The 114,231-nt window shown below is 45.5% G+C and overlaps 2 protein-coding genes across 6 annotated transcripts; both read left to right on the forward strand.

The window, feature by feature from the left end:
• Positions 1–5,951: 5,951 nt before the first annotated feature.
• Positions 5,952–89,337, forward strand: LOC117027337 (uncharacterized). 3 transcript variants are annotated; one of them, XM_033114988.1, is made up of 4 exons: positions 5,952–6,457; positions 29,353–29,526; positions 67,410–67,583; positions 89,246–89,337. In XM_033114988.1, exons 1-4 carry the CDS (start codon positions 6,156–6,158, stop codon positions 89,259–89,261), a joined length of 666 nt encoding a protein of 221 aa, XP_032970879.1. In that variant the 5' UTR covers positions 5,952–6,155; the 3' UTR covers positions 89,262–89,337. The 3 variants fall into 3 exon arrangements, with proteins under 3 accessions (XP_032970879.1, XP_032970871.1, XP_032970887.1); XM_033114980.1 differs by lacking the exon at positions 89,246–89,337 and adding an exon at positions 68,349–68,652; XM_033114996.1 differs by lacking the exons at positions 67,410–67,583; positions 89,246–89,337 and adding an exon at positions 30,076–30,265.
• Positions 89,338–95,645: 6,308 nt separating this feature from the next.
• LOC117027375 (P antigen family member 1-like) lies at positions 95,646–100,782 on the forward strand. Of its 3 annotated transcripts, none has more exons than XR_004423901.1 (4): positions 95,646–95,737; positions 96,838–96,963; positions 98,067–98,192; positions 100,011–100,782. XR_004423901.1 is itself a non-coding variant. In XM_033115061.1 (4 exons), the coding sequence occupies exons 1-4, from the start codon at positions 95,662–95,664 to the stop codon at positions 100,031–100,033; spliced, it is 381 nt and encodes a 126-aa protein (XP_032970952.1). In that variant the 5' UTR covers positions 95,652–95,661; the 3' UTR covers positions 100,034–100,782. The 3 variants fall into 3 exon arrangements, 2 of the variants coding, with proteins under 2 accessions (XP_032970952.1, XP_032970943.1); XM_033115061.1 differs by having other exon boundaries at positions 95,652–95,737; positions 96,838–96,993; XM_033115052.1 differs by having other exon boundaries at positions 95,652–95,737; positions 96,838–96,993; positions 100,483–100,782.
• The last annotated feature ends 13,449 nt before the right edge of the window (positions 100,783–114,231 follow it).

The following is a 114,231-nucleotide window of genomic DNA, read 5'->3' on the forward strand; positions in this document are numbered from 1 at the left end:
CACCGCTACCTTGGAGAGATTCCTTCTTACATCAAAGCAAACTCATCATTTCTGCTCCAGACCCAGAAGTTGTGTCCTCCTGATTGCAAACAAACAGTACATCAGCAACACAAAATGACATTATGACAACACGGGTTGCGGGGTGGAAGAATCAGGATTCTGCGGACTGTCTCATCATTGTGTGTCAGTGAGGTTATCTTTCAAGCAAAAAGCAGAAACCAGACAATGAGCACCGCCTTGGTTAGGCGATCATTGTGGTGTGATTTACCTGGTAGAGCTTTTGCGAATCTTTTCAAACATTTCTCCAGGAACTTGCTTTACATGTAGTCCTGCAGAACATGAGTAACATTCGTTCTTTTTTATTTTTTTCAACCAACAATTTATCATCATTTCTTTTTGCATCTGTACTATTATGTTATGCATACTGTTCCTTACCTTTTGTTTTTATTTTATTATATAGTTTGCATCTCTTTCAATATCAGTGTCTACAGATGTACCGATTTGTATTATCACTCAGCTGGGGCTGCCATAACAAAATATCATAGATGGGTGGCTACGTCAGTGGGAAGTTTTTTTCAAATTCAGTTAACATTCGTTATTATTTTGCATTAGTTTCAGGTTACAGCAGAATACTTCGACATTTCTATAATTTATGAAACCATTCTTCCGTTAATCTAGTACACAAACATACTTTCCTCATCTTTGATTATAAGCTGTGTGACACCTGGAGCAGTTCAAACATTTAGTGAAAGCCAATATCTATACGCTAAATAAGAATTAAATTATTTCATTCTCACTGCCAAAAATACAAGGGGCATTAATAACACAAGGGGCTCGGCTACACAGGAACTCAGTGTCACTGGCCACACGGCAGCCCTGAGCTGAAGATTTGTGGCTCTGTGTCCCAGGGTGCAGCCTGTAGGCTCTCCGGGGAGGCGAGTGAGGCCTCTGAGAGAAGGGGAGGTGTGAGCTCGGGTAGCGATTCCCTGAGCTGCTGGTGTCTGCGTCCTCACGTGTGACTGGGTCTCGGGTGAAGGTCCCTGAACCGTTGGTGGGTCTCTGTCCCAGAGTGTGAAGTCTCCGAACTCTGCGGAGGAGTCTTTCTTGGTCCAGAGGGTTGGTCTCTAAGCTGTTCATGGATCTGCATCCCGGGATGTCTGTGAGAGCAAAGCAGGAAGGACCTCGCTTACTCAGTGCTCTCGCTAGTTGTGTGATTTCACCTGTGCTGGGGTTTCCCCATCCCTGCTCTGGTGCCACAGAGATGAAATGTCAGGGTGCCCCTCCTCAGGGAGGTCAGTCCTCGGTCATGTGCAGCTCGAGGAGCCCATGGTGACCATACTGATGAGAGCAGTAACTGCTGACAGCACCCCCACCTTTGCTCAGGGCCTGAGACACACCTATGGCCACATATTAACTCAGGAAATTGGCCCGAATACTTAAGAGCAGATCACCCTCTGCAGAGCAGGCGCCTGGGCCCAGTGTGGATGGAAGGCCTCAGCTCCTGAGGAGGGAGGAAGTGGAGGTAACCGGGGCTCCTTGGAGGAGGCAGGGAAGGCTCAGCACAGCCCAGGCCAGGTGGGGGAGCCAAGGAAGGGGAACGGAGGAGGTTTGCTCAGGTTCACGAGGACCCCGGGACTGACCCACTGTCAGAAGTCTGACCCTCTGTCTCTTGCTCGCCCAGCGGGCTTGGTACTCGGTATAGGGGATAGAATCCTCACATTCCCTGTGGAGGTGGTGGTGGAAGGTAGAGAGGAGACACACCACGCAGGAGGGGAAATACCTCAGAGTCATGCGCTTCCACAAGGTGCACTGCTAATGTACAGGTCCCTCCACCCCGTACATCATCGCGTTGGCACGGAGATCAGCAGGAGGGCGGTCCAGGGCTTGAGGAGGTGTGGGGACCCAGTTTACAGCACGATGCTCCCCACAACTACACCATGTCCTTGTCCTCATGGGCAGTGGGTGCTGATGATTGTCAAGACAGTGTGACTGAGGCACAGGCCACGGGCAGCTGAGTCATTCCCTAGACACTGTCCCTGAGGAGGGGCGTCCTTTCCCCGGAAAGACAGGCACGTCATCCAGTAGTAGGGCTCTGGGCCCACAGGTGGGGACTAATTCAGCGAGACAGTGTCCTGACAGAAGTAATCTGTTTCTGTCTCTCGAAAGCTCTCTCTTTCTCTCTGACTACTCTGTCCCAGTTTCTGTGTCCCTCTCACACACCGGCCTGGGTGTGAACTCGTGTTCACTGAGAAGGCCCTTCCTCCTCCTCCTTCTCCTGAGAGTATCATAGATCCTCTTTTGTTTTTGTTAAAGTTTTTTTTTACTAGTTTCAGGCATGCGAAGCAACATAACAGTTAGACATTTACACCCGTCACAAAGTGATAACTCCTCTGCCCCAAGCTACTACCCCTCTGACATCTTATGTAGCTGTTATAATGCCACCGACTATTTCCCTATGTTGTACTCCACATCCTGTGACTATATATGCCTACATAGTTAGTTACAACTTACAGTTAATATTTTTTACCTCAGCTTCCGGTGTATTACGCATTGGTCAGGCATGTACACAGTCTATGATGTGATTCCACTGAAAAGTCCGGTGCCCATCTGGCACCTTCCATGATTTACAACATTGTTGATTATATTCCCCATATGTATTAACTACCGATTCATAGTTCTCAACACCGTCACCTTTTTCACCCCCGATCCGTTTCCCACCTACACCCTGATAGATCTAGTACCTATCTGGCACCATAACTAGTTATTACAGTATTACTCACTGTATGCCTTATGCTATACCCTACATCCCCATGACTACTGTGAAGTAATCAATTTGGACTTCTTAATCCCTCCCCCTTTCCCCCATCCTGAACCCCCCTCCCAACTTCAAGAAGTCCCTCTAAGATTCCTCATAATACTGGTTTGGTGGTGATGAACTCCTTCAGCTTTTTCATATCTGGGAAGCTCCTTATCTACCCTTCAATTCTAAATGATAACTTTGCTGGGCAGAGTAATCTTGGTTGTAGGTCCTTGCTTTTCATCCCATGGACTATTTCCTGCCAATCCCTTCTTGCCTACAAAGTTTCTGTTGAGAAATCAGCTGCCAGTCTAATGGAAGCTCCGTTGTAGGTAACTAACTGCTTTTCTCTTGCTGCTTTTAGGATTCTCTGTTTGCGTTTAACGTTTGTCACTTTAATGATGACGTGTCTTGTTTCTGGCCTCTTTAGATTCATCTTGTTTGGGACTCTCTGTGCTTTCTTTGTTTGGGACTTGTCTATCTATCTTCTTCACCAGATTAGGGAAGTTTTCTGTCATTATTTCTTCAAATAGGTTTTCAAATCCTGGTCTCTCTGTTCGCCTTCTGGTACCCCTATAACACAAATGTTGGTACGCTGGATATTGTCCCAAAGGCCCCTTAAACTCTCCTCAATTTTGGATTCCTTTTCTTTTTGCTGCTCTGTTTGGGTGTTTTCTACTACCTACATCGCTGTACATCTTCCACATCGCTGGTTGGATCCTCAGCTTCATCTATTGTACTGATGATTGCCTATAACATATTCTTCACTTCCGTCATCGTATCCTTTATTTCTCACTCGATTCTTTTCATGGTTTTCATGTCCATTTTTATGCTTCCTGTCTCTCTGTTGAAGTTTTCCCTGAGATCATTGAACATCCTTATAACCAGTGTTTGGAAATCACCATCTGATAGATTGCTTATCTCCATTTCATTTAGTACTTTTTATGGAACTTCATTCTTTTTTTTTTTTATGTGGAACATGTTTCTTTGTCTCCCAATTTTAGATGCCTCCATGTGTTTCTTTCTATGTATTACATAGGGCTGCTATGTCCTCTGCTCTTAGTAGAGTGGCCTTAGGTAGTAGGTGTGCTGTGGAGTTCAGTGGCGCCGTCTTCCTGGTCCCTCTTGTGCACTGTCCTGAGCGGGATCTCACCTACACCAAGAGGGCGCTTTCTCCTTCTCTCCTAAGTATATCATTCTTTTGTGTGTATCTCAGTGGGGACAAGTTACAAGAGTCCCCCTGAGTGCACAGGATTGCCCAGTTTAGCCATGGTCAGCTGCCGAGAGGCTGGGTAAGGGTTCTTCCTTGGGGCAAACCGGGAGCTCCTCCCCTTACATTGGCTAACCTGGGCCTCTTACCTCTGACACAAGCCTGGGTCTTCTGTGCTAAGGGCCCTCCCTTGGGTCGCTGAGAGGAAGTCAACTTCCACCCCACCCCCTCAACAGCCCAGAAAACACTATGTGATGTGTCGCCCATTACCTCCCTGAACTCATGTCCTGTCTCTTCGTAGGTCATGCTGTGCCAGCCACACGGTTCCTCATACACTGTAGCCTGAGTTCCACTCCCACGCCTTTCCACTATTCTTACTGATATCTGGGATGCTTTTCTCCCAGATATCCATCTCTTTTCCTTTCAGTTCAAATGTCACGTACCTGGGAAATTTTCCCCGGACCACACTCTCTGGCAATATTCACCGCTTTCACTTCTGTATTTGCATTCAATTTTAATCACAGCCATTACCAACAGCTGACAAATTACAGAGATTTCTCTGCTACATGATCCCACTACAATGTAAGCTCCCTAAAGGTAAGATGTTTTTTTTATTCTCTTTTCGTACGACTGCATTCCTATCTCCCATTACACTACCTGACACATAATTTGGAGAGACAAACTGTGATCATGGGGAAAAAAGAGTTGGAATAAACATTACGAAGAGAGACGCATAAACTAGAGTCGGAGGCTTTTGGGGAAGTGGGGCCGATGAACACCCGGTGCCTCAGTCTCAGAGCTGCTCTGAAGTTGCCAACCTGGGAGTCAACTCAGTCCCAGGATCGCTCATCAATATCCGGGAACAACAACTGCTGTGTGGACACATATAAACTTTACCTCCTTCTTGGAGTTCTGAGTTCCTCCTTTGCTTATTGGAACTAACCAACCCCTGCTAAATTAGCCAGCAGTCCTTCATTTGCATGAGAGAATTACACTTTGTGGTTTTTGCCTTTATAAACACTGTGTTTCTGTATGTCTCCAGAGAGTAGTGTGGGTTGCTAAGTGGTTGTGTGTTTCCAGGGATGCAACTCTTTTTGCTCAGGAAAGTAATTTCCTTTCTTTATTAACCCTTAAACTCTTCTTTCTTTACCAAATGAATCAGGGAATAAATAAACAAGTGCAAAGTTGTGACAAGAGGCATAGTTAGACAGGCCCAGGAGTCTGCTAGGTAACATGTCCAAACGTGACAGGATTGTGACGAACCACCTGGTCCGTATCTAACCTAACCTGTCCATTGGCCCCTGGGAGATGGCCCCGTCCCTAACAAAACCAAATGACTCGCTGTCCCTATCACCTATTCCTGACAGTCACGGGCTGCAGCCTGCCCCACACCAGGCCTTCTGACCCCAGTCGGGAGGTCTAGCCCTCCTGCCCTTGGGGACTGAGGCGGGGTTGCCCCCGCTAGATCTACTCTGTGTTACCCAGGAGACAGAAGCCAGCACAGTGCTCAAAACAGAGTAAAGCTTGTAAGGCTCCCTGGTATCATAGTGGCCACTGCAGGGAGGTACATTTCAGGTCACAAAGACGTTTCCAAGAATGCAAGAGTGCAGCGAACTGGGGTTTTCATCCTGACTTTGCCTTCCCACCCTTTGGGGACCAGCCTAGAATGGTCCATGTGCATCTGTATGGATGAGCCAGTTCAGGTTCCCACCGCCAAGGGGCGCGCGCGCGAGGGAACAGTTGCTTCCTGGCACAAACCACACCCGTCTGGAGGGGCCCCTCTGTATTCCGGGAGGTACCACTGGGGAGGGCGTTTGGGAAAACTCCACTGTGTGTGTGTGTGTGAGACAACAGTGCGGGTGTGGTATACAGCGGCCGGGCCCAGTAGAACTCGGAGGTCTCAATTCCCCCGACCCGCTGGAAACCGAGTGGACTCGGGGTGTGAGTTTGCGGCCCTCACTTTCCATTCCCGAAATGCACCCGTCCCTTACAACGTGGTCGCATCCAGCTGGAAGACCCTGGCTGGAGAGATTGCGGGTGGGGGGGTGGGGAGGATAAAGGAACTGCTCCCAGGTCCATGCTGTGCGGTGATTGGTCGCGGCGAGATGGACGGAATCAACCCTCCCAGAAGCCCTCCGTGGGCGCAGGATGGCTCCGGCTGGGCCTGTCATCTTGGCCTCCCTGTCTGGCAGCCCCGTTCCCATTGGCCATCTGAGTGGGCTGTCGCCTGACCGAAAGCTGCAGCTGAGGGTGAGGCGTGTGTGTGCCCGCGTGTTCGCGCGCGCGTGTGTATTTTCAGAGCGTAGAAGTTTCTCCGAGTTGGACTCCTCACCGCCTGAGTGTCCGGACGGGGCTGACAATGCCGCCTCCGGCAGTGGCGAGTTCCGCGCAATCGCTGGCGTGGAGTCAGTGTCCCACGCTGGATTCGCGGGTGACGGCGCTGTCTTCACGTGAGCTCCTTAGTGTAGTTTAGCCCTATTTCAGTCACCAGCCTAGTCTGGCGCGACTGGCACGGCATCGGAGGGATTCTCAGATGCACGCAGTTAAGGTCCAGGGAGAGGTGTCTGCGCTCTTTGGTGTCCCTGCCTGGGAAGGGAAGTGTCAGGCATTTGGGGATGTGTATCGCGAGGTGCCACATCACAGGTGCTGTCTGGGTACATTGGATCCCTCTGAGCCTTTTGAGGGATTGTGCGGGAATGGGAGGTTGTATCTGAGTGGATTCTGCGCGCCACGGACTAAAGGTCTCTGCGGGCTCGCGTGCCTGTACACGTGTACCTGGGTGTGCATTTTCTGTGGTTCTCCGCGTCTGTGTCCTGGGTGGAGATCTCCGTGTGTGTGACCGCACGCCAGGGAATGAGGTCTCCGAGCACTTTGTGATTCTGGGTCCGGAGCTGTGATGTCTCTGAACTGAGTGGGGTTGGGGGAGGCTTTCTCTTAAGGTAGGAAGTAGGTGAGCTGTTTTGGGGTGTGTGTCCAGGGTGTAGGTTCTCTGCTTTGTATGGGGACTTTATCTTAAGGTTATGGGGTGTTTCGGAGTTCCTTGAACTTCTGTCTTTCTGCTTTCAGAGCCGTTGTATTCAGTTGGCCGGTGCCTGGGAGCTTTGGGAGCCTATCTGCAGGGTGTGAGGTATCCGCAGTTTTAATTTGTTTCCTGGGATGAGAACCTCGGTCTTTCGGGGTGGGGGTGTCACAGTGTGTATGGTCTCTGCTGTGTCTGGAAGTCTGTGACACAAGTGGTGACCTCTCTGTGCAGAGACGTTTCGAATCTGTTTCAGGTTGTGTTCAGGAAGCTGTGTTTGGTGTCTCTGGGTATGTGAGCTGTTTGGGGTTTGTGTGTCTGGTGAGATTTCTTGGTTTCTTGGGTCTCTGTGTAGGTCTCTGTGTAGGACCTGAGGGATTTGGAAGCTGTCAGATGTGATTCAAAAGCCTGGAGCCCCACGTCTTGGTTTTGTGTCCTTGGGCAAGTCACTGGTCTCCTGGAGTCTTGATGTGCATCATAATCAATAAAATGGGGCCAATTCCCATATTGGAAGACGGTGTACATCTTAGGAACGTGTGTAAAGAGCCTGAGTCCAGTCAGTTTTCCACAAGAAATGTCTGAGTACCTGCTACAGTATGTACCTGAGCAGCGTTCTAGGAGATGGGGGTACAATAGAGAACAACATTGATAGAATGTCTGATTTCATAGAGTTGCTCGGTACCTGTATAACATATCTTAGAGTGGCAAGTGCTGTGGAGACAGAAAAGAATGAGTTACGGGCAAGGCTATGAGGGGAGAATGTTCTTAAGGTATTGAGGGTGGTCAGAGAAGGTCTCCCTGAACAGGTGATGAGTGAGCAGAGACCTGGAGGAAGTGAGGGAGCAGGCCGTACATTACCTGAGGGAAGAGCACGCCAGGCAGAAGGAACAGCAAGTGCAACAGTGCTGAGGCGGAAATCCACTTGGTGTTTTCCTGGGTGTCGGGGACCCCTGGGATGCTTGTAAAGCCCTCATCACTGGGTTTGGCCCACAGCGCTCATGAAAGGTGTCCGGTGTTGCGCTCTGTACTTCTCTTCCCACTTGTGAGGGACGTGAGGTCAACCTCTTTTCCAGCCGAAAGATCCAGCTGATATAAATGATAATGCAGGCATCACGCACATGGTAGTATTTCTACTGATTTTTAATGAAGTCCCTGTAACATTCTTCCATTTTTTTTTCAATTGGGGAATATTGGGGAACAGTGTGTATTCCGGGGCCCATCAGCTCCAAGTCATTGTCCTTGACTCTGTTTGTGGAGGACACAGCTCAGCTCCAAGTCCAGTGCCGTTTTCAATCTTTAGTTGCAGGGGGCGCAGCCCACCATCCCATGTGGGAATTGAACCGGCAACCTTGTTGTTGAGAGTTCAGGCTCTAAACAACTGAGCCATCCAGCGCCCCTCTGGAATCTCAAAGGCAGCTCATTGTCTTCAATGTAGGTGTGCACGGCGTTGCTCACTGGCCCTTATGGGATTCGAACCGCCAACCTTGTTGTTCAGAGCTCCCACTGGAACCAATGGACCCATCTGGCTGCCCCTCGTGTTTCTATTCTTGATGGAAGGCAGTATCTTCGGAATGAAACAGGAACTCGGTGAGAGGAGAGAGACAGGAAGGGGAGGCTGCAGAACAGTGAGCTTAATCACTGGGGCTTCATAGTATTGCCTGGATTTGGCCCGATTCACCTTAATTAAGTGATTGTATGAGACATGTTCACCTCTTCCTCTGCCTTGAGCATTCTTTCACTTCCCTTCTCTTTTGTGCCAGAGCAGTTCACTCCTCAAGCTGTCACATGAGGTGCTGCAGAGCAAGGCAAGCATATGCTTCTAGGGGCATCCCAAGTGGGGGAGTCAGAGCGCAGGCAGAGTGAGGAGGGCATCCACACCCAAGGACATGGTGCAGTGGGTGACAGAGCCCAGGTGAGTAGGGCGATGTCCCTGGGGGTTGGGTGGGAGAAGGCGAATGGGCTCGGGATTCAATGCTGAGTAGGCTGTGGAGGTAGGTCACGGGCAGGGGGTACTTCAGCACAGCATGTGCGGCGGCCTCCCTGTGAGAAGGAAGCCATATACTATGTGTGGCAGTGAAGTTCGCGAACTCATCCTAGAAGAAGTGCCACATCGTACGTCATCGCCGATGGTCACTATGGTCACCTTCGAAGTACTCCCGTAAGAAAGCTATGCATCGGCGCCAGTGCCTAGTCCAGCCTTCAAAGCCGTTTGGAACCCTTTTTCTGGAGTGGCCAACCGAGCTCTCTTCATGTTACCCTTGATGTCCTGAATGTCATCAAAATGTCGTCCTTTCAGTATTTCGTTTATCTTCAGGTAAAGAAAGAAGTCACTGGGGGCCACATCAGGTGAGGAGGGAGGGTGTTCCAATACAGTTACTTGTTTACTGGCGAAAAACTCCCGTCACAGACAGTGTCGTGTGAGCTGGTGCAGTGTCGTGATGCAAGAGCCGGAATTTTTGGTGAAAAGTTCATGCAGACTTTTCAGCACTTCCAAATACTGGACTCTGTTAACTGTTTGTGCGGATGGTACATATTCATAATGTATAATCCCTCTGATGTCAAGAAAAGTTCAGCAACATCGTTGCAAAACTTGAGGAACTTTTAATTGTCCGACCTCGTATACATTGGGTGTCATCCAGTCAGTAAATATATAAGGATATGGGAGCGACGGCTCTCACTTTAGAAAGGGGAGGTTCTCATGTGGAAACAAAGAAAACTAGAACAAACTCTGAAATTTTATGCTGGAATTGGAGGCCTCCATGTGAACTCGTGGTTTTCCATATATGTACACGTGTATATTAGGAGCTAGATACAGATGTACATGTTTACACGTGTGTGTGCTTGAGTGGGTACATGCGTACATTCCAACAGGTTTGGGTACCCCCACAATCCAATGGCAGTAATCACATGTAGGCCCCAGATCCTGGCTTCTCAATACCATTCTCCACTAAAAGAATGGTGCCTGGACTGGGGGAGGGAAAGGATACAGGAATCCGGCTCAATTTGTGGTGTGTATGATGACCCTAAGTTCGAGGAATGATGGGGACATGTCAGAAGGATGCAACAAATACCTTGAAGGGGCTCGCACTTGAAAGAGGCTGGACAACTTTTTTTCGGCTTTCAGATATGATTGATATGTGTCATCTGTAAGTTCTTTTTTTTTCAGTTACAGTTTTTTGGGTGACAATTGTTCAAGTTACATAGATTTCAGGTGTACAATTCTGTAATCCATTATCTGTATCTCACATTGTGTGTTCACCACCCAGAGTCACTTCTCTTTCCATCACCATATATTAGACCCCGTTACCCTCTCCTAGAGCCCCCTCCCCCCTTACCCCCTGGGAACCCGTAAACTATTCTCTATGTGTTTTTGTTCCTTCATTTTTTTGTATTGTTGTTTTGTTGTTTTCAGTTGTATATAGCACATATCAGTGAAATCAAATGGTTCTCTACATTTTCTATCTTATTTCACTTAGGATTATAATCTCAAGATCCATGCATGTTGTTGCAATTGGTACTATTTCATCTTTTCTTACTGCCGAATAGTATTCCATTGTATATATGTATATACCCCAACTTCTTTATCCATTCATCTATCAAAGGACACTTTGATTGTTTCCATGTCTTGGCCACCGTAAATACAGCTGCAATGAACATTGAAGCAGCCTTCTCTTTATGGATAAAAGTTTTCAGATTTTTGGGGTAGATACCCAGGTGAGGGATTGCTGGGTCATATAGTAATTCTATTCTTAATTTTTTGAGGAGCGTCCACACTGCCTTCCATAGCGGCTGCACCAGTCTGCATTCCCACCAATAGTGTATGAGGGTTCCTTTTCCTCCACAGCCTCTCCAACACTTGTTATTTGTCTTCTAGATGATAGCCATTCTAACTGGTGTGCGGTGGTATCTCATTGTGGTTTTTATTTGCATTTCTCTAATGATTAGCGATGTTGAGCATTATTTCATGTGTCTATTTGCCATTTGTATGTCCTCTCTGGAGAAATGTCTCTTCAGGTCCTCTGCCCATTTTTCTATTAGGTTGTTTGTTTTTTGTTGTTGAGTTGTATGAGTTCCTTGTATATTTTGGATATTAGCCCCTTATCGGAGGCGTTGTTTGCAAAAATCTTCTCCCATTCAGTTGGTTGCCTCTTTATTTTGGCGATGGTTTCTTTTGCTGTGCAGAAGCTGTTAAGTTTGATGTAGTCCCATTCATTTTCATTTTTACTTCCCTTGCCTTTGAAGTCAAATTCATAAAATGCTCTTTGAACCCAAGGTCCATAAGTTTAGTACCTATGTGATCTTCTTTGCAGTTTATTGTTTCAGGTCTCATGCTTAGGTCTTTGATCCACTTTGAATTAATTTTGGTACGTGGTGACAGATAGCAGTCCATTTTCATTCTTTTGCAGGTGGATTTCCAATTCTCCCAGCACCATTTATTGAAGACGCTGTGTTTTCTCCATTGTATGTTTTTTGCTTCTTTGTCAAAAATTACCTGTTCATATGTATGTGGTTTTATTTCTGGGTCGTCAATTCTATTCCATGGCGTGTGTGTCTGTTTTTCTGCCAATACCATGCTGTCTTGATTCTTGTTGCCCTGTAGTACAAGCTAAAGTCAGGGAGTGTGATACCTCCAGCATTGTTCATTTTTCTTAAGATTGCTTTGGCTATTCGGGGTCATTTGTGGTTCCATCCAAATCCGAAAATTTTGTTCTATTTCTTTAAAAAATGCCTTTGGATTTTGATGGGGATTGCATTAAATCTGTGTATTGCTTTGGGTAATATGGCCATTTTAACTATGTTGATTCTTCCAAACCATGAGCATGGAATGTCTTTCCATTTCTTTCTGTCTTCAACGCATTTCAAAACGTCTTACACTTTTCAACATACAGGTCTTTCACATCTTTGGTTCAGTTTATTGCTCGGAATTTTATTATTTTGTTGCAACTGCAGAAGGAATTGGGTTTTTAAATTTCTTTTTCTAAGATTTCATTGTTAGTATATAGGAATGCAGTGGACTTTTGTACGTTGATTTTGTAGCCGGCAACTTTACTGTATTTGTTTATTGTTTCCAATAGCTTTTTGATGGATTCTTTGAGGTTTTCTATATTTAGCATCATGTTATCTGCAAAGAGTGACAATTTACCTTCTTCATTCCCAATTTGGAAGCCTTAAGTTTCTTTCTCTTGCCTGATTGCTCTGGCCATGACTTCCAACACTATGTGGAAAAGCAGAGGTGACAGGGGACAGCTCTTCGTGTTCTGAACGCAGAGCAAAGGACTTGAGTTTTTCACCGTTAATTATGGTATTAGTTGACAGCTTGTCATATATGGCCTTTATTATGTTAAGGTATTTTCATTCTATGCCTTCTTTATTAAGTGTCTTAATCATAAATGGATGTTGTATCTTGTCAAATGCTTTTTCTGCATCCTATTATTTTTCTGCTGTATTTTATGTGATGGATCACATTGATGGACTTGCATATGTTGACGCATCCCTGTGCCCCTCGGATGAACCCCACTTGGTCGTCATGAATAATCTTTTTGACGCATTGTTGCATTCGATTTGCTAGAATTTTGTTTAGGATTTTTTGCATCTGAATTCATCAGAGATATTGGTTTGTAGTTTTCTTTTTTCGTGTTATCCTTACCAGGTTTTGGTATCAGGGTAATGTTAGCCTCATAAAATGAGTTAGGGAGTATTGTCTCTCCTTCAATTTTTTGTAAGACTTTGAGTAGTACAGGTATTAGATCGTTTTGGAAGGTTTGGTGGAATTCACTAGTGAATGCATCTGGTCCTGGACTTTTGCTTCTGGGAAGGTTTCAGATGACTGACTCAATTACCTTAGTGTTGATCGGTCTATTTAGATATTCCAGTTCTTTGTGATTCAGCCTAGGAAGTCTATGTGTTTCTAAGAACGTGTCCATTTCTTCTAGGTTATTGAATTTGGTGGCATATAGTCCTTCATCGTATTCATGGATGATCCTTTGTATTTTTGAGGCACCATGATAACGTCCTCTCTTTCATTTCTGATTTTGTTTATTTGTGTGTTTTCTCTTTTTATCTTAGAGAGTCTAGCCAAGGGTTTGTCAATTTTATTAATCTTTTCAAAGAACCAGGTCTTTATCTCATTAATGTTTTTCTATTGTATTTCTGTTCTGTGTTTCATTTACTTTTGCTCTGATTTTTATTATTTCCTTTCTTCTGCTGAACTTGGGTTTCATTTGTTCTTCTTTTTCTAGTTCTTTAAGGTGTAACGTGGGGTTATTTATCTGGGATTTTTCTTGTTTCTTGAGATAGGCCTGTAATGCTATAAATTTCCCTCTTAAAACTGCTTTCACTGCATTGCAAAAATTTTCTCAGGATGTGTTTTCTTTCTCCTTTGTTTCTATGTATATTTTGAGCTCTCCTCTTATTTCTTTTTTGACCCAGTCGTTCTTTAAAACTATGTTGTTTAATGTCCACATATTTGTGGTTTTTCTTGCTTTCTTTTACAGTTGATATCCAATTTCAGAGCCTTGTGATCAGAGACTATGTTTGGTACGATTTCAATCTTCTTAAATTTGCTGAGGCTAGTTTTATATCCCTATATGTGGTCTATCCTTTAGAATGTTCCATGTACACTAGAAAAAAATGTGCAGTCTGATGTTTTAGGATGAAGTGCTCTATATATGTCAATTATGTCCATTTCATCTATTGTGTCATTTAGGGCTGCTATTTATTTATTTTCTCTTTGGATGATCTATCCATACCTGTCAATGATGTGTTTACGTCCTCTAGTATAATTGTGTTTTGGTGAATTTCTCCCTTTAGAGCTGTTAGTAGTCGCTTGGTATATTTCGGTACTCCCTGATTGGGAGCATGAATGTTGATGACTGTTATGTCTTCTTGTTGTATGGTACCCTTTACATTAGTGTGTAGTATTCCTTTGTGTATTTTTCTTTGATCCATTTACCAGTTTTTGTACATTTGGATTGTTTCTAGTTTTGACTCTGATGAACAAAGGTTCTATGAATGTTTGAGTACAGGTCTCTGTATGGACATATGTTTTTCCTTTCTCTTGGAAAGGATTCTCTAGGAGATTTGCTGGGTCATGTGATAAATATATGTTTAACATTAAAATTTAAATGCCTGATATTAGGATGCCCCCTGAAGCTTTCTTGAGGTTGCTGATTGTTTAACATATCTTCTGCCCTATTTCACTGGCAATCTGTTTGTATATTTGAATCTAAACTATGTCTCCCATAGCCGTCATATACTTTCATCTTGCTTTTTCAGATCGAGTCTGTCAATGTCTGTGTTTTGACTAGATTGTTTAATCTGTTCACATTTAATGATCTTATTGATGTAGGTAGACTCCCAGCTGCCATTATACTTTTCCTTTTTTCTGTGTCTCATCTCCGTTTGTTATTTGGTACCTCCTTTACAGCTTTGTTTGTATGGAATGGATATTTTCTAATGGAACATTTTGATTTCTTGAGTGATTGTTTTCAGTATATCCTGTGAGTTACACTAGTCCTCCTTATCCACGGGGAATACATTTCGTGACCCCCAGTGGATGCCTGAAACCACAGGTAGCACCGAACCCTACGTACTATGTTTTTCCTATACATACATGCACTTTACAGCTTCCGTTTGGCATATCTGGTTTGTCAGCATGTCTGCTCTTGCGCTTTGGGGCCCTTGTTTAGTAAAATAAGGGTTACTTCCACACAAGCACTGTAATAGATCAACAGTCAGTGTGCTAACCCAGACGACCACTAAGTGAGTGCAGGTGCTGCAAGTCCAAGCATCCTTTTAGAACTGGACAAACGGATGATTCACGTGGGTGGGGGGCGGAGTCGGTAGCCGGAGGTTTCATCACACTTCTCAGAATGGTGCCAGATTTAAATCACATGACTTGTTTGTTTCTGGTATTTATTCTCTGGCTTTCCCCCCCACAAGGTTTTTAACTACCAATTTCATTTCTTTAAAAGATATTGGACTATTCACACCTGGGTGAGTTTTGTCGTTCATGGTTTATGGGTAATCGATCCATGTCTTCTAAGTTGTTCCATGTATATATGTAGAGTTGAATGTTGTATTATCGTATTGTCCCTTTTAATTTTGCTGGGTCTGTAAGAAAATCACCGCTTTTGTTTCTGCTGTTGGTAACTTTTGTTCGCTCGATCGCCGCCCCCCCCCCCCCCCGCATTCTCGATGTCTTAGAGGTACTTCAATGTTATACATCATCTTAAAGAATGAATTGTAATTTCACTGAGTTTCTACCATTTTTTCTGGTGGAATTTTTATATATTTTTGTGTTTTTTTAAGTAAAGTAAATATTACATATGCTTCCCAGGAATTTTGAACACCATAGTATTGAGCAACCTGTTCACTATATGAACAGCCAGTGCGGATGAAGGTGAAATTTCAAAACGGTGTGTCACCGTTGTGTAAATGCTTAGACTTTAATAAAAGTCTCTGTTTTGGAACAATAGGAATGATTACAAGAAGAGCATGTTAGTCACACACTGATTGTTAATTTGTAAATAATTTTTGTTAAATGTCTTGTTATGACATTGGATGTTAGAATCAGCTTTCAACTGCACAATTGTATAATAATATGTACATGTTGTATTGTGTGTTTACCACCCAGAATCAGTCCTCCTTCCATCGTCATATATATGCCCCCTTTAACCTCTTCTACCAGCCCCTTCCTTGTCTTCTGGTAACCATTGAACTGTTGTGTGTATCTATGGGTTTTTCTTTCTTTGTTTCTCTCCATTGTTTTTTGCTTTCACTTTTATATCCCACATATGAGTGAAGTCGTATAATTCTCGACTTTTTCTGTCTGACTTATTTCGCTTAACTTGCTAATCTCAAGATCGGTCCTGTTGTCTGTCCCCAGTGAAAGTATCTCGTCTTTTCTTATAGCCTAGTAATGTTCCATTGTGCATATGCCTTCCCCATTAATTATTAGTAGAGGTCATTGGAATGGAAGCAGGTCCCTAGTGAACAAGGCTGCGGTGTAGGTAGCGTGAGATGGAAAGTGAGAAGCCGTGCTCTCCTGATCACGGATTTAAGATAAACAATTCAGTAAAGTTTCAAGTTTTGTTATCACTGCTCAGGGTCTCAGAGACACAGATGTGTCCCTTATTGGGACAGAGCAGTAGAGTATGGACAGGGGAGAAAACAGCTAGAGAGGGGTGCCTGATGGGGAGTTCATAGCACTGAGTAAGCTGGGTAAGAAGGCCCTGATGGAAGATGGCGAAAGCTGTGGGGTCCACCCCCATTGGACACCCCCAGAAGTTGAAGGGTGTGTAATCACAGGCATTAAAGGGAGGGATCTGGACTCCAAGGGCAGTTTGTGGAGGTCATGAGACAGGGAGGGCTACAAAGGGACATCATGTGTTCATTTGCGTGTGTGTCTGTTTGTGTGTTAGGCCGGGGGACGGGCATGGAGTGGATTCTCTGATGTCCAGGGAGGTACCTTGGGCAGGGGGTGCAGGATTAGGAAGCTATATATAAGTATAACATCTCTGAGGATAGAGACGCTCCGCTTATGTCAGGGCGAGGCCCCTGGGCCCTGAGTGTTCCCGAAAATCAGGGTGACAGGAGGAGGAGGAGGAGGGTGTCTCAGGACCCCCCAGTTGAAGGCAGAGGCTGAGTAGGCCGGGCGGGAGGAGGATGACTAGGGCAGTGGCACAGGTTCCGCACGAGGGGCGGAGGGTCCGCTGTGTCAGTCGGGCGGCAGGACGTGGACGTCACAGAGCGGGGACGCTAGCGGACATTGCAAACGGTGCAGGAGGCACCCTCCGGCACAAGGCTGCAGGGCGACCGGCAAGGACCTCCCTGCGCCCCGGCGCGCAGGACCAGACCTGGCCAATCCGGGCGCAGCACCGCCACGCATGCGCATCCGCTCAGGAGCCCGCACCTGCGGCCTGTGTTGCAGGGATTCCGAGGGCAGCGGGAGAGGGGGTCGTGCCCAGGGCTGCCCGGCGGCTCTACTCGGGTGGTCGCAGGGCTCCGCGGGTCTTCAGGGTCAGCGCGCTTTTCTTCCTCCGCCACGGTCTCCCGGGAAAACTCCTAACACAGAGCGGTTTTTCACTTGCATGTGAGCCACTCGGTTTCTGTGGGCAGCAGGGGGCAGTGTTGCGTCGCGCAGGCGCCGTCTCCCCGCTCCCCCGCCCTTCTCGTTTGAAAAAACCCAGCAGTGTCTTCCCGGGAAAGCGGTGTTTTCCTTCTGCGCCTGCGCGTGATACTGGGCCTTTCTGATTGTTGGGCTCCCTTTGAGTGGATCTGTAGAGAAAAGCTTGCGCCCAGGAACAACAACCCATTTTCCTTCAAAATTAGCTGCTTGGGTTCCTTAGGAACTTGTGTTTCTGTTTTTCTGAGTGCGCTCGTCATTGTCTTTCCCCACCTTGTTTGGCCTTGGCTGGGCCTGTATCCATAGTTTCTTCAGTTATGAAAGTCCCTCAAATCTCAGGGTAGAAACTTTGGAGGACACATGAATGTACTAAAGAGTAACGCAAACCACAGTCCCATCACTGCGCCAAGGCCATTATTAGTGTTTTGTGCTTAATATCCTTAACATTTTTCTTCAAAAGAACTGTATTTTCAGTATACTTAAACGTTCATTTTTGCATCATGATCTCAACTCCCTTCTGGTTTAAGTCCGTTTTAGATGTTTGAAAATCGTTTTCATATTTAATGTCATTGTACAGAAAAGTAACGCTGAGGTGTTGTAAAATGTAGAAAGCTTTTGTACATGTTGAGGATACAGAGACCTAAGTATGATGCAAAGGCAGCACCCTGGTTCCCCTTTATGACAGCAGGAGCTCAGTGCTTGTCTGGTGCACTCCTGTATGGGCAGCACCTAGAAGCATACCTAGCACTCAGTGGGGGCTCACTGTGTATAGTGAAATTTTTCAAAATATAATTTTCAGGACACTTTCCTTTCTATGTGTAAAAATACATCTTTGCCTAGCCCTGGATTATAATACAGCAACAGTTCTACATAGTTTTTTCTTGTTTGTTTGTTTTTGTTTTCATTTGGCCCTTCGCAAAACCTTATTAGTCTATGTCATTAACATTTCTTAAAATCAGATTTTCTGAGTTGTACCAGGTCACTTGACTGATTGAGGTCCATTTACCTTGTTGGTGACAGGCTCAGGACACACCCAAAGTCTTTCCAGTTTCAAGCCTGTTTCCCTCATTCCAAAAAGAGTTGAGTGAGTCTATAGTGAGCAGGACTTAGCACAGAATGGCCTTGGTCGAGATGGTGCATCTTTTAATGTTGCTCCCTGGGTTCACTGGCTGTCAATAGGTTGGGTTTCTTTTCAGAAGCACCCTGGCCTGCTGTATATTCGGTTCATAGACCATCGATTCTGGAACATACTGGATGGTGATTTGGTGTCGTGGTTCCAAACTGCAGTCACCCTGTCCTGCTGTCTGCGATGCGTGGTTTGGGTCATGTAACGAGGGCTTTGGGTATAAAGAAGAATACACTGAACATGACCTTAGGGGCCCACAGACGGCCATGCTATTGGAATTGGGAACAAGGCATCTGCCAGCACTGTGTATGAAGCCAGCGTGATCTGAACGCAGTGGTCTTTCTCACTAAGTCCAGCTAATACTTGGACATGCATTTTTATCAAGCCTCACATAAGAGAAAAAAGTTTTAGGTTCCTTACTAATAAGGTCATTTTAAACATACTGATCATGAATAGTTTGAACACATTGATTGTGATAACTTCTTTACCATAAATGCGCCTGCTTATTGGACACCCAGTGCTTCCTAGTATTTTCTTTCACTCCTGTCCCCTGGTGGGCCTTGGGCCAGGGCTCAGGAGAACTCCCTTCCAGTTCCTGGGCTACCAGCCTTACCGTTTTTGCTCTCTGAGCTGCTTTGCTTTCTGAGCCTCCTGTTTCTTCCATTGTAAGAAGGGGGCTTGCACTGAGATACCAGTTGAACACGGAGGCCCAACCAGGAAAGCGGTGGTGACAGGGCCCCTGCTCCCAGTCAGAAACTCCACTTTTTTTCCTCTGTGTGTTGCAATTCATTCCAGGAAGCGTTAACTCTCCTCTTCTGTAGAGTTCAGTATCCGTGGTCTACATACCGTAATATTCCCGCTGATGCCAGTCCCCCAGACATGAAAGGAAGAATGGAGAAGAGGGAAATTGTAAACATGAACAGAATGGGCCATCCTTAGGAGTACAGACGCTGAAAGTGGCCCCGAGCTTAGGTCCCCAACGCTATGAAGCACATATTCCCGCCTTGTTCTCATGGAAAGATTATCTGAAAAACATCTTTTTAAAAGTTAATATATTTTTTATTTCATCTTCATACACTAGACATGACCCTGAGTTAATAAGTGCATAGACTGCAGCATCATCAAAAACCAAAACCGAGACGAATTGGAGCCTTTATTTCAGTTTAGAGAGCTTTTCATAATGTATCTTTTCCAATTGGGAAATCATAATTGCCATATTTGCGAACTAATGGCACCCTTTGTTGCGTGATTCTGACACAGACACACACTGTGTGCAATGTAAGGATGTAGGGAAACGTTTTACTGCCTCTGAAGTTATGACTCCAGAGCTTGTGCTCCTACCTGTTAGAAAATCATGTAGCCAAGACGTTTGCGTATATACTGTGTGTCAGGCAGTGCACTAAGCCCTCTGTGTGTCCTGCCGTCTCACCCCTGAGAGAAACCTTACCTGGTAGGTTAGTATAATTACGTCCATTATCAGATGAGAAAGATCCTGCGACTTAGATCCCTGCCACGGGGGTCTGTAGAACCTGAACCCTATGATGACTCAGGGCACACATTTCCCTGCAATCTCACTGTTGGGAACACTGGTGGTTGCCTTGAGAAAATGCTTCCTATTGACGAGTGGTGACTGCCGTTCATGCAAGTGACCCTGTAGAACTCTGTGCTTTTGCTGCTGGGAAGTTGGGGTCAATGCAGTGGTAGCACCTGGGGAGAAAAGAACCCAGTTCATGTGACTCAAATGGAGGTTAAAGGCTTCATCCAGCTGATGTGTGTCACCTTCAGACCAGGGACCAGTCTGAGCTGAAGCAGAACTGGACACTGTACAGGGAAAGTAGAAGCAACGTACATGGATACGCAAAGGGCATGAGAAGCCCATGTAGAGGGAAAGGAGAGCAGAGGTCGCTGTGCAGGGAAAGGAGAAGAGAGGTCCCTGCCTCAGCTGTTCCCAGGTTGCAGTTTCTGTACCAGCTGCTAATGTGTGGTTGGAGAGGCTGGGAATTGTTCTGCTGGTTCTTTGACCTTCGATGCAAATCTCATTCCAGCAGCCTTCAGAAAAGTTGTTTGAGAGCTGTTTTTGTATGTCCTGTGTTTTTTCGGTTTTGGGGGGCAGAGGAGGTGCCAAAACAGGTGCAGGAGGGAAGAGAAGTGAAAAAAAATTTCAAGAGGACAAGGATTGAAGCAGAGAAAAGGGGGCCTGTTTTTATTGTTTTACAGTGTCTCCTCTTAGAGGATAAACTTGTTTCATTGTCAGCTGATTCTTTTCGGAGAGGAAGGAAGAAGGATGTACAAGGTCCAGGAATTGAGTCGAGAAGTGGGGTGAAGGAGCAGTGTGTTCTTGGTCTCCTTTCCCTGATCGTAGCCTGGATCACGTGTTTCCACAGGCCAGTGGGCAGTTCTTGATGAGAAATGATTGGATGCCCTTGGTAAGGAGTATTGGTATCAGAATGAAAAGGAAACAAGCAAAGGAGCCATGCAGTTAGTGATTAACTTCACGTCCCTGTCACTTCATGTTCTTTGTAAATTCTCATTTCTCCTTTTTCTTATTTACTCAGGTACTCATTTTAAAGTTAATTAAATCTCCTTATATGAATTTCCATTCATCCGTTTTTCATGAGGAAGATATAAAAATAAATGCATGGGAATTAAATATAGAAATGGATATTAAATCTCACAAATACTTCTTAAAAGCCTTTTTGAAACAGTAGCAACATAGTTTTTACCTGTCACCTAGCAGGCACTTAAAGAATTATCAGTACTCTCAGGATACAATGACACGGGCACTGGCCCTGGTTCCTAGTTAAAGGAAAGTGGCAAGTGTGTCAACGTGTAGGAATGCAGGCAAGACACATTATCTAAAATGTGGTCATGGATTTATGCAAGAAGTTAGTCCCGGCGTTCTTTTTTATGTTTGAAACACAAAGTTGGAAATGTGGAAGGTGCATGTGTGGATGATAAAGTGGAATTTCCAAAAGATAAAGAAATTACCTAAGATCAACCATTGAGACTTCAGAGTTTCTTACTGGATACTGCACTATTACAAGGATGTAAAAATGAAGCTGATATGCAAAACGAGGTGAAAGTGATTGGGTGGTGGATGATTTCTCAATGTTTCTGTTGTCTTTTCTCTGCCTTCCCAAATGACTGCAAATAGAAGAATTTCCTTTATCGCTTGACAGAAAAATTAGGAGTGAATATATGAGTTATCTTCTGACTGGGTTCTGTAATCTCCCTGCCCCACTGGGCAGGATGAAGCCGGCAGTCGTCCCTCTCCACAGGGAAGATAAGGGAAGCATGCTAGAGAACAGACTAAACAAATGGATTTCATACATTGAAAATACAACAGTTAGCAAAGAAAAAGACGGGCAAAAATGTAGCTGCTGAACTTAGGAAGGTTACAATATGCTATTGCACTTTGAGAGAGGAATTGGGTTATTTCTGCTGTCAATGTCAGGTTACGAAATACAATATTTTCACTCTTTTTGACTACTTATACTTTCAGGAAGAGAAATGAATTAAAAAGTATCAAGCTTTTTCAAATGATGTTTAGAACAGCTAACTCATTCTCTGAATTTAATAAAATCTGGTGAAGCCACAATGCAATATGAATCTCATAGTGTTTACTGTGCACCTTTATAGGTGAGAAAACCAGTAAAGAAATTCTTCCCAAGTCAATAATGGTCATCCTGGGGTGATGGGACTCTGGTTTAGATTGCTTTGTTATAATTTGTGAGTCCTCCACATATTCTACAGGGAGCTTGAAGTGACTAGGGTACCTGGAGAATACATGGATAAAAACCGAAAAACAACTGGAGGAAAGCTGGTGACAAGACAATCAGATCAGCAGAAACAAAAGATTCTATGGATACGGGACACTTGGTTTCCAGTAGGGATGCTACTGAAGGGAGCCTTTTGCTCAATGCTGGGCCTGGCACAGGGCGACTTAGAAAGACCCAGCCATTTATTGTGGAGGAAACTGAGAGCAGTTTTTTTCAAACAAGAAGGGCGGGAGACAGAGAACTTTTTATGGTACCGCACTGCCATCTAATGTCCACAGAAACTGAGCGTGCAGATTTCTGGCACAAACTCCCACCTTTTCTCTCGTTTTCCGAAAAAACACCACAAAATGTACGTGAACCCTTCATGCCAATAAACATCAGATAAAACAAACCTCAGCCCAAGAGACTTCTGACAACCAAAACCAGCTGGCCTCTTTGTAAGTCCCGCCCTCGAAACCATAGCAACAGCATGTGACGTTCTTGTACACAGGACTCCTGCACCAATAGGGATGGAGCTGTGGTGCAATTGACGGGTTCTGGGCCTGCGCACTGACCCGTTATGTTGGTGTCAGTCTGTGAGCCCACATCTGGTGGAACGTTCCTTCCAGTCCCTGTGGCAAACTTTCAGTTGAGGGACAGGTTCACTTGTAATCCAGTTGCTCCACCCGCCCCTCCCTTACAAGTGGGGGACAGGGCCAATCCCCAGGTCTTCCTCCTGTCCCCCCATACCTTGTCCCCCATCACCCCTCCCGCTACCTCCACCTGCCTGTGAACACCCACTAGTGGTGACACACTCACTTGCCTCCTCTCAGCCCTCAGTCCAGGGAAGTCTCCCCACGACCTCAAGGCCCAGGAGCCTGACTGGATCAACCCTGGAGCGTCTCCTTAGGGATTTTCTCCTGGGCAACCGACCACCCCAGTGCTCATGGACCTGCGCTGGTGTGGGGACAGAGATAGGAGTGCACTTTCCAGACACTTGGCCCCACGTGGAAAGGTGCTCACTGGGGTAGTAAAGGGCCATCAACTGTGATCAGATGGCCATCAGTTGTGGCTAGTTGGCCGTCAGCTGTAACCAGTGAGCCATTGGCCACTAATATAACTGCCATGGCTACGCTAGCAGAAAATGGGGGTAAGAAGATGGTGGCTGAGCCTGCAAGTGTGGATTGCAGCTAGCACTGCGGATTGCAGCTACGAAGTGAGTTTGGTTGGCAGATAAGCAGATGGCAGGTTGCAGGTGATGTGGTTCCTGCTTCCTGTATCGGCAACCCAGCTGCCAGCAAGAATATAGTGATAGGACTCCCCTATCTATGGCTCCGTGGGTGTTCCTTTTTGGACTCACATGTCCTGCTTTCTTAGCTGAGGAGCAGGAGCTGAGATCCTGCATAACACCCTGCATGACAGCACCTGAGCTTCGATGACAAAAGCCGACACATTCCTGAACTGTCCATCTTAAATCCCTGACCAGGAGAGCACGGCTTCTCACTTTCCCTGTCACCTTCCTACACCTCTGCCTTACTCACTGGGATCCCGCTTCCGTTCCAGTGACCTCTCCTAATAATTCATGGAGAGCACAGAAGCTATGGGGCTGGGAGGAGTTCCTGAGCTTCTCAAACCCAGTCGAGGTGCTTCTCCCCTGGCATCCCCTGCTGCCCCTGAGCGTACCTGCTCCTGACTGCAGCCAGCCCTCCCCTGTGCTCAGGGTCCCAGGCCTTCCCCCTGCTCAGGGACTGCTCCTGCACTCATCACTCCTCTTGGCTCCTGTCCCTTTTGCATGCAGCTTCCCCAACAAAGGGGTGAACAAGGACCCCCTTTGCGCGTGTAATTCTGCTGCTACTGGCTCCTTACCTGTTGATTTTCAGAGCAAAACTGTTTCACCTTGTCCTGATACCGTTCGCTCAGTGTACGTCACTTACGGAAATTGGAAATAATAGACCGACCAGTGGGACAGGGAGATCACTGTTGTCCTTGGCTCCTTTCACCACACTGGACAGTGGGAGGGGAGACAAAAGCACAGGGACTTGATGACTTTGGTTTGTGTTCTCTTCTCTAGGCAGGATGGAAAAAGAGGCCTTAGGATTCAAAACGGTAAGATTTGGGTGGGCAACATATGTTGAAATATTGAGTTTCTATCTCCTCCAAGTGGGAGGGACAATGAAATCAATTCCTGGGCTGGACGAAAAGGCACAGACAACGCACAGGGAGAAAAAGAAAACACCTTCCAAGGCTCTTCTTCAGCTTTGTTGCTGCTACTGAAGTCTCCTCCCGGCATTCCGGTCAGGATCTCAAAGGGGAGCTCTGCCTTAAACGCCGTAATTGCGAATAACACCAAACAGAGGCGTTTTCAAATGTCTTTTTGTTTCATGGCTATGGCATCTGGATGTGTGACCAAACTGATGTCAAATGTCACATACTTCTAATTTCATAAATGCTAGAGGGATTGTCCCCATCAGGGAAACGTGAACAAAACAAGGTATGAATGGGATCCACGTCCCTTGCTGTTTGACTCTGGTGAGCAGCTTGGAATATTAGCTCTGAATGTTAAAAAGATCACATGTCTGTATCGGTGATGGTTTTGCTCAGATGATTGTCTGTGGAATAAGGGAGACAAGAAAAAAGGCAGTGTGTACATGGAGATACACCTTTCGGTACTTGAAGCAGTTTTCAGTTTCTAAAGAACGATTGTGAAATCAGATGTGTGGTCCATCAGATATCTGATCATGTCGGGCTTATGTGCGTATTTTTGGGTGGGCCATGTGTGCTCTAAGACACACGACATAAACGGGCTTCAGGCAGCCTGGCTTGTCCCTTGGATGTGGGACAGTGCTGTGTGGCCTTGCAGCTCTTGCGATGCTGCTGTCAAAGCAAAGCCTCTGGCTTCTCTGGAACCGGAAATTCACAGATCCTCAGTGGCCCACCTGACTCTGTGCTGAAACCTGATGTGGCTGCTCTGGGCTGTTGTGTCCTCAGCAGGAGCTATGCTGACCTGCAGGGAGGCTCAGTGCAGAGAACTGAGACTCTGGGACCTTTGCAGATGTAAGACACCCCTCAGTGAGCTCGTCAACTAGGGAAATATCACACCTGCTTCTTTGACTAAGTCACTTGCCCAGGGAAAGGGGCTTGTTCTCTGATGGGATAACCTGAGGTAGAGCTGAGAAACGGCCCTATATTTCTGATACCGGCTAGCTGCCTTCCTTATAGGATCCTGCCAGAAGCTGCAAGATGAGGGAGGACACATCACAGAGAGTGTGACTCCTCCGTCAGGGTAACTCCCTGCTATGGACTTGGGATCCAATTTCCAGGTTACTCCCAGTTTGCCACAATGGACTGACAGCCCGCCTCTCCTTTCCTTCCCTTGGTCTTCCTGCCCACGCCTTAGGAACTCAGTGCTTTGTTCAATGCAACCATTCCCAGCAAGGAATTCATCTTTACAGCTGGCTCACCAAATAGCTGCCTGAGGCGAAGGGGACATGCCTTATGGAAACCTGTGTAAAATTTCTTACTACATTTAGGATTTCCTCCTGATTACTTCCTTTCCACCGATGTGGAGTTCCCATGGTAAAAGTTCTCTTCTGGGAAGGTTGGAAGAAAGATGTTCAGCATACATTTTCACTAGTGTCCCAGGATCATTCGTCAAGGGAGCCAGGCCTCCTTCACATTTAAGGGCTTCGGCATCTGTAAAGTGGATCACGTCTGGGAATTAAATGTGGGCCGTGAGTCTGTGTTTCCGTGAGTTGAATTAGACTTGCTCATTTGATCTAGAACTTTTTGTTTACATACACCCAGAAAAACTTAGTCGGCTTCCTATGTATTTCGCTCCTAGGAACACCACAGTTAACTAGTCTGCAAGATAGGTCTGGGGGAGTCAGACTCTTCTGATTGCGACTGTGACTGCTGTGCATGAGGGGAACCGCACCCACCTGGCCTGTGGCCATTCAGTGCTGCCCTCGCTACCTCAGCATCCAAATACTGCCGCTTTGGGACTCAAGTTCATGTATCTTTTCCTACTGAGTGGCTGCGGTCCCACTGCAAGTCGCATCATTCAGCAAGCTTTCCATCCCAATTTAAGAGGTGGAAAGCAGAGTACACAGAGGGAGGGCACCATTCCCAGCTAGCTGGCAGAGGTCGGAAAGTGATGGCCGCCCTCCAGCAGCCACACCAGGTCAGTCCTGCCACGGACAATCAATCCTTTAGCACAGCTGAAGGTTTTCCTTGTCTCCATTGCTTGCCTCCTGAATGGTGCCCTGGCTGTCGCAGTGGAGAAGAGGGAAGGAATTGCAGAGCCAGTCCCTGCCCTGTGCAGTGGAGCGTCTAACCAGGGAGAGAGAAATGACACCCATACATGTGGTAGGCAGCGCGTTGTGGATCCCCTGTGAGGCGAGGTGGCCAGGAGAAGAGAGGCATGGGAAGGATCAGGGTGGGGTGGGTTGGTATTGGGGCTCTTTCTGAGGTCGGTCCTAAGCGGTGACTTTCCACGGTCTCCAGGACGGACAACGGAGAATGAGTGGGTGGGGATACCCGAGGGAGTCAGTGGCTATCCCACCCCACTTAAGGACTTTGTCCCCACACCAGAGTATGGGCTGTAGGACATCTGGGGTCACATCTGAGGCAGCACGTTTTCCCAAGATATAGACTAGGAGCCGGAATCCAGTGATGCTCAGACTTGTGGAGCATGTCAAGTTCTAGACCAGGCACGGAGCCGCAGTAAGAAAATGTTGGGAGAGAGTGGGTGTAAAATGTATCACACCTGTCAATTTATATGAAATGCCCAGAAAGGGCAAATCTACAGGGACAGAAGTTAGATGAGAAGATTCCCAGGCCTGGAGGTGGTCATGAGGATTGACTGCCAACAGGAACACGGATCTCTTTGGGGTGATGGAAATGTCCTAGAACTGGATTGTGGTGGTGGTCGCACCACCTGTATATGTACTGAAAGTCGCCGCATTGGACTCTTAACTGGGCGGATTTTCTAATATGTGAATTATACCTCAAGAAAGCTGTTTAGGAAATGTGACGCAAATGTTCCAGTCGGTCATGGAGGAAAGTTATGCCGTTGTCGTTATAACAGCAAGGACTCCCCTGCTGTCTTTCTGTGTTCTGGGTCCTGTTTACATGACGCATCACCGCCTGCCTCCTCCATGTGTCCCAGATGCTCCCCCCAGATGGAGTGGGTGGAGTCACAGTTCAAGTCAGGAAGTCAGGCCAGGAGGAGCGCTGGTGAGTGCACAGGTGTGCGCGTGTCCGTGCGTGTTCACGCACACGCACCCTTTGGGTGATCATAGTGGTTAATTCACAAACCCTGCTGAGGGCAGACTCCCATAATCCATCCTGCTTTGTAAATTGCACTTAGTTGTCTTCTATTCTTCAGGAATCCCACAGACCCAGCTTCAGTTTCCCTGGCAACCAGCCTGGGCCCTTCCCTTCAATGTCTGATCACAGACAGACAGGGAGCGTGGGGAGGGGTGTTGTCCCCTGCACAGCGCCCCCTGCCCCAGCCCAGGGGCCCAGTGGGGAAGCACAGCAGGGCAGTAACCATGACAAGGGAACTGCAGCCGCCTTTCCATCAGGCAGCCATGGAGACTTGGGATGAGCCTCACAGGAGATGCTTCAAGCTGACGGGGGAGGAGCGGTGGTTTCCAGCAGCAGTGGGTGTGCAGGAAGACCGCCATCCTCACTCCCGCCCCGTTCTTACCTCCGTGGCCCACAGAGATTTCTATGCGTTGGGAGATACAATGTGTTCCAAGTAACAGGCTTCAATAGATGGTGTTGGGCGAGAGTCCAATTGAGTTCACTCAGAAAAGAGGGAAAGCGAGGGCGAGGGATTGGACAGTTTTAGCAAATGTGGCATCAGTGTGAAAAGGGGTTCCGCTGGGGGAGCAGTCAGCAGTCCTGCGAGGAGGACACTAAGTAGGTACAAGGGGCTTGTTCCTGGGGACATGGCAGGGGCTGGAGACATGGGCACTTGAAGGGCTTCGAGATTCAGACAAAATGTCTTCTGCAAAGGTGTTTCTGGCTTCAGGACAGTAGCAGCCCGGATGCCAGGAAAAGGTAGAGCAGGTTGGCCTTATGTGAGGTTCGGGATGGATAAACTTGAAGCATCCGTAAATCTAAGCCCCGATGAGGAGATTGGCCTCGAAGACTCATTTCCAGTGGTACTGAGGCTGTGCTCTGTGTTCCTGCAGATGGAGACTAGAGGGCCTGGACTACAGAGCAATACAAAGGAACTCCCTTGTGATTCTGACCCCTGCAGAGGTGGGATGTCCATCTAGTGCTCGGATCACAGCGAAAGGGATGCAGGGCCCAGGGTCCAGGTGGTAATTTGGAAGTGCAGGGAGAGACCCGCGTGTGCAGTCTCCACAGATCTTACCCGAGGGCCGCAGAACCAGGCCCCCATGAAATGAGTGGGGGGTGCTATCCCGTGGGGATGTGGGTGCAAAGCCCCGGAGATTTCTGCCATTGCTACGTGGCCACAACCCAGGCACTATCAGAACTGAGGGTCTTTGTGAAGGACTCCGTGTCTTTCCTAAACTCCTTACCCCTGTTTGATGGTACGGGAGGTAGGACCAGATGTGAGACAGCAAAAGATGAGGAAAGGGGATCAGGTGGGGCTTGGCTGTGACAAGAGGAGAACCAGTCTGTCGTCCAGATTGACCCTTTTATGTCCTCTGGTTGAGACACGAGAGCCCCCGAGACTCCGGGACTAGTCCCTGATATCCAGCTGAGGGACTACTTAGGGCCTCAGAGCACCGCTGTCTGCTGTGGATGAACGATGAACAGGGTAGAGGGCATGATTTTCTGCGTTACAAGAAACGAATGAGACGATAGGGACATAAATGTTTTCTAAGGCATATAGCTCCATATAAAGTAAGCCTGTTACACCTGCTACCTACTGTTCCTGTGGTTTCATTGTTGCTGTTGCCAGTACTTAATGGGCTCTCTTAGATGGAAACACTCCGAGGGCAGGGGGCACCCCACTTGCCAGGAGGTGGGGCCCTGAGACCGGCCCTTCACTAGGAGGATTGATTGGTGCTCTCTCAGGACCAAGGTCCTTCCCCTGCTTGGGGCCGCGAGGTCTAGGAGACACGGGGAGGGTCTCTCTTGAAGAATCGCTTCTCTGAGGACACAGCGGGCTGGGCAGGAGATCTTGGGAGATGTTTCTGGGTCTGTCAGCAACTACTGCGATTCTCAGCCGGGTGTCTCAACTCTAGTGCAGACACTGGCATCATGTATCTTAGGAGAAAAGAGAAGGAGAACAGCGACGTCTCATGAAAATACTGCCTTTCGTCATGTTCCTGCAGGATTGCTTTTCTGGCTCTGGACACATTTCCTGAAGCCCAGCTCCAGGACTCAAGCTTTGAGATGAAGGCCTGTCTTGTCCGAGGGGAAGGAGCCTGGCATCGCCTGTGGAGGCAAGGACGGCCTTCAGGAGACGTGCTCACCTCACTGACAACCCTCTTCAGCTCCTCCACTCTGTGAGTCTCTATGGGCCTCTCCTGTTTCTGTGATGTGTATTGGGGGACTGTTTATGAGACGTTGATCGTTCTCCTGGGTTAAGAGAGGAGGATGCCGGGACCCCAGCCTCCTCTCGCAGGGACTGACTGGAAGATGGGCAGAGGAGGAGCTGGTACCCATGATGAGCGCACGTCCCAGATTCACCTCTGCTCCCCAGACTGCAGGGCCACTTTGGCTCCTTGATTTTTCCTGAGTGATTTGATCTCAGTGAGGAGCGCCCCCCTTCGTCCCTGCAATGTAATGGGAAAGAGGAACTCTTTCTTACTTCTAATCTGCTAAGTGTTGTCAGATGCAAACTTGTCAATGGGCCATGTGCACAAATGCTAAATCAGTTTCAGTGAAAATGCTCCCTCTCGGATTTCCTCCCACTCCCCTACTTCTTTACAGGATGGGGAAGGTGTACGTGTGGCTTGTGTGCCTGCGTGGTGATGGGGGAAAGGGATCTATGACACAGCTCTGTGGCTCAGTGTCATGGGTGGTCTCTGAGGAAGGATGACCCTCTTTCCCAGTTCCAGCGGTGAACTGACCCACAGCGCTCATGTGGGGCTGGTGAAACTGCATTTCTGACTCTCAGCTCTTCGTAGCACCCGGTGCTCCCTGACCCACTCAGTCTCACCTCACTCTGCTGAGCCCTCTGAATCTTCGTCATCCTCCAACCTGCCCCTGCGCAGGACAGCCCGCTCCACTGCCTCGGCTGCAGGCTCATTTGTCCCTTGCCTGCTCAGGTTCCCCTCCGGGACCCCGGGATCTGGTCAGCCACTGTCCAAATCCCCCGCAAGGAGAGCAGGCCTCTGGGGTGTCACCTGCACCACAGCGGAACCCAGATCAGCTCCAGAAAGCTACGATCCGAAACTCGCGCCGTCCTTCTGCCCAGAGACAGTGCTGGCTGGCTCACTGTGCACCCTGAACTCCTGTGAGTCTAGAGAGAGAGGGGTTGAAACCCTCTTTGTCATGGAGGGCCTCTGCACTTCTTGTCTCACTTGCCCTGTCTGAACTCTGTGACCTGTGTCTGCCACGGCACCTGTGGGCCTTTCCCCCCGTGACTAGAACAGACACTCTTTGCTGGGGCTTGTCTTTCATGTTGACCCCTGACTTCCCCTACTCTATCCAGGTCAACGGAGCACACCGTGCAACGTGTGCCTTCTCCAGAATGTTCGGACCATATGTGGTCACTAAACCCCTCACGTCAGAAATATCAAATGAAGTAGAGTGATGAAGAACAGCATGGTCACATGTGCCAAGGCGACAAAATCATGTCTAAGATGAGCATAGAAAAGTGCATGTGGGATCAGAAAATACGGAAATTAGTTGTGGCCTTGACAAGACCAGCAGCAGTGGAGTGGTAGGGACAAAAGTTGTGTTGAAGGGGGTTGAGCAGATGAACAGGGGAAGTTGAAACAGTTTTTTTTTTTCACTGTAGACAGCATTTATTTTCCTCATTAAAAAACCTCCATACCGCATATAAGTTTAAAATCAAACTTCTCGTTCAAAATGTTGCAAATATAGTTGAAATAGAAGCGTTTAATTGCTTTCTGTTTACACTTTTAAAAGTCTTAAATGTACTGAGGGAAAATCTGAAAAAGCCAGATTTAACACGTTTTAGGGAATAAACTTTATCATAAATGTGTCGACTATTCTGCCCCCAAGGCCAGTTCTACAGATCACTCTAGTACAATGTACAGTAAACCATGAAGTAAAATAGGTACAAGCTGAATCCTGCATAATGAAGAAAGAGGTAAAATGATGTAGGGTGGAAAAGTTTCTGTTGTACATAATTTCTGTGAAGCCTTCAAGAGTAAAAAGCAAACTCTAAAGGTTTAACTCACACTCCACCCCTATTGAAAACTCTCTAGGTCCGCCCCTCTCCCTCAATTAATTCCTCCCTCCAGTATAATGTGAAAATAAAAGTTTCTCCAGTGGCTGGGGGCTAGGGCCCGGAACAAGAAATGGGATACCCGGCCATTGCTCTCCTTGACACGGAGCCATCACCAGCACTAGAAATGGTTTTGCTTTTAAAATCAACACATATTGTGCCAGTAGCTGCAGAACGACATGTGGGAAGGAGATGGGTTTCCAACCACCCCTTCGTTGGGGGAAAGCTGCATGCAGAAGGAGCAGGGGAGGGTTCAGGAGAGGAGTGGTTAGTGCAGGAGCAAGTTCCCAGAGCAGCTGGAAGGCATGGAATCCTGAACACTGGGTGATGGCAGGCTGCAGTGAGGAGCCAGAATGCTCAGGGGCGACAGAGGATGCCAGGTCAGAAAGACATGCATTGGTTTGGGGAAGCTCTCACAAGTCCCACCCCATTACTTCTGTCTTCTCCATGAATGATTTGCTGAGGCCATTGGAAAGGAAGTGGGTCCCCTGTGAATAAGGCAGTTGTGTAGGTAGCATGACACGGAAAGTGAGAAGTAATGCTCTCCTGATCATGGATTTAAGATAATTCAGTCAAGTTTCAAGTTTGTCATCACTACTCAGGGTCTCAGACAGAGACACGGATGTGTCCCGTATTGACACAGAGCAGGAGCATATGGACAGGGGTGAACACAGCTAAAGAGGGGTGCCTGATGGAGAGTTTGTGGTACTCAGTAAGCTGGGTAAGAAGGGGCCTGATGGAACAGGTCCAAAGCTCTGGGGTCCACACTGGACACGCCCAGAAGCGGAAGGCTGTGTAAGCAGAGCCATTAGAGTGAGGGAGCTGGACTCCTAGGGCAGGGTGTTGAGGTGATGAGTCAGGGAGGGCTACAAAGGGACATCATGTGTGTGTGTGTGTGTGTGTGTGTGTGTGTGTGTGTGTGTGTGTGTGTGTGTGTGTGTAGAGGGGGGCAAGGGTGGAGTGGAATCTCTGATGCCCCAGTCTGTACCTTGGGCAGGGGATGCGTTTTCCGGAGGAGCATAACATCTCTGAGGACAGAGAGGCTCCGATTGTGGCAGGATGAGGCCCCTGGGCCCTGAGGTCCACTGGAGGGTTCCCGAAAGTGAGGGTGAGAGAAGGAGGAGGACGAGGAGGAGGAGGGGGGTGTCTCAGGACCCCCCAGTTGAAGGCAGAGGCTGAGTAGGCCGGGCGGGAGGAGGATGACTAGGGCAGTGGCACAGGTTCCGCACGAGGGGCTGAGGGTCCGCTGTGTCAGTCGGGCGACAGGACGTGGACGTCACAGAGCGGGGACGCTAGTGCACATTGCAAACAGGGTGCAGGAGGCACCCTCCGGCACAAGGCTGCAGGGCGACCGGCAAGGACCTCCCTACGCCCCGGCGCGCAGGACCAGACCTGGCCAATCCGGGCGCAGCACCGCCACGCATGCGCATCGGCCCAGGAGCCCGCACCTGAGGCCTGTGTTGCAGGGATTCCGAGGGCAGCGGGAGAGGGGGTCGTGCCCAGGGCTGCCCGGCGGCTCTACTCGGGTGGTCGCAGGGCTCCGCGGGTCTTCAGGGTCAGCGCGCCTTTCTTCCTCCGCCACGGTCTCCTGGGAAAACTCCTAACAGAGAGCGGTTTTTCACTTGCATGTGAGCCACTCGGTTTCTGTGGGCAGCAGGGGGCAGTGTTGCGACGCGCAGGCGCCTTCTCCCCGCTCCCCCGCCCTTCTCGTTTGAAAAAACCCTGCAGTGTCTTCACGGGAAAGCGGTGTTTTCCTTCTGCGCCTGCGCGTGATACTGGGCCTTTCTGTTTGTTGGGCTCCCTTTGAGTGGATCTCTTTTGAAAAGGTTGTGTCCAGGGACAAAAACCCATTTTCCTTCAAAATTAGCCCTTCTTCTACTGGGCTGCTTGGGTTCCTTAGGAACTTGTGTTTCTGTTTTTCTGAATGCGGTGGTCATTGTCTTTCCCCACCTTGTTTGGCCTTGGCTGGGCCTTTATCCATAGTTTCTTCAGTTATGAAAGTCCCTCAAATCTCAGGGTAGAAAGTTTGGAGGACAGATAAATACACTGAAGAGTAACGCAAACCACAGTCCTGTCACCGCGCCAAGGCCATTATTAGTGTTTTGTGCTAAATATCCTTAACATTTTTCTTCAAAAGAACTGTATTTTCAATATAGTTAAACGTTCATTTTTGCATCATGACCTCAACTCCCTTCTGGTTTAAAGTCAGTTTTAGATGTTTGAAAATCGTTTTCATATTTAATGTCATTGTACAGAAAAGTAACGCTGAGGTGTTGTAAAATGTAGAAAGCTTTTGTAAATATTGAGTTGAGGATACAGCGACCTATGTATGATGCAAAGGCGGCACCCTGGTTCCCCTTTATGACAGCAGGAGCTCAGTGCCTGTCTGGTGCACTCCTGTATCCACAACACCTGGAAGCCTACCTAGAACTCAGTGGGGGCTCATTGAGTACAGTGAAATTTTTTAAAATATAATTTTCAGGACACTTTTCTTTCTTATGTGTAAAAATACATCTTTGCCTAGCCCTGGATTATAATATAGCAACAGTTCCACATGGTTTATTCTTGTTTGTTTTTGTTTTCATTTAGCCCTTATCAAATCCTTATTAGTCTATGTCATTAACATTTCTTAAAATCAGATTTTCTGAGTTGTACCAGGTCACTTGACTGACTGAGGTCCATTTACCTTGTTGGTAAAAGACTCAGGACACACCCAAAGTCTTTCCAGTTTCAATCCTGTTTCCCTCATTCCAAAAAGAGTTGAGTGAGGCTAGAGTGACCAGGACTTAGCACAGAATGGCCTTGGTCGAGATGGTGCATCTTTTAATGTTGCTCCCTGGGTTCCCTGGCTGTCAATATGTTGGGTTTTTTTTCAGAAGCACCCTGGCCTGCTGCATATTCGGTTCATAGACCATCGATTCTGGAACATACTGGATGGTGATTTGGTGTCGTGGTTCCAAACTGCAGTCACCCTGTCCTGCTGCCTGCGATGCGTGGTTTGGGTCATGTAACGAGGGGTGTGGGTATAAAGAAGAATACACTGAACATGAACTTAGGGGCCCATAGACGGCCATGCTATTGGAATTGGGATCAAGGCATCTGCCAGCACTGTGTATGAAGCCAGCCTGATCTGAACGCAGTGGTCTTTCTCACTAAGTCCAGCTAATACTTGGACATGCATTTTTATCAAGCCTCACATAAAAGAAAAAAGTTTTAGGTTCCTTACAATTAAGTTTCATTTTAGCGCTACAGACCACGAATAGTTTGAACACATTGATCATGACAACTTCTTTACCATAAATGTGCCTGCTTATTGAATACCCAGTTCTTCCCTAGTATTTTCTTCCACTCCTGTCCCCTGGTGGGCCTTGGGCCAGGGCTCAGGAGAACTCCCTTCCAGTTCCTGGGCTACCAGCCTTACCGTTTTTGCTCTCTGAGCTGCTTTGCTTTCTGAGCCTCCTGTTTCTTCCATTGTAAGAAGGGGGATTGCACTGAGTTACCAGTTGAACACAGAGGCCCAACCAGGAAAGCGGTGGAGACAGGGCCCCTGCTCCCAGTCAGAAACTCCACTTTTTTTTCTCTGTGTGTTGGAATTCATTCTAGGAAGCGTTAATTCTCCTCTTCTGCAGAGTGCAGTATCCGTGGTCTACATACCGTAATATTCCCGCTGATGCCAGTCCCCCCGACACGAAAGGAAGAATGGAGAAGAGGGAAATTGTAAACATGAACAGACTGGGCATCCTTAGGAGTACAGACCCTAAAAGTGGCCCAGAGGTTTAGTTCCCAATGCTGTAAACCACCTATACCCGCCTTGTTGTAATGGAAAGATTATCTGAAAGACATCTTTTTAAAAGCTAACATATTTTTTATCTCATCTTCATACACTGGACATGACCCTGAGTTAATAAGTGCACGGACTGCAGCATCATCAAAAACCAAAACCGAGACGAATTGGAGCCTTTATTTCAGTTTAGCGAGATTTTCATGAAGTATCTTTTCCAAATGGGAAATCATAATTGCCATATTTGCTAACTAATGGCATCTTTTGTTGCATTATTCTGACACAGCACACACTGTGTGCAATGTAATGATGTCGGGAAACGTTTTACTGCCCCTGAAGTTATGACTCCAGAGCTTGTGCTCCTACATGTTAGAAAATCATCTGGCGAAGACGTTTGCGTATATACTGTGTGTCAGGCAGTGCACTAAGCCCTCTGTATGTGCTGCCGTCTCATTCCTGAGAGAAACCTTACCTGGTAGGTTAGTATAATTACGTCCATTATCACATGAGAAAGATCCTGCGAGTTAGATCCCTGCCACGGGGGTCTGTAGAACCTGAACCCTATGATGACTCAGGGCACACATTTCCCTGCAATCTCACTGTTGGGAACACTGGTGGTTGCCTTGAGAAAATGCTTCCTATTGACGAGTGGTGACTGCCGTTCATGCAAGTGACCCTGTAGAACTCTGTGCTTTTGCTGCTGGGAAGTTGGGGTCAATGCAGTGGTAGCACCTGGGGAGAAAAGAACCCAGTTCATGTGACTCAAATGGAGGTTAAAGGCTTCATCCAGCTGATGTGTGTCACCTTCAGACCAGGGATCAGTCTGAGCTGAAGCAGAACTGGAGACTGTACAGGGAAAGTAGAAGGAACGTAAATGGATACGCAAAGGGCATGAGAAGCCCATGTAGAGGGAAAGGAGAGCAGAGGTCCCTGTGCAGGGAAAGGTGAGAGGTCCCTGCCTCAGCTGTTCCCAGGTTGCAGTTTCTGTACCAGCTGCTAATGTGTGGTTGGAGAGGCTGGGCATTGGTTCTGCTGCTTCTCTGACCCTCGATGCAACTCTCATTCCAGCAGGCTTCAGAAAAGTTGTTTGAGAGCTGTTTTTGTACGTTTTGTTGTTTGTTCCATTTTCCAGGTTAGAGGAGGCGCCAAAGGACGTGCAGGAGGGAAGAATCCTGAAAACAATTTCTAGGAGACAAGGATGGAACCAAGGAAAAGTGGAGTCTGTTTTAATTATTTTACGGTGTAGCCTCTTACAGGATAAATCCCTGTCATTGTCAGCTGATTCTTTTCAGAATGAAACGAGGAGGCATGTACAAGGTCCAGGCATTGAGTCAAGAAGTGGGGTGAAATAGCAGTGTGTTCTTGGTCTCCTGTCCCTGATCATAGCCTGGATCACGTGTTTCCACAGGCCAGTGGGCAGTTCTTGATGAGACATGATTGGATGCCCTTGGTAAGGAGTATTGGTATCAGAATGAAAAGGAAACAAGCAAAGGAGCCGTGCAGTTAGCGAATTAACTTCTCCTCCCTGTCACTTCATGTTCTTTGAAAATTCTCATGTCGCGTTTTCTCATTTTCTCAGGTACTCATTTTAAAGTTAATTAAATCTCCTTATATGAATTTCCATTAATCCGTTTTGCATGAGGAAGATATAAAATAAACATGTAGGCATTAAATATAGAAATGGATATTGAATCTCACAAATACTTCTTGAAAGCCTTTTTGAAACAGTAGCGACATAGTTTTCACCTGTCACCTAGCAGGCACTTAAAGAATTCTCAGTACTCTCAGGATACAATGACAGGGGCACTGGCTGGGGTTCCTAGTTAAAGGAATGTGGCAAGTGTGTCAACCTGTAGGAATCCAGGCAAGACACATTATCTAAAATGTGGTCATGGGTTTATGGAAGAAGTTAGTCCCAGCGTTCTTTTTTATTTTTGAAACACAAAGTAGGAAATATGGAAGGTGCATGTGCTGGAGTATAGAGAAAGTGGAATTGCCAGACAAGAAATGAATTACCTAAGATCAACCATGAGACTTCAGAGTTTCTTATTGGATACTGCACTATTACAAGGATGTAAAAATGAAGCTGATATGCAAAATGAGGTGAAAGTGATTGGATGGTGGATGATTTCTCAATTTTTCTGTTGTCTTTTCTCTGTCTTCCCAAATGACTGAAAATAGAAGAATTTCATTTATTGATGACTGAAAAATTAGGAGTGAATATATGACTTATCTTCTGAGTGGGTTCTGTAATCTCCTTGCCCCACTGGGCAGGATGAAGGGGGCAGTTGGCCCTCCCCTCAGGGAAGAGAAGGGAATCATGCTAGAGAACAGACTAAACAAATGGATTTCATACATTGAAAATACAACGGTAAGCAAAGAAAAAGAAAACGACGGGCAAAAATGTAGCTGCTGAACTTAGGAAGGTTACAATATGCTATTTCACTTTGAGAGAGAAATTGGGTTACTTTTGCTGTCTATGTCAGGTTATGAAATATAATATTTTCACTCTTTTTGACTTCTTCTACTTATACTTTCAGGAAGAGAAATGAATGAAAAAGTTTCAAGCTTTTTCAAATAATGTTTAGAACAGCTAACTCATGCTCTGAGTATAATAAAATCTGGTGAAGTCACTATGCAATATGAATCTCATAGTGTTTACTGTGCCCCATTGTAGGTGAGAAAACCAGTAAAGAAATCTTCCCAAATTAATGGTCATCCTTGTGTGATGGGACTATGCTTTCTTATAATTTATGAGTCCTCCAAATATTCTACAAGGATTAGAGTGACATGGGTACCTGGAGAATACATGGATGCAAACCGAAAACAACTGGAAGAAAGCTGGTGACAAGACAATCAGATCAGCAGAAACACAAGATTCTATGGAGCCAGGACACTTGATTTCCAATAGCTATGCTACTGAAGGGAGTGTTTTGCCCAACGTTAGGACTGGCAGAGGCAGACTTAGAAAGAAGGAGCCATTTGTTGTAGTGGAAACTCTTAGCAGTTTTTTTCAAACAGGAAGGGCGGGGAAGGGAGGGATTTATACGGTCGCACACTGCCATCCAATGGCTAGAGAAACTGAGGATGCACATACCTGTCACAAATGCACTCCTTTTCTCTAGTTTTCTGAAAAACCACCACAGAACGTGTGTCAACCTTTCAGGCCAATAAAGGTCAGATAAAGGAAACCTCAGCCCAAGAGACCTTTGACAACCAAAACCAGCTGGCCTCTTCTTAAGTCCCGCCCTCGAAACCATAGCAACAGCATGTGAAGTTCTTGTCCATAGGACTCCTGCACCAATAGGGCTGGAGCTGTGGTGCAATTGACGGGTTCTGGGCCTGCGCACTGACCCCTTATGTTGGTGACAGTCTGTGAGCCCACATCTGGTGGAACGTTCCTTCCAGTCCCTGTGGCAAACTTTCAGTTGAGGGACAAGTTGTCCAAAGCTGTGGTGTCCACACTGGACACGCCCAGAAGTGGAAGGCTGTGTAAGCAGAGCCATTAGAGTGAGGGACCTGGACTCCTAGGGCAGGGTGTTGAGGTGATGAGTCAGGGAGGGCTACAAAGGGACATCATGTGTTCATTTGCGTGTGTGTCTGTTTGTGTGTTAGGGCGGGGGACGGGCGTGGAGTGGATTCTCTGATGCCCAGGGAAGTACCTTGGGTAGGGGGTGCAGGATTCAGAAGCTATATATAAGTATTACATCTCTGAGGATAGAGAGGCTCCGCTCATGTCAGCGCGAGGCCCCTGGGCCCTGAGTGTTCCCGAAAGTGAGGGTGAGGGGAGAAGGACGACGAGGAAGAGGAGGGTGTCTCAGGACCCCCCAGTTGAAGGCAGAGGCTGAGTAGGCCGGGCGGGAGGAGGATGACTAGGGCAGTGGCACAGGTTCCGCACGAGGGGCTGAGGGTCCGCTGTGTCAGTCGGGCGACAGGACGTGGACCTCACAGAGCGGGGACGCTAGCGGACATTGCAAACAGGGTGCAGGAGGCACCCTCCGGCACAAGGCTGCAGGGCGACCGGCAAGGACCTCCCTACGCCCCGGCGCGCAGGACCAGACCTGGCCAATCCGGGCGCAGCACCGCCACGCATGCGCATCGGCCCAGGAGCCCGCACCTGCGGCCCGTGTTGCAGGGATTCCGAGGGCAGCGGGAGAGGGGGCTGTGCCCAGGGCAGCCCGGCGGCTCTACTCGGGTGGTCGCAGGGCTTCGCGGGTCTTCAGGGTCAGCACGCCTTTCTTCCTCCGCTACTGTGCTGGGGAAGGCTCAGCACAGCCAAGGCCAGGTGGGGGAGCCAAGGAAGGTGAACGCACGAGGTTTGCTCAGGTTCACGAGGACCCCGGGACTGACCCACTGTCAGAAGTCTGACCCTCTGTCTCTTGCTCGCCCAGCGGGCCTGGTACTCGGTATAGGGGATAGAATCCTCACATTCCCTGTGGAGGTGGTGGTGGAAGGTAGAGAGGAGACACGCCACGCAGGAGGGGAAATACCTCGGAGTCATGCGCTTCCACAAGGTGCACTGCTAATGTACAGGTCCCTCCACCCCGTACATCATCGCGTTGGCACGGAGATCAGCAGGAGGGCAGTCCAGGGCTTGAGGAGGTGTGGGGACCCTGTTTACAGCACGATGCTCCCCACAACTACACCATGTCCTTGTGCTCATGAGCAGAGGGTGCTGATGATTGTCAAGACAGCGTGACTGAGGCACAGGCCACGGGCAGCTGAGTCATTCCCTAGACACTGTCCCTGAGGAGGGGCGTCCTTTCTCCGGAAAGACAGGCACGTCATCCAGTAGTAGGGCTCTGGGCCCACAGGTGGGGACTAACTCAGTGGGGACAGTGTAGTGACAGAAGTAATCTGTTTCTGTCTCTCGAATGCTCTCTCTCTCTGACTTCTCTGTCCCAGTTTCTGTGTCCCTCTCACACACCGGCCTGGGTGTGAAGTCATGTTCGCCGAGAAGGCCCTTCCTCCTCCTTCTTCTCCTGAGAGTATCATAGATTCTTTTTTGTTCTTGTTAAAGTTTTTTTTTTTACTAGTTTCAGGCATGCGAAGCAACGTAACAGTTAGACATTTACACCCGTCACAAAGTGATAACTCCTCTGCCCCAAGCTACTACCCCTCTGACATCTTATGTAGCTGTTATAATGCCACCGACTATTTCCTTATGTTGTACTCCACATCCTGTGACTATATATGCCTACATAGTTAGTTATAGCTTACAGTTAATATTTTTTACCTCAGCTTTCGGTGTATTACGCATTGGTCAGGCATGTACACAGTCTATGATGTGATTCCACTGAAAAGTCCGGTGCCCATCTGGCACCTTCCATGATTTACAACATTGTTGATTATATTCCCCATATGTATTAACTACCGATTCACAGTTCTCAACACCGTCACCTTTTTCACCCCCGATCCGTTTCCCACCTACACCCTGATAGATCTAGTACCTATCTGGCACCGTAACTAGTTATTACAGTATTACTCACTGTATGCCTTATGCTATACCCTACATCCCCATGACTACTGTGAAGCAATCAATTTGGACTTCTTAATCCCTCTCTCTTTCCCCCATCCTGAACTCCCCTCCCAACTTCAAGAAGTCCCTCTAAGATTCCTCATAATATTGGTTTGTTGGTGATGAACTCCGGCAGCTGTTTTGTGTCTGGGAAGTTGCTTATCTACCCTTAAATTTTAAATGATAACATTGCTGTGTAGAGTAATCTTGGTTGTAGGTACTTTCTTTTCATCCCATGGACTATTTCCTGCCAATCCCATCTTGCCTGCAAAGTTTCTGTTGAGAAATCAGCTGCCAGTCTTATGGGGGCTCCATTGTAGGAAACTAACTGCTTTTGTCTTGCTGCTTATAGGATTCTCTCTTTGTCTTTAGCGTTTGTCACTTTAATTATAATGCATCTTGTTGCTGGGCTCTTTGGGTTCATCTTGTTTGGGACTCTTTGTGCTTTCTTGACTTGTCTGTCTATCTCCTTCACCAGCTTAGGGAAGTTTTCTGTCATTTTTTCTTTGAATAGGTTTTCAATTCCTTGTCTCTCTGTTCGCCTTCTGGTACCCCTATAGTGCAAATGTCGGTACGCTGGATAATGTCTCAAAGGCCCCTTAAACTCTCCTCAATTTTTTGGATTCTTTTTATTTTTTCTGCTCTGGTTGGGTGTTTTCTACTACCTTATCTACATCACTGGTTGGATCCTCGGCTTCATCTAATCTACTGATGATTCCCTGTAATACATTCTTCACTTCCGTCATTGTGTCCTTTATTTCTCACTCGTTCTTTTTCATGGTTTTCATGTCCATTTTTACGCTTCCTGCCTCTCTCTTGAAGTTTTCCCTGAGATCATTGAGCAGTGTTTGGTAATTTCCATCTGATAGATTGCTTATCTCCATTTCATTTAGTACTTTTTCATTTAGTACTTTGGAACTTTGTTCTTTTTTTTTTTTTCTGGGACATGTTTCTTTGTCTCCCAATTTTAGATGCCTCCCTGTGTTTCTTTCTATGAATTACATAGGGCTCCTCTGTCCTCTGCTCTTAGTAGAGTGTCCTTAGGTAGTAGGTGTGCTGTGGGATTCAGGGGCACCGTCTTTGTGGTCCCTCTCGTACACCGGCCTGGGTGTGACCTCACCTACACCAAGAGGGCCCTTGCTCCTCCTCTCCTAAAGATATCATTCTTTTGTGTGTATCTCAGTGGGGACCAGTTCCAAGAGTTCCCCGGAGTGCACAGGATTGCCCAGGGAAGCCATGGTCAGCTGCCGAGAGGCTGGGGAAGGGTTCTTCCTTGGGGCAAACCAGGAGCTACTCCCCTTACATTGGCTAACCTGGGCCTCTTACCTCTGACACAAGCCTGGGTCTTCTGTGCTAAGGGCCCTCCCTTGGGTCGCTGAGAGGAAGTCAACTTCCACCCCACCCCCTAAACGGACCAGAAAATACTACTGATGTGTCGTCCATTACCTCCCTGAACTCATGTCCTGTCTCTCCTTAGGTCATGCTGTGCCAGGCACACGGGCCTCCACACGGTTCCTCATACACTGTAGCCTGAGTTCCACTCCCACGCCTTTCCACTGGTCTTACCGTTATCTGGAATGCTTTTCTCCCAGATATCCATCTCCTTGCCTTTCAACTCAAATGTCACCTACATGGGAAATTTTCTCTAGGCTACTGTTTCTTGCAATATTCTCCGCTTTTACTTCATTATACACATTTAATTTTAATCACAGCCATTACCAACAGCTGACAAATTACAGAGATTTCTGTGCTACATGATCCCACTACAATGTAAGCTCCCTAAAGGTAAGATTTTTTTTATACTCTTTCGTACGACTGCATTCCTACGTCCTATTACAGTACCTGACACATGATTTGGAGAGACAAAAAGTGATGATGAAAAAAAAGAGTGGGAATAAACATTACGAAGAGAGACCCTTAAAACACAGTCGGAGGCTTTTGGGGGAAGTGGGGCCGATGCACACCTGGTGCCTCAGTCTCAGAGCTGCTCTGAAGTTGCGAACTTGACAGTCAACTCAGTCCCAGGATCGGTCATCAATATCCGGGAACAACAACTGCTGTGTGGACACATATAAACTTTACCTCCTTCTTGGAGTTCTGAGTTTCTCCTTTGCTTATTGGAACTAACCAACCGCTGCTAAATTAGCCAGCAGTCCTTCATTTGCATGAGAGAATTACACTTTGTGGTTTTTGCCTTTATAAAAACTGCGTTTCTTTGTCTCTCCGGAGAGCAGTGTGGGTTGCTATGTGGTTGTGTGTTTCCAGGGCTGCAACTCTTTTTCCTCACGTAAGTAATTTTTCTTATTTATTAAGCCTTAAACTCTTCTTTCTTTACCAAATGAATCAGGGAATAAATAAACAAGTGCAAAGTTGTGGCAAGAGGCATAGTTAGACAGGCCGAGGAGTCTGCTAGGTAATATGTCCAAACGTGACAGGATTGTGACGAAGCACCTGGTCTGTATCTAACCTAACCTGTCCATTGGCCCCTGGGAGATGGCCCCTTCCCTAACAAAACCAAATGTCCCGCCAGCCCTCTCACCTATTCCTGACAGTCAAGGACTGCAGCCTGTCCCACACCAGGACTTCTGACCCCAGTCGGGAGGTCTAGCCCTCCTGCCCTTGGGGGACTGTGGTGGGGTTGCCCCGCTAGATCTAGTCTGCTTTACCCAGGAGACAGAAGCCAGCACAGGGCTCAGCACAGAGAAAAGCTTGTAAGGCTCCCTGGTATCATAGTGGCCACTGCAGGGAGGTACATTTCAGGTCACAAAGACGTTTCCAAGAATGCAAGAGTGCAGCGAACTGGGGTTTTCATCCTGACTTTGCCTTCCCACCCTTTGGGGACCAGCCTAGAATGGTCCATGTGCATCTGTATGGAGGAGCCAGTTCAGGTTCCCACCGCCAAGGGGCGCCCGCGAGGGAACAGTTGCTTCCTGGCACAAATCACAATCCTCTGAAGGGGCCCCTCTGTATTCCGGGAGGTACCACTGGGGAGGGCGTTTGGGAAAACTCCACAGTGTGTGTGTGTGTGTGTGTGTGACAACAGTGCGGGTGTGGTATACAGCGGCCGGGCCCAGTAGAACTCGGAGGTCTCAATTCCCCCGACCCGCTGGAAACCGAGTGCACTCGAGGTGTGAGTTTGCGGCCCTCACTTTCCATTCCCGAAATGCACCCGTCCCTTGTAACGTGGTCGCATCCAGCTGGAAGACCCTGGCTGGAGAGATTGCGGGTGGGGGGGTGGGGGGGTAGGGAGGTGGGAAGGTGGGAGCTCCCAGGTCCATGCTGCGCGGTGATTGGTCGCGGCGAGATGGACGGAATCAACCCTCCCAGAAGCCCTCCGTGGGGGCAGGATGGCTCTGGCTGGGCCTGTCATCTTGGCCTCCCTGTCTGGCAGCCCCGTTCCCATTGGCCATCTGAGTGGGCTGTCGCCTGACTGCAAGCCACAGCTGAGGGTGAGGCGTGTGTGTGCCCGCGTGTTCGCGCCCGCGTGTGTATTTTCAGAGCGTAGAAGTTTCTCCGAGTTGGACTCCTCACCGCCTGAGTGTCCGGACGGGGCTGACAATGCCGCCTCCGGCAGTGGCGAGTTCCGCGCAATCGCTGGCGTGGAGTCAGTGTCCCACGCTGGATTCGCGGGTGACGGCGCTGTCTTCACGTGAGCTCCTTAGTGTAGTTTAGCCCTATTTCAGTCACCAGCCTAGTCTAGAGAATCGGAGGGATTCTCAGATGTACGCAATTAAGGTCCACGGAGCGGTGTCTGTGCTCTTTGGTGTCCCTGCCTGGGAAGGGAAGTGTCAGGCATTTGGGGATGTGTATCGCGAGGTGCCACATCACAGGTGCTGTCTGGGTACTTTGGATCCCTCTGAGCCTTTTAAGGGATTGTGCGGGAATGGGAGGTTGTATCTGAGTGGATTCTGCGCGCCACGGACTAAAGGTCTCTGCGGGCTCGCGTGCCTGTACACGTGTACCTGGGTGTGCATTTTCTGTGGTTCTCCGCGTCTGTGTCCTGGGTGGAGATCTCCCTGTGTGTGACCGCACCCCAGGGAATGAGGTCTCCGAGGACTTTGTGATTCTGGGTCCGAAGCTGTGATGTCTCTGAACTGAGTGGGGTTTGGGGAGGCTTTCTCTTAAGGTAGGAAGTAGGTGAGCTCTTTTGGGGTGTGTGTCCAGTGTGTAGGTTCTCTGCTTTGTATGGGGACTTTATCTTAAGGTTATGGGGTGTTTCGGAGTTCGTTGAACTTCTGTCTTTCTGCTTTCGGAGCCGTTGTATTCAGTTGGCCGGTGCCTGGGAGCTTTGGGAGCCTATCTGCAGGGTGTGAGGTATCCGCAGTTTTAATTTGTTTCCTGGGATGAGAACCTCGGTCTGTCGGGGTGGGGGCTGTCACAGTGTGTATGGTCTCTGCTGTGTCTGGGAGTCTGTGACACAAGTGGTGACCTCTCTGTGCAGAGACGTTTGCAATCTGTTTTAGGTTGTGATCAGGGAGCTGTGTTTGGTGTCTCTGGGTATGTGAGCTGTTTGGGGTTTGTGTGTCTGGTGAGATCTCTTGCCTTCTTGGGTGTGAGGTCTCTGTGTAGGACGTGAGGGATTTGGAAGCTGTCAGATGTGATTCCAAAGCCTGGAGCCCCACGTCTTGGTTGTGTGTCCTTGGGCAAGTCACTGGTCTCCTGGAGTCTTGATGTGCATCATAATCAATAAAATGGGGCCAATTCCCATATTGGAAGACGGTGTACATCTTAGCAACATGTGTAAGGAGTCTGGGTCCCAGTCAGTTTTCCACAAGAAATGTCTGAGTACCTGCTACAGTATGTACCTGAGCAGCGTTCTAGGAGATGGGGGTACAACAGAGAACAACATTGATAGAATGTCTGATTTCATAGAGTTGCTCAGTACCTGTATGACATATCTGAGAGTGGGAAGTACTGTGGAGACAGAAAAGAACGGATTACGGGCAAGGCTATGAGGGGAGAATGTTCTTAAGGTATTGAGGGTGGTCAGAGAAGGTCTCCCTGAACAGGTGATGAGTGAGCAGAGACCTGGAGGAAGTGAGGGAGCAGGCCGTACATTACCTGAGGGAAGAGCACGCCAGGCAGAAGGAACAGCAAGTGCAACAGTGCTGAGGCAGAAATCCACTTGGTGTGTTCCTGGGTGTCGGGGACCCATGGGTTTGGCCCACAGCGCTCATGAAAGGTGTCCGGTGTTGTGCTCTGTATTTCTCTTCCCACTTGTGAGGGACGTGAGGTCAACCTCTTTTCCAGCCGAAAGACCTGAGGCTGCAATAGTGGCCTGAGGCTGTGCTCCCCCTCACATCTGAACAAAGTAAAAGAGGGGTGAAATCTCTGACTCCGTCATGGGAAACAGGGTTTGTGTGTCAGAGCTGCAGGGCGGACACCATCCACAGTGAATGTCGGCCATCCAGCTGATATAAATGACAATCCAGGCATCACGCTCATGGTAGTATTTCTACTGTTTTTTAATGAAGTCCCTGTAACATTCTTCCATTTTTTTTTTGAATTGGGGAATACTGGGGAACATTGTGTATTCCGGGGCCCATCAGCTCCAAGTCATTGTCCTTGACTCTGTTTGTGGAGGGCACAGCTCAGCTCCAAGTGCAGTTGCCGTTTTCAATCTTAGTTGCAGGGGGCGCAGCCCACCATCCCATGCGGGAATTGAACCGGCAACCTTGTTGTTGAGAGTTCAGGCTCTAAACAACTGAGCCATCCAGCGCCCCTCTGGAATCTCAAAGGCAGCTCATTGTCTTCAATGTAGGTGTGCACGGCGTTGCTCATTGGCCCTTATGGGATTCGAACTGCCAACCCTGTTGTTCAGAGCTCGCACTCTAACCAATGGACCCATCTGGCTGCCCCTCGTGTTTCTATTCTTGATGGAAGGCAGTATCTTCGGAATGAAACAGGAACTCGGTGAGAGGAGAGAGACAGGAAGGGGAGGCTGCAGAACAGTGAGCTTAATCACTGGGGCTTCATAGTATTGCCTGGATTTGGCCCGATTCACCTTAATTAAGTGATTGTATGAGACATGTTCACCTCTTCCTCTGCCTTGAGCATTCTTTCACTTCCCTTCTCTTTTGTGCCAGAGCAGTTCACTCCTCAAGCTGTCACATGAGGTGCTGCAGAACAAGGCAAGCATATGCTTCTAGGGGCATCCCAAGTGGGGGAGTCAGAGCGCAGGCAGAGTGAGGAGGGCATCCACACCCAAGGACATGGTGCAGTGGGTGACAGAGCCCAGGTGAGTAGGGCGATGTCCCTGGGGGTTGGGTGGGAGAAGGCGAATGGGCACAGGATTCAATGCTGAGTAGGCTGTGGAGGTAGGTCACGGGCAGGGGGTACTTCAGCACAGCATGTGCGGCGGCCTCCCTGTGGGAAGGAAGACATATACTATGTGTGGCAGTGAACTTCGCGAACTCATCCTAGAAGAAGTGCCACGTACGTCATCGCCGATGGTCACTATGGTCACCTTCGAAGTACTCCCGTAAGAAAGCTATGCATCGGCGCCAGTGCCTAGTCCAGCCTTCAAAGCCATTTGGAACTCTTTCTCTGGAGTGGCCAACAGAGCTGTCTTCATGTTACCCTTGATGTCCTGAATGTCATCAAAATGTCGTCCTTTCAGTATTTCGTTTATCTTCAGGTAAAGAAAGAAGTCACTGGGGGCCACATCAGGTGAGGAGGGAGGGTGTTCCAATACAGTTACTTGTTTACTGGCGAAAACCTCCCCTCACAGACAGTGTCGTGTGAGCTGGTGCATTGTCGTGATGCAAGATCCTGAATTTTTGGTGAAAAGTTCATGCAGCCTTTTCAGCACTTCCAAATAGTGGACTCTGTTAACTGTTTGTGCGGTTGGTACATATTCATAATGAATAATCCCTCTGATGTCAAGAAAAGTTCAGCAACATCGTTGCAAAACTTCAGGAACTTTTAATTGTCCGACCTCCTATACATTGGGTGTCATCCAGTCAGTAAATATATAAGGATATGGGAGCGACGGCTGTCACTTTAGAAAGGGGAGGTTCTCATGTGGAAACAAAGAAAACTAGAACAAACTCTGAGATTTTATGCTGGAATTGGAGGCCTCCATGTGAAGTCGTGGTTTTCCATATATGTACACGTGTATATTAGGAGCTAGATACAGATGTACATGTTTACACGTGTGTTTGCTTGAGTGGGTACATGCATATATTCCAACAGGTTTGGGTACCCCCACAATCCAATGGCAGTAATCACATGTAGGCCCCAGATCCTGGCTCCTCAATACCATTCTCCACTAAAAGACTGGTGTCTGGACTGGGGGAGGGAAAGGATACAGGAATCCGGCTCAATTTGTGGTGTGTATGATGAGCCTAAGTTCGAGGAATGATGGGGACATGTCAGAAGGATGCAACAAATACCTTGAAGGGGCTCCCACTTGAAAGAGGCTGGACAACTTTTTTTCGGCTTTGAGATATGATTGATATGTGTCGTCTGTAAGTTCTTTTTTCAATTAAAGTTTTTTGGGTGACAATTGTTCAAGTTACATAGATTTCAGGTGTACAATTCTGTAATCCATTATCTTTATCTCATATTGTGTGTTCACCACCCAGAGTCACTTCTCTTTCCATCACCATATATTAGACCCCGTTACCCTCTCCTAGAGCCCCCTCCCCCCTTACCCCCTGGAAACCCGTAAACTATTGTCTATGTGTTTTTGTTACTTCATTTGTTTATATAGTGCTTTTGTTGTTTTCAGTTGTATATAGCACATATCAGTGAAATCAAATGGTTCTCTACATTTTCTATCTTATTTCACTTAGGATTATAATCTCAAGATCCATGCATGTTGTTGCAATTGGTACTATTTCATCTTTTCTTACTGCCGAATAGTATTCCATTGTATATATGTATATACCACAACTTCTTTATCCATTCATCTATCAAAGGACACTTTGATTGTTTCCATGTCTTGGCCACCGTAAATAAAGCTGCAATGAACATTGAAGCACCCTTCTCTTTAAGGATAAAAGTTTTCAGATTTTTGGGGTAGATACCCAGGTGAGGGATTGCTGGGTCATACGGTAATTCTATTCTTAATTTTTTGAGGAGCGTCCACACTGCCTTCCGTAGCGGCTGCACCAGTCTGCATTCCCACCAACAGTGTATGAGGGTTCCTTTTTCTCCACAGCCTCTCCAACACTTGTTACTATTTGTCTTTCAGATGATAGCCATTCTAACTGGTGTGGGGTGTTATCTCATTGTGGTTTTTATTTGCGTTTCTCTAATGATTAGTGATGTTGAGCATTTTTTCATATGTCTATTTACCATTTGTATGTCCTCTTTGGAGAAATGTCTCTTCAGGTCCTATGCCCGTTTTTCTATTGGGTTGTTTGTTTTTTTTTGTTGAGTTGTATGAGTTCCTTGTGTATTTTGTATATTAGCCCCTTATCGGAGGCACTGTTTGCAAAAATCTTCTCCCATTCAGTTGGTTGCCTCTTTATTTTGGGGATGGTTTATTTTGCTGTGCAGAAGCTGTTAAGTTTGATATAGTCCCATTCATTTATTTTCACTTTTACTTCCCTTGCCTTTGGAGTCAAATTCATAAAATGCTCTTTGAACCGAAGGTCCATAAGTTTAGAACCTATGTGATCTTCTTTGCAGTTTATTGTTTCAGGTCTCATGCTTAGGTCTTTCACCCACTTTGAATTAATTTTGGTACGTGGTGACAGATAGCAGTCCATTTTCATTCTTTTGCATGTGGATTTCCAATTCTCCCAGCACCATTTATTGAAGACGCTGTCTTTTCTCCATTGTATGTTTTTTGCTTCTTTGTCAAAAATTACCTGTTCATATTTATGTGGTTTTATTTCTGGGTCCTCAATTCTATTCCATGGCGTGTGTGTCTGTTTTTCTGCCAATACCATGCTGTCTTGATTATTGTTGTCCTGTAGTACGAGCTAAAGTCAGGGAGTGTGATACCGCCAGCATTGTTCATTTTTCTTAAGATTGCTTTGGCTATTCGGGATCATTTGTGGTTCCATACAAATCCGATAATTTTTTGTTCTATTTCTTTAAAAAATGCCTTTGGATTTTGACGGGGATTGCATTAAATCTGTGTATTGCTTTGGGTAATACGGCCATTTTAACTATGTTGATTCTTCCAATCCAGGAGCATGGAATGTCTTTCCATTTCTTTCTGTCTGCAACGTCTATTAAAACGTCATAGTTTTCAACATACAGGTCTTTCACATCTTTGGTTCAATTTATTGCTCGGTATTTTATTATTTTGTTGCAACTACAGAAGGAATTGGGTTTTTTATTTCTTTTCTTAAGATTTCATTGTTAGTATATAGGAATGCAGTGGACTTTTGTACGTTGATTTTGTAGCCGGCAACTTTACTGTACTTGTTTATTGTTTGCAATAGCTTTTTGATGAATTCTTTAAGGTTCTCTATATATAGCATCATGTCATCTGCAAAGAGTGACAATTTACCTTCTGCATTCCCTATTTGCATGTCTTTAATTTCTTTCTCTGGCCTGATTGCTCTGGCCATGACTTCCAACACTATGTGGAAAAGCAGAGGTGACAGGGGACAGCTCTATCGTGTTCTGAACTCAGAGCAAAGGACTTGAGTTTTTCACCGTTAATTATGGTATTAGTTGACAGCTTGTCATATATGGCCTTTATTATGTTAAGGTATTTTCATTCTATGCCTTCTTTATTAAGTGTTTTAATCATAAATGGATGTTGTATCTTGTCAAATGCTTTTTCTGCATCCTATTATTTTTCTGCTGTATTTTATGTGATGGATCACATTGATGGACTTGCACATGTTGACGCATCCCTGTGCCCCTCGGATGAACCCCACTTGGTCGTCATGAATAATCTTTTTGACGCATTGTTGCATTCGATTTGCTAGAATTTTGTTTAGGATTTTTGCATCTGAATTCATCAGAGATATTGGTTTGTAGTTTTCTTTTTTCGTGTTATCCTTACCAGGTTTTGGTATCAGGGTAATGTTAGCCTCATAAAATGAGTTAGGGAGTATTGTCTCTCCTTCAATTTTTTGTAAGACTTTGAGTAGTACAGGTATTAGATCCTCTTGGAAGGTTTGGTAGAATTCACTACTGAAGCCATCTGGTCCTGGACTTTTGCTTCTGGGAAGGTTTCAGATGACTGATTCAATTACCTTAGTGTTGATCGGTCTATTTAGATATTCCAGTTCTTTGTGATTCAGCCTAGGAAGTCCATGTGTTTCTAAGAACATGTCCATTTCTTCTAGGTTATTGAATTTGGTGGCATATAGTCCTTCATCGTATTCATGGATGATCCTTTGTAGTTTTGAGGCACCGTGATAATGTCCTCTTTTTCATTTCTGATTTTGTTTATTTGTGTCTTTTCTCTTTTTATCTTACAGAGTCTAGCCAAGGGTTTGTCAATTTTATTAATCTTTTCAAAGAACCAGCTCTTTATCTCATTGATGTTTTTCTACTGTCTTTTTGTTCTGTGTTTCTTTTAGTTTTGCTCTGATTTTTATTATTTCTTTCTTTTCTTCTGCTGACCTTGGGTTTCATTTGTTCTTCTTTTTCTAGTTCTTTAAGGTGTAACGTGAGGTTATTTATAGGGATTTTTCTTGTTTCTTGAGATAGGCCTGTAATGATATAACTTTCCCTCTTAAAACTGCGTTCGCTGCATCCCAAAAATTTTCTCGGGATGTGTTTTCATTCTCCTTTGTTTCTATGTATCTGTTAAGCTCTCCTCTTATTTCTTCTTTGACCCGGTCATTCTTTAAAACTATGTTGTTTAATATCCACATATTTGTGGTTTCTCTTGCTTTCTTTTTACAGTTGATATCTAATTTCAGAGCCTTGTGATCACAGAATATGTTTGGTACGATTTCAATCTTCTTAAATTTGCTGAGGCTAGTTTTATGTCCCTATATGTGGTCTATCCTTTAGAATGTTCCATGTACACTAGAAAAAATGTGCAGTCTCATGTTTTAGGATGAAGTGCTCTATATATGTCAATTATGTCCATTTCATCTAATGTGTCATTTAGGGCTGGTATTTCTTTATTTTCTGTTTGGATGATCTATCCATAGCTGTCAGTGATGTGTTTACGTCCTCTACTGTAATTGTGTTGTGGTCAATTTCTCCCTTTAGTACTGTTAGTAGTCGCTTGGTATATTTCGGTACTCCCTGATTGGGAGCATGAATGTTGATGACTGTTACGTCTTCTTGTTGTATGGTACCCTTTATCATTAGTGTGTAGTATTCCTTTGTATTTTTCTTTGATCCATTTACCAGTTTTTGTAAATTTGGATTGTTTCAACTTTTGACTCTTATGAACAAAGGTTCTATGAATGTTTGAGTACAGGTCTCTGTATGGACATACGTTTTTCCTTTCTCTTGGAAAGGATTCTCTAGGAGATTTGCTGGGTCATGTGATAAACATATGTTTAACATTAAAATTTAAATGCCTGACATTAGGATGCCCCCTGAAGCTTTCTTGAGCTTGCTGGTTGTTTGACGTATCTTCTCCCCTATTTCACTGGCAATCTGTTTGTATCTTTGACTCTAAACTATGTCTCCCATAGCCGTCATATACTTTCATCTTGCTTTTTCAGATCGAGTCTGTCAATGTCTGTGTTTTGACTAGATTGTTTAATCTGTTCACATTTAATGATCTTATTGATGTAGGTAGACTCCCAGCTGCCATTATACTTTTCTTTTTTTCTGTGTATCATCTCTGTTTGTTCTTTGGTACCTCCTTTACACCTTTCTTTGTATGGAATGGATGATTTCTAATGGAACATTTTGATTTCTTGAGTGATTGTTTTCACTATATCCTGTGAGTGACACTAGTCCTCCTTATCCAGGGGGAATACATTTCGTGACCCCCAGTGGATGCCTGAAACCACAGGTAGCACCGAACCCTACGTACTATGTTTTTCCTATACATACATGTACTTTACAGCTTCCGTTTGGCATATCTGGTTTACCGTCATCTCTGCTCTTGCGCTTTGGGGCCCTTGTTAAGTAAAATAAGGGTTACTTGCACACAAGCACTGTAATACGTCAGCAGTCAGTGTGCTAACCCAGACGACCACTAAGTGAGTGCAGGTGCTGCAAGTCCAAGCATCCTTTTAGAACTGGACAAACGGATGATTCACGTGGGTGGGGGGCGGAGTCGGTAGCCCGAGGTTTCATCACACTTCTCAGAATGGTGCCAGATTTAAATCGCATTAATTATTTGTTTCTGGTATTTATTCTCTGGCTTTCCCCCCCCCCCCAAGGTTTTTAACTACCGATTTCATTTCTTTAAAAAATATTGGACTATTCACACCTGGGTGAGTTTTGTCGTTCATGGTTTATGGGTAATCGATCCATGTCTTCTAAGTTGTTCCATGTATATATGTAGAGTTGAATGTTGTATTATCATATTGTCCCTTTTAATTTTGCTGTGTCTGTAAGAAAATCACGGCTTTCGTTTCTGCTGTTGGTAACTTTTCTTCGCTCGTTCGCGGCCCCCCCACTCGCCCCCCGCATTATCGATCTCTTAGAGGTACTTCAATGTTATACATCATCTTAAAGAATGAATTGTAATTTCACTGAGTTTCTACCATTTTTTCTGGTGGAATTTTTATATATTTTTGTGTTTTTTTAAGTAAAGTAAATATTACATATGCTTCCCAGGAATTTTGAACACCATAGTATTGAGCAACCTGTTCACTATATGAACAGCCAGTGCGGATGAAGGTGAAATTTCAAAACGGTGTGTCACCGTTGTGTAAATGCTTAGACTTTAATAAAAGTCTCTGTTTTGGAACAATAGGAATGATTACAAGAAGAGCATGTTAGTCACACACTGATTGTTAATTTGTAATTAATTTTTGTTAAATGTCTTGTTATGACATTGGATGTTAAAATCAGCTTTCAACTGCACAATTGTATAATAATATGTACATGTTGTATTGTGTGTTTACCACCCAGAATCAGTTCTCCTTCCATCGTCATATATATGCCCCCTTTAACCTCTTCTACCAGCCTCTTCCTTACCTTCTGGTAACCATTGAACTGTAGTGTGTATCTATCGGTTTTTGTTTCTTTGTTCCTCTCGATTGTTTTTTGCTTTCACTTTTATATCCCACATGTGAGTGAAGTCGTATAGTTCTCGAGTTTTTCTGTCTGACTTATTTTGCTTAACGTGGTAGTCTCAAGATCGGTCCTGTTGTCTGTCCCCAGTGGAAGTATCTCATCTTTTCTTATAGCCGAGTAATGTTCCATTGTGCATATGCCTTCCCCATGAATTATTAGTAGAGGTCATTGGAATGGAAGCAGGTCCCTAGCGAACAAGGCTGCGGTGTAGGTAGCCTGAGATGGAAAGTGAGAAGCAGTGCTCTCCTGATCACGGATTTAAGATAAACAATTCAGTAAAGTTTCAAGTTTTGTTATCACTGCTCAGGGTCTCAGAGACACGGACGTGTCCCTTATTGGGACAGAGCAGGAGAGTATACAGGGGAGAAAACAGCTAGAGAGGGGTGCCTGATGGGGAGTTCGTAGCACTGAGTAAGCTGGGGAAGAAGGGCCCTGATGGAAGATGGCGAAAGCTGTGGGGTCCACAGTGGACGCCCCCAGAAGATGAAGGGTGTGTCATCACAGGCATTAAAGGGAGGGATCTGGACTCCAAGGGCAGTTTGTGGAGGTCATGAGACAGGAAGGGCTACAAAGGGACATCATGTGTTCATTTGCGTGTGTGTCTGTTTGTCTGTCAGGGTGGGGGACGGGCATGGAGTGGATTCTCTGATGCCCTGGCCTGTACCTTGGGCAGGGGATGCGTTATCCGGAGGAGCATAACATCTCTGACGACACAGAGGCTCCGATTATGCCAGGGCGAGGGTCCTGGCCATGAGGTCAACTGAAAGGTTCCGGAAATTGAAGGTGAGGGGAGAAAGAGGAGGAGGGGGGTGTCTCAGGACCCCCCAGTTGAAGGCAGAGGCTGAGTAGGCCGGGCTGGAGGAGGATGACTAGGGCAGTGGCACAGGTTCCGCACGAGGGGCGGAGGGTCCGCTGTGTCAGTCGGGCGACAGGACGTGGACGTCACAGAGCGAGGACGCTAGTGCACATTGCAAACAGGGTGCAGGAGGCACCCTCCGGCACAAGGCTGCAGGGCGAGTGGCAAGGACCTCCCTGCGCCCCGGCGCGCAGGACCAGACCTGGCCAATCCGGGCGCAGCACCGCCACGCATGCGCATCCGCCCAGGAGCCCGCACCTGCGGCCTGTGTTGCAGGGATTCCGAGGGCAGCGGGAGAGGGGGCCGTGCCCAGGGCTGCCCGGCGGCTCTACTCGGGTGGTCGCAGGGCTCCGCGGGTCTTCAGGGTCAGCGCGCCTTTCTTCCTCCGCCACGGTCTCCCTGGAAAACTCCTAACAGAGAGCGGTTTTTCACTTGCATGTGAGCCACTCGGTTTCTGTGGGCAGCAGGGGGCACTGTTGCGTCGCGCAGGCGCCGTCTCCCCGCTCCCCCGCCCTTCTCGTTTGAAAAAACCCGGCAGTGTCTTCACGGGAAAGCGGTGTTTTCCTTCTGCGCCTGCGCGTGATACTGGGCCTTTCTGTTTGTTGGGCTCCCTTTGAGTGGATCTGTTTTGAAAAGGTGGTGCCCAGGGACAAAACCCATTTTCCTTCAAAATTAGCCCTTCTTCTACTGGGCTGCTTGGGTTCCTTAGGAACTTGTGTTTCTGTTTTTCTGAATGGCTGGTCATTGTCTTTCCCCACCTTGTTTGGCCTTGGCTGGGCCTGTATCCATAGTTTCTTCAGTTATGAAAGTCCCTCAAATCTCAGGGTAGAAAATTTGGAGAACATATAAATATACTGAAGAGTAACGCAAACCACAGTCCCGTCACCGCGCCAAGGCCATTATTATTGTTTTGTGCTAAATATCCTTAACATTTTTCTTCAAAAGAACTGTATTTTCAGTATAGTTAAACGTTCATTTTTGCATCATGACCTCAACTCCCTTCTGGTTTAAAGTCAGTTTTAGATGTTTGAAAATCGTTTTCATATTTAATGTCATTGTACAGAAAAGTAACGCTGAGGTGTTGTAAAATGTAGAAAGGTTTTGTACATGTTGAGGATACAACGACCTATGTATGATGCAAAGGCAGCACCCTGGTTCCCCTTTATGACAGCAGGAGCTCAGTGCCTGTCTGGTGCACTCCTTTATGGGCAGCACCGGGAAGTGTTCCTAGCACACAGTGGGGGCTCACTGTGTATAGTGAAATTTTTCAAAATATAATTTTCAGGACATTTTCCTTTCTATGTGTAAAAATACATCTTTGCCTAGCCCTGGATTATAATATAGCAACAGTTCTACATAGTTTTTTCTTGTTTGTTTGTTTTTGTTTTCATTAGGCCCTTCGCAAATCCTTATTAGTCTATGTCATTAACATTTCTTAAAATCAGATTTGCTGAGTTGTACCAGGTCACTTGACTGACTGAGGTCCATTTACCTTGTTGGTGACAGGCTCAGGACACACCCAAAGTCTTTCCAGTTTCAAGCCTGTTTCCCTCATTCCAAAAAGGGTTGAGTGAGTCTAGAGTGACCAGGACTTAGCACAGAATGGCCTTGGTCGAGATGGTGCATCTTTTAATGTTGCTCCCTGGGTTCCCTGGCTGTCAATAGGTTGGGTTTCTTTTCAGAAGCACCCTGGCCTGCTGTATATTTGGTTCATAGACCATCGATTCTGGAACATACTGGATGGTGATTTGGTGTCGCGGTTCCAAACTGCCGTCACCCTGTCCAGCTGCCTGCGATGCTTGATTTGGGTCATGTAACGAGGGGTGTGGGTATAAAGAAGAATACACTGAACATGACCTTAGGGGCCCATAGACGGCCATGCTATTGGAATTGGGAACAAGGCATCTGCCAGAACTGTGTATGAAGCCAGCCTGATCTGAACGCAGTGGTCTTTCTCACTAAGTCCAGCTAATACTTGGACATGTATTTTTATCAAGCCTCACATAAGAAAAAAAGTCCCAAGTTCCTTACTAATAAGGTCATTTTAAACAGTACTGACCATGAATAGTTTGAACACATTGATTGTGATAACTTCTTTACCATAAATGCGCCTGCTTATTGGACACCCAGTGCTTCCCTAGTATTTTCTTCCACTCCGGTCTCCTGGAGGGCCTTGGGCCAGGGCTCAGGAGAACTCCCTTCCAGTTCCTGGTCTACCAGCCTTACCGTTTTTGCTCTCTGAGCTGCCTTGCTTTCTGAGCCTCCTGTTTCTTCCATTGTAAGAAGGGGGATTGCACTGAGTTACCAGTTGAACACGGAGGCCCAACCAGGAAAGCGGTGGTGACAGGGCCCCTGCTCCCAGTCAGAAACTCCACTTTTTTTCCTCTGTGTGTTGGAATTCATTCCAGGAAGTGTTAACTCTCCTCTTCTGTAGAGTTCAGTATCTGTGGTCTACATACCGTAATATTCCCGCTGATGCCAGTCCCCCCAACACGAAAGGAAAAATGGAGAAGAGGGAAATTGTAAACATGAACAGACTGGGCATCCTTAGGAGTACAGACACTGAAAGTGGCCCCGAGCTTAGGTCCCCAACGCTGTGAAGCACATATTCCCGCCTTGTTCTCATGGAAAGATTATCTGAAAAACATCTTTTTAAAAGCTAACATATTTTTTATCTCATCTTCATACACTAGACATGACCCTGAGTTAATAAGTGCATAGACTGCAGCATCATCAAAAACCAAAACCGAGACGAAGTGGAGCCTTTATTTCAGTTTAGCGAGATTTTCATAATGTATCTTTTCCAAATGGGAAATCAGAATTACCATATTTGCTAACTAATGGCATCTTTTTTTGCGTGATTTTGACACAGACACACACTGTGTGCAATGTAAGGATATAGGGCAATGTTTTACTCCCCCTGAAGTTATGACTCCAGAGCTTGTGCTCCTACCTGTTAGAAAATCATGTAGCCAAGACGTTTGCGTATATACTGTGTGTCAGGCAGTGCACTAAGCCCTCTGTGTGTCCTGCCGTCTCACCCCTGAGAGAAACCTTACCTGGTAGGTTAGTATAATTACGTCCATTATCAGATGAGAAAGATCCTGCGAGTTAGATCCCTGCCACGGGTGTCTGTAGAACCTGAACCCTATGATGACTCAGGGCACACATTTCCCTGCAATCTCACTGTTGGGAACACTGGTGGTTGCCTTGAGAAAATGCTTCCTATTGACGAGTGGTGACTGCCGTTCATGCAAGTGACCCTGTAGAACTCTGTGCTTTTGCTGCTGGGAAGTTGGGGTCAATGCAGTGGTAGCACCTGGGGAGAAAAGAATCCAGTTCAAGTGATTCAAATGGAGGTTAAAGGCTTCATCCAGCTGATGTGTGTCACCTTCAGACCAGGGACCAGTCTGAGCTGAAGCAGAACTGGAGACTGTACAGGGAAAGTAGAAGGAACGTACATGGATACGCAAAGGGCATGAGAAGCCCATGTAGAGGGAAAGGAGAGCAGAGGTCCCTGTGCAGGGAAAGGTGAGAGGTCCCTGCCTCAGCTGTTCCCAGGTTGCAGTTTCTGTACCAGCTGCTAATGTGTGGTTGGAGAGGCTGGGCATTGGTTCTGCTGCTTCTCTGACCCTCGATGCAACTCTCATTCCAGCAGGCTTCAGAAAAGTTGTTTGAGAGCTGTTTTTGTATGTCCTGTGTTTTTTCGGTTTTGGGGGGCACAGGAGGTGCCAAAACAGGTGCAGGAGGGAAGAGAAATGAAAAAAAATTTCAAGAGGACAAGGATTGAAGCAGAGAAAAGGGGGCCTGTTTTTATTGTTTTACAGTGTCTTCTCTTAGACGATAAACTTGTTTCATTGTCAGCTGATTCTTTTCGGAGAGGAAGGAAGAAGGATGTACAAGGTCCAGGAATTGAGTCGAGAAGTGGGGTGAAGGAGCAGTGTTTTCTTGGTCTCCTGTCCCTGATCATAGCCTGGATCACGTGTTTCCACAGGCCAGTGGGCAGTTCTTGATGAGACATGATTGGATGCCCTTGGTAAGGAGTATTGGTATCAGAATGAACAGGAAACAAGCAAAGGAGCCATGCAGTTAGCGAATTAACTTCACATCCCTGTCACTTCATGTTCTTTGAAAATTCTCATGTCGCGTTTAATCATTTTCTCAGGTACTCATTTTAAAGTTAATTAAATCTCCTTATATGAATTTCCATTCATCCGTTTTTCATGAGGAAGATATAAAAATAAATGCATGGGAATTAAATATAGAAATGGATATTAAATCTCACAAATACTTCTTAAAAGCCTTTTTGAAACAGTAGCGACATAGTTTTCACCTGTCACCTAGCAGGCACTTAAAGAATTATCAGTACTCTCAGAATACAATGACAAGGGCACTGGCCTGGGTTCCTAGTTAAAGGAAAATGGCAAGTGTGTTAACGTGTAGGAATGCAGGCAAGACACACATTATCTAAAATGTGGTCATGGATTTATGCAAGAAGTTAGTCCCGGCGTTCTTTTTTATGTTTGAAACACAAAGTTGGAAATGTGGAAGGTGCATGTGTGGATGATAAAGTGGAATTTCCAAAAGATAAAGAAATTACCTAAGATCAACCATTGAGACTTCAGAGTTTCTTACTGGATACTGCACTATTACAAGGATGTAAAAATGAAGCTGATATGCAAAACGAGGTGAAAGTGATTGAGTGGTGGATGATTTCTCATTTTTTCTGTTGTCTTTTCTCTGCCTTCCCAAATGACTGCAAATAGAAGAATTTCCTTTATCGCTTGACAGAAAAATTAGGAGTGAATATATGAGTTATCTTCTGACTGGGTTCTGTAATCTCCCTGCCCCACTGGGCAGGATGAAGCGGGCAGTCGTCCCTCTCCACAGGGAAGATAAGGGAAGCATGCTAGAGAACAGACTAAACAAATGGATTTCATATATTGAAAATACAACAGTAAGCAAAGAAAAAGACGGGCAAAAATGTAGCTGCTGAACTTAGGAAGGTTACAATATGCTATTGCACTTTGAGAGAGGAATTGGGTTATTTCTGCTGTCAATGTCAGGTTACGAAATACAATATTTTCACTCTTTTTGACTACTTATACTTTCAGGAAGAGAAATGAATTAAAATGTATCAAGCTTTTTCAAATGATGTTTAGAACAGCTAACTCATTCTCTGAATTTAATAAAATCTGGTGAAGCCACAATGCAATATGAATATCATAGTGTTTACTGTGCACCTTTATAGGTGAGAAAACCAGTAAAGAAATTCTTCCCAAGTCAATAATGGTCATCCTGGGGTGATGGGACTCTGGTTTAGATTGCTTTGTTATAATTTGTGAGTCCTCCACATATTCTACAGGGAGCTTGAAGTGACTAGGGTACCTGGAGAATACATGGATAAAAACCGAAAACAACTGGAGGAAAGCTGGTGACAAGACAATCAGATCAGCAGATACACAAGATTCTATGGATACGGGACACTTGGTTTCCAGTAGGGATGCTACTGAAGGGAGCCTTTTGCTCAATGCTGGGCCTGGCACAGGGCGACTTAGAAAGACCCAGCCATTTATTGTGGAGGAAACTGAGAGCAGTTTTTTTCAAACAAGAAGGGCGGGAGACGGAGAACTTTTTATGGTACCGCACTGCCATCTAATGTCCAGAGAAACTGAGCGTGCAGATTTCTGGCACAAACTCACTCCTTTTCTCTCGTTTTCCGGAAAAACACCACAAAATGTACGTGAACCCTTCATGCCAATAAACATCAGATAAAACAAACCTCAGCCCAAGAGACTTCTGACAACCAAAACCAGCTGGCCTCTTTGTAAGTCCCGCCCTCGAAACCATAGCAACAGCATGTGACGTTCTTGTACACAGGACTCCTGCACCAATAGGGATGGAGCTGTGGTGCAATTGACGGGTTCTGGGCCTGCGCACTGACCCGTTATGTTGGTGTCAGAGTGTGAGCCCACATCTGCTAGAACTTTCCTTCCAGTCCCTGTGGCAAACTTTCAGTTGAGGGACAGGTTCACTTGTAATCCAGTTGCTCCACCCGCCCCTCCCTTACACGTGGGGGACAGGGCCAATCCCCAGGTCTTCCTCCTGTCCCCCCATACCTTGTCCCCCATCACCCCTCCCCCTACCTCCACCTGCCTGTGAACACCCACCAGTGGTGACACACTCACTTGCCTCCTCTCAGCCCTCAGTCCAGGGAAGTCTCCCCACGACCTCAAGGCCCAGGAGCCTGACTGGATCAACCCTGGAGCGTCTCCTTAGGGATTTTCTCCTGGGCAACCGACCACCCCAGTGCTCACGGACCTGCGCTGGTGTGGGGACAGAGATAGGAGTGCACTTTCCAGACACTTGGCCCCACGTGGAAAGGTGCTCACTGGGGTAGTAAAGGGCCATCAACTGTGATCGGATGGCCATCAGCTGTGGCTAGTTGGCCGTCAGCTGTAACCAGTGAGCCATTGGCCACTAATATAACTGCCGTGGCTACGCTAGCAGAAAATGGGGGTAAGAAGATGGTGGCTGAGCCTCCAAGTGTGGATTGCAGCTAGCATTGCGGATTGCAGCTACGAAGTGAGTTTGGTTGGCAGATAAGCAAGTGGCAGGTTGCAGGTGATGTGGTTCCTGCTTCCTGTATCGGCAACCCAGCTGCCAGCAAGAATATAGTGATAGGACTCCCCTATCTATGGCTCCGTGGGTGTTCCTTTTTGGACTCACATGTCCTGCTTTCTTAGCTGAGGAGCAGGAGCTGAGATCCTGCATAACACCCTGCATGACAGCACCTGAGCTTCGATGACAAAAGCCGACACATTCCTGAACTGTCCATCTTAAATCCCTGACCAGGAGAGCACGGCTTCTCACTTTCCCTGTCACCTTCCTACACCTCTGCCTTATTCACTGGGATCCCGCTTCTGTTCCAGTGACCTCTCCTAATAATTCATGGAGAGCACAGAAGCTATGGGGCTGGGAGGAGTTCCTGAGCTTCTCAAACCCAGTCGAGGTGCTTCTCCCTGGCATCCCCTGCTGCCCCTGAGCGTACCTGCTCCTGACTGCAGCCAGGCCTCCCCTGTGCTCAGGGTCCCAGGCCTTCCCCCTGCTCAGGGACTGCTCCTGCTCTCATCACTCCTCTTGGCTCCTGTCCCTTTTGCATGCAGCTTCCCCAACTAAGGGGTGAACAAGGACCCCCTTTGCGCGTGTAATTCTGCTGCTACTGGCTCCTTACCTGTTGATTTTCAGAGCAAAACTGTTTCACCTTGTCCTGAGACCGTTCGCTCAGTGTACGTCACTTACGGAAATTGGAAATAATAGACCGACCAGTGGGACAGGGAGATCACTGTTGTCCTTGGCTCCTTTCACCACACTGGACAGTGGGAGGGGAGACAAAAGCACAGGGACTTGATGACTTTGGTTTGTGTTCTCTTCTCTAGGCAGGATGGAAAAAAGGCCTTAGGATTCAAAACGGTAAGATTTGGGTGGGCAACATATGTTGAAATATTGAGTTTCTATCTCCTCCAAGTGGGAGGGACAATGAAATCAATTCCTGGGCTGGAGAAAAGGCACAGACAACGCACAGGGAGAAAAAGAAAACACCTTCCAAGGCTCTTCTTCAGCTTTGTTGCTGCTACTGAAGTCTCCTCCCGGCATTCCGGTCAGGATCTCAAAGGGGAGCTCTGCCTTAAACGCCGTAATTGCGAATAACACCAAACAGAGGCGTTTTCAAATGGCTTTTTGTTTCATGGCTATGGCATCTGGATGTGTGACCAAACTGATGTCAAATGTCACATACTTCTAATTTCATAAATGCTAGAGGGATTGTCCCCATCAGGGAAACGTGAACAAAACAAGGTATGAATGGGATCCACGTCCCTTGCTGTTTGACTCTGGTGAGCAGCTTGGAATATTAGCTCTGAATGTTAAAAAGATCACATGTCTGTATCGGTGATGGTTTTGCTCAGATGATTGTCTGTGGAATAAGGGAGACAAGAAAAAAGGCAGTGTGTACATGGAGATACACATTTCGGTACTTGAAGCAGTTTTCAGTTTCTAAAGAACGATTGTGAAATCAGATGTGTGGTCCATCAGATATCTGATCATGTCGGGCTTATGTGCGTATTTTTGGGTGGGCCATGTGTGCTCTAAGACACACGACATAAACGGGCTTCAGGCAGCCTGGCTTGTCCCTTGGATGTGGGACAGTGCTGTGTGGCCTTGCAGCTCTTGCGATGCTGCTGTCAAAGCAAAGCCTCTGGCTTCTCTGGAACCGGAAATTCACAGATCCTCAATGTCCCACCTGACTCTGTGCTGAAACCTGATGTGGCTGCTCTGGGCTGTTGTGTCCTCAGCAGGAGCTATGCTGACCTGCAGGGAGGCTCAGTGCAGAGAACTGAGACTCTGGGACCTTTGCAGATGTAAGACACCCCTCCGTGAGCCCGTCAACTAGGGAAACATCACACCTGCTTCTTTGACTAAGTCACTTGCCCAGGGAAAGGGGCTTGTTCTCTGATGGGATAACCTGAGGTAGAGCTGAGAAACGGCCCTATATTTCTGATACCGGCTAGCTGCCTTCCTTATAGGATCCTGCCAGAAGCTGCAAGATGAGGGAGGACACATCACAGAGAGTGTGACTCCTCCGTCAGGGTAACTCCCTGCTATGGACTTGGGATCCAATTTCCAGGTTACTCCCAGTTTGCCACAATGGACTGACAGCCCGCCTCTCCTTTCCTTCCCTTGGTCTTCCTGCCCACGCCTTAGGAACTCAGTGCTTTGTTCAATGCAACCATTCCCAGCAAGGAATTCATCTTTACAGCTGGCTCACCAAATAGCTGCCTGAGGCGAAGGGGACATGCCTTATGGAAACCTGTGTAAAATTTCTTACTACATTTAGGATTTCCTCCTGATTAATTCCTTTCCACCGATGTGGAGTTCCCATGGTAAAAGTTCTCTTCTGGGAAGGTTGGAAGAAAGATGTTCAGCATACATTTTCACTAGTGTCCCAGGATCATTCGTCAAGGGAGCCAGGCCTCCTTCACATTTAAGGGCTTCGGCATCTGTAAAGTGGATCACGTCTGGGAATTAAATGTGGGCCGTGAGTCTGTGTTTCCGTGAGTTGAATTAGACTTGCTCATTTGATCTAGAACTTTTTGTTTACATACACCCAGAAAAACTTAGTCGGCTTCCTATGTATTTCGCTCCTAGGAACACCACGGTTAACTAGTCTGCAAGATAGGTCTGGGGGAGTCAGACTCTTCTGATTGCGACTGTGACTGCTGTGCATGAGGGGAACCGCACCCACCTGGCCTGTGGCCATTCAGTGCTGCCCTCGCTACCTCAGCATCCAAATACTGCCGCTTTGGGACTCAAGTTCATGTATCTTTTCCTACTGAATGGCTGCGGTCCCACTGCAAGTCGCATCATTCAGCAAGCTTTCCATCCCAATTTAAGAGGTGGAAAGCAGAGTACACAGAGGGAGGGCACCATTCCCAGCTAGCTGGCAGAGGTCGGAAAGTGATGGCCGCCCTCCAGCAGCCACACCAGGTCAGTCCTGCCACGGACAATCAATCCTTTAGCACAGCTGAAGGTTTTCCTTGTCTCCATTGCTTGCCTCCTGAATGGTGCCCTGGCTGTCGCAGTGGAGAAGAGGGAAGGAATTGCAGAGCCAGTCCCTGCCCTGTGCAGTGGAGCGTCTAACCAGGGAGAGAGAAATGACACCCATACATGTGGTAGGCAGCGCGTTGTGGATCCCCTGTGAGGCGAGGTGGCCAGGAGAAGAGAGGCATGGGAAGGATCAGGGTGGGGTGGGGTGGTATTGGGGCTCTTTCTGAGGTCGGTCCTAAGCGGTGACTTTCCACGGTCTCCAGGACGGACAACGGAGAATGAGTGGGTGGGGATACCCGAGGGAGTCAGTGGCTATCCCACCCCACTTAAGGACTTTGTCCCCACACCGGAGTATGGGCTGTAGGACATCTGGGGTCACATCTGAGGCAGCACATTGTCCCAAGATATAGACTAGGAGCCGGAATCCAGTGATGCTCAGACTTGTGGAGCATGTCAAGTTCTAGACCAGGCACGGAGCCGCAGTAAGAAAATGTTGGGAGAGAGTGGGTGTAAAATGTATCACACCTGTCAATTTAATGAAATGCCCAGAAAGGGCAGATCTACAGGGACAGAAGTTAGATGAGAAGATTCCCGGGCCTGGAGGTGGTCATGAGGATTGACTGCCAACAGGAACACGGATCTCTTTGGGGTGATGGAAATGTCCTAGAACTGGATTGTGGTGGTGGTCGCACCACCTGTATATGTACTGAAAGTCGCCGCATTGGACTCTTAACTGGGCGGATTTTCTAATATGTGAATTATACCTCAAGAAAGCTGTTTAGGAAATGTGACGCAAATGTTCCAGTCGGTCATGGAGGAAAGTTATGCCGTTGTCGTTATAACAGCAAGGACTCCCCTGCTGTCTTTCTGTGTTCTGGGTCCTGTTTACATGACGCATCACCGCCTGCCTCCTCCATGTGTCCCAGATGCTCCCCCCAGATGGAGTGGGTGGAGTCACAGTTCAAGTCAGGAAGTCAGGCCAGGAGGAGCGCTGGTGAGTGCACAGGTGTGCGCGTGTCCGTGCGTGTTCACGCACACGCACCCTTTGGGTGATCATAGTGGTTAATTCACAAACCCTGCTGAGGGCAGACTCCCATAATCCATCCTGCTTTGTAAATTGCACTTAGTTGTCTTCTATTCTTCAGGAATCCCACAGACCCAGCTTCAGTTTCCCTGGCAACCAGCCTGGGCCCTTCCCTTCAATGTCTGATCACAGACAGACAGGGAGCGTGGGGAGGGGTGTTGTCCCCTGCACAGCGCCCCCTGCCCCAGCCCAGGGGCCCAGTGGGGAAGCACAGCAGGGCAGTAACCATGACAAGGGAACTGCAGCCGCCTTTCCATCAGGCAGCCATGGAGACTTGGGATGAGCCTCACAGGAGATGCTTCAAGCTGACGGGGGAGGAGCGGTGGTTTCCAGCAGCAGTGGGTGTGCAGGAAGACCGCCATCCTCACTCCCGCCCCGTTCTTACCTCCGTGGCCCACAGAGATTTCTATGCGTTGGGAGATACAATGTGTTCCAAGTAACAGGCTTCAATAGATGGTGTTGGGCGAGAGTCCAATTGAGTTCACTCAGAAAAGAGGGAAAGCGAGGGCGAGGGATTGGACAGTTTTAGCAAATGTGGCATCAGTGTGAAAAGGGGTTCCGCTGGGGGAGCAGTCAGCAGTCCTGCGAGGAGGACACTAAGTAGGTACAAGGGGCTTGTTCCTGGGGACATGGCAGGGGCTGGAGACATGGGCACTTGAAGGGCTTCGAGATTCAGACAAAATGTCTTCTGCAAAGGTGTTTCTGGCTTCAGGACAGTAGCAGCCCGGATGCCAGGAAAAGGTAGAGCAGGTTGGCCTTATGTGAGGTTCGGGATGGATAAACTTGAAGCATCCGTAAATCTAAGCCCCGATGAGGAGATTGGCCTCGAAGACTCATTTCCAGTGGTACTGAGGCTGTGCTCTGTGTTCCTGCAGATGGAGACTAGAGGGCCTGGACTACAGAGCAATACAAAGGAACTCCCTTGTGATTCTGACCCCTGCAGAGGTGGGATGTCCATCTAGTGCTCGGATCACAGCGAAAGGGATGCAGGGCCCAGGGTCCAGGTGGTAATTTGGAAGTGCAGGGAGAGACCCGCGTGTGCAGTCTCCACAGATCTTACCCGAGGGCCGCAGAACCAGGCCCCCATGAAATGAGTGGGGGGTGCTATCCCGTGGGGATGTGGGTGCAAAGCCCCGGAGATTTCTGCCATTGCTACGTGGCCACAACCCAGGCACTATCAGAACTGAGGGTCTTTGTGAAGGACTCCGTGTCTTTCCTAAACTCCTTACCCCTGTTTGATGGTACGGGAGGTAGGACCAGATGTGAGACAGCAAAAGATGAGGAAAGGGGATCAGGTGGGGCTTGGCTGTAACAAGAGGAGAACCAGTCTGTCGTCCAGATTGACCCTTTTATGTCCTCTGGTTGAGACACGAGAGCCCCCGAGACTCCGGGACTAGTCCCTGATATCCAGCTGAGGGACTACTTAGGGCCTCAGAGCACCGCTGTCTGCTGTGGATGAACGATGAACAGGGTAGAGGGCATGATTTTCTGCGTTACAAGAAACGAATGAGACGATAGGGACATAAATGTTTTCTAAGGCATATAGCTCCATATAAAGTAAGCCTGTTACACCTGCTACCTACTGTTCCTGTGGTTTCATTGTTGCTGTTGCCAGTACTTAATGGGCTCTCTTAGATGGAAACACTCCGAGGGCAGGGGGCACCCCACTTGCCAGGAGGTGGGGCCCTGAGACCGGCCCTTCACTAGGAGGATTGATTGGTGCTCTCTCAGGACCAAGGTCCTTCCCCTGCTTGGGGCCGCGAGGTCTAGGAGACACGGGGAGGGTCTCTCTTGAAGAATCGCTTCTCTGAGGACACAGCGGGCTGGGCAGGAGATCTTGGGAGATGTTTCTGGGTCTGTCAGCAACTACTGCGATTCTCAGCCGGGTGTCTCAACTCTAGTGCAGACACTGGCATCATGTATCTTAGGAGAAAAGAGAAGGAGAACAGCGACGTCTCATGAAAATACTGCCTTTCGTCATGTTCCTGCAGGATTGCTTTTCTGGCTCTGGACACATTTCCTGAAGCCCAGCTCCAGGACTCAAGCTTTGAGATGAAGGCCTGTCTTGTCCGAGGGGAAGGAGCCTGGCATCGCCTGTGGAGGCAAGGACGGCCTTCAGGAGACGTGCTCACCTCACTGACAACCCTCTTCAGCTCCTCCACTCTGTGAGTCTCTATGGGCCTCTCCTGTTTCTGTGATGTGTATTGGGGGACTGTTTATGAGACGTTGATCGTTCTCCTGGGTTAAGAGAGGAGGATGCCGGGACCCCAGCCTCCTCTCGCAGGGACTGACTGGAAGATGGGCAGAGGAGGAGCTGGTACCCATGATGAGCGCACGTCCCAGATTCACCTCTGCTCCCCAGACTGCAGGGCCACTTTGGCTCCTTGATTTTTCCTGAGTGATTTGATCTCAGTGAGGAGCGCCCCCCTTCGTCCCTGCAATGTAATGGGAAAGAGGAACTCTTTCTTACTTCTAATCTGCTAAGTGTTGTCAGATGCAAACTTGTCAATGGGCCATGTGCACAAATGCTAAATCAGTTTCAGTGAAAATGCTCCCTCTCGGATTTCCTCCCACTCCCCTACTTCTTTACAGGATGGGGAAGGTGTACGTGTGGCTTGTGTGCCTGCGTGGTGATGGGGGAAAGGGATCTATGACACAGCTCTGTGGCTCAGTGTCATGGGTGGTCTCTGAGGAAGGATGACCCTCTTTCCCAGTTCCAGCGGTGAACTGACCCACAGCGCTCATGTGGGGCTGGTGAAACTGCATTTCTGACTCTCAGCTCTTCGTAGCACCCGGTGCTCCCTGACCCACTCAGTCTCACCTCACTCTGCTGAGCCCTCTGAATCTTCGTCATCCTCCAACCTGCCCCTGCGCAGGACAGCCCGCTCCACTGCCTCGGCTGCAGGCTCATTTGTCCCTTGCCTGCTCAGGTTCCCCTCCGGGACCCCGGGATCTGGTCAGCCACTGTCCAAATCCCCCGCAAGGAGAGCAGGCCTCTGGGGTGTCACCTGCACCACAGCGGAACCCAGATCAGCTCCAGAAAGCTACGATCCGAAACTCGCGCCGTCCTTCTGCCCAGAGACAGTGCTGGCTCACTGTGCACCCTGAACTCCTGTGAGTCTAGAGAGAGAAGGGGTTGAAACCCTCTTTGTCATGGAGGGCCTCTGCACTTCTTGTCTCACCTGCCCTGTCTGAGCTCTGTGACCTGTGTCTGCCACGGCACCTGTGGGCCTTTCCCCCTGTGACTGGAACAGACACCCTTTGCTGGGGCTTGTCTTTCATGTTGACCCCCGACTTCCCCTACTCTATCCAGGTCAACGGAGCACACCGTGCAACGTGTGCCTTGCCCAGAATGTTCGGACCATATGTGGTCACTAAACCCCTCACGTCAGAAATATCAAATGAAGTAGAGTGATGAAGAACAGCATGGTCACATGTGCCAAGGCGACAAAATCATGTCTAAGATGAGCATAGAAAAGTGCATGTGGGATCAGAAAATACGGAAATTAGTTGTGGCCTTGACAAGACCAGCAGCAGTGGAGTGGTAGGGACAAAAGTTGTATTGCAGGGGGTTGAGCAGATGAACAGGAGAAGTTGAAACAGTTTTTTTTTTTTTTTCACCGTAGACAGCATTTATTTTCCTCATTAAAAAACCTCCATACCGCATATAAGTTTAAAATCAAACTTCTCGTTCAAAATGTTGCAAACATAGTTGAAATAGAAGCGTTTAATTGCTTTCTGTTTACACTTTTAAAAGTCTTAAATGTACTGAGGGAAAATCTGAAAAAGCCAGATTTAACACGTTTTAAGGAATAATCTTTATCATAAATGTGTCGACTATTCTGCCCCCAAGGCCAGTTCTACAGATCACTCTAGTACAATGTACAGTAAACCATGAAGTAAAATAGGTACAAGCTGAATCCTGCATAATGAAGAAAGAGGTAAAATGATGTAGGGTGGAAAAGTTTCTGTTGTACATAATTTCTGTGAAGCCTTCAAGAGTAAAAAGCAAACTCTAAAGGTTTAACTCACACTCCACCCCTATTGAAAACTCTCCAGGTCCGCCCCTCTCCCTCAATTAATTCCTCCCTCCAGTATAATGTGAAAATAAAAGTTTCTCCAGTGGCTGGGGGCTAGGGCCCAGAACAAGAAATGGGATACCCGGCCATTGCTCTCCTTGACACGGAGCCATCACCAGCACTAGAAATGGTTTTGCTTTTAAAATCAACACATATTGTGCCAGTAGCTGCAGAACGACATGTGGGAAGGAGATGGGTTTCCAACCACCCCTTCGTTGGGGGAAAGCTGCATGCAGAAGGAGCAGGGGAGGGTTCAGGAGAGGAGTGGTTAGTGCAGGAGCAAGTTCCCAGAGCAGCTGGAAGGCATGGAATCCTGAATACTGGGTGATGGCAGGCTGCAGTGAGGAGCCAGAATGCTCAGGGGCGACAGAGGATGCCAGGTCAGAAAGACGTGCATTGGTTTGGGGAAGCTCCCACAAGTCCCACCCCATTACTTCTGTCTTCTCCATGAATGATTTGCTGAGGCCATTGGAAAGGAAGTGGGTCCCCTGTGAATAAGGCAGTTGTGTAGGTAGCATGACACGGAAAGTGAGAAGTAATGCTCTCCTGATCATGGATTTAAGATAATTCAGTCAAGTTTCAAGTTTGTCATCAGTACTCAGGGTCTCAGTCAGAGACACGGATGTTTCCCGTATTGACACAGAGCAGGAGCATATGGACAGGGGTGAACACAGCTAAAGAGGGGTGCCTGATGGGGAGTTTGTGGTACTCAGTAAGCTGGTTAAGAAGGGGCCTGATGGAACATGTCCAAAGCTCTGGGGTCCACACTGGACACGCCCAGAAGTGGAAGGCTGTGTAAGCAGAGCCATTAGAGTGAGGGAGCTGGACTCCTAGGGCAGGGTGTTGAGGTGATGAGTGAGGGATGGCTACAAAGGGACATGGTGTGTTCGTGTGTGTGTGTGTGTGTGTGTGTGTGTGTGTGTGTGTGTGTGTGTAGGGGGGGGCCGGGGTGGAGTGGAATCTCTGATGCCCCAGTCTGTACCTTGGGCAGGGGATGCGTTTTCCGGAGGAGCATAACATCTCTGAGGACAGAGAGGCTCCGATTGTGCCAGGACGAGGCCCCTGGGCCCTGAGGTCCACTGGAGGGTTCCCGAAAGTGAGGGTGAGAGAAGGAGGAGGACGAGGAGGAGGAGGGGGGTGTCTCAGGACCCCCCAGTTGAAGGCAGAGGCTGAGTAGGCCGGGCGGGAGGAGGATGACTAGGGCAGTGGCACAGGTTCCGCACGAGGGGCGGAGGGTCCGCTGTGTCAGTCGGGCGACAGGACGTGGACGTCACAGAGCGGGGACGCTAGCGGACATTGCAAACAGGGTGCAGGAGGCACCCTCCGGCACAAGGCTGCAGGGCGACCGGCAAGGACCTCCCTACGCCCCGGCGCGCAGGACCAGACCTGGCCAATCCGGGCGCAGCACCGCCACGCATGCGCATCCGCTCAGGAGCCCGCACCTACGGCCTGTGTTGCAGGGATTCCGAGGGCAGCGGGAGAGGGGGCCGTGCCCAGGGCTGCCCGGCGGCTCTACTCGGGTGGTCGCAGGGCTCCGCGGGTCTTCAGGGTCAGCGCGCTTTTCTTCCTCCGCCACGGTCTCCCGGGAAAACTCCTGACACAGAGCGGTTTTTCACTTGCATGTGAGCCACTCGGTTTCTGTGGGCAGCAGGGGGCAGTGTTGCGACGCGCAGGCGCCTTCTCCCCGCTCCCCCGCCCTTCTCGTTTGAAAAAACCCTGCAGTGTCTTCACGGGAAAGCGGTGTTTTCCTTCTGCGCCTGCGCAGCATACTGGGCTTTTCTGATTGTTGGGCTCCCTTTGAGCGGATATGTTTTGAAAAGGTGGTGCCCAGGGACAAAACCCATTTTCCTTCAAAATTAGCCCTTCTTCTACTGGGCTGCTTGGGTTCCTTAGGACCTTGTGTTTCTGTTTTTCTGAGTCCGCTGGTCATTGTCTTTCCCCACCTTGTTTGGCCTTGGCTGGGCCTGTATCCATAGTTTCTTCAGTTATGAAAGTCCCTCAAATCTCACGGTAGAAACTTTGGAGGACACATGAATGTACTAAAGAGTAACGCAAACCACAGTCCCGTCATCCCGCCAAGGCCATTATTATTGTTTTGTGCTAAATATCCTTAACATTTTTCTTCAAAAGAACTGTATTTTCAGTATAGTTAATCGTTCATTTTTGCATCATGACCTCAACTTCCTTCTGGTTTAAAGTCAGTTTTAGATGTTTGAAAATCGTTTTCATATTGAATGTCATTGTACAGAAAAGTAACGCTGAGGTGTTGTAAAATGTAGAAAGCTTTTGTAAATGTTGAGGTACAGCGACCTATGTATGATGCAAAGGCGGCATCCTGGTTCCCCTTTATGACAGCAGGAGCTCAGTGCCTGTCTGGTGCACTCCTGTATCCACAACACCTGGAAGCATACCTAGCACTCAGTGGGGGCTCATTGAGTACAGTGAAATTTTTTAAAATATAATTTTCAGGACACTTTTCTTTCTATGTGTAAAAATACATCTTTGCCTAGCCTTGGATTATAATATAGCAACAGTTCCACATGGTTTTTTCTTGTTTGTTTTTGTTTTCATTAGGCCCTTCGCAAATCCTTATTAGTCTATGTCATTAACACTTCTTAAAATGAGATTTTCTTAGTTGTACCAGGTCACTTGACTGACTGAGGTCCATTTACCTTGTTGGTAAAAGACTCAGGACACACCCAAAGTCTTTCCAGTTTCAAGCCTGTTTCCCTCATTCCAAAAAGAGTTGAGTGAGGCTAGAGTAAACAGGACGTAGCAGACAACGGCCTTGGTCCAGATGGTGCAACTTTTAATGTTGCTCCCTGGGTTCACTGGCTGTCAATAGGTTGGGTTTCTTTTCAGAAACACCCTGGCCTGCTGCATATTCGGTTCATAGACCATCGATTCTGGAACATACTGGATGGTGATTTGGTGTCGTGGTTCCAAACTACAGTCACCCTGTCCTCCTGTCTGCAATGCTTGGTTTGGGTCATGTAACGAGGGGTGTGGGTATAAAGAAGAATACACTGAACATGACCTTAGGGGCCCATAGACGGCCATGCTATTGGAATTGGGAACAAGGTATCTGCCAGCACTGTGTATGAAGCCAGCCTGATCTGAACGCAGTGGTCTTTCTCACTAAGTCCAGCTAATACTTGGACATGCATTTTATCAAGCCTCACATAAGAGAAAAAAGTTTTAGGTTCCTTACGATTAAGTTTCATTTTAGCGCTACAGACCACGAATAGTTTGAACACATTGATCGTGACAACTTCTTTACCATAAATGTGCCTGCTTATTGAATACCCAGTTCTTCCCTAGTATCTTCTTCCACTCCTGTCCCCTGGTGGGCCTTGGGCCAGGGCTCAGGATAACTCCCTTCCAGTTCCTGGTCTACCAGCCTTACCGTTTTTGCTCTCTGAGCTGCTTTGCTTTCTGAGCCTCCTGTTTCTTCCATTGTAAGAAGGGGGATTGCACTGAGTTACCAGTTGAACACGGAGGCCCAGCCAGGAAAGCGGTGGTGACAGGGCCCCTGCTCCCAGTCAGAAACTCCACTTTTTTTCCTCTGTGCGTTGGAATTCATTCCAGGAAGCGTTAATTCTCCTCTTCTGTAGACTTCAATATCCTGTGGTCTACATACCGTAATATTCCCGCTGATGCCAGTCCCCCCGACACAAAAGGAAAAATGGAGAAGAGGGAAATTGTAAACATGAACAGACTGGGCATCCTTAGGAGTACAGACCCTAAAAGTGGCCCAGAGCTTTAGTTCCCAATGCTGTAAAGCACCTATACCCGCCTTGTTGTAATGGAAAGATTATCTAAAAAACATCTTTTTAAAAGCTAATATATTTTTTATCTCATCTTCATACACTGGACATGACCCTGAGTTAATTAGTGCATGGACTGCAGCATCATCAAAAACCAAAACCGAGACGAATTGGAGCCTTTATTTAAGTTTAGCGAGATTTTCATGAAGTATCTTTTCCAAATGGGAAATCATAATTGCCATATTTGCTAACTAATGGCATCTTTTGTTGCATTATTCTGACACAGACACACACTGTGTGCAATGTAAGGATGTAGGGAAACGTTTTACTGCCCCTGAAGTTATGACTCCAGAGCTTGTGCTCCTACCTGTTAGAAAATCATGTGGCAAAGACTTTTGCATATATACTGTGTGTCAGGCAGTGCACTAAGCCCTCTGTGTGTCCTGCCGTCTCATTCCTGAGAGAAACCTTACCTGGTAGGTTAGTATAATTACGTCCATTATCAGATGAGAAAGATCCTGCGAGTTAGATCCCTGCCACGGGGGTCTGTAGAACCTGAACCCTATGATGACTCAGGGCACACATTTCCCTGCAATCTCACTGTTGGGAACACTGGTGGTTGCCTTGAGAAAATGCTTCCTATTGACGAGTGGTGACTGCCGTTCATGCAAGTGACCCTGTAGAACTCTGTGCTTTTGCTGCTGGGAAGTTGGGGTCAATGCAGTGGTAGCACCTGGGGAGAAAAGAACCCAGTTCATGTGACTCAAATGGAGGTTAAAGGCTTCATCCAGCTGATGTGTGTCACCTTCAGACCAGGGACCAGTCTGAGCTGAAGCAGAACTGGAGACTGTACAGGGAAAGTAGAAGGAACGTACATGGATACGCAAAGGGCATGAGAAGCCCATGTAGAGGGAAAGGAGAGCAGAGGTCCCTGTGCAGGGAAAGGTGAGAGGTCCCTGCCTCAGCTGTTCCCAGGTTGCAGTTTCTGTACCAGCTGCTAATGTGTGGTTGGAGAGGCTGGGCATTGGTTCTGCTGCTTCTCTGACCCTCGATGCAACTCTCATTCCAGCAGGCTTCAGAAAAGTTGTTTGAGAGCTGTTTTTGTATGTCCTGTGTTTGTTCGGTTTTGGGGGGCATAGGAGGTGCCAAAACAGGTGCAGGAGGGAAGAGAAGTGAAAAAAATTTCAAGAGGACAAGGATTGAAGCAGAGAAAAGGGGGCCTGTTTTTATTGTTTTACAGTGTCTCCTCTTAGACGATAAACTTGTTTCATTGTCAGCTGATTCTTTTCGGAGAAGAAGGAAGAAGGATGTACAAGGTCCAGGCATTGAGTCAAGAAGTGGGGTGAAGGAGCAGTGTGTTCTTGGTCTCCTGTCCCTGATCATAGCCTGGATCACGTATTTCCACAGGCCAGTGGGCAATTCTTGATGAGACATGATTGGATGCCCTTGGTAAGGAGTATTGGTATCAGAATGAAAAGGAAACAAGCAAAGGAGCCGTGCAGTTAGCGAATTAACTTCACGTCCCTGTCACTTCATGTTCTTTGAAAATTCTCATTTCTCCTTTTTCTTATTTACTCAGGTACTCATTTAAAGTTAATTAAATCTCTATATGAAATTTTATCACTCCATTTTATGTAAGGAAGATATAAAAATAAATACATAGTTATTAAATATAGAAATGGATATTGAATCTCACAAATACTTATCAAAATCTTTTTTGAAACAGTAGTGACATAGTTTTCACCTGTCACCTAGCAGGCACTTACAGAATTATCAGTACTCTCAGGATACAATGACACGGGCACTGGTCTGGGTTCCTAGTTAAAGGAAAGTGGCAAGTGTGTCAACCTGTAGGAATCCAGGCAAGACACGTTGTCTAAAATGTGGTCATGGATTTATGCAAGAAGTTAGTCCCGGCGTTCTTTTTTTTTTTTTTTAATTTTGTAAATTTATTGGGGTGACAATTGTTAGTAAAATTACATAGATTTCAGGTGTGCAATTCTGTATCACATCATCCATAAATCACACTGTATTCACCACCCAGAGTCAGCTCCCCTTCCATCACCATACATTTGATACCCCTCACCCTCATCCCCCACCCCCCAACACCCTTACACTGTGGTAACCACCAAATTACGTTCCCCAGTTTAATTTTCAAACCCGTGGCCATCCTGTGGTCACCGACTGCCCTCCAATCCCCTCACCCTCCTCCCCACCCCCCACCCCTCCCGCCCATCTAGCAACCCTCAGTTTTTCCTCTTTGTCTCCAAAACTGTTTCTGATTAGTTCATTCACTTATTCTTTTCTTTAGATTCCGCATATAAGTGAGATCATATGGTACTTATCTTTCTCTGTCTGACTTATTTCACTTAACATAATGTTCTCTAGGTCCATCCATGTTGTTGCAAATGGTAAGATTTCTTTCTTCTTTAGGGCTGCGTAATACTCCATTGTATAAATGTACCACAGTTTCTTAATCCAGTCATCTACCAATGGGCATTTCGGTTGTTTCCATGTCTTAGCTATTGTGTATAGTGCTGCAATAAACATAGGAGTGCATAAAGATTTTTGAATTGGAGTTTTGGATTTCTCCGGATAGATACCTAGGAGTGGAATTACTGGATCATAGGGTAGTTCCATTTTCAGATTTTTGAGATACCTCCATATTGTTTTCCATAGTGGCTGCACCAATCTGCAATCCCACCAACAGTGCACAAGCGTTCCCTTTTCTCCACATCCGCACCAGCACTTGTTGTTTGTTGATTTATTGATGATAGCCATTTTGACTGGGGTGAGGTGGTATCTCATTGTGGTTTTTATTTGCATTTCTCTGATGGTTAGTGAGGTTGAGCATTTCTTCATATGTCTGTTTGCCATCTGTATGTCGTTTTTAGAAAAATGTCTCTTCAAGTCCTCTGCCCATTTTTTAATTTTATCGTTTTTTTTTTTTTTGGAGTTGAGTTGAGTGAGTTTTTCATAGATTTGTGATATCAATTCCTTATCAGATATATCATTGGCAAATATCTTTTCCCATTCAGTAGGATCCCTTTTTGTTTTATTGATGGTTTCCTTTGCTGTGAAAAATCTTTTTAGTTTGATATAATCCCACATGTTTATTTTTTCTCTTACTTCCCTCGAGCGAGGGTATATATCAGTAAAAATCTTACTCTGGGTAATGTCTGAGAAGCTTCTTCCTATATTTTCTTCTAGGTATTTTATGGTTTCAGATCTTACATTTAAGTCTTTAAGCCATTTTGAATTTATTTTTGTATATGGTGTAAGGAGGTGGTCCAGCTTCATTTTTTTGCATGTGTCTGTCCAGGTTTCCCAGCACCATTTATTGAATAGACTGTCTTTACTCCATCGTACATTCTTGCTTCCATTGTCGTAGATTAAATGGCCATATAGGCGTGGATTTATTTCTGGACTCTCTATTCTGTTCCATTGATCTATGTGTCTGTTTTTATGCGAGTACCATGCTGTTTTGATTACTGTAGCCTTGTAGTATAATTTGAAGTCAGGTATTGTTATACCTCCCACTTTGTTCTTATTTCTCAAGATTGCCTTTGCTATTCGGGGTCTTTTATGGTCCCATATAAATTTTAGGATTATATGTTCTATTTCTGTGAAAAACGACGTTGGCAGTTTGATAGGAATTGCATTGAATATGTATATTGCCTTAGGCAGTATGGACATTTTAGCTATATTAATTCTTCCTATCCATGAACATGATATGTGTTTCAATCTATTTATATCTTCCTTCATTCCTTTCTTCAGTGTCTTATAATTTTCTGAGTACAGATCATTTACTTCTTTGGTTAAATTTATTCCCAGGTATTTTATAGTCTTTGGAGCGATTGTAAATGGGACTGTTTTTTTAATTTCTCCTTCTGATGTTTTATTATTGGTATATACAAATGCATCTGATTTCTGAATATTACTTTCGTATCCTGCTACTTTACTAAATTCATCTATCAGCTCTAATAGCTTCTTGGTGGAGTCTTTAGGGTTCTATATATATAGTATCATATCATCTGCATACAATGATAACTTTACTTCCTCCTTACCAATTTGGATGTCTTTTATTTCTTTTTCTTGTCTGATTGCTGTGGCTAGAGCTTCCAGCACTATGTTGAATAGAAGCGGAGATAGTGGGCAACCTTGCTTTGTTCCTGATCTTAGGGGGAATGGTTTTAGCTTTTCCCCATTGAGTAGGATGTTAGCTGTGGGTTTGTCATATATGGCCTTTATTATGTTGAGATATGATCCCTCTATTCCCACTTTCTTAAGGGTTTTTATCATAAATGGCTGTTGGATTTTATCAAATGCTTTTTCTGCATCTATTGATATGATCATGTGATTTTTATTTTTCATTTTGTTAATGTGGTGTATCACATTAATTGATTTGCGGATGTTGAACCCCCCTTGCATACCAGGGATGAATCCCACTTGATCATGGTGAATGATCTTTTTAATGTATTGCTGAATTCTGTTCGCTAATATTTTGTTGAGGATTTTTGCATCTATGTTCATTAGAGACATCGGCCTGTAGTTTTCTTTTTTTGTGGTGTCTTTGTCTGATTTTGGGATCAGGGTGATAGTGGCTTCGTAAAAAGTGTTTGGGAGTCTTCCCTCCTTCTGGATTTTTTGGAATAGCTTGAGGAGAATAGGTGATAATTCTTTTTTGAACGTTTTGTAAAATTCACCTGTAAAGCCATCTGGTCCAGGGCTTTTGTTTGTTGGGAGACTGTTGATTACTGATTCAATTTCCGTGGTGGTAATCAGTTTATTCAGGTTTTCTGTTTCTTCTTGAGTTAGCCTTGGAAAGTTGTACGTCTCTAGAAAATTGTCCATGTCTTCCAGATTGTCAAATTTGTTGGCATATAGTTGCTCATAGTAACTTCTTAAAACTTTTTGTATTTCTGCAGTGTCCGTTGTCACTTCTCCTCTTTCATTTCTGATTTTATTAATTTGGGTCCTCTCTCTTTTTTTTTTAATGAGTCTGGCTAAAGGTTTGTTGATTTTGTTTATCTTCTCTAAGAACCAACTCTTGGATTCATTGATCTTTTGTATTGTTTTCCTGGTTTCTATTTCATTTATTTCTGCTCTGATCTTTATTATCTCCTTCCTTGTGCTCCCTTTGGGCTTATTTTGCTGTTCTTTTTCCAAATCCCTTAAATGTGAAGATAAACTGTTGATTAGTGATGTTTCTTGTTTCTTTAGGTAGGCCTGCAACGCTATGAATTTCCCTCTAAGGACTGCTTTCGCAGCATCCCATAGATTTTGGGTCGTGGTGTTTTCATTTTCGTTTGTCTTGAGATATCTTTTGATTTCTTCCTTGATCTCCTGCTTGACCCATTCATTATTTAGTAATAAGTTATTCAGCCTCCATGAATTGGTGTGTCTTCCAGTTTTTTTCCTGTAGTTCATTTCTAATTTCATAGCATTGTGATCAGAGAAGACAATTGGTATGATTTCAATTTTCTTAAATTTATCAAGACTTGTTTTGTGGCCTAACATATGATCTATCTTGGAAAATGTTCCATGTGCGCTTGAGAAAAACGTGTATTTTGCAGCATTGGGGTGAAATGTTCTGAAAATATCGATTAAATCCAAGTGGTCCAATGTATCATTTAAGGCTGTTGTTTCCATATTGATTTTCTGTCTGGAAGACCTGTCCCTTGTGGTCAGAGGTGTGTTGAAGTCCCCTACTATAATAGTGTTACTGTTGATCTCTTTCTTTTTGTCAGTCAGTACCTGTTTTATATATTTAGGTGCTCCTATGTTGGGTGCATAGATGTTTACTAGGGTTATGTCCCCTTGTCGGATCGATCCCTTTATTATTATATAGTGCCCATCTTTATCTTTTAGTATGTTCTTCATTTTAAAGTCTATTTTGTCAGATACAAGTATTGCAACTCCAGCTTTTTTCTCGTTTCCATTTGCATGAAATATCTTACTCCAACCCTTCACTTTCAGCCTGTGTGTGTCTTTTGTTCTGAGGTGAGTCTCTTGTATACAGCATATACAGGGGTCTTGCTTTCTTATCCAGTCAGCCACCCTGTGTCTCTTGATTGGAGCATTTAATCCATTTACATTTAAAGTGATTATTGATAGGTACATAGTTATTGCCATTTTTAAATTCGTAGTTAGGTTGTTTTGATCTTTTCTTCTATTTACAGAAGTCCTTTTAGTATTTCTTGCAATGCTGGCTTGGTGGTAATAAATTCCTTTAGCTTATTTTTTTCTGGAAAGCTCTTTATCTCTCCATCAACTTTCAATGATAGCCTTGCTGGATAAAGCAATCTAGGTTGTAGGCCTTTGTTTTCCATCACTTTGAGTATCTCCTGCCACTCCCTCCTGGCCTTCAATGTTTCTGTAGAAAAATCATTTGATAGTCTTATGGGAGTTCCCTTGTATATAATCCTCCGTCTTTCTCTTGCTGCTTTTAGGCTTCTCTCTTTGTCTTTAAGCTTTGCCATTTTAACTATAATGTGTCTTGGTGTGGACCTGTTTGGGTTAATCCTGGTTGGAACTCTCTGCACTTCCTGGGCTTGTATGTTGGTTTCCTTCATCAGGTTGGGGAAGTTTTCAGATATTATTACTTCAAATATGTTCTCAATCCCTTGCTTACTCTCTTCACCTTCTGGTATTCCTATGATGCGCATGTTGTTGCGCTTGATGTTATCCCAGAGGTCTCTTAAGCCATCCTCATTGTTTTTTATTCGTTTTTCTTTCTGTTGTTCCGTTTGGGTGATCTCTGCTACCTTGTCTTCTAAGTCGCTGATTCGATCCTCTGCTTCATCTAGCCTGCTGGTAATTCCTTCAAGTGAGTTCTTAATTTCGGTAATTGTGTTCTTTAGTTCTAACTGGTTGTTCGTTATGATTTCTACATCCTTCTTTATGTCTTCTCTAAGCTCCTTAAACATTCTTATCACCAGTGTTCTGAACTCTGTCTCTGAAAGGTTGGTTACCTCTGCTTCGTTTGGTTCCAGTTGTGGAGGTTTCTTCTGTTGTTTTATTTGGGACGTGTATCTTTGTTTCCCCATTCTGGCTGACTCTCTGTGTTTGCTTTGATGTATTAGGTAGATCCCCTAGAGTTCTTCGTTCTTGCTAGGTTATCTTATGTAGTATGTGTCCTTTATATTTGACTTGAACTACTTCGTTCTTCTCCTCTGCGTGTGCTACAAAGGTGACTCTTGTGTTGTGTATATTGTCCTGTTCAAGAAGATCTTTAATTGCTTTTTGCTTGTGTGTAGGTGGGGTTAACTCCTAGGCTGACTCGTTGTGAGACTTGGCTCTGCTCACCGCAGGGCATTCTGCTGCCTGAGGGTTGACCACTTAAATGTGGTTTGGCCTCTATGCGCTCTTGTGCCTGCAGAGAATTCCCTCTGGATGTGTGACTTGTAGGTCAAACCCGGTGGTACTCTGGTTTGGTCTGGAGTTGGCCTCTGGATATGTTGTATCTTGTGCCTCTTAAGCTGGGCCCTGGTAGGGCAATTTCAGAACAAAGCAAATCACCAAGCACAACAAAAACAACCACAAAGAAAAAAATCAAATACATTCACATGTAAAAACACCCGATAACCCCCACTTGACACAGGTAAAGATATCAAAGATATAAAGACAAAACACAACAAAACAAAACAAAGCAAAACTAAAAGCATTGCCAGTCTTGGCTTAAGCCCACCAAGTAATGTCCAGGTTGTCCTCTGCTGTACCAAAGAGTTAACTGCTTATTGCGTAGGCAGAGCTAGTCACCTGGTGCCCAGAGTGACTTTGGGACTGTAGATTTAAATGCATGGGCCTGAGGTGTCTGTATGATAGCTTTTACAAAGTCAGTGCAGTTTCTGCCCTTGCCTGCACATATGCACACTGAGAGTAGCACCACCAGCCCCGTGTCCAGTACTCCCTGAGTCTTAGGGCACTTCTTCAGTGTGTGTGTGTATGGGAGTGGTGCGGGGAGGAGATTTCTAAGCTGCTGAAAGCCCAGAGCTGTGTCTGGGGCTTACTGCTGATCCCTGGGAGTGTCTCTGCAGTTGCACTTGCCCCGCCTAGGCAGGCCAGAAAGGGTGGGGGCTGGGGATAGAGGGGTCTTCTCTCTCACAGCCCAGCCGCCCATCACCCTCTTCCCGCAGGCTAGAGAAGGTGGTGGCTGGGGGTGCAGGAATCTCTTCTCTCCTAGCCCAACCAAAATCACACTCTTCCCAGCCCCTTCCCTAGGTCTCCTAGCCCAACCAAAATCACACTCTTCCCAGCCCCTTCCCTGGGTCAGGGCTGCCTGTCAGTCTTCCCAGAGCCTGAGCAGTACTAGGGCTCTTCTGTAATCTGACACTACTCCTCAGTTCAGGGGCCAGTTTAAGTCTCTGGAAGGGTGGGGGTAGGATTGGAAAAGCAGAGGGGAGGGGCCCAGGTATGGAGTCTGTGTTCTTTGTCCGCCCTAGGGCCCACTAGCCGCCCTCCCGGCGGGAGAAATCAGCCCTGGGACGCAGGGAAAGAGCCCACCTCCTGGTCTGTGCTCTCCGTCCGCCCTGGGATCCTGTGCGTGCCCGGAACTGCGGGTGCCACTGCGGTTTTCGCCGCCGATGCCGCCACCGGCCAGGACCCCTCCTCGGGCCGCGCGTTTTCACTCCGCTTCCTTCCTTCCTTCCCCTGCTCTCCCAATTAGCGCACCTTCAAGTAATCCTTCCACGAGTCTCTTAGCTGTTCTGTGTGATGAGCAAAGAGTTCTTTGATGGGTTATAGGTCCCCTTTGTAAGAAGATCCAGAGGAGAACTCAGAAAGTGCACCCGGCTGCCGCCATTCCTATCTAATGAATTTTTTATATGTTCTCCCTGTCCATTTTTGCATTGGATAGTATCATTTTTGTTGTTGAGGTATCCGTGTTTTGTATATATTTTGGATATTAGCCCCTAAGCAGAGGTGTGGTTGCCAAATATCTTCTCCCTTTCGATTGGTTTCCTCTTTCTTTTATTAATGGTTCTTTTGGTGTGCAGAACCTTTTTTGTTCGTTATAGTCCCATTGATTTAGTTTAGCTTTGACTTCCCTTGCCTTTGAAGTCAAATTCATAAAATCCTCTTTGAATCCAAGGTTCGTAAGTATATTAACTATATCTTCTTCTATGCAATTTATTATTTCAGCTCTTATGTTTAGGTCTTGGATCCATTTTGAGTGAATGCTGGTATATGCTGACCTATTACTGTCTAGTTTCATTCCATTGCACGTGGCTTTCCAATTTCTGAGCACCATTTATTGGAGAGGCCTTCTTTTCTCCATGGTATGTTTTTGGCTCATTTGTCAAAACTTGTCTGCCCATGTTTATGTGGGTTTATTTTTGGCTTTCCAATTCTCTGCCATTGGTCTCTGTGTCTGTTTCCTGTCAGTACCATGTTGTTTTGATCATTGTCGCTTTGTAGTACACACTGAAGTCAGAGAGTGTGATACCCTCAGGCTTGTTCATTTTTCTTAGGATTGCTTTGGCTATTTGTGGTCTTTTGTGATTCCATACAAAACTGATGATTTTTTCTTTTACTTGTTTAAAAAAATGCCACTGGGACTTGGAGGGTGATTGTATTAAATCTATATATTGTTTTGGGTAATAGGGCCATTTTCACTATGTTGATTCTTCCAATACATGAACAGGGAATGTCTTTCCCTTTCTTTGTGTCTCCTTCACTTTCTTTTTGAAATGTCTTATACTTTCCAGTGTATAGGTCCTTGACATCATGAGTTAAGTTTGTTCCTAGGTGTTTTATTCTTTTTGTTGCAATTGCAAAAGGATTTGTTTTTCATTAATTTTTCTGAAATTTAGTTCTTAGTATGTAGGAAAACTATGGGTTTTTGTACATTGATATTGTAGCCAGCAACTTTAATGTATTCATTTACTGTTTCTAATAGCTGTTTGGTGGAATCTTTAGAGTTTTCGGTGGAAAGAATCCTGTCATCTGCAAAAAGTGACAATTTAACTTCTTCATTCCCAATGTGGATGCCTTTTATTTGTTTCTCTTGCCTGATGGCTCTGGCTAGGACTTGCAATACTATGTTGAATAACTCCAGTGAAAGGGGGCAGCCCTGTCGTGTTCCTGAATGTAGAAAAAAAGGCTTCATCTTTTCACTGTTAATGATGAAATTAGCTGAGGGTTTGTCACATATGGGCTTTATTATGTTAAGGTATTTTCCTTCAATAGCCATTTTCTTAGGTGTTTTAATGTTAAATGGATGTTGTACCGTGTTTCCACGAAAACAAGAGCTAGCCGGACAATCAGGGCCAAAGCGTCTTTTGGAGCAAAAAGTAATATAACACCCAGTCTTATATTTTATTATATTATATAACACCAGGTCTTATATGATAGTAAAATAGGACCCGGTCTTATATTATAGTAAAATAAGACTGGGTCTTACGTTACTTTTGGCTCGAAAAGACGCTTTAGATCTGATTGTCCAGCTAGGTCTTATTTTTGGGGAATCATATCTTGTGAAATGCTTTTTTTGCATCTATTGATATAAGTATATGGCTTTTCTCCTTTATTTTGTTTAGGTAGTGTATCACATGGATCGAATGGGTATGCTGAACCATCTTTGTGCCCCTCGAATGAACTCCACTTAATCGTGATGTATGATCTTTTTAATGTGTTGTTGTATTCGATTTGCTAGTATTTTATTAGGCTTTTTTCATCAGTATTCATCCGATGTACTGTTTTATAGTTTTCATTTTTTCTGTTATGCTCACCAGATTTTGGTATCAGGGCTATGTTGGCCTCATAAAACGAGTTAGGAAGTATTGCCTCTTCTTCCCAATTTTTTGGACGTGTCTGAGGACGACAGATGTTAGATCCTCTTTGAATGTTGGTAGAATTCACTAGTAAACCATCACGTCCTGGCCTTTTGCTTTTGGGAAGGTTTTGGATGACTGATTCAATTTCCTTACTGTTGATCATTCTATTTAGATTCTCCAGTTCTTCATGATTCAGTCTAGGAAGGCTACATGTTTCTGAGAACTTTCCATTTCTTCTACGTTATTCAATTTGGTAGCATATAGTCCTTCATGGTATTCTTGTATGATCCTTTGTATTTCCGTGGTACCTGTGCTTACCTCCCCTCTTTCATTTCTGATTTTGTTTATTTGTGTCTTTTCTCTACTTACCGTAACTGCATCTAACCAAGGGTTTGCCAAAGTTGTTGAGGTTTTCAACGGACTAGCTTTTTCTTGCATCTATTCTTTCTCTTGTCTTTTTTTCTCTATTTCACTTAGTTCTGCTCTAACTTTTATTATTTCATTTCTTCTGCTGACTTTGCATTTCGTATCTTCTTCTTTTTTTAGTTTCTTAAGGTGTAATGTTAGGTTGTGTACTGGGATGTTTCTTGTTTCTTGAGATATGCCTGTAATGATATATATTTCCCTCTTATTACTGCTTTCGCGGCATCCCAATAATTTTGATAGGATGTATTTTCGTTCTCATTTGTTTGTACGTATCTTTTGATCTCTCCTTGTATTTCTTCCTTCACCCCATCATTCTTTAATAGCATGCTGCTTATCTGGACATATTTGTGGTTTTTCCTGATTTCTTTTCACGGGTGATATCCAATTTCAAAGCCTTGTGATCAGACAATATGCTTGTTATGATTTCAAACTTCTTAAATTTGGTGAAGCTAGTTTTATGTCCCAGCATACGGTCCATGGTTGAAAAATGTTCCATATACACTAGAAAAGAATGTGTTGACTGGTATTCTAGGATGAAGTGTTCTGTTAAATGTCCATTATGTCAGTTTGCTCTAATGTGTCATTAAGACTGATATTTCCTTACCTGTTTTCTGTTTGGATAATCTTTTCAAGCCTGTCAATGCTGTTGTTAGGTCCACTACTATAGTTGTGCTTTTGTGATTTCTCCCTTTCGTTCTGCTACGAGTTGCTTTGTATATTTTGTTCTTCGCTAATTGAGGGTATACATATTGACAAGTATGTCTTCTTGTATTGTCCCGTTTGTCATTATGAAATGTCCATCTTTGTTCTTCTTACTTTTTTTTATCCTGAAGCCTGTTTTGTCTGATATAAGTGTGACGACTCCTGATTTTCTCTGGCGACGATTGGCTTCGAGTATCATTTTCCACACTTTCACTTTAAGTCTATCTCTGTATTTGTAGCTGAGATGTGTCTCTTGGAGGCAGCATAAGGTGGGGGATCGTTTTCTGGTTCAGTCTGCTACTCTGTCCCTTTATATGGGTGAGTTCAGTCCATTGAAATTTAGGGTGATTACATTGGTATATGAGGATTTCCTATTTCCATTTTAACTTTTATTTTGTGATACCTCAGTGTCTGCATTGTTTCTTTGCCTTTTGTTCCTATCTGTTATTTTAGTGTGGTGGTTTTCTATGATTTTTCCTGGTGCTTCTTCTTTTTTCATGTTATATGTCTCAGTTCTGGATTTTTTTGAGTGTTACCATTCAGTTTATGTAAAAGAAAGTTTCATATATATAGTATAAAAAGCTACTTTACAATTTCTGTCCCTCCTGACTTTCCCTTACGTGTGCTACATCCCAGACAAAACTGATCAGCTATGTAAAACAGTGGAAAAGAAACATGCACAGAGGTTCTGTCTAAATTGACAAGAGGTTTTATTCACACTAGCTTCATCGACATAACTTTTCAAATCGAGCAATATCTCGCCTAAAGAGATAAAAGTTGAAAACAACTTTACTCTTCATTAGAGCAACTCCCTAAAAGATGCATCAACTCTTCATCAAAAAGTACCAAATGACGTTTTTCAACCCCTACATCTTTTAAACAATTTGTCTTGGAAACTTTGCCTTGCAGTGTCCGGAAACCATTACATCGCCGTCTTACCCAAACCTAATCACACCCTTCCCCCACACTGTACGACCTGATTCACTCCATATTTCAAAATCTAAATCAATCTGTCTTTTGCGTACATACCCAGGAGAGGGATAGGTGGGTCCTATGGTAATTCTATTGTTAATTTTTTGAGGAACCTCCACACTGCCTTCCATAGTGCCTACACCAAACTGCATTGCCATAAAGACAGTATGAGGTTCCTTTTTCTCCACAGCCTCTCCAACATTTGTTATTATTTGTCTTGTTGATGATAACCAGTCTAACTGAGGTGAGGTGATATCCATCGTACTTTTTATTTGCATTTCTCTGATGATTAGTGATGTGAGCATATTTTCAAATGTCTATTGGCCATTTGCATGTCCTCTTTGGAAACATGTCTTCAGGGCCTCTGTCCATTTTTTAATTGGATTGTGTTTTTCTGTTGTATGAATTCCTTATACATTTTGGATATTAGCCTCTTATGGAGACGTTGGATTGTTTGTTTTATAGTTGTTGTTGAGTTGTATGAGGTCCCTCATCGGTGGCGTTGTTGGCAAAAATATTCTCCCATTCGATTGGTTGCCACTTTCTTTTGTCGATGGTTTCTTTTGCTATACAGATGCTTTTTAGGTTGATATAGTCCCATTCATTTATTTTTGCTTTTACTTCCCTTCCCTTTGGAGTCAAATACATGAAATGTTCTTTGAACTGTAGGTCTATAAGTTCAGTATCTACGTTTTTTTCTATGCAGTTTATTTTTTCAGGTCTTATGTTTAAGTGTTTGATCCATTTTGACTTAAGTTTGGTACATGGTAACAGATAGTCCAGTTTCATTCTTTTACACGTTGCTTTGCAATTCTCCCAGCACCATTAGATTTATCCATAAAAACATAGGTGCTTCACTGTTCATTGCAGCTTTATTTACGGTGGCCAAGACATGGAAACAAACAAAATGTCCTTCAATAGATGAATGGATAAAGAAGTTGTGGTATATATATATACAATGGAATACTGTGCTGCCGTAGGAGAAGATGAAATAATACCATTTTCTAGAAAATGGATGGATGTGGAGGTTATAATGCTGAGCAAATTAAGTCAGACAGAAAAAGTAGAGAGCCATAGGATTTCACTGATATGTGCTATATAAAACTGAAAACAACGAAAGAATGAGACAAACAAACAAAAACTCAGAATCACAGGCATTAGTTTAGTAGTTACCAAAGGGTAAATGGGGAGGGGTGATGGTAGATGAGTGTAAAGGGGAACAAATATATGATGATGGAAAGTGAATTGTCTCTGGGTTGTAAAAACGCAATGTGATACAGAGATGATGTATTACAGAATTGAACACCTGAAAATATGTAACTTTGCTAACAATTGTCACCCTAATCAACTTTAATTAAAAAGATAAGTGAATTTAAAAATATATGTATGTCTTTTGCCCTACACCCTCTAGACTCGGGGAAGGTTCTGCCCAGGTCTTGCTGTTCTTGACTGTTAGGTAATAACGTCATCTCGCTTATCAAGTAGTTTGGCTGGTTTGTAGGAAGTACAGCAGAAGCAGAATCACCACTGCTGAACACCATGTGACATTGGACTGAGACTGGGTCCTAGGACCATTATCAAAGGGTATTTTTGAACCACACACTGACTGAATGACCACAGGTATAATCCCAGGAAACCAGTTACCAGTCCAGGGATTTAAATGTGCAATAAGGTGAGCAGAAAAGTAAACAAAAGACGGTTAAACCTAATTAATGTATGGAAGTGTGTAAATGCCTTGTTTGCATGACACATAATCCAGATGCACAGAAGGAACTGATGAATCCCAGTATGTGTAAAAAAGTGTATTAAAATCCTTAGTATCCATTTCTGTCATGGCCATATTTCGACATGCATTCTCCACGAGGGGTAACGTGGGCAGTGTGTCCACCACGATTTTGGAAGCATTAGAAAGATAGCAGGGGGAAGGAAAAAGACAGATCAGGCTCCTTTCTTCGACTACGGTAGGCCCCGGCTTTCGAGGCTCTGAGGCCCAGGCGGGGAAAACCTCAACCTGCAAAGCGGGACCCCAAGTCAGTGCGCATGCTCAGTGGTGCGCATGCTCCTGGGTGCGCATGCGCCTCGCAGCAGGCGGCAGTTGCTGCACAAGCGCAGTGGTGTCCGCGTTGTGTGAGCAGAGCTGGGACGGAGGCGGTCGTGTTCATTCCTTCTGGATTCTCTCTGGCCGCTGGAGCCTGAACGGGTAGGTCCGCAGATCCGTCCTCCCAGGTGACGAAGGACGGGTGAGTGGGGGAACAGCCGCGGGCCTCAGCGGAGACGGGGCTGCTTTCTGTGGCTCCGAGGAGGACGGTCCTCGAGGTCGTCGTCTCTCCCCTGGCACGGGTCGTGGCCGCCATGGCCCCTGTCGTCACGGTGGGAGCGGGCCAAGGGGGGATAGTGGGTGGTGGGCCGTGGAGGGGAGGGGTCAGCTGAAGACGGGCAGCCTAGGGGCGTTATTTCAGTGTCTGCGGGCTGGCGGCCCCTGGAGCGGCCCCGGGAGCACAGAATCCGGAGTCCTCCGTGGGGCCTGGGCTGGGGGCTGGGGCGGGCCGTGACGCAGGGCCTGGAAGTGGGATCGCTGTAGGACTGCCACTGGGTCCCCGAGGTGTGTCCTGTACCGAGCGGAGTGCCCCGGGAGAAGCGGGCCGTCGGGCTGTGTGGCCGCCCGTCCGTCCCCTGGGCCTCGTAGTCAGAAAACCGCACAGGCAGCGTGGAAAGACTTGAGCCTTTCTGTGTGTTCCAGCAAACCTTTATTGAAGCGGGAAAGTGGGCCTTGTCAGTGGAGTGGCCAAAAGCATGGTCGCTGGAGGATCAAGGGTCGAGCAGTATTTTCTTCAAGGTCTTCACGATGGGGAATCCGGTTCTGGAACCAAACCTGGCGTTTTGTCATGTGCTGACGGCGCTTATACTGCCAGCTTGTCCATGAAATAGACGGATTTACCTGCCCTTGTGTTTGGTGTGACCGGAAAGCATGTGCACCTACACTGACCCTGAGACGTAGTTTGAAAGGGTTTTGAAATTTAAAAGCAAATTAAACGAGAACATAGCCATGGAAGTGGTCAGCTAACCTCCTAAGTAAACTTTTCAAGTCACCTTATTCTTCTTTCAGGGTGAAGTATGAGTAAGCATGTGAGATCCAGATACCTATGGGAAGTACTACTACAAGATGAAGAGTCTCCGGAGCCCTGTTGGACTGTGGTTGTGAGTGCTTTAATGTTCCATGTTTTCTCTTCCCAGACATGTATTTCCTGAGAGTTTCTTGAACGACTCTAGATGCAGTGAAAAATGTTTCCGTGGCGTTAAGAGGAAGGCAACATCGATCCAGGAGGATTCCACGCTGGCATTGCCAGTGGAAAGGCAGCCGGTGCCTTCTTTCTCATGCTCGTTCCCCACGGACTGTGCCCATCCGTCCCAGCGGAGAGTGCAATCGCTTCTCAGGTCCTTGTGAGCAGCTCCTCTGGGAGTGGCCACAGTTTGGGAAGAGTCAGTTCACCAAGAATGAGAATATAGAATCATGCTTTTAAATGTATTTATTGTTATCTGTGATTATTCTGTATGTTTGTATCGTTGCCATGTATTAACATAAATCCTTCCTTTGCGCACATGCACACACCCAAGGGCCAGCTACCCAGTGATGAACAACCTCCACAAGTGGACCACCGACTCAGAGTCAGGAGATGACACCTGGTCAAGACAATGAAGATGAAGGAGCACCTGAGTTTCAAGGTGAAGGGAAAGGGAGGAAGAATGCCTGTGGGGGGCAGGGGTGTGGGTGTGCCTGGCGTATTGTGACATACCGGAACTGTGGATAGAAACCATTGAAAGGCAACTCAAACATTCCGTGCAAATGGGCTGAAAATGTGAACAGAGTATAGTTTCCAGGTTCTTGCACTCCTTCACTATAGTGACTTTTGTCATTTTCTGCAAGATTTGTTTTGTGTGCTTGAAAAGACAGCCCGTCTAAATCAGAGGAAACTGTGTAGTTTTCACTACAAAAATGTACATCGTCCACTCGTTTAATTTGTTCTTCTTGAGAACTTGGTTGAATGGCTTCTCAGTCATTGCATCACAAGTGTAAGCAACTTTTATGAGCGTGTGCAGAGTGCCACTCAGCATATCCTGTAACACATGAAGTAAAACCTATTTGCATCAGGAAGGTAGCTTCCTTTTAAGATGAGAAAACTGAGGCTACGTGAGCACTTGACTCACTGACACAGAATTCATACCTCATTCCAAGGTTTGTGTGCTCTACCATCTGTGTTGGTGTACGAAGTAGTGAATGGTTTTGTATCAAATGCTACACTGTCAGTGTGTCTGTATGGTAATGTAGCTCATTGCTACGGCATGAAAACAGATGCAGTTCAATGGAGCAGCATAGAGACTCCTGAAATGAGTTCAGGGAATGATGGCCGCTGTATGCCCTGATCCATTTTTGTTATGTAAGTTTCCTAAAGCTGGACAATTCAGAATCCTGGCACATAGGTAATCATAGGAGTGTGACTTTTTAAAAGTGATGTAAAAAGGAGTTTAAATACTTTTAACATTAGGAAATGCAAAAATTCCCTAAAATTATTATGAAACGAATTATCTCTTGTAGCTCATAGTATTTTCATCAAACACTTGTAACTTATTTACATGATCAGGCCACGGATTACTGTACCAATCTCTGTTAAGAGGTTTCCGCAGTATGACTGACACTACAGTCCATTCATTCTTTCCAATCTACTTTCCTTAATCTCAGTGTAAGACACATATTTTGTTGTTTATCACTAATAATTTGTTTTATATTTACACCTTTTCTGAATGGGACTCATTATCGAAAGAGGGCCCTGCATGTAAATATAACTAGCTTTTGACATAGTAATTTTGGCTTAGTGCAGTAAGGGATTGATGTCACTACCATAAGAGTTGTCATAGACCCAAATGACTCAGTTACACCTGCGGTAAATTACAATTCATTGTAATCATAAGACCGTCCATGGTGTAGCCCTCAGACTTCCTGGACAGAGCTGACGCTCTCTATTCTTACTACACGATGGCAATATACAGGAAATGGAGATGTCTGTGCTTTATCTTCAGACTATGAGTTAAAATAAGGTTTCATTGTACAGGAAAACAGAGATACGCAGTGCACCTTTCCATCACACTTTTCTCCCAGAAAATACAGGCTTTTGTTGCTACAGCTGAAGGGATGAAGATTTTAATTTACTTATTTAAATGCCATGGATAATGGTCAAAAGGATAACTTTTTTTTTTTCTTAAGATCCTGACCCAGAAGCTGATCTCCAGGAACTGGCTCTCGCTAAGACTGGGCGTGAGGGCAAAGTGAAAGGGGAGAGTTTACCAAATTTACAGCCCTTTCAAATGCCAGCAGCAGGTATGTGATCCATGAAGAATGAAATTTATGTGTTTTCTTCACAATCCCATCTCCGATGCTATAGAGGTGCCATGCTGTAAGATTAATAGAGTCACATATAAAGATAACTTGTAATAGACTTCTGCCGCAAGGGCCTGACTGCCTGACTTAGACTATTGGAGATAGAAACAAATGATGTCAAAGCTATATTAAATTATAAAATACAAAAGCACATTGTTACCTTTGAGTATCTTATAACTAACAGCAGATAATTTTCAGTTCTTTTAGAATTCCTGCTTTTTAGAACACGTGAATGCATTTGTCATCAATATCAGGTTGTATGAAATATGCTGAGGCACTGAAGTAGGTTCTAGTACCAGTTATAAATAATGTGTGTTTCTCTGGAGAATCTCATAACTTCAAAAACACCTTTGCTCTTTTATAATGGTGAAATCAAATCATATACATTAAATCATTAACAATGGTGATTTTGCCTTCTCTGGTATCTTGCATAGCATACAGAGAATACCAAGTTGCTTCTTTTTCGTGACTTATACCATGTTCCCCTGAAAATAAGCCTAGCCGAACAATCAGCGGAAATGTGTCTTTTGGATCAGACAGTAATAAGAGACCCGGTATTACATTGTATTATATTATGTTACCTTATGTTGTATTCTGTTATAATTTATTATATTATATCATGTTATATTATACAAGACCCGGTCTTATAGAAAAATAAGACCGGGTCTTATATTAATTTTTGCTTCAAAAGACGCATTAGAGCTGATTCTTCGGCTAGGTCTCATTTCAGGGAAACACGGGACGAGAACTATCATCTTGAGTCACATATTCAGATCTGAGTTGAGACTTCATAATTAGTAAGATAATCAGTAAACACTTTCCTTGAAGTTCCTTTGTATGGAGACCCGCAGAGATTCTGTGAAAGTGTGGTCCTCGGGCTATTAAAACAATTGCATATTAAATTTTTTCCCCAATGAAGCCTCACATGACGGTGTCATGAAATGGCAAGAGGAAGTCTCATTTCTGGTTTCTGTGTCTGATCCGTTAGAGAGAATGCAGGCAATCACTGATGCTCCAGGTGGGAGTGAGTGAGATACCTGTGCTGAGCATGCTCAGTCCCCACTGTCAGTTATTGACTGACTTTCCATAACCCATGTATGGACCACGTGATATGATCATTTGTAACTATGCCGAATGTGGCGTATTGCTGCTTTCTGTCTCGCAAAAACAAATTATTATGATTTGAAGTTCAAGGACTATAAGCTTAATAATTTCTGAGTCGTCAACTTAAGGCTGTTTACTGCTCAAATGGAAGCTGTTCTCCAGAAAAAGGTCAGCCAAAGACTGAGGGTGAGGACACAGATGGTCCTGATTGTCAAAGGCAAGACTTTTCCCAATCTCCAGCGGATTGATGTGCTGGAAGCAGTGATGTTACCCAATTAGAATGCAAGGTGTTTGGTTTCCGACTTTCACAATACAGAGACGACATTACTAGAGCTCGCATAAAAGATTTTTGAATGGTAGTTCAGACCCAAATGCCTGACTGCCTGACTCCCACTCTATCAGTTACAGAAACGGGTTGGGTCAAAGATATATTGAACTATAAAACTTGAAAAACTGTTCTTAGTTTTTAGTACATGTAGTTTAACAAACAGGAAATGATTTTCTGATTCTTGTATACTTCCTTCTTTTAACAAATACAGAAGCATTTGAAATAATTACCAGTTTGTGTAACATATGCTGAGATAAAGAAGTAGTCTCTAGTATCAGCTTGAATATAATGTGTGGGATTCTGGGAGAACCCCTTAACTTCTAAACCAATAGCTCCTCTTACATAAATAGTAAATTCAAATCCAGATGTATAAAAATCATTCTCATTGTTGGTGTTTGTGTTCTCTAGTTCTCTTGTATGTAACACATAGAATACAGAGATGCTCTGTTTTTCATGACTTATTTCTAATAGTATAACATCTTGAGTGACATTTCAGGATTTCATTGCAACTAAGATAATGAGTAAACAGTACGCCTGATCTTTAATTTTTTTCCTTTTTTTTTTATTTTTCGGTATGCAGACCTGTATACTTGCTCTTCGATTCTGACAAACTTTGAATTCTTCTGGCTCTTTGAATATAATTGCACTTTAAATCCTTTCCCAAATAGGGCCCCAAATGCCCAAATTGTAAAACGGCACGAATTTTCTGTGGCGGGCCAGCCGCCACAAATCGAACAGTACCTGAATGGGGGAGTGGGAATGAAAAAAGACACTCACACATGTAATGATGAGCTGGTCTTCAGTGATCCTGAAGCCAGAGTTTACTTTCCTTTACCAATTTATACCACCTGTGTACCTGCAGCTTAACAAGCACGAGTGTGCATTACCTCATTGAGAGTAAATTTTTCAACTTTTACATAAAACTACAGACTCACTGAAACTTCCCCAAAGTCATTATCTCAATGACAAAGCCCACCAATTACCCTGATAATCATCAGTGATCTGTGTCCAGGAACTGGCCATTCCCACCTCATTCCTCAGCAGCTTGCAAGCACCCTCCACTTGCAGGCAGAGACAATGCCTCAGGAACTAAAACTGAGCCAGTCTGCAAGGCTTCAGAATAACAAGAATTCATGGCTCCCCACATCTTTCTAATTGCTAGATTCTATGTGTGATCAGGAAGAGAGAATGCAGGCAGTCACAGTGTCTGGGCCGATGGGAGTAAGATCCCTGTGCTAAGCACGCTCACTGTCACCACTGTCAGTCTAAGTGAGTTACTGTCGGGAATGACAATGTGCGCACGATGATATTATCACCTCTAAGCATATCAAACGTGTCATAGTGTAAGTTCGTGCACCCAGCAATCAAATGATAACATTTCACGCTCAAAGACTACAGCCTAATAATTTCTGAGTAACCAATTAAGTATGCTTACTGTTGAAACTGGCAACGTTTTTTTAAATATCACGAATATGTATCTGTGATGTGCTGGTTTCTACAATCCGCAGATTTAATAGTGATTGCTAGAAGGAATCATTACATTCCTAAAAAAATGAATGCACAGAGATTAGTATTAACTAAAGGATTATGGGAAAAATCTCACTCTTGTTATCATAAACAATGCTGTACAGGGTGGTCCTAAATTCCGTTACATCTTTGTCCCACAGTGTGAATTGCAAAGAGAAAGAGCAAGGGAATGGTATGACTTGCCTCTAACAGAGTCTGATACGTGCATTCTTGTCCCTTTGTGACTTCTTACATATGTGTTGCATTACTCAGTTCTCCTATTCCATTAAACAATAAAATATTCATAATTAACGAAAGAGAACACCACTGCCATTTTCACAGTCACATTATGATATTTTTAGTGTGGCACATAGAGTAATTATTAATTAAAGGTAACATGGAAACTTGAATAAAATATCTTTATGTAAAAAATGACACCTCACGATTTCTACCTGTTGTTTATAATAACACTTGCAAATTTCCCTACATTACCGTAGTGGAAAACAATAAATACAAATGTTACATACTATATGAATACCAGGAAAGTAGGAACGTCCCTAGGAATAAAAACTGTCAACTCGGGAACCTTTAAACTCCAGGGAATGTCACGTCATCAGTAAAGCAACGAGCCTGGGCTATCAGGTTAACTGCTCACAAATTACCTTCCTAAAATTTCGTCTGCTGAGAATGTTCCTCTCAAACGTAGGAATGTGCGTGTTTCATGTCTCAAAGGACAGTGAAGGCCCCAGAGATTGTTTTTGACTCGATGAGATTATTGCATGTCATGTGGGCATCACTTGATTGGGACAGGTGACCGATGCGGACTGGAGAGCTGCATTGGAGCTCTGGATTAATTTCCCCAGGGGCTTTCTCTGGTTCTACCCCTGGAGGATAGAAGCTGAAGACGAAGCCTGTCTCGAGGTGGCTTCTTCTCTATGTCCTTAGTTGTTGGACTTTGGTTTATCTAGATTCAGGGGATTCTCAATGATGGCTGTTCTACAGCTTAGTTGTTATTTTGATGTGGTCAGGAGAGGACGCAAGCACAGTATTTACCTAAAGACCATCCTCACTGGAAATCTGAAAACGTTTTCTTATAAGGGCCTGACCCGGAAACTGATCTCCAGGACCTGGCTCAGCTGACCACTGGGGGATGAGGGCAGTGATGGTCCCTGTCGCCTTGGAGGACATTTTACCAAAACTAGAGTCCATTTATCTGCCAGAAGCAGGTACGTTACTCATAGGAATACAATTTTGGGGGTTTCCGTTTGCCACAAGCACACCGTTGCAAATATAGAGATAACATACTCTAGCATTAATAGAGCTCACCTACGAAGATTTTTTGAATGGTAGTTCAGGCCCAAGGCCATTCTGCCAGGCTTATAGTCTGTCAGTTACAGAATCGGGTTGAATCAAAACTGTATCGAATTAATAAAATCTGGAAACCTTTTCTTTTGTGTGTTTTGTACTTTCACCAACAGCTAATATGTTTTACAAGCCTCTATGATTTCTACCTTTGTCCAATACATAATGGATTTGAAATAATTATCAGTTTGTATGCAATATGCTGAAGTAGTGAATTAGGTGTTAGCACCAGCTTTAATATAATTGTGTGATTCTGAGAGAACCCATTAACTACTGAACGGTTCTTTACTCTTGCATAAATCATCAAATCCAAGCAGATATATAAATATCATTTTCAGTGCTGGCTTCTGTGTTCTCTAGTTCACTTGTATTCACTACAAAAATAGAAAGATACTCTGTTTTTCATTACTGATTGGTAACAATGTATCATCTTGAGTCAGATTTCAAGATTTCATTGCAACTAAGATGATGGGTAAATACTCGACTTGAAGTTTTTTGTTGTTTTTGTCCCTTTTGGGAGAACGGAATGCTTGTTTTTGGATTCTTTCTAGTTGTGAATTCTTCTGGCTCTTAGACAGCAATTGCATTTAAAATTTTACCGCAATAGAACCTCAGATGCTTGAATTATAAAGTGGCAAGAATTTTCTAGTTCCTAGTTTATCTGTCTGGGGATGTAGAGAGAATGCAGGCACTGATGGATGTCCTGGCGGATGTCAGTAAGATAGCTCCGCTAAGCAAGCTCACTGTCACCTTCGTTAGGCTATGATAGTCATTGTTGGTAATAAAAGTATGCAAACTATGATATTATCACCTCTAACCATATCAAATGTGTCATACATATGTTTCTGCCTTCGAAAAGCAATTGCAATTGTTTGCATTTCAAGTTCAAAGACTATCACCTTAATAATTTCTGAGTAATCAACTTAGTATCCTTACCTTCGCAATTGATAACCTTTTCTATTAGGAACTGATCTGGAAATTGATGTCCCGGACCTGGCTCAGCTGAACAGTGGGGATGAAGGCAGTGAAGGTCCTGATGTCGTGGAGGACATTTTACCAAAACTAGAGTCCATTTATATGCCAGAAGAAGGTTTGTTCCTAGGAGAATACAATTTACAGGGTAACTGTTTTCCACAAGCACATCTTTAACAATGTAGAGTTAACATACTGTAAATTTAATAAAGCTTAGATCTAAATATTTTAACTTTAATAAAGCTTAGATCTAAATATTTTTCCCGAGTAATAGGCCAGCTGGCTGTCTGCCTGACTTACGTTCTATCAGATACAGAAACGGTGTGTGTCAAAGCTAATTGAATTATAAAATATGAAAGCCTTTTGTTACTTTTCATCATTTGTACTTTGACCCACCGCAAAATATTTTCAGAAGCTTCTATACTTTTTGCCTTTATCATGCATTTGACATAACTGTCGTTTGGTGTGAAACAAGCTGAGGTTCTGAAGTGCCGGCTTTAATGTAATGTGTGAGATTCTGGGGGCACCCCTTAACTTCTACACGGTTCCTTACTTTTATATAAATAGTGAATTCAAATCAGATCTATATTAATAAAAACCATTTTCAGTGCTGTTCTGTTGTGTTCTCTAGTTCTCGTGTATGTCATACATAGAACACAACGACATTCTGTTTTTCATGACTTATTTATGACTGATGACATATCTCCTTTTACCAAATTTTAAGATTTCACTAAACTAAGATAATGAAATAAGTCCACTTTATGTTTCTCCTTCTGTATGGAGACCTGTATCCATGTGGTCAGATTCCGTCAAATTCTGACTTCTTCTGACTCTTCGAAACAAATACAAATTTTAAATCTTTTTCCCCACAAAGCCTCAAATGACTGAGTCATGAAATTGCCAGAAATAGTCTAGATTCTATTTTCTGTGTCTGATCAAGTACAGAGTGTTCATGCAGTTCCCGATGACCAGGCGGCTGTGGGTAAGATACCTCCGCTAAGTGTGGTCTCCTTCATCACTGTCATTCTTCGTGAGTCCCGCTAATACGAATGTGGAGACTAGGGTATAATCACCTCTAACCATATCAGCTGGGGCATCGTATACGTTTCTGCATCGAAATGTCCATTGACAAGATTTGAAGTTCAAAAGACTATAAACTTAATAATTGCTGCGTAATCATCTTAGGTATGCTGGCCGCTCACATTTATAACATCTTTTAAGGGCCTGATCCGGAAGATGATCTCCAGGAACTAGCTCAGCCAAATGTTGACCAGGAGGGCAGAGATGGTCCTGATGTCACGCAGGAGCTTGTATCTAAACTAGAAACCATTCACATGCCGGAAGCAGGTGTGTTATACAATGAGAATCCTATTTATGCGTTTACCAAATCGCTGACCATGAATTCTTGAGCTTTTGAATTTCAAGGCAGCATTTTGTATTTTGGGAAGAACTTGCCTCTCATTAGTCTTCTAAACGTTTTTACTGTACATTTGCTGAAGCGTTTCATTAGACTATTTACATTAAGAGTTTTCAGACTACTTCCAGGAGCCCGTTAGACATAGCGAAAATGTATTCATAGGCATAACATAGCCTATTAATGTACGTGTTATAAGATAGCTGCCAAATTGCTTGAGCATCCAATATCCAAGTTCAGGTAAAAAACCACAACAGGGTAAACCAAAGGGACAGGATACGAGATACGTAATAAAAGTGTAAATCCTTAGGAAAGGAAACATAATTTCACTAGTAAATCAAAAAGATGGTTCTTCTAAAAAGCATTTGTGAAGAAATTAACCATCGGACCTATGGACACTGAAAAACTTTTGTGAAGACTGTCCATGAGTTACATGATCTTGAAGAATGTGGAAGAAATCCAAGTACACAGGTTAGAGAATATGATTGAGACACTAACAGATATTGTTTTATATAATTGAAAGTGAGTACATTCTTGACCTCTAAAGTAGTATTTTCAAAATATGAATGGAATGGTTGATATTCTAGGAAATATATATTATTTAATATATCCCAGTAATACTCGAATATCTGAACATCACAGATATCATGGGAGTGCTTTGGAAATTCATCAGAATTGTCCCTAAAAGATCTTACTTTAGTTAAGAACATGGTAGCGTATGCTTGAAAATTGATGAGAATAGATGTGTAAGCATTCTCATCACAAAAGATATATAACTATGTGAGGTGTTGGATGTGTTAATTACTTCCGTTTATCTTGGTAATCATTCCACAATGTATAGATACATCAAATCACCATGTTTCATACTTTAAATATATACAATCATGTTTATTATTTTTTTCTGAATAAAAATTGAGAGAGCACTTCTTTTGGAAGAAAATTTACCTTCTAGATATCTTCCTCTTTCTCTCATTCTCTTTCCTTATCACTCCCTCTCTTCAGTCTTTTCTTCTTCTTCCTGTATTTTTTTTCCTTTTCTTTCTTTTTTTCCTTTCCTTTTTCTTTCCATGACATACGTCCTTGGCATATACGTTCTTTACATTTTGGTGTCAGAAATGATGGTAATGACTTAAAACTAGTGTGACCGTATAATTTATTATATAAATTGAAAGACTTTCAAGTGTGGAAAAGACATTATTTATTATTATGCTTGGACTACAGGTGAAAATGGGGACACATTAATACCCCACTTAAACAATCACACGATGGCTAATATGGCCCAAAGAAACGCTTTTCCATTCCTGCAACAGAGAGAAAACACAAATGTAGTTCTGGACTTTCCTTTTACTTCACTTAATCAGTAACCAATGTGACATTACTGTTTTAAGTATGTTATGCTCAGAAAATCATTTCACGTCAAAGCAGTTAATTGAGACATTCTTGAAAATTTCTTTCATCTCTTAGGATTTATGGGGTGTTGCTTGGATTTTTAGTAAAAGGATACGCAATTTTTGATTTCTGTTTAAAACTTCCATTTAACATTTTCATTCTGTGTTATGTGTTCCGTACAGAAACATTCATTTCATGTCCTTGTACCAATAGAAAGTGTCTTGCGCTGAAAAGTAGTGGTAAACGACATGCTTTGAAGTTGTTTTTACAAAACCAGAGCTGCAGTGTCCTTTGTACACCTACAGTGTAATCTCAATGACACTCTGCTCAGTTGCATTCCCACCTTCATGTTTATCGTGCAGGGGAAGGGCAAGCACAGGATTAAGGAAGATGAGCTGAAAACACGAAAACTACCACGTGGGATATCTGACTGTGAAAATTGTCTCAGTAAAGGTTTTTTGCTTTCCCCAACGAGCATTACCAAACTTTTGTTAAATGTATATCTAAGTGTTTGATAGTATTGAGAATTGTCTTGTTTTTTGAAATTTTATATCCTGATTGAAGTTGTATATACAGATATATCTTCACACTGGTATTTCTCCAGCAACCTTGCTAAATCTGCTTATTAATTCTGAAAGGTTCTGTCTAGATCCTTTTGGATTTTCAACATGCACAGTCATATCATTTGTGAGTACGAGCAGAGTTTTCTGCTGTTTGAATTGAAACATGTTGTCTTTTTTTCCCTTTTCTCATTTTACCACATTGGACAGAGCCAGCCAGTACAGTGTGAATAGAAGCAGTAATAGTGGGCCATCTTTCTCTTCTCTTTCATAGGAAATGCAGGATTTCAACATTTCAGCAAACTACTGTGAAGTAGAGGAAGTTCCACTCCAGTCCTGGTTTGCTAACAATATCTATCTGCAATAAATGTTGACTTTTCATCAAACACTGGTGCATTAATTGAGATAATTGATCTACACCTTAGTGTCATATGTTTAGGGTGCTCATGTATGACCTCCGGAGTGACATTAGCATGTGCTTTTAGGTCCTGCACTTTGGTACAAGGGTTACACTAGATTCCTCAAGTGAACTCCTCTGTACAAACTCTTTTAGTCTCTGGACGGGAACTCTGTGCAAGGCTGGGAGGAACATAGCGCCAGCTTTCCCTTGTTCAGCTGTTTCTGGCTTCCTTCTTTTTTTTTAGTACTGGACCCCACTTCTAGGTGAGTGACAGGGCAGCTCCAGGTCCCCATCACTTCAGCCTTGGTGAGGTGCCGTCTTTTCCGCAAGATACCTCTAGTGAGGCTGTGGCTCTGAAAGCGACCTGCTCCTGTTTCTGTGATGAGGTTAATCTCCCACACACACTAAGTGAGACATCCTGTCTCTGTTAAGTTGCCTGGATAATTTCTATCTGTGTGACATGGTGGGGAATGGCCTGCCCGATCCTTCAGCTGCGTCCAGTTATGACAATACATCCCTGTATTGAGTTCTATACTAATGCCATGAATAATAATAACTCCCATTTGGGGGTGTGTGCTATGTACTGGCCACTTCCCTGAGCTAGGTTCCATACATTTATGTCATCATTTCATCCTCAGAAGAAAGTAAGCCAGAATGTCCACAAAATTTATATTTGATCACCCCACAATTTGATAAAAGTTGAGATGACACTGTCCAGGCGCTCTAGCTCCCAATTCCAGCCTGGGGTAACACGTATCTCAGGCATCGCCGGGGACTCCTCTGGTCCCATTTCGGCCATACTCATTGTCTATAGATTTGATTAATTAGGAGCGGATGAGGGAAGAGTGGATTGGTTGTGGGGACAAGGAAGTCTAGAAATCCAGGCCCACTCGGGACAGTCCACATGCTGATGGCAGCTGTGGCTCGTCCTGGGGAAAGGGATGGACCCCAATACCCGGTGTCAGAGCTGTCACCCACAGGCACCATGGATGGTTGTCGGGGCTCAGGAGTGTTTATGGGCCACCTCCTGTGGATGTGGGGTTCACACTAACCCCCGTAGGGAAGGATGCCTAACTCACCTTGACCAGAGGCGAGCAGGATTGGTCATCATACAGTTATTCCAGTACTCAGACACGAGAGGTCATTCTCAGAATCCCTCAGCCCCCGAGGCCCTTTCCGTCCCTGGAGTGAACCTCCTTCCCTCATAAGGACACGATGGTGACTGCAGACAGCAGGGTCTCCAATTGCCCTGGCCTCTCCCCTACAAGATGGATGGAACAGATGATACACAATCATCTCCCCAAATCCCCGTTCGTGAGCCAGTTGCGTAGGTAAAGCCAAAACAGGGAGACACCAGTGCTTGGCGATAGACAAAGGGTTATTCGATTTGGCCAAACGAAAGGACCCGACAGCGAGACTTCTCAAATCCTTCTCTCAAAACGCAAACGGAGGGCGTGTTTATGCAGCTAGGGAGTAGAGGACAGGCCGCTCCGGGGAACTGAGGGAAAAGTCTGTGTGTCTTCAGTCACAGGTGACACTTTTTCATATCAGACTCCTGGGCCTCAGCAGCTGGGCACCGCTACCTTGGAGAGATTCCTTCTTACATCAAAGCAAACTCATCATTTCTGCTCCAGACCCAGAAGTTGTGTCCTCCTGATTGCAAACAAATAGTACATCAGCAACACAAAATGACATTACGACAACACGGGTTGCGGGTTGGAAGAATCAGGATTCTGCGGACTGTCTCATCATTGTCTGTCAGTGAGGTTATCTTTCAAGCAAAAAGCAGAAACCAGACAATGAGCACCGCCTTGGTTAGGCGATCATTGTGGTGTGGTTAACCTGGTAGAGCTTTTGCGAATCTTTTCAAACATTTCTCCAGGAACTTGCTTTACATGTAGTCCTTCAGAACATGAGTAACATTCGTTCTTTTTTATTTTTTCAACCAACAGTTTATCATGATTTCTTTTAGCATCTGTACTATTATGTTATGCATACTGTTCCTTAAATTTTGTTTTTACTTTATTATATAGTTTGGCTCTCTTTCACTATCAGTGTCTATAGATGTACGGATTTGTATTATCACTCAGCTGGGGCTGCCATAACAAAATATCATAGAATGGGGGCTACGACAGCGGGAAGTTTTTTTCAAATTCAGTTTACATTCATTATTATTTTGCATTAGTTTCAGGTTACAGCAGAATACTTAGACATTTCTGTAATTTATGAAATCATTCTCCCGTTAATCTAGTACACGAACATACTTTCCTCATCTTTGATTATAAGCTGTGTGACACCTGGAGCAGTTCAAACATTTAGTGAAAGCCAATATCTATTCGCTAAATAAGAATTAAATTATTTCATTCTCACTGCCAAAAATACAAGGGGCATTAATGTCACAAGGGGCTCAGCTACACACAAACAGTGTCACTGGCCACACGGCAGCCCTGAGCTGAAGATTTGTGGCTCTGTGTCCCAGGGTGCAGCCTGTAGGCTCTCCGGGGAGGCGTGTGAGGCCTCTGAGAGAAGGGGAGGTGTGAGCTCGGGTAGCGATTCCCTGAGCTGCTGGTATCTATGTCCCTACGTGTGACTGGGTCTCTGGTGAAGGTCCCTGAACCGTTGGTGGGTCTCTGTCCCAGAGTGTGACGTCTCCGAACTCTGCGGAGGAGTCTTTCTTGGTCCAGAGGGTTGGTCTCTAAGCTGTTCATGGATCTGCATCCCGGGATGTCTGTGAGAGCAAAGCAGGAAGGACCTCGCTTACTCAGTGCTCTTGCTAGCTGTGTGATTTCACCTGTGCTGGGGTTTCTCCTATCCCTGCCCTGGTGCCACAGAGATAAAATGTTAGGGTGCCCCTCCTCAGGGAGGTCAGTCCTCGGTCATGTGCAGCTCGAGGAGCCCATGGTGACCATACTGATGAGAGCAGTAACTGCTGACATCACACCACCTTTGCTCAGGGCTCTGAGACACACCTATGGCCACATATTAACTCAGGAAATTGGCCCGAATACTTAAGAGCAGGTCACCCTCTTCAGAGCAGGTGCCTGGGCCCAGTGTGGATGGAAGGTCTCAGCTCCTGAGGAGGGAGGAAGTGGAGGTAACCGGGGCTCCTTGGAGGAGGCAGGGAAGGCTCAGCACAGCCAAGGCCAGGTGGGGGAGCCAAGGAAGGGGAACGGAGGAGGTTTGCTCAGGGTCACGAGGACCCCGGGACTGACCCACTGTCAGAAGTCTGACCCTCTGTCTCTTGCTCGCCCAGCGGGCCTGGTACTCGGTATAGGGGATAGAATCCTCACATTCCCTGTGGAGGTGGTGGTGGAAGGTAGAGAGGAGACACGCCACGCAGGAGGGGAAATACCTCGGAGTCATGCGCTTCCACAAGGTGCACTGCTAATGTACAGGTCCCCCCCTCCCCTGTACATCATCGCGTTGGCACAGAGATCAGCAGGAGGGCGGTGCAGGGCTTGAGGAGGTGTGGGGACCCAGTTTACAGCACGATGCTCCCCACAACTACACCATGTCCTTGTGCTCATGGGCAGTGGGTGCTGATGATTGTCAAGACAGCGTGACTGAGGCACAGGCCACGGGCAGCTGAGTCATTCCCTAGACACTGTCCCTGGGGAGGGGCGTCCTTTCCCCGGAAAGACAGGCACGTCATCCAGTAGTAGGGCTCTGGGCCCACAGGTGGGGACTAATTCAGCGGGACAGTGTCCTGACAGAAGTAATCTGTTTCTGTCTCTCGAATGCTCTCTCTTTCTCTCTGACTTCTCTGTCCCAGTTTCTGTGTCCCTCTCACAAACCGGCCTGGGTGTGAACTCATGTTCAACAGCCCAGAAAACACTATGTGATGTGTCGCCCATTACCTCCCTGAACTCATGTCCTGTCTCTTCGTAGGTCATGCTGTGCCAGCCACACGGTTCCTCATACACTGTAGCCTGAGTTCCACTCCCACACCTTTCCACTGGTCTTACCGATATCTGGGATGCTTTTCTCCCAGATATCTATCTCCTTTCCTTGCAGTTCAAATGGCACGTACCTGGGAAATTTTCCCCGGACCACTCTCTCTGGCAATATTCACCGCTTTCACTTCTGTATTTGCATTCAATTTTAATCACAGCCATTACCAACAGCTGACAAATTACAGAGATTTCTCTGCTACATGATCCCACTACAATGTAAGCTCCCTAAAGGTAAGATGTTTTTTAATTCTCTTTTCGTACGACTGCATTCCTATCTCCCATTACAGTACCTGACACATAATTTGGAGAGACAAAATGTGATCATGGGGAAAAAAAGTGTTGGAATAAATATTACGAAGGGAGACGCATAAACTAGAGTCGGAGGCTTTTGGGGGAAGTAGGGCCGATGCACACCCGGTGCCTCAGTCTCAGAGCTGCTCTGAAGTTGCCAACCTGGGAGTCAACTCAGTCCCAGGATCTGTCATCAATATCCGGGAACAACAACTGCTGTGTGGACACATATAAACTTTACCTCCTTCTTGTAGTTGTGAGTTCCTCCTTTGCTTATTGGAACTAACCAACCCCTGCTAAATTAGCCAGCAGTCCTTCATTTGCATGAGAGAATTACACTTTGTGGTTTTTCCCTTGATAAGCACTGCGTTTCTTTATCTCTCCGGAGAGCAGTGTGGGTTGCTAAGTGGTTATGTGTGTTTCCAGGGCTGCAACTCTTTTTGCTCAGGAAAGTAATTTCCTTTCTTTATTAAGCCTTAAACTCTTTTTTCTTTACCAAATGAATCAGGGAATAAATAAACAAGTGCAAAGTAGTGGCAAGAGGCATATTATAGAGGCCCAGGAATCTCCTAGGTAACAGGTCCAAGCGTGACAGGATTGTGACGAAGCATCTGGTCTGTATCTAACCTAACCTGTCCATTGGCCCCTGGGAGATGGCCCCTTCCCTAACAAAACCAAATGTCCCGCCGTCCCTCTCACCCATTCCTGACAGTCAAGGACTGCATCCTGCCCCACACCAGGCCTCTGACCCCAGTCGGGAAGTCTAGCCCTCCTGCCCTTGGGGGACTGTGGTGGGGTTGCCCCGCTAGATCTAGTCTGCGTTACCCAGCAGACAGAAGCCAGCACAGGGCTCAGCACAGAGAAAAGCTTGTAAGGCTCCCTGGTATCATAGTGGCCACTGCAGGGAGGTACATTTCAGGTCACAAAGACGTTTCCAAGAATGCAAGAGTGCAGCGAACTGGGGTTTTCATCCTGACTTTGCCTTCCAATCCTTTGGGGACCAGCCTAGAATGGTCCATGTGCATCTGTATGGATGAGCCAGTTCAGGTTCCCACCGCCAAGGGGCGCGCGCGAGGGAACAGTTGCTTCCTGGCACAAACCACAAAGGCCTGGAGGGGCCCCTCTGTATTCCGGGAGGTACCACTGGGTGGGCGTTTCGGAAAACAACACTGTGTGTGTGTGTGACAACAGTGCGGGTGTGGTATACAACGGCCGGGCCCAGTAGAACTCGGAGGTCTCAATTCCCCTGACCCGCTGGAAACCGAGTGGACTCGGGGTGTGAGGTTGCGGCCCTCACTTTCCATTCCTGAAATGCACCCGTCCCTTGCAACGTGGTCGCATTCAGCTGGAAGACCCTGGCTGGAGAGATTGCCGGTGGGGGGTGGGGAGGAAAAAGGAACTGCTCCCAGGTCCATGCTGTGCGGTGATTGGTCGCGGCGAGATGGACGGAATCAACCCTCCCAGAAGCCCTCCGTGGGCGCAGGATGGCTCCGGCTGGGCCTGTCATCTTGGCCTCCCTGTCTGGCAGCCCCGTCCCCATTGGCCATCTGAGTGGGCTGTCGCCTGACCGCAAGCTGCAGCTGAGGGTGAGGCGTGTGTGTGCCCGCGTGTTCGCGCGCGTGTGTATTTTCAGAGCATAGAAGTTTCTCCGAGTTGGACTCCTCACCGCCTGAGTGTCCGGACGGGGCTGACAATGCCGCCCCTGGCAGTGGCGAGTTCCGCGCAATCGCTGGCGTGGAGTCAGTGTCCCACGCTGGATTCGCGGGTTAAGGCGCTGTCTTCACGTGAGCTCCTTAGTGTAGTTTAGCCCTATTTCAGTCACCAGCCTAGTCTGGCGCGACTGGCACGGCATCGGAGGGATTCTCAGATGCACGCAATTAAGGTCCACGGAGCAGTGTCTGTGCTCTTTGGTGTCCCTGCCTGGGAAGGGAAGTGTCAGGCATTTGGGGATGTGTATCGCGAGGTGCCATATCACAGGTGCTGTCTGGGTACATTGGATCCCTCTGAGCCTTTTGAGGGATTGTGCGGGAATGGGAGGTTGTATCTGAGTGGATTCTGCGCGCCACGGACTAAAGGTCTCTGCGGGCTCGCGTGCCTGTACACGTGTACCTGGGTGTGCATTTTCTGTGGTTCTCGGCGTCTGTGTCCTGGGTGGAGATCTCCCTGTGTGTGACCGCACCCCAGGGAATGAGGTCTCCCAGCACTTTGTGATTCTGGGTCCAGAGCTGTGATGTCTCTGAACTGAGTGGGGTTGGGGGAGGCTTTCTCTTAAGGTAGGAAGTAGGTGAGCTCTTTTGGGGTGTGTGTCCAGGGTGTAGGTTCTCTGCTTTGTATGGGGACTTTATCTTAAGGTTATGGGGTGTTTCGGAGTTCGTTGAACTTCTGTCTTTCTGCTTTCGGAGCCGTTGTATTCAGTTGGCCGGTGCCTGGGAGCTTTGGGAACCTATCTGCAGGGTGTGAGGTATCCGCAGTTTTAATTTGTTTCCTGGGATCAGAACCTCGGTCTGTTGGGGTGGGGGTGTCACAGTGTGTATGGTCTCTGCTGTGTCTGGGAGTCTGTGACACAAGTGGTGACCTCTCTGTGCAGAGACGTTTCGAATCTGTTTCAGGTTGTGTTCAGGAAGCTGTGTTTGGTGTCTCTGGGTATGTGAGCTATTTGGGGTTTGTGTGTCTGGTGAGATCTCTTGCCTTCTTGGGTGTGAGGTCTCTGTGTAGGACGTGAGGGATTTGGAAGCTGTCAGATGTGATTCCAAAGCCTGGAGCCCCACGTCTTGGTTGTGTGTCCTTGGGCAAGTCACTGGTCTCCTGGAGTCTTGATGTGCATCATAATCAATAAAATGGGGCCAATTCCCATATTGGAAGACGGTGTACATCTTAGGAACGTGTGTAAAGAGCCTGAGTCCAGTCAGTTTTCCACAAGAAATGTCTGAGTACCTGCTACAGTATGTACCTGAGCAGCGTTCTAGGAGATGGGGGTACAACAGAGAACAACATTGATAGAATGTCTGATTTCATAGAGTTGCTCAGTACCTGTATGACATATCTGAGAGTGGGAAGTACTGTGGAGACAGAAAAGAACGGATTACGGGCAAGGCTATGAGGGGAGAATGTTCTTAAGGTATTGAGGGTGGTCAGAGAAGGTCTCCCTGAACAGGTGATGAGTGAGCAGAGACCTGGAGGAAGTGAGGGAGCAGGCCGTACATTACCTGAGGGAAGAGCACGCCAGGCAGAAGGAACAGCAAGTGCAACAGTGCTGAGGCAGAAATCCACTTGGTGTGTTCCTGGGTGTCGGGGACCCATGGGTTTGGCCCACAGCGCTCATGAAAGGTGTCCGGTGTTGTGCTCTGTATTTCTCTTCCCACTTGTGAGGGACGTGAGGTCAACCTCTTTTCCAGCCGAAAGACCTGAGGCTGCAATAGTGGCCTGACGCTGTGCTCCCCCTCACATCTGAACAAAGTAAAAGAGGGGTGAAATCTTTGACTCTGTCATGGGAAACAGGGTTTGTGTGTCAGAGCTGCAGGGCGGACACCATCCACAGTGAATGTCGGCCATCCAGCTGATATAAATGATAATGCAGGCATCACGCCCATGGTAGTATTTCTACTGTTTTTTATAATGAAGTCCCTGTAACATTCTTCCATTTTTTTTTCAATTGGGGAATATTGGGGAACAGTGTGTATTCCGGGGCCCATCAGCTCCAAGTCATTGTCCTTGACTCTGTTTGTGGAGGACGCAGCTCAGCTCCAAGTGCAGTTGCCGTTTTCAATCTTTAGTTGCAGGGGGCGCAGCCCACCATCCCATGCGGGAATTGAACCGGCAACCTTGTTGTTGAGAGTTCAGGCTCTAAACAACTGAGCCATCCAGCGCCCCTCTGGAATCTCAAAGGCAGCTCATTGTCTTCAATGTAGGTGTGCACGGCGTTGCTCACTGGCCCTTATGGGATTCGAACAGCCAACCCTGTTGTTCAGAGCTCGCACTCTAACCAATGGACCCATCTGGCTGCCCCTCGTGTTTCTATTCTTGATGGAAGGCAGTATCTTCGGAATGAAACAGGAACTCGGTGAGAGGAGAGAGACAGGAAGGGGAGGCTGCAGAACAGTGAGCTTAATCACTGGGGCTTCATAGTATTGCCTGGATTTGGCCCGATTCACCTTAATTAAGTGATTGTATGAGACATGTTCACCTCTTCCTCTGCCTTGAGCATTCTTTCACTTCCCTTCTCTTTTGTGCCAGAGCAGTTCAGTCCTCAAGCTGTCACATGAGGTGCTGCAGAGCAAGGCAAGCATATGCTTCTAGGGGCATCCCAAGTGGGGGAGTCAGAGCGCAGGCAGAGTGAGGAGGGCATCCACAACCAAAGACATGGTGCAGTGGGTGACAGAGCCCAGGTGAGTAGGGCGATGTCCCTGGGGGTTGGGTGGGAGAAGGCGAATGGGCTCGGGATTCAATGCTGAGTAGGCTGTGGAGGTAGGTCACGGGCAGGGGGTACTTCAGCACAGCATGTGCGGCGGCCTCCCTGTGAGAAGGAAGCCATATACTATGTGTGGCAGTGAAGTTCGCGAACTCATCCTAGAAGAAGTGCCACGTACGTCATCGCCGATGGTCACTATGGTCACCTTCGAAGTACTCCCGTAAGAAAGCTATGCATCGGCGCCAGTGCCTAGTCCAGCCTTCAAAGCCATTCGGAACCCTTTTTCTGGAGTGGCCAACCGAGCTGTCTTCATGTTACCCTTGATGTCCTGAATGTCATCAAAATGTCGTCCTTTCAGTATTTCATTTATCTTCAGGTAAAGAAAGAAGTCATTGGGGGCCACATCAGGTGAGGAGGGAGGGTGTTCCAATACAGTTACTTGTTTACTGGCGAAAAACTCCCGTCATAGACAGTGTCGTGTGAGCTGGTGCAGTGTCCTGATGCAAGAGCCTGAATTTTTTGAAAAGTTCATGCAGCCTTTTCAGCACTTCCAAATAGTAGACTGGGTTAACTGTTTGTGCGGTTGGTACATATTCATAATGAATAATCCCTCTGATGTCAAGAAAAGTTTAGCAACATCGTTGCAAAACTTCAGGAACTTTTAATTGTCTGACCTCCTATACATTGGGTGTCATCCAGTCAGTAAATATATAAGGATATGGGAGCCACGGCTGTCACTTTAGAAAGGGGAGGTTCTCATGTGGAAACAAAGAAAACTAGAACAAACTCTGAAATTTTATGCTGGAATTGGAGGCCTCCATGTGAAGTCGTGGTTTTCCATATATGTACACGTGTATATTAGGAGCTAGATACAGATGTACATGTTTACACGTGTGTGTGCTTGAGTGGGTACATGCGTACATTCCAACAGGTTTGGGTACCCCCACAATCCAATGGCAGTAATCACATGTAGGCCCCAGATCCTGGCTTCTCAATACCATTCTCCACTAAAAGACTGGTGCCTGGACTGGGGGAGGGAAAGGATACAGGAATCCGGCTCAATTTGTGGTGTGTATGATGAGCCTAAGTTCGAGGAATGATGGGGACATGTCAGAAGGATGCAACAAATACCTTGAAGGGGCTCCCACTTGAAAGAGGCTGGACAACTTTTTTTTCGGCTTTCAGATATGATTGATATGTGTCATCTGTAAGTTCTTTTTTTTTCAGTTACAGTTTTTTGAGTGACAATTGTTCAAGTTACATAGATTTCAGGTGTACAATTCTGTAATCCATTATCTGTATCTCACATTGTGTGTTCACCACCCAGAGTCACTTCTCTTTCCATCACCATATATTAGACCCCGTTACCCTCTCCTAGAGCCCCCTCCCCCCTTACCCGCTGGGAACCCGTAAACTATTGTCTATGTGTTTTTGTTCCTTCATTTGTTTGTATTGTTGTTTTGTTGTTTTCAGTTGTATATAGCACATATCAGTGAAATCAAATGGTTCTCTACGTTTTCTATCTTATTTCACTTAAGATTATAATCTCAAGATCCATGCATGTTGTTGCAGTTGGTACTATTTCATCTTTTCTTACTGCCGAATAGTATTCCATTGTATATATGTATATACCCCAACTTCTTTATCCATTCATCTATCAAAGGACACTTTGATTGTTTCCATGTCTTGGTCACCGTAAATAAAGCTGCAATGAACATTGAAGCACCGTTGTCTTTATGGATAAAAGTTTTTAGATTTTTGGGGTAGATACCCAGGTGAGGGATTGCTGGGTCATACGGTAATTCTATTCTTAATTTTTTGAGGAGCGTCCACACTGCCTTCCATAGCGGCTGCACCAAGTTTGCATTCCCACCAACAGTGTGTGAGGGTTCCTTTTTCTCCACAGCCTCTCCAACACTTGTTATTTGTCTTTTAGATGATAGCCATTCTAAGTGGTGTGGGGTGGTATCTCATTGTGGTTTTTATTTGCGTTTCTCTAATGATTAGTGATGTTGAGCATTTTTTTCATGTGTCTATTTGCCATTTGTATGTCCTCTTTGGAAGAAATGTCTCTTCAGGTCCTGTGCCCGTTTTTCTATTGGGTTGTTTGTTTTTTGTTGTTGAGTTGTATGAGTTCCTTGTATATTTTGGATATTAGCCCCTTATCGGAGGCACTGTTTGCAAAAATCTTATCCCATTCAGTTGGTTGCCTCTTTATTTTGGGGATGGTTTCTTTTGCTGTGCAGAAGCTGTTACGTTTGATATAGTCCCATTCGTTTATTTTCGCTTTTACTTCCCTTGCCTTTGGAGTCAAATTCATAAAAGGCTCTTTGAATCCAAGGTCCATAAGTTTAGTACCTATGTGATCTTCTTTGCAGTTTATTGTTTCAGGTCTCATGCTTAGGTCTTTGATCCACTTTGAATTAATTTTGGTACGTGGTGACCTATAGCAGTCCAGTTTCATTCTTTTGCATGTGGATTTCCAATTCTCCCAGCACCATTTAGATAAGACGCTGTCTTTTCTCCATTGTATGTTTTTTGCTTCTTTGTCAAAAATTATCTGTTCATATTTATGTGGTTTTATTTCTGGGTCCTCAATTCTATTCCATGTCGTGTGTGTCTGTTTTTCTGCCAATACCATGCTGTCTTGATTATTGTTGTCCTGTAGTACGAGCTAAAGTCAGGGAGTGTGATACCGCCAGCATTGTTCATTTTTCTTAAGATTGCTTTGGCTATTCGGGATCATTTGTGGTTCCATACAAATCCGATAATTTTTTGTTCTATTTCTTTAAAAAATGCCTTTGGGTTTTGACGTGGATTGCATTAAATGTGTGTATTGCTTTGGGTAATACGGTCATTTTAACTATGTTGATTCTTCCAATCCAGGAGCATGGAATGTCTTTCCATTTCTTTCTGTCTTCATCCTCTATTAAAACGTCTTATAGTTTTCAACATACAGGTCTTTAACATCTTTGGTTCAATTTATTGCTCGGTATTTTATTATTTTGTTGCAACTGAAGAAGAATTGGGTTTTTTAATTTCTATATATAGCATCATGTCATCTGCAAAGAGTTACAATTTACCTTCTGCATTCCCAATTTGCATGTCTCTAATTTCTTTCTCTGGCCTGATTGCTCTGGCCAGGACTTCCATTAGTATGGGGAGAAGCAGAGGTGACAAAGGACAGCTCTATCGTGTTCTGAACTCAGAGCAAAGGACTTCAGTTTTTCAAGGTTAATTATGGTATTAGTTGACAGCTTGTCATATATGGCCTTTATTATGTTAACGTATTTTCATTCTATGCCTTCTTTATTAAGTGTTTTAATCATAAATGGATGTTCTCTCTTGTCAAATGCTTTTTCTGCATCCTATTATTTTTCTGCTGTATTTTATGTGATGGATCACATTGATGGACTTGCACATGTTGACGCATCCCTGTGCCCCTCGGATGAACCCCACTTGGTCGTCATGAATAATCTTTTTGACGCATTGTTGCATTCGATTTGCTAGAATTTTGTTTAGGATTTTTGCATCTGAATTCATCAGAGATATTGGTTTGTAGTTTTCTTTTTTCGTGTTATCCTTACCAGGTTTTGGTATCAGGGTAATGTTAGCCTCATAAAATGAGTTAGGGAGTATTGTCTCTCCTTCAATTTTTTGTAAGACTTTGAGTAGTACAGGTATTAGATCCTCTTGGAAGGTTTGGTAGAATTCACTACTGAAGCCATCTGGTCCTGGACTTTTGCTTCTGGGAAGGTTTCAGATGACTGATTCAATTACCTTAGTGTTGATCGGTCTATTTAGATATTCCAGTTCTTTGTGATTCAGCCTAGGAAGTCCATGTGTTTCTAAGAACATGTCCATTTCTTCTAGGTTATTGAATTTGGTGGCATATAGTCCTTCATCGTATTCTTCGATGATCCTTTGTAGTTTTGAGGCACCGTGATAACGTCCTCTCTTTCATTTCTGATTTTGTTGATTTGTGTCTTTTCTCTTTTTATCTTAGAGAGTCTAGCCAAGGGTGTGTCAATTTTATTAATCTTTTCAAAGAACCAGATCTTTATCTCATTGATGTTTTTCTATTGTCTTTTTGTTCTGTGTTTCATTTAGTTTTGCTCTGATTTTTATTATTTCTTTTCTTCTGCTGACCTTGGTTTCATTTGTTCTTCTTTTTCTACTTCTTTAAGGTGTAACGTGAGGTTATTTATCAGGATTTTTCTTGTTTCTTGAGATAGGCCTATAATGATATAAATTTCCCTCTTAAAACTGCGTTCGGTGCATCCCCAAAATTTTCTCGGGATGTGTTTTCATTCTCCTTTGTTTCTATATATCTTTTGAGCTCTCCTCTTATTTCTTCTTTGATCCGGTCATTCTTTAAAACTATGTTGTTTAATGTCCACATATTTGTGGTTTCTCTTGCTTTCTTTTACAGTTGATATCCAATTTCAGAGCCTTGTGATCAGAGAATATGTTTGGTACGATTTCAATCGTCCTTAAATTTGCTGAGGCTAGTTTTATGTCCCTATATGTGGTCTATCCTTTAGAATGTTCCATGTACACTAGAAAAAATGTGCAGTCTCATGGTTTAGGATGAAGTGCTCTATATATGTCAATTATGTCCATTTCATCTAATGTGTCATTTAGGGCTGGTATTTCTTTATTTTCTGTTTGGATGATCTATCCATAGCTGTCAGTGATGTGTTTTACGTCCTCTACTGTAATTGTGTTGTGGTCAATTTCTCCCTTTAGTACTGTTAGTAGTCGCTTGGTATATTTCGGTACTCCCTGATTGGGAGCATGAATGTTGATGACTGTTACGTCTTCTTGTTGTATGGTACCCTTTATCATTAGTGTGTAGTATTCCTTTGTATTTTCTTTGATCCATTTACCAGTTTTTTCTAAATTTGGATTGTTTCTACTTTTGACTCTTATGAACAAAGGTGCTATGAATGTTTGAGTACAGGTGTCTGT

This window comes from Rhinolophus ferrumequinum, chromosome X (genome assembly GCF_004115265.2).
Source record: "Rhinolophus ferrumequinum isolate MPI-CBG mRhiFer1 chromosome X, mRhiFer1_v1.p, whole genome shotgun sequence".
NCBI lineage: Eukaryota > Metazoa > Chordata > Mammalia > Chiroptera > Rhinolophidae > Rhinolophus > Rhinolophus ferrumequinum.

Excerpts from the sequence above, each read along its gene's own strand:
- LOC117027375 (XM_033115052.1), top strand. The coding sequence starts at position 95,662 with ATGAGGGCAGTGATGGTCCCTGTCGCCTTGGAGGACATTTTACCAAAA. Across the intron at positions 95,738-96,837 it reads CATTTATCTGCCAGAAGCAG|GAACTGATCTGGAAATTGAT; the intron begins GTACGTTACTCA and ends CTTTTCTATTAG. Across the intron at positions 98,193-100,482 it reads CATTCACATGCCGGAAGCAG|GAAATGCAGGATTTCAACAT; the intron begins GTGTGTTATACA and ends TCTCTTTCATAG.
- LOC117027337 (XM_033114980.1), top strand. The coding sequence starts at position 6,156 with ATGGCTCCGGCTGGGCCTGTCATCTTGGCCTCCCTGTCTGGCAGCCCC. Across the intron at positions 6,458-29,352 it reads GGTGACGGCGCTGTCTTCAC|GATTGCTTTTCTGGCTCTGG; the intron begins GTGAGCTCCTTA and ends ATGTTCCTGCAG. Across the intron at positions 67,584-68,348 it reads CTCTTCAGCTCCTCCACTCT|GTTCCCCTCCGGGACCCCGG; the intron begins GTGAGTCTCTAT and ends TTGCCTGCTCAG.